The 121,896-nt window shown below is 32.3% G+C and overlaps 2 protein-coding genes across 2 annotated transcripts; one reads left to right on the forward strand and one right to left on the reverse strand.

The window, feature by feature from the left end:
• Positions 1 to 13,552: 13,552 nt before the first annotated feature.
• On the forward strand, positions 13,553 to 63,916 carry LOC114333791 (uncharacterized). Its single transcript, XM_050653986.1, has 11 exons — positions 13,553 to 13,597; positions 21,499 to 21,675; positions 29,035 to 29,191; positions 31,828 to 31,911; positions 38,303 to 38,436; positions 40,253 to 40,389; positions 42,658 to 42,812; positions 48,636 to 48,714; positions 53,191 to 53,353; positions 56,813 to 56,981; positions 63,065 to 63,916. Exons 2-11 carry the CDS (start codon positions 21,499 to 21,501, stop codon positions 63,262 to 63,264), a joined length of 1,455 nt encoding a protein of 484 aa, XP_050509943.1. The 5' UTR covers positions 13,553 to 13,597; the 3' UTR covers positions 63,265 to 63,916.
• Positions 63,917 to 79,899: 15,983 nt separating this feature from the next.
• LOC114333792 (vacuolar protein sorting-associated protein 28 homolog) lies at positions 79,900 to 121,554 on the reverse strand. Its single transcript, XM_050653987.1, has 4 exons — positions 121,396 to 121,554; positions 121,280 to 121,340; positions 99,167 to 99,362; positions 79,900 to 80,410 (listed from the first exon to the last, which is right to left on the reverse strand). Exons 1-4 carry the CDS (start codon positions 121,403 to 121,405, stop codon positions 80,039 to 80,041), a joined length of 639 nt encoding a protein of 212 aa, XP_050509944.1. The 5' UTR covers positions 121,406 to 121,554; the 3' UTR covers positions 79,900 to 80,038.
• Positions 121,555 to 121,896: the final 342 nt, after the last annotated feature.

A 121,896-nucleotide genomic window follows, 5' to 3' on the forward strand; every position in this document is an offset into this window, starting at 1 on the left:
ATTTAGAGCAAAAACTGTGAAAGAATGTACTGTTTGGTGATACATTATTTTGATTATTTTGACGACCTTAAGCGGTTTTCCATACAGTCTGGGCAGATTATCGGAGAATAGGCTATTTTTGGGAAAAATTATTTAGCAGCAATTTTATTGCTGGAATCGAATCTTATGATTAATATATATCTATATTAATAATATATGTATGCAAAGTCCGCAGATAGTGTGCCACTTTTTTTATAAAGAAAATGGCGCCCGAAAATCATGTTTTTTTCAATTTTTGCTCTATAACGCCAAAGATTTTAACTTTACACCAAAAACACCCAAATAAAAATTCACCGTCATTTTCTTTTTTTCTAAATCTTTAATTTTTAACTAAAATTTTAGGTTAGTAATTACGTATCAATAATTAAATAACTTGGTAATATAAAAGCTCTTTTGGTATAGATTATACTTCCAGGTGCCGATGGAAATTGAATCAACAGTTTAGCAACAATTAAATTGTTAATTAAAAAATTGCTGTCGCTATAATAACCAGAATAATTATGATGCATAAGAATAACTATGATTTTTTGTATAAAAAAGGCACTATACCTATCTAATGTAGTTTACAGAATTGAAATTGGACTGTTTAAGCGGCCTCAGGAATATTTTAAAATTATTAACAATTTTTTGGAAACTGTATTGGAAAGAACGCGACAGGATGCTTCTTTTAAAAGAAAAAACGTTTAATTGCGATAAGTGGTTCCTGAGATACAACCGGTCAAAGTTGACCGGCATGTACAGCGAAGATATAAATAATGGGATGGTAATTTTCGAAGATATAAAATTCGAATTTAAACGTCGAGCATCTACTGTAAGGATATAACATCATGGAATAGACAATAGAATATAGAAAGAATTAAATTAGCAAAACTAATAAGACTCTTATATACACGACAGCACATTACAGCAGCGTTTCCCAAACTTATTTTTCCGTGGCCCGGTTATTTTTGTGCTTATCCCTCGTGACCCACTAATTTCTTGCATAGCCTGGTGTGTGTACAAGAAAACATATTTAAATATTTATTACAGTTTTATATATTTTAATAGAGAATCATTTGCTCAAACAAAAATATAATAAAACAAAATAATAATCAAATATTAATGAGAAGTAGATGTTAATTTTATCCTCAGGTCCGGTTCGACTTCCAAATGGTTCCTATATTTATTTTTAAGGAAAATCAGTGTTAAAAACCCTACCACACACTTATAGGTCGAAACAAAAGGAATTAGAAATTTTATTGCTTTTTCTGCTAAAACTGGGTACCTACTCCTGGTGGCAAAACAGCCAAAAATCTATGAGTGGTATTTTTTCTAATATGTCTTTGAGTGCCCTATCACATGATAGTTCAATTACTGACTCAACATCTAAATCCGAAGTTCTGCCTCGGATTATACGTCCATTGTAAATGGATACCTTATCCACGCTTTGTTGCCGTGGATGGGGGAAAATATTCCTTCAGATTTGCCTATTGCGTCCAGTCCTAACAGGTGTTTCTTGAAAGCCGCTGAAATCTCATCCGACAATGAATTTACGATATTATTTTTTTTTGTAGTTCCGTTAGCTTTGCAAAAGCTTTGTAATTACCTGCTTCCGCGCGATGTGTCTACAAATTAAGTTTTTTTGTTGCAGCTTCCACCTTCTCTTGTACTTTAAATACAGTTACATTGCTACCTTGTAATGTCATATTTAAATTGCTCAAGAAGTCAAAAATATCACAAAGGTAAGCTACCTTAATTAACCAATTGACATTATGAAAACTGTCTTTAAATTGAAATATTGAATACCGTTGGTGGATGTGCTTCTAATAATATTGAAATTTCTTCCTTCAATTCAATGGGACATTCTAAAACATTCCTTTTTGATAACCAACGCACTTCGCAGTGCAAAATAAGATCTTCATGACCACTTCCCATTTCTTTGCACAAAGCAGAGAATACTTTGTGAGTTCAGTGGGCGAGATTTTATGAAGTTTAAAAAATTTACACTCTCCTTCATAGATTCGGTTAAAATCAGTGTCATTTTTTTGACAGCTAATACCTCTCTGTGGATGGTAAATGCACCCAAATACATTCTGGTGCTAAGGCTTTGATCCCCGTAAAAAGTACAGTATGAGTGCCTGCCATTGCGCCCACATTCAATTCCATTATCACTAATGTAGTTAAATCAGATTAAATATTTCTTCAGCAGTTGGTCTTGTTGACAAAGATTTACAAAATGGAAATTCTTCGTGAATAGTATTTTCAAAATCGTGTCTTACAAAACATATTAAACTAACATTATCTGATATGTCTGTACTTTCATCAAGTTGCAAGGAAAAATAGTTATAGTCCTTTAAGTGACATATAATAGTTTCTTCAATATTATCTGCCATCTCCACAACATAGGCGTAACCAGGATGATCCTAAGGGGGGTTACAACTACCTGAAAGGGGGGGGTTACAACTACTGGAAGGTCTCTGAGGGCTATGGTGTTAAGCGTATAGAGCTCAAAGTACATCCCAATGGGGGGGGTTACAACCCCCAAAACCCCCCCTGGTTACGCCTATGCTCCACAATCCTATTCTTCAATGTGTTATTTGATAGAGCCAGCGAATTCACTTCTTGCTTTTCTTGCTTTTCATCACATATTATCCGAGATGCTACTATTTTCATTGCTAGAACTATTAATTTCTTGACAAATGTGTGTGAGTGGATAACCTGTTTCAGCATTTAATTTTGATATTTCATAAGAAGCCAGTACAAGGTTTTCAGATTGTGCGTTCTGAGAAAATTAAATCACATATTCTTTATGGTAGCTATTAATTCTCTTTTTATTTATAAAAAAAACCTATTCGGCAAAGCCAGGCGACCCGGCATTTTGCTTTCGTGGCCCGGTACCGGGTCGCGACCCACCATTTGGGAAACGCTGCATTACAGGATATAGTCCAAGTAATGAAGCTTAATATAGGACAAAACCTCGTAATTTTTACAGAATGGATCGATTTGCTTGAAAATTTGAGAATAAGTAGTGGATAGTCCAAGAATCAAAATCTATATGATGCCGAAAGGCGCTTTTACCATGGGGGTGGTTGCCACCCCATCTCGGGGGTGGAAATTTTATATTATATTTTGACTGCAAAAGTTGATAAAAACATTCATTCTAAGCAAAAAATGTTCTATACATTTTTTTTTATAAAATTAATAGTTTTCGATTTATTCGCCATCGAAAGTGTTAGTTTTATATCGAAAAATCAATGTTTTTCGATATTGGCTCATTTACTATTCACTCAATTTTCGAATTTCGTATCTCTGATGCTAATCTTTCTATTCTGAAGAAAATGGCATTTTTTACCAAACTACCAAAATTCGTTATTCGCTTTTAACTCCAGTTTTATAAAAACTAATCGATCTAAGCCAGTCAAACTTCTAGAATCTATTAATAATACATAAACAAAGAAGAATAAATAGGGTCAATGACTATAAACACCGCTAACTGACATTATTATGCTTTCAACTGGATTTCTCCTTTTTTTTTTTCAAAAAATATATTGATTTTTTAACCGTAATGTTTTATTTTTTATCTTAGAAAGTTTTGTAAAAAATATTGTTGTAGGTTTTTACACGGTCTTTAAGCCTATTGATATTAAATCTTTTTAAAATCCTCAGTCGCAAAAAGAGAGGTGACTTTGAAAGGGTTGGTAAAGGTGGTTTTTGCATGTTGTTACAAGTTTTAATTGTCAATAGCTCACTCAATTTTTGCTGTAGAAAAATTTTTTCTTGGGAATTAAATAAGCTACAATTTCGTATTTAAACATTTTTTGTATCTCTGATTCTGATCTATCTATTCTGAAGAAAATGACATTTTTTTCCAAATTACAAAAATTCGTTATTCGTTTTTAACCACATTTTTTAAAAAACTAATCATTGTAAGCCGGTAAAACTTCTAGAGCCTATTAATAATACATAAATAAAGAAGACCAAATAAGGTCAATGACGAATTTTAATTAGGGTGGTGATTAGGGAGTTGTTTCCCATCACTTTTTCGCTTAAAAAAATAGGCACTGACATTCTTTTCATTATAAGTCACTTAATTTTTGAGCTAGAGACCTTTGTTTTATTTCTAGAGATAGAGATTTTTAAATACTTTAAATTAGTTTGAACAAGTTCTCCTCGAAAAATGCATAGTTATCCCGTCTTTTGGCTTTGAAACTACAATATTTAGCATTTGACGAAGAAGAGCTAACATATAATAAACTATAGCTATATTACTATTGGTCTTAAAGAAAATTAAGAAAAACGGATTTGTCTATTTTTTCAAAAGGTACATTTTTATGTAAAGTTGTTTTGATAAAACGAAAACTTTTGGAGTTAGTAGCAGAAAAAAAAAACACTGATTTTTTCGATATAAAACTAACACTTTCGATAGCGAATAAATCGAAAACTATTAATTTTATCAAAAAAATGTATAGGACGTTTTTTGCTTAGAATGAATGTTTTTACCAACTTTTGTGGTCAAAATATAATAAAAAGTTTCCACCATGGGGGTGGCAACCACCCCCATCGTAAAAGCGCCTTTCGGCATCATATAGATCTTGATTCTTGGACTATCAACTACTTATTCTCAAATTTTCAAACAAATCGATAAATTCTGTAAAAATTGCGAGGTAAAAAGCTTCGGTTCCTGGACTAATAACGAAGTATGTACTAGTTGCAGATGCATTAAATAAGTTTAAATAACGAGAGGTAAAAATATCTTTCTTTTAAATAGAAGTAGAAATTTTTAAATTTCAAAGAGTGGTGTAAGGACAATGATATTTGAAATAAATAACGAAAAACTAATTTGGTAAATTTAAAGTGAATTGGAAAGTGATAAACCATTTTCATGGATGACAGAATTGGCCTTGCGACTCTAGCAGTGCAATTACAAAAAAATTATACATACAAATTAATAATTTCAATGAAAGTTGATTAAGACTCACGACACAACAAAATAAATCAAAATTGTTATTAAGTAATGTGTATTATAATTTTTTTGTAAATCTGGTAATCGTAATTAATCAGCCTAAATTAAAAATTTCCTCTTTGTTAAAGGATATTAATTTCTCCTTGGAATTAATAATAAAATGAGAGGTTTCATATACCTACTAATGAGGGTAATTTCATGAAAGCTGTATAAAATATACAGTGGGCTGGAATAAGTACTATTAACTTATCCATTTTTTACAGATTTTTTCCGCTTATTTCTTTTTCAAATATTTTTCTTCTTATTTTGGTCTTCCGCATTTTCGTCTATTTGTAGACTTATGTTTAGTCAACTGCCTTAATTCATTTTTTCTACGTGTTAGGATTGGTTGGTTATTATTTTGTCAGTAACCAAACAAAGGTTCTTTTTTATCGTTAAAAATAAAATACTTCTGAATAAGGACGATACTAGGGAAGTGCTAAGTAGTGTCTCCCAATAGGGCTTTTCATTCACAGTCATTTATTTCGAGCTTCTGTCATATGTCGTATAATCCGTGTATATTAATATCATATACAGCTTATACAACATGTGACAGAAGCTCGAAACAAATGACAATCGACTAATGCGTTCATAAACATGACAAATATTGTCATCATATATTTTTTCAATCATCTTTTGACGATAATTGACATCTGTAATTTGTCAACTCCTTTCCTTCCAGTAAACCTTTAATACTCTGGGCTAATTAGCAAAATTCATGGAAAAGTTATATTTACCAGCAATTTTATTGCTGGAATCGAATTATAAGATCATATATATTAATAATATAGGTATGCAAAGTCCGCAGATAGTGTGCTACTTTTTTTATAAACAAAATGGCGCCGACAAATCGTATTTTTTTCAATTATTGCCCTATAACTCCGAAGATTTTAACTTTACAACAAAAACACTCAAATAAAAATTCACCGCAATTAAATTCTGCATAGAGATATGTTTTTCCCGATTTGCTCCGATGAACATTTTCCTCGGAAAATGCGGGTTTTCCCAACAAAAACTCTAATTTTCAAATAAAGTTTTAGGTAAGTAATTATTAATCAATAATTAAATAACTTAGTGACATCCAAGCTTTCTTGGTATAGATTGTAATTCCAGAAGCCGGTGAAAATTAAACGAATATTTTAGCAACAATTCAATTGTTAATTAACAATTTACGATCGCAATAATAACCATAATAATCATGATACAGTGATCAAACTTATAAAGATTATAAAGATGAGATGCTTATTTAAGGTGATACAGTAGCGATCAACAGGTAGCCAAAACGCGTTCCAAGATTGCAGCTGTAATTTTGAATATTTTTCGAGATATTTGGCACACGTATTCGTAATATAATAAAGAATGGCGGTACAGAGCCCAATTTGAAAAATATATTAATATGTGGAAATTACTCTGTAATTAAATACAATATTAAAAAAACGAGCCTGTACCGCCATTAAGAAAAACAAAAAAATACACTTTCTTCAAATAAACTTTTTTATCCGATGCCTAGATTTTGTGTCATTTTGGAACTACTAATGAAATAAAAAATTTTAGTAGTTCCAAAATGACACAAAATCTAGGCATCGGATAAAAAAGTTTATTTGAACAAAGTGTATTTTTTTGTTCTATGTAAAAACAAAACTAAATTCAAATTAAATTTTCTAATCAATTTTATTCTCAGGGCTGAATTTGTATTGGCTATAATACCTGTGATCGGTGGCTTTTAATATTTCTGATTGTTTACTCCTTCCAGGGTGGAAACAGGGAAATTGAAAACACTCAATATCATTTAAATGTAATCTATTGTTTTTATCAAATAAGCCGTGTACATGTGATCCAAAAAATATTAAATTTAAATTTTGCTGCAACAATCTCTTACTTAATAAATTAAATTCTAACTCTGATATCTCCTTGTTTTGACAAAAAATTATTCAATTAAGTTATTATTTACTCATACTAAATTTAATAAAATTTACTTTTCTTTTTTTGACTTGATTTCTCAAATTTTAAATGACTAACTGCGTAAAAAAAAGTTCAATAAAAAAATAAACAAATATGGGTTTGATATAAACAAATTTTCTCCATTCCGACAAATAATTTGACTAACCTTTTTGTTTCTTCACTCTCTCGTTCTCTGGATTGCGCCGTCCTTGATTTTCTCAACACGTACTCTCTGGATGTTGTGAAAAAGGCCCTCTCGTCAAACTGCTTCCAAAAATCATACAGGATTTTCTCGAATTCTGTTATTCAGTTTTCCTTGTTCGATATCTTGTGCAAAAAGATATTAATCAGCTACTCGTTTGAGACAAAACAAAGGAAGCTCCCTCGGACCAGGAAAATTGACTTTTCAACCGGTCGACAATTTGGATTCAACTTGATTCTGCTCGCAAAGGCTGATCACACACTCTACACTGATTACCAAACTTTTTAAAATAAAAAACTGGACTGTCTTCCGCCGATGTTAATTACCCAGTGTCCCCAGTGACCTCTCGTCTTGCGCCAAATTCTGATTCCCTTCTACCTCAGCTTTCCCACTCAATCCAAAACACGCCTGTCTCCAAACCTTTCATACCTATTTCTTCTGAAACCAAATATTTTTTCACAGAACTTTACCAATTTGTCATATTTCAAAAGATATCATAATTAGTTCTTTCCTACTTTCTACTTTAACATCTAAAACTCATACAATGTGTATACCACATTAAAAACCTTCCCGGAAAGGATCTTAAGAGGAAACAGTAGCGATCAACAGGTAGCGAAAACGCGTTCCAAGATTGCGGCTGTAATTTTGAATATTTTTTCGAGATATTTGGCACACGTATTCGTAATATAATAAAGAATGGCGGTACAGAGCCCAATTTGAAAAATATATTAATATGTGGAAATTACTCTGTAATTAAATACAATATTAAAAAAACGAGCCTGTACCGCCATTAAGAAGAACAAAAAGATACACTTTCTTCAAATAAACTTTTTTATCCGATGTCTAAATTTTGTGTCATTTTGGAACTATGTACTAAATTTTTTTATTTCATTAGTAGTCCCAAAATGACACAAAATCTAGGCATCGGATAAAAAAGTTTATTTGAAGAAAGTGTATTTTTTGTTCTTCTTAATGGCGGTACAGGCTCGTTTTTTTAATATTGTATTTAATTACAGAGTAATTTATAGATATTAATATATTTTTCAAATTGGGCTCTGTACCGCCATTTTTTATTATATTACGAATACGTGTGCCAAATATCTCGAAAAAATATTCAAAATTACAGCCGCAATCTTGGAACGCGTTTTCGCTACCTGTTGATCGCTACTGTTTCCTCTTAAAAATTTTTCGTTTTTTTGCATAATTTTTAAATTTTGAAAAAAAAAATTATAATACGCTGATCTAATTAGTAAAGTACAAAGAAAGGTTATTTACCATCAATTTTATAGCTGGAATCGAATATTATGATCCTATATATTAATAATATAGGTATGCAAAGTCCGCAGATAGTGTGCTACTTTTTTATTATCAAAATGGCGCCCCCATATCGTGTTTTTTTTTTCAATTATTGATCTGTAACTCCGAAGATTTTAACTTTACACCAAAAACACTCAAATAAAAATTCACTCCAATTTAATCATACACAGAGGCATGTTTTCCCGATTTGCTCCGACGAACATTTTCCTCGGAAAATGTGGGTTTTCCCAACAAAATCTCGAATTTTCAAATAATTTTTTTTGACAAGTAATTATTTATCAATAATTAAATAACTTGGCGAAATAAAAGCTTTCTTGGTATAGATTATAACTGCAGAAGCCGGTGAAAATCAAACGAATATTTTAGCAACAATTCAATTTTTAATTAACAATTTACAGTCGCAATAACAACCAAAATAATCATGAGACATTGATCAAACTTAGAAAGATTATAAAGATGTGATGCCTATTTAATATTTCGTCGACAAAATATAAATTTTTCATTTTCTTGCATCTTTAAATGTTTAAAAAATAGTTATAAACAAATTAACATGTCTCAGAAACTGTTTATTATATTTTAATTTTAAAAAATCATTAAAATGCGTATTTCAAAGGTCTTGAAAATGAATGCTTTAAAAAAATTTTCCAACCATTTGCAAAAAAGTTATGAAACAGCAAAGTATATATACGATTGCTCTGTTGTTTATAATTTGTTTTAATTGTTTCAAAGCCTAAAAGTGAATCTGTAGTACAATCTAATTACTCACAAAGAATATCAAATATTAGTTCAATGGTTATATTTTAATCAAAGATTAAAAATATTTTTTTGTAATTTTTAGCGCGAAAGTAGGCTTGATACAGAACCGGAGCTAAAATGTTCACTCGAAGCGACTGACACGCAGCATACATAATACTATAATTTTATTTATCAAGTGTACGTCGCGCGGCGGTCGTCGATTCGAGTGAAAATTTTAGCTACAGTACTGTATTAGTCTACTTTCGCGCGTGTAAATTACAAAAAAATATATTTATAATCTTTAATTAAAATAAAACCATTAAATTAATAATCGAATTTTTTTGTAAATAATTAGCTTGTACTTTAAACTCACTTTTACGATTTGAAAGAAATAAAAAATATATAAACAACGTAGTAATCGTATGTTTACTTTGTTGTTTCATAACTTTTTTGAAAATGGTTGCAAAAAAGTTTTAAAGCATTCATTTTCAAGATATTTGAAATACACATTTTAGCTATTTTTTAAAATTAGAATATAATAAAAACTTTTTGAGAAACATTAATTTGTTTATAAATATTTTTTTTAACATTTAAAGATTATGCAAAAAAATAAAAAATTTATATTTTGTCGACAAAGTGTTAAATAGGCATCTCATCTTTATAAGATTTCAAAGTTTGATCAGTGTATCATGATTATTTTGGTTATTAGTGCGATCGTAAATTGTTAATTAACATTTGAATTGTTGCTAAAATATTCGTTCAATTTTCACCAGCTTCTGGAACTATAATCTAAACCAAGAAGGCTTTTAAGTCACCAAATTATTTAATTATTGGTAGATAATTACTTATCTAAAACTTTATTTGAAGATTTTGTTGGGAAAGCCCGAATTTTCCGAGGAAAATTTTTGTCGGAGCAGATCGGGAAAAACATATCTCTATGCAGAATTTAATTGCGGTGAATTTTTATTTGAGCGTTTTTGTTAAAGTAACGTTAAAAGTTAAAATCTTCGGAGTTATAGAGCAATAATTGAAAAAAAAACACGATTTTCGGGCGCCATTTTGTTTATAAAAAAAGTAGCGCACTATCTGCGGACTTTGCATACCTACCTATATTATTAATATATATAATCATAAGCTTCGATTCCAGCAATAAAATTGCTGGTAAATAACTTTTCCAAAAATGGCCTATTCTCCGATAATCAGCCCAGACTATAATTTTAAATAGGATATAGACCATGTGTGACACATCATTAGACAGATATGCTCCAGAGAATGCAGGCATCCATGATTTTTTATTTCATATTAACTCTGTAAGTGTAATCCCTTTGAAGATCTAAACGTAACGCCTATGTTGTGCTAGTGTATTTTTTTTTCAACTCAAAAAATACTGAATTCAAAAAAATTTGCAGAAAGTTTTGTTATTTTAACTGTGGTTAGTACTGATTAACAGCGATGTTAAATAAGTATTTTTTAAATTCGTTTGAAATGGTCTATTCTATTTTATCGCAGAGCAGGTTGAAATCATCACTATATTCTTTGAAAATGGAAAATGTGTAAGAAGAACAGCAAAATTATTAAGTTTAATCAACTTTGTCAAGTTAAGCAACTTCATCACTTATAAGTAATAAAATTATACATACCTACGTGATATATTATATTTAAAATTAAGGATTTCAATATCAGGGTCGACTCATCTAGGATGGAGTGGTCATCCAAGTATACAGGGTGTAACAAAAATACACGTCATAAATTAAAACACATATTCTGGGACCAAAAATATATCGATTGAACCTAAGTTACCTTAGTACAAATGTGCACATAAAAAAACTTACTGCCCTTTGAAATTACAAAATGAAAATCGATTTTTTCCAATATATCGAAAACTATTAGAGATTTTTTATTGAAAATGGACATGTGGTATTACTATGGCAGGAGCATCTTATAAAAAAATTATAGTGAAATTTGTGAACTTATAGGGGATTTGTTCCCTTACACCCCCCAAACTTTTGTGTAAGTTCAAATTAAATTATTATTGTGGTACCATTAGTTAAACACAATACTTTTAAAATTTTTTGCCTCTTAGTACCTTTTCGATAAGCCAGTTTTTATCGAGATATTTTGAATATTTGTCAAATCCTCCACACATTATTGTACCTACATATTTATGTATATGGTTAAGTACGATTATAGAGACCTGGTAATAAAAGGAAAATTTCTTTATAATTTACATTTTTATGTATATTTTGAAACATATTAAAAAAGAAGCTAAGAGGCAAAAGTGGTAAGAGGCAAAAAAGTTTTAAAAACACTGTGTTTAACTAATGGTACCACAATAATAGTTTAATTGGAAGGTACAAACATTTGGGAATTTGGGGGTTTAAAGGAACAAAACCCCTATAAAATTTTTATGTAAACATATTAAAAAAGAAGCGGCATCTCGATAAAAACTGGCTTATCGAAAAAATACTAAGAGGCAAAAAAGTTTTAAAAACGTTGTGTTTAACTAATGGTACCACAATCATAATGTAATTGAAACGTACACAAAGTTTGGGGGGGATTAAGGGAACAGAACCCCATAAAATTTTTATGGGGTGTACAAATTTCACTGTTATTTTTTTTAAGATGCTCCTGCCATAAGAATGCCACATGCCTATTTTCAATAAAAAATCTCTAATAGTTTTCGATATATTGAAAACAATCGCTTTTCATTTTGTAACTTCAAAGGGCTGTAACTTTTTTATGTGCACATTTGTACTAAGGTAAGTTAGGTTCAATCGATCTATTTTTGATTCCAGAATATGTGATTCAATTTATGACCTGTATTTTTGTTACACACTGTATACGTTAGTGACAAAATTGTGGTTTATTCTCTTTAATTATAGAAGGCAAATAGAAATTGGCACTAAGCCCCGTATTCATAGTCGGTACTCAAGTATGAGTCGATGCTTAAGGTCGACCTTGAAAAAATTTGTATAAGAATTTGTTCAAGGTCGACCTTAAGCATCGACTCAGACTTGAGTACCGACTATGAATACGGGCCTAAAGCTAAATCGAGAATATACAAAGTCGCATAAGGCTTGAGGATATTAATACATTTTTTTTAAATGTACATATACAGTATGTCCCTGTAAATTGTATCCATATGGAAAACTTTTTTATTATTAATTTTACGAAAAAAAGTTATTCTTTATAAAAAGCTCTGCATGGTCCAAAACCTAAGATTTAACCATCAAATATCAAATTTTTTGAATATTATACAAGGTATGTCAAAAAGTTTGAATTTCACTCAAGAGTAAAGTAGCTTTATTTTTCGTAATATTGGAAATTGCTATCATGAAAAGTTGTTTGGAATTAAAAACTATATTCTAATATGCAATTACATCCTTCTAATTGAAAAAGAAAATTTTGAGAAATTATGGATAACTATCATTATTTTTTCAGTTATTTCAATTCTGATAACTCGTTTATTATTAATTTTACGAAAAAAGTGATTCTTAATAAAAAGTTCTGGATGGTCTAAAACTTAAAATACAATAATCTTATATCAAATTTTATCAATTTTATACGAGGTATGCCAAAAAAAGATAAATTTAGATCAAAAATAAAGTACCTTTATAGTTCGGAATATTTCAATTAGAAGGATGTAATTACATAATGAAACATAGTTTTTAATTCTAAATAACTTTTCATAATAACAATTTTCGATATTGTGAAAAATAAACGTATTTTACTCTTGAGCGAAATTCATATTTTTTGACATACCTCGTATAAAATTGATAAAATTTGACAACAGATGGTTGTATTTTAGATTTTAGACCATGCAGAACTTTTTATTAAGAATCACTTTTTTTCGTAAAATTCATAATAAAAGAGTTATCTGAATTAAAATAACTGAAAATAATGTTATTTATCCATAATTTTTCAAAAAAAAAATTTTTCAATTAGAAGGATGTAATTGCATACTAGAATACAGTTTTTAATTCCAAACAACTTTTCATAATAGCAATTTTCAATATTGTGAAAAATAAAGCTACTTTACTCTTGAGTGACATTCAAACTTTTTGACATACCTGGTATAATATTCAAAAAATTTGATATTTGATAGTTAAATCTTAGGTTTTGGACCATGCAGAGCTTTTTATTAAGAAAAACTTTTTTTCGTAAAATTAATAATAAAAAAGTTTTCCATATGGATACAACTTACAGGGACATACTGTATAAACATTTTCAATTTTAAAAGTTAGTCTTTTTTACATTTTTTTTTTGTTATTATATCAATGGCTTTTGTCTGTCCATCAACAATTTTTAATAATATTTCGTTTTTTTGTTACAGGTGGCGCAACAAGTTACTTCTGAGTGTATTATTATATTTCGTTCCAGAAGTAAGTAAAACCAGCAATGGATATTAACGTAATCTAATTAAAAATCATCTCATGAACAGCGAATCGCAAATAACAATATTAGGTCTGGATCCCGCGTATGAAAAAAAAGTTGATTAATAGCAAGCTGAAAATTTGTTAATAACTTAAGGGTGTCTAGTCGGATAAGCTTTGATATATGGGAACACTGGAATAGGGGCAGTTTTAATTGTGGAATAGGTTAAAAATTTGGAACGGTCAGACCACGAAAACGGCACATTTATTTTGTCCGACAGAATAGAATTAAACTCTCCAAACAGAGATTAAACTCTCATGCAAAAATCAGACTGCTAATTATCACCTGTCATAATTCCTGTCATTTGACATATTCTACATGTTCCACTCATTAAAACGCCCATTTGGTTATCAATAGCAGTCTGATTTTTGCATGAGAGTTTCATCTCTCTTCGGAGAGTTTGAGTCTGTTCTGTCGGACAAAATACATGAGCCGTTTTCGTGGTCTGACCGTTCCAAATTTTTAACCTGTTCCACAATTAAAACTTCCCCTGTTCCAGTGTTCCCATATATCAAAGTTTGTCCGACTAGACACCCTTAAGCTATTAACAAATTTTCAGCTTGCTATTAATAAACTTTTTTTTTCATACGCGGGATCCAGGCCTATATGTATATTTATTGAAAAAAGTTATTTATAAATAGTTAATCATTTTCATGAACTAATATTTTATGTAAAACAAGCTGAAAATGCGAGCATTATCATAACGAAAACTTTGTTTATTTACGTATTTAAATTCATAATATAGAAAATTTCTAGTATGAAAAGGTGTTTAGTATTAAATGCTATGTTTTAATATGCAATTATATCCTAATTTAAATATTGTGAACTAATAAAGGTACTCTACTCTCGAGCGAAATTCATATTTTTTGACATACCTCGAATAAAATTGATAAAATTTGATATATGATGAATGCATCTTAGATGTTAGACCATGCATATCTTTTTATGAAGAATAACTTTTCTTCGTAAAATTAATAATAAAAGAGTTATGAATGAAAATGATATTGGTATCCGTAATTTGAGAAACATTTTCAAATATTTTTTATGTTTAGAAGGATGTACAAGTAATTGCATATTAGAACATAGTTTTTAACTCCAAACAACTTTTTATAATAACACTTTTCAATATTGTGAAAAATAAAGATACTTTAATCTTGATCGAACTCCATATTTTTTGACATACCTCGTATAATATAGATTTGATATCTAATAAAAATAAATAAATACAAAATAAACAGTTTTCCTTGAAAATAGTGAACTGTAATTTAACATTATAGGTCTGGATCCCGCGTATGAAAAAAAAGTTGATTAATAGCAAGCTGAAAATTTGTTAATAGCTTAAGGGTGTCTAGTCGGACAAACTTTGCTATATGGGGACAATGGAACAGGGGAGTTTTAATTGTGGAACAGGTTAAAAATTTGGAACTGTCAGACCACGAAAACGGCACATGTATTTTGTCCGACAGAACAGACTTAATCTCTCCGAACAGAGATTAAACTCTCATGCAAAAATCAGACTGCTATTTACCACCAAATGGGCGTTTTAATGAGTGGAACATGTAGAATATGTCAAATGACAGGAATTATGACAGGTGATAAATAGCAGTCTGATTTTTGCATGAGAGTTTAATCTCTGTTCGGAGAGTTTAAGTCTATTCTGTCGGACAAAATAAATGTGCCCTTTTCGTGGTCTGACCGTTCCAAATTTTTAACCTGTTCCACAATTAAAACTGCCCCTGTTCCAGTGTTCCCATATATCAAAGTTTATCCGACTAGACACCCTTAGGCTATTAACAATTTTCAGCTTGCTATTAATCAACTTTTTTTTCATACGCGGGATCCAGACCTATTACATTAACATAAATAAATAAAATTTGTTTATCTGACATTTCAATTTTATGTTGACGTTTAGTTGCGTCACGCGAAAACAAAGTAGAGTTGACGTTTCTACATATGTCGGAAGAAAATGACAATTTTAAGGAGGCTTGTGACGTCACAATGACGACTTTGAGGTCGGATATGTTGAAGATGGTTGGAGATAGCAAAATGCCGTTTTCAGATTTGGATTCAGAAGACAAAACTTCATAGGAATCCATCACTAGGTGGCCTCTAGATATTTCAGGAGCGGCAACACAATAACACACACACACACTTTTGCGAATTTATAAACGAAAAGTTTTCGTTGAAAATTTACTAAGTTTTCAATCTAATAGCACATAAAATTATACCAAAAATATTACTCTACATCCCACCAGACTGAAAACAATGGGAACCTTCTCTGGTTACACCTCCGAGGCTTCTAAAATTTTCAAGCCATAACGGATGCTGAGACTAAAGAAGATGAGGGAATTTTACAATTTATAATTCACGTCCCATCTGCTCAGCGCGGTAAAGTTCCAACGAAAATGGTTCCCTTCGTACTCCAATCATGTAAATCAAAAATGAATAACCACTTTCAATTTCGTTGCAACACGAAACTACAGCCGCATCATATTCTACTTCAATCAGAGAGTGCAGCAAGTACCTCTACCGGTTTCGAAACTTATTAGTCTCTCGTCAGGAGGCACATAGGCTGCTCTCTCTGACCCAACCAGGACAAACGCCGGCGTGCAGTCTCGGATTGCAACGAACAAAATGGCAGAGATGCCCTAGCGGCAACTGCTAGCAAAAGACTAAGTTTTCAATCTAATAGCTCATAAAATAATACCAAAAATATTACTCTACATCCCACCAGACTGAAAACAATGGGAATTCCCATAGTTATATTCCAGTAGAGTAGGTAACCGCTACGAGTGTTCATGGCAGTCGCGCAAATAGAAAGCAATCCTATTAACCGGAACAAGTAGGTTCCTCCACCAATACTTCTACAGAATACTCGACTGTATAACGCACAAACGCACTAGCACCGTAGAGACCGGTTACACGCTGCTAATAGTTCTAATAGCTAGAACCAATAATTAGTTGAGGCAATGAGGTGTTACGAAGTCTCTGATAGTGGGTCTACACATTAACCCTGTAACCGTCACACATTAAATTCATTGAAATAAAATTCTAAAAATTTGTGTGGGCGTTTTTTAAGCGGCTATGAACGTATCAGTGGGGTTGGTATATGCAATTTTTGTATAAAAAGTGGAGTTTGAAAACGTTGCCCTCAAGTAACATTGTCAATTAGTGGTATAATGAGAACGTTACTCCAAAGCAACAGTATCAGTTTGAAGTTAAAATTTTTGCATTGTGCAAACGAGGAATCACCATCAACAGAAGTAATTCTTTTAGGGCTTACAATATGTAAAAAAATCTACAAAAATAAGCAAACATGAACTTTATTACTTACACAGTTACAAGAAAAAACAAAGATAAAAATTTGTGGAGAGTTATGGAAATTAAAGAAACAATTCTTGCCCGGTGTAAAACATAATCTCATGTCACATTTTTGACACATAATTGTCGTGTAGCCATTCTTGCAAAAGCGGCATCTTCCTTTTGGTCCATAGATGGGCCAGTGTCCCACGTTGTCTTTCCTAGTGATGCCATGTGATCGACTTTTCGTAGGAGTAACAATTTTTTCGATCGTCTCGTTCAGTGAAGGTCGCCCCTTCTTTTTTATTTTACCTGTTTGGTGGAGTCCAAAAAATGTCCATTTTAAAATTTTTTTAAAGGCATTGGTTTTACTTTTAGCTCAGCACAATGATGTTTATATACTAGCCAGGCATTGACAACAGACATATCTAATAGATATGTAAAAATAGCATAGTACCATCGTCTAGCCCTACTAGGACTGCGGTATAATCCTAAAAGAGAATTGGCTTTATCCACACCTCCCATGTGTCGGTTATACTGTTTTATTATGGCAGGGCAGGGCAAGGAACATTAGCTTTTTGTTTGGAATGCTCCATATATTTATTTCTACCTATTTGTATTTCATCATATTCATCTCCCGAATCTGCAATTAAACACTCATCCAAATGCTTACTTTCGATGTCCTCATCATCGGATATACTCTCTGTATCTGATACATCAGCTCTAACAGGAACTATGTAGCTCGTTTTTTTTTTCATAAAACGTAACAGGAGGGATGTCCATATTTCTGAAAAGAAAATTCAGCTTAGTTTTTACTATTACCACTTAGCGTCAACGTTGATTCTAAGCAACATACTTTTTAGGCAAAGTTTTTGCTAAAACTACTCAATGTACAACGTAGATGTATGTTTTAGATTATAAATAAACCTTTCCTAAATAGATTCTAAAAATATTACAGCAAAATACGTGTTTTTACTTACCGATTTGTTTATATTTAACTAGCAACGTCGGCACTACAACACTTTCATTGAAACCTTACACTCCAAATGAGGCTTACTAAGTTAACAAAATTTAATACAGGTGGCGCACATGCCGGAATCATAGACGAACGGTTGTCGCTTGGATACCACACCGTCCTACTGTGGTAAAATTCGACGTATATGGAAATTTTAGAGTTTGAAGTCAACGTTGCTTGAGAGCATCATGCGCGCTTACAGGGTTAAAAAACGATTTTAGCGTGTGGACGCCACTATCTCTGTGAAACACTCGCCTGTAGTACGCCTCAGTAACTCATACGAGTTACTAGCGTCGTGTAACTGAGCCTTTATGCCCGTTTCACTTTATTCCAGTCCAGTAATCCAGCGAGTTATTCCAATACAGTGCAGGACTGGATCATATCTCCACATTATTCCAGTCATTCAAAAGCTGTAAGATCAGTAGCACTATAGTGACAATGCTTTAATGCAATAATCAAGCACTGAATTGGCCGTTTACACTATTTCAGTGGCGCTGGAACGGACGAACTGAAATGAAAAATAGACAGCCATTCCAGTCAACTGGATCGGATTGATCACTAGACTAGGACTAATCTGTAAAAAAACGTGTATTTTTGGATGTGAGAGGTGGCATTCGGATTTTTGCAGATAAAGTTAGGTGACACCTTCAGTAATAATAATTGACGTATGCTCCTCCTCAAATATGCCCGGAACATTAATAAAAAAATTAAAATATTTAAAAATTTCGAAAAACATCGATTTTTTCTGCTTTCTTTGCTTATAACTTTAAAACAGTTCGTTTTGAAACAAAGTCGTAGAGAAATAAAATAAAGATAATTGAATTTTGTATGATATACGACTGGTCAAAAATGTCTTAAGGTATTACCTTTTCTGCAATCATCATCATTCTCTTTGCCTTATTCCTATGCGGGGTCGGCTTCCCTAATTGCATTTCTCCACACAATTCTATCCTGGGTCATATCAATATTAATCCCCTTTACCAACATGTCCTGCCTAATCGTCTCCCCCCACGTCTTCTTTGGTGTTCCTCCCTTACTCCTTCCAGGAATCTGCACTTCAGCTGCTCTTCGTATTGAATGATTAACGTCCCGACGTTGAACATGACCAAACCATCTCAACCTATGCTCTCTCATTTTGGCATCAATTGGTGCCACACCTAGACTTCCCCTAATATACTCATTTTTAATTTTATCCTTTCTTGTCACTCCACTCATCCATCTAAGCATTCTCATCTCCGCCACATGCATTCGTTGTTCCTCTTTCTTTTTCACTGCCCAACATTCAGTTCCGTACATCATAGCCGGTCTTATAACTGTTTTATAGAATTTTCCTTTCAGCTTCATTGGAACTTTTCTGTCACACAACACACCACTCGCTTCCTTCCACTTCATCCATCCATCCCTAATTCTACTGCATGCATCTCCATCTATTTCTCCATTACTCTGTAATACCGATCCCAGGTACTTAAAACTATTGCTTTTTACAATCAGTTCACCATCCAAAGATACCATTTTATTTGTAGTAACTCCATCTTAAAATGAACATTCCAAATACTCTGTCTTTGTCCTACTAAGTTTTAAACCTTTTTCCTCCAGAGCTCGTGTCCACTGTTCCAGTTTTTTTTTTAAGTCTCTTTCACTATTTCCTACTAACACGACATCAGCAGCATACATTAAGCACCATGGAATGTTACCCGGTAGTTTCGCTCTTATCTGGTCCAAAACTAATGAGAATAAATACGGACTAAGCACCGAGCCTTGGTGCAATCCTACTTTCACATGAAATTTATCAGTCTCTCCCACACCTGTCCTAACACTAGTCGCTACTCTCTCATACATATCCCTCACAATCTTTACATAAGCACCAGGGACTCCTTTCTTATTGAGTGCCCACCATTACCTTTTCTGCAATATAGCAATAAATACAAAATAAGGGCGCAAAATACGCCTGTTGTTATTCAATCATTCTTAACCACTTTGGTGGCACTTAGAACCTTAGTAATTCGCTTAGAAAATTCTTATAACTTACTTAAATGGTCTACCAAATTTCATTAAAATCGACCTAATAGATTTTGCATAATAAATTTGCAATGTAAATGTTTTTAAAAAAGTTCAAATTTTTTAAAATATTTCTGAACAAAAAGTAGACCATTTAGAAGTTGGCTAATTCTTTTACATATAAAGAGGTGCTCTACCTATCTAATACACTTTACAGAATTAAAATCGGATTATCAGGGAATCGGGGAATCAGCAATGTTTTAAAATTATGAACAATTTTTTGGCTTATAAACAAATAGCTTTGTTTATTAATAAAAAAAATAATTTTTAGCAATGCAAATAATTAAAACCGGTATAATTTCACTTAAACTTTCAAATGCTGTCAGCAGAATTGCTATTTTATTTTTTAACCAAAAGTTATTCTCGTTCAAAAATTGCAATTTTTCGATTTTTTGAATGTTCCACCGCATTTATCTCGAAAACTATGCATCCTACGAAAAAACTTGTAAGAACATTTTTTGCTTAGAATTACCCAAGAAATACAAAAAAAAATGTTTTATTTTGCGAAAAATCGATGTTATGTAATTCCTCAAGTTCTTTGTTTATAACAATCTTATCGACATCCGGATCAACTGTTACCCAAAAAATTCGTGTTCTACGGATCAAAGTACATAAAAAAACTTGGGTAAGTCCATCTAAATAAAAGAGCCCGTAGCACTACACAGTACTAATTTGTTTATAAGCCAAAAAATTGTTTATAACTTTAAAACATTGCTGAGGCTGCTTAAATAATCCGATTTCAATTCTGTGAAGTGCATAAGATAGGTGGAGTGCTTCTTTATATGTAAAAAAATTGACAAATCTTTGTATGTTCTAGTTTTTGTTGTGCAAGATTTTAAAAAATTTTAATTTTTTAAAAAAAGTTTAGATTGCAAAATTATTATGAAAAATCTAGTAAGTAAATTTTAATGAAATCTGGTGGACGCATTACAAAAATTTTCTAAGCAAATTAGGAAGGTTCCAAGTGTAACGTAAGTGATGGAAAAACATTGAATAAGGACAGGCTTGTTTTGCTCCCTTATTTTATATTTATTGCTATTTTGCAGCAACGGTGTTAAATTAAGACATTTTTAACTAATCGTAGCTGATAGAAAATTTAATTATCTTTGTTTTATTCCTATACGACTTTGTTCCAAAATGAATCGTTTTAAAGTTATAAGCAAAGAAAGTAGAAAAAAAAACGAAATTTTTTGAAATTTTTAAATATTTAATTTTTGTTATTAATGTTCCGGGCATATTTTTAAGAAGGAGCATAAGTCAATTATTATTAACGAAGTTTTCACTTAACTTTATCCGCAAAAATCCGAATGCCACCTCTCACATCCACCTAAAAACAGATCCTTCCTGGTCTACACTGGAATACCTAGTTCATTTCAGTGCAGGTTCACATTGTTCCAGTGGAATTCCACCGCTCTACTGGAATGTTGGACTGGAACAATGTGAACTGGACATTACTCTAAATACTTTTACTTATAGATGTGCCACTGTCAGTCATATGAAGATACAACAGCATCAGTGGAATACAGCGTAAGCAGTAGTAGCAGCACAAGTGTTGGAGACCATCCTGGTAGTCATGAAAAAGGAAAGGTGTCATCAGAACACACAAATCACTCAAGAGAGGCGTTAAATCTTCAAGCTAATTCTCCAGAGCCAGTAAGTTTCATATCAATATAATACCTAGGGTTAGATAGGGAAATATTACTAACTGCTTCTTTATGTCCTTGTCATGTCCATGTATTTACCTTGTCACTAATTGTCTAAGATCCGATAGGTATAAGGACGACCTGCATCGATCTGTTTAATGGATAAAAATTTATTATTTGATATGTAATTTAATATGTTAAAAATTATAAAAAACAAAGCGTGCTCGATATAATTCTGTCCCGACTATAATTATACGTCTGGATCCCGCGTGCCAAAAACAAGTTTATTAATAGCAAGCTGAAAATTTGTCAATAGCTTAGCGGTGTTTATTCGGACAAACTTTGATATACGGGAACACTGGAACAGGGGAAGTTTTAATTGTGGAATAAGTTACAGGTTTCGAACGTCAAACTACGAAAACGTGCCATGTATTTTGTCGGACAGAACTTCCAATTGATTCTTTACCCTTTCATTAAACTCTCATGCAAAAATTAGATTGCTATTTACCACCAATTTTTTTTTATTTAAATTTATGTGTCACGGCAGCGATGGCCATTGACACAAACAATATTGGTTATACAATAATTAATTACAATAAGGACTTAAAACTAGTTAATTTCTAAATCTTAAATAACATTAGGTAAAAATTATGAAGAAAAAAAATTGAATATACAATCATTGGATACTATAGAGACGTACAACTAATTATGAAATTGCTTCGGTCTTCTTGGGATACTTCGGACGTTGTTTAGTCATAGTAATTGCATATGAACTAGTAAGATTACTGGAAGAATTGGGTCCAGACATGGTGATGCTAACAGTGGAGGAACATTGATTTAAATTGTTACTCATGTAGTCAAAAGTAACTTGAATTTGTTTATATGTATTACGCTTTGGATGTCTGGAAATAAGTGATAACCTTGGATAAATCACTGCAATACTGGTTGCCTAACTGTTGGCGTTCGATGGGATGGCGACGGGATAGCAACAGTGAAAAACTATTGATAGTTTGACACTGAATGTGTTTAAGTTGGAAGATTATTAAGCAAAACATCTCTTACTGAAGTTACAGCTTGTTCTTGATGATTACCACGTAACACAATTGTTATTAGTCACTATTTGAGCGAAAACTAATTTTAATAACTAGTATTTACAGTACTAATTACAAATTTCGGCACCAATTTACAGATTGATACATACACGTTCTGACGTTAGTTTGACAGTCACCATCAATTTAATTCCTGTCATTTGACATATTCTACATCTCGGACTTAATAAAATGCTCAACATATTTCTCGGAAAAACATTTTGCCTTATACCGGGTGTCCACTTATATTTCCCCCATTTTAACTGCCTATAACTTCTAAACGCCTCAAGATAGAAATATGCCGTTTTCGCTGAAATGTTTTATTTTATTAAAAGTTTTGTCGGAATGGATTGAATTTTTTATATCGCTTTTAAATACGAAAACAAAAATGGCGGATTTTTGAAAAAAACATTGTTGACTTTTTTTTTAATAGAACACCCAGTATATTTTTTTGTAAATTGAAAGAAAGGTCATTTACCTATCCAGCGATATAAAGTTTTTTAAAATCCGTTGTCAAATCACTGAGTAATTAATTTTTAAAATGAGAGGTGCAACGTGGATATCGCATACATAAATAACATAACTAAGCACATTGATATTGTAACAAAAACGAGCGTTCGGGTATTTATTTACGACTTTATTATTTATTTATACAAGTTTACTTTACAAACTTTAGCTTAAGACTAAACTCTATTCACAAAAATTATGCCTTATATATCCTAGTCGTTATTCTCGATCATTCCGGGCTAAGCCAGCTCTCCGACTATCGTGTGACCTTCCAACAACCGCGCATCGGTTCCACGTATAGCGTGCTTCGATCTAGACTTTTCTCGGCTTACGCCTTGCGGCCGGTGACTCATTGTTTTGCTACAATATATTATGTTATGTGATTTCCAGATTGCATCTCTCATTTTAAAAATTAATTTCTCAGTCATTTGACAACCGATTTTATAAAATTGTATATCGCTGGATAGGTAAATTACCGTTTTTTCAAGTTTTTAGGTAAGTGATCATTTTTTTTATATCGCTATTCAATAAAAAATAGCGGATTTAAAAAAAAAGATGTTGACTTTTTTTATTAAAACACCCAGTATATTTTTTTGTAACTTGAAAAAAACGGTCATTTACCTATCCAGCGATATAAAATTTTTTAAAATCGGTTGTCAAATGAATGAGTAATTAATTTTTAAAATGAGAGATGCAATGTGGAAATCACATAACAATATCAATTTGCTTCGTTATGATATTTAGTTATGTGATATCCACGTTGCACCTCTCATTTTAAAAATTAATTACTCAGTGATGTGACAACCGATTTTGAAAAACTTTACACCGCTGTATAGGTGAATGACATTTCTTTCAATATACAAAAAAATATACTGGGTGTTCCATTAAAAAAAAGTCAACAACTTTTTTTTCAAAAATCCGCCATTTTTATTTTCGTATTTGAAAACGATATAAAAAATTTAATCCATTCAGACAAAACGTTTACTAAAATAAAACATTTCAGCGAAAACGGCATATTTATATCTTGAGCCGTTTATAAGTTATAGGCAGTTAAAATGGGGGAAAATATAAGTGGACATCCGGTATTATACACTGACCGGCACGAAAAAACGGGCACCCCAAAAAATGAGTCATTTTTGATGTCTCGTATCTCCTAAACCAGTTGTCCGATTTAAGTAGTTGTTTTAATATGTTATAGCATTATTCTTTAACAATATCGCTGTAAGAATATTGTTGCTAGACAGGTAAATTTTCATTGTATACCGGGTATACCAATCAAACTGGTTTTTTTTTCTGAATTTTCACAACACCCTATGAAATATTCTAGAATTTATAAAATATTGAAATTAAAAACCCAACTATAACCCCAGATTTTCTTAACATTCTCTTTTTTATCCATTCGCTTATGTTGGATAATAAAAAAGTTAGGGACTTTAACAACTACCCATGTTCTTTTCAATACAGGGTGCTTCTAAATAAGTGCGACAAGCTTTAAGGGGTAATTCTGCATGCAAAAATAATGACCGTTTGCTTGATAAACCTATGTCTGCAAATGCTTCGTTTCGAAGATACGGGATGTTGAATTTTGTCTTATAAACTTTTTTTATTAACATCCAAGATTTTTTACAATCTGTTTTACAATGAAAACAATAAGTAACATTGTTTGTCTTTACAATGACAGAGAGATGTAAGGTCCAGTGACCAAAGCATCACGACACACACATTAGCTTGTTTACCGGTGAGATGCGCACATACACTGATACGCGAGCACGAAAACTAAAACTGGCATAGAACACAATGGCAGGACGCTGTTGAAGGCGTAGCAGCTTCCTCTGCTGTAGGCTCTGTCAGGATCGGTTAGGTAGTTCCAAGGGATCATATCGCTTCAATCTCTTCGCTTGTTGGTTGTTGAGAAGATTGTGTGCCAAGGTGTTAGGATGTACCCGCAACCTATTTTGATATTGTTCAGAAGATTTTTTTGCACTCTTCGGAGAATGATAGTACCTGAAGATCCTTATGTATTGCGTCATTCTGGATGTACCAAGGGGCAATAACGATTGTTCTTAAAGTTTTGGATTGAAATCTTTGTATTTTCATAATATTAGATTTGCTAGCTGATCCCCAGAGCTGCGAACCATATGTCCAAATGGGTTTTATTATTGTTTTGTATATAAGCAGTTTGTTATCGATCGATAGGTGAGAGTTTTTTCCCAACATCCAGTAAAGTTTTCTGTATAAAATTCCCAGTTGAAGTCTTTTTGTCCATATATGTTTGGTCCAAGTTAGTCGTTTGTCAAGGTGAATACCTAGATATTTTACGTCATCCTTTTGAGGTAAAGGATGTCGATCGAGGTTAACTTGTGGACATGTACCTCTTCTTAGAGTGAATGTAATGTGTGTGGATTTTGAGGGGTTTACTCTAATTCTCCAGAGTTTAAGACATTCATTTGTTTTGTTCAGATGTAGTTGCAGTCTCTCTGATGCTATTATTGGATTACCATGAGAGGCCAGGAAAGCAGTATCATCTGCGAATGTTGCAAGTGTCAGGTCGTTGCTTGTTGGCAAATCAGCCGTATATATTAGGTATAGGATCGGTCCGAGCACACTACCCTGAGGTACACCAGATAGGATGGGGTAGAGTTTTGTATAGGCTTCACTATATTTTACCAGATATCTCCTTTCTTTAAGGTATGATTGAAGCAGTTTGAAGTAAGTGTAAGGTAGGTTTTTCTTTAATTTATTGATCTGACGATTAACTTATTGTTCTAAAACTGGTTGAGATATTCAAATGAAATTTGCTAGGCTTTAAGAGGTAGTTATTTCGCATTTTTTGACATACAATTAAAAATTTTATATTCACCATTGGCGTGCTTGCAGGTAATATGACTCGTATGCACGCCAATGGTGAATATAAATTCTTAGTTGTATGTCAAAAAATGCAGGAATAACAACCTCTTAAAACCTACCAAATTTCATTTGCATATCTCAACCGGTTTTAGAGCAATAAATAAATCGTTAGTTTGTAAGAAAAAATTCAACATGTCGTATCTCGGAAACGAAGCATTTGCGAACATAGGTTTATCAAGCAAACGGTCATTATTTTTTCATGCACAATTACCCGTTAAACTTTGTCGCACTTATTTAGAAACACCCTGTATTGAAAAGAACATGGGTAGTTGTTAAAGTCCCTAACTTTTTTATTATCCAACATAAGCGAATAAATAAAAAACAGAATGTTAAAAAACCTGGGGCTATAGCCGTGTTTTAATTTCAATATTTTGTAAAGGAAAGGCTAGAATATTCCACAGGGTGTTGTGAAAATTGAGAAAAATACCCAGTTTGATTGGTACACCCAGTATACAATGAAAATGTACCTGTCTAGCAACAATATTATTAAAGTGATATTGCTAAAGAATAAGGCTGTAACATATTAAAAACATTATTTAAATCGGACAACAGGTTTAGGAGATACGAGACATCAAGAATGGCCCATGTTTTGGGGTGCCCGTTTTTCGTGCCGGCCAGTGTATGAAGTTTGCTATTGAATGAACTTAAAAACATCTTGATATTTTTCACAATCAAAAACTTGTCAGGATGACCAGGAAAATCACGTTCCACAATTAAAACTTCCCCTGTTCCAGTGTTCCCATACATCAAAGTTTGTCCGACTAGAAACCGTTAAAATTTTCAGCTTGCTATTAATAAACTTTTTTTGTTACGCGGGATCCAGGCCTGTTAATTAATAATTAAATAATGACTTTTTTTATAAATTCTACAATAAATTTTTTCGGCCTGGGCATATATTATTTTAGATTTTATGGATCATTCTAAACAAAAAAGATCTTTTGGTAATTTTTCTCTTGAGTTGATCTCTTAAGTATAATTATTGAATTATTTCGTTTATTATTAACTTTACGACATGAATTTACATAAGGGTGGTTCGCCAAAATAAGCGGCATATTGTGTAACTCGCTTTTTTCTTAAGTCCTTTACATACTGTGTTTCAAATTATGTTGCCAAAGTTAATTCATATAATAGATGAATGTACGCCACTTAACATTAATTTTAAAAAAAGTATTTTTACAAGCATTTTATGCAATTTTAATGTCAAAATATCAACTCCGAGGCTGTAACCCATCTTGTTTTTTGATCTGTTTTATAGTATTACACACTGAAAAGTTACAAAAGTGCAGATTATTTTATCAATAATTAATTAAAAACCCAATGTAATTTAAAACTGTCAAATGAATAACTTTCATTTTTAAAATCAAATCATAAAAATCTACTACTAAAAACTGTAACCAACTTTGTGCATCAACACCGAGGCTTCATGAAAATATATGAAAAGTTAGGCCAAACTGCACTATATTGTATGGCAAGCAGCTTGACAAGAGAGGAACGCTTCAGTCTAACCCAAATTGTGGAAGAAAGTGGACGAACATGATATCGCTAAGCGATAGAAAATTTATCAAGGTGTCTTAAGCTAAGCGTATGTTTTTATACAGTCAACACCGAAGCCTTCGTAAAAACTTAATTTTTCTAATTTTTTTAATATGTTTTTCTTTTAAGTATGCGCTATAAAGTTTTTTTGACACCACATGAATAAAGCAGAATTATTTTTAAAATTTGTAGAAAGTAGAATTAAAAATGTATGAAATCATCAACACCGAAGCCATCAACTCCGAAGCTCAGTCGTGCCTCGGAGTTGACGAACGTGCCTCGGAGTTGTTGAAAGTATATGAGTGGTCATTCTTAAACTAAAAAAATACAATTTAAATTTAGTCTGATATAGGAAAAGGGTTACTGGGTAAGCTCTCAAGATGTTTCGGTCGGTTTGGTAGTATTACCTTCTTTTTATAGAAAATGGCTCATATACACTGGAGTACGACGGAAAAATGAAGGCGAAAACCCCAAAATCGTTAAATAAAGATTTTATGAAAGAAAGTAATATTTTATGCAGCTATGCTCATTTCTGTAAGAATATACCATTTTGGGTAGTCTTCTCTAATGTTGATAAAAGAGACATCTGTCTATGTAGGCACATTTATGTGAAAACATGGAGCTCATGTGTGGAAGCGGAAAACAAATCATTATGTTGCGCAGAAAAGACTGAAGAATGTATAGGAAGGAAATGCCAAGATTGTGTTCAAAAGCAGATTAAATTTTTGAAATTTAACGGAGAAGACACGGCTACATATTGGAAAGTTTTGTCAACACGAAGGCCGGTCTAAATCAACTCCGACGCAATTGATATTTTACCTATTTTTCATGTTTTTCTGTAGTAGTTTATATCAAAATGAAAGTGTTTTGTATAGTTTTATTACATACCAATTTTTATTTAATTGTTACGATCATAGATTTCAATTAACAGAGAATTACGTTAACACCGTGGACACTTAGTCAACTCAGAAGTCACATTTCCGTTTTTCGGAAAATATTTAAAAATGATCTCTGCTGGTATCATGGGAAAGTTGAATAGCTCATTTTATAAAAAATATTTAAAAATGAACTAATTCTAAACCATGTTTTAAATTAAATTTCTCTACCTCGAAATTGCCGTCTATTTTGGCGAATCACCCATAAACAAACATGTAGAGAATTATATTTTATACAATTTTGATGTCCTTTTCTGCTAAAATCAAGATTTGAAGACGTAAATATGCGGCAAAGACGCGAGCGCAAGACCTTGTAGGAATTGGTAATGTAGGAATTGTTTTTGTTCAATATCTCGGCCATTTTAAACATCAAGTCAATTTATTCTTTTTTAATTTTAGGTGGTATTTATTGAAGATACAGGAGATTATGTTCCAGTTTCGCCTTTAAGAAAAAGAAATCAAGTTATCTCAGAAGACGACATTGATTGGCAGCATCCGTATGAAACGTGGGATAGGGAATATAGGAGATTTAGATTTAATAATACAAAAGTTCAGCGTAAGTTTAGTGCTTTCATATATAAGTTTATACATATACGAGTAGTGTATATTATCTAAATTTCCCAGTTAGAACGCAAATAAAAAGCATCCTATCCGAAGAAGTTCGCACGACCTTTTTGCTCACAGTTCCATATTCTATTTATCGGTTTTGAGCCAATGTTTTTGTTTTTAATCCATTTCTTAAAATTTTTGGATATGGTATAAGGTATTAGGACCTAAAGGACATATAAAGTATTATACTTATATAAAGGATAAAGGACGTATAAGGTCATCATCATCATCATCATCAGCCTCTCTCAATCCACTGCTGGACATAGGCCTCCCCTGTTTGTCTCCAAAGTGTTCGATCTTGTGCTTGCTGTACCCAGTTTTTTGTTGTTCTTCGTAAGTCATCTTGCCATCGTGTTGGTGGTCTTCCTCTGCTACGTTTATCGGCTCTTGGTCTCCATTCAACTAGTTTACGAGTTTATCTTCCGTCCTTCATTCTGGCAACGTGTCCAGCCCATTTCCATTTTAAGTTACAGCTTCTTTCAATGACGTCTATGACTTTGGTCTTAGCTCGTAGATCTTCGTTTCTAATCGTGTCTCGCAGAGTGGCCCCTATCATTGATCGCTCCATTCTTCTCTGCGCTACTCTTAGCTTTTGTGCGTTTTTCTTTGTGAGCGATAATGTTTCTGCACCATAGGTCATCACCGGTAGCACGCATTGGTCGAAAACTTTTTTCTTCATATTAGTTGGAATGTCACTCTTAAAAACGTTCCTAAGAGCACCGTATGCTGCCCATCCTTGTATTATTCTTCTGGATACTTCGGTTGCTTGATTGTCCTTACCTATCTTAATTTCGTGACCTAGATATATATATTTGTCTACCAGTTCTATTTGTTCATTTTGTATTTCAAGGTGTTTACTTGGTACTAAGTTCGTCATATATTTTGTTTTTGTTATATTCATTTTTAAGTCTATTTTATGACAGGCTGTACTAAGTTCTTCCAACATTTTCTTTGTTTGTCCCAAATCGTCTGCAATCAGGACTATATCGTCTGCGTAGCTTAGGTGGTGTAGCATCTCTCCGTCCACATTTATTCCTTTGTCACCCCATTCGAGGGTTTTGATCGCTTTTTCTAGAGCCGATATGAAAAGTTTAGGTGATAAAGTATCACCTTGTCGGATACCCCTTTGGATTTTTATTTGGTTGCTGTTAGCGTGTAGTTGTATCGAGCTTGTCGCATTTTTATATATATTACATATTAGCCTCGAATATCGGCTATCAATGCGGCTCTCGTTTAGTGCTTCTATAACACAGTCGAGTTCTACTGAGTCGAATGCTTTGTGGAAATCTACAAATGTTAAAACTAAGGGCTTGTTATATTCTATGGATTTTTCGATGAGTTGTTTTATTGTTTGGAGATGATCGTTGGTTCCAAAGTTTGCTCTGAATCCAGCTTGTTCTCTACTTTGATATAGGTCTAATTTCTTGTCTAATCTTGTGGTAATTACTCTCGTGAAAAGTTTATAAAGATGGTTTAACAGACTGATCGGTCGGTAATTTTCCAGATCAATTTTTTCTCCTTTTTTGTGCAGAAGAATTGTTTTGGCTCTATTCCATTCAGATGGTATGGATTTCTTTGTCAAACGTAGATTAAAGAGATCTATTATTTTTCTCATTAGAGGTTCACCGCCATTCTTCACAGCCTCGATCGCTATTCCATCGTCACCTGGTGATTTATTGGATTTCATTTTATTCATCGCTTGTCTAATTTCACTGAGAGATATTTCTGGCATGAGTTCAGAGCCTTGATTTAATATTGTTTTGTTTATTGCATCATTTAACTGTGTTTGGTTCATCCGTCTGCTTTTATAAAGTTCTCCATAGAAGTCTTCTACTATTGTTAAAAGCTCCTCGTATACGTATAAGGTATTAGGATATAAATAGTAGATAGATTAACTTTCTTTTATGTAAACATAAATCAACGCATTTTAAAGGCCTTGAAGAGTTTAGTACACCTTATTACACTTGATGATTCAAAAAATGCTGCCATTGAAATCAGATGTTCAAAATTAAAAGACGCATTCCATATGTGCAACGACATCTACAAAAGTAGAGGCTTTCAACTTAAAACTCAACAGAGTTTAGAGCCTCTACTTTTGTACACCAGAACATCTCTACCATAGCTACCTTTTGTACTATTTTTTTGTCATTCCAAACACCAACTTATTCAGTAAATCTGGCCCAGTCTAACTATTCTTTTTCACCAACTGAAAAATGTCGTCTTCTTCTTTATATGTCTGAAAGTTGACAACTATGATAGCGATTCGAATCTTCGGTACCGTTGCTACGGAGATTTGATAAAATCTGTGAAGGTATGGTTTTGCAGAACAATATGTTTTGCAAAGAAAGCTTTTTGAAAGGTCTAAAGGCGTTATGTTGCCAATTTTGTTCACTTCGGTGGTGCCTAAGAATTTTTTAATACATCCTTGTACATTGAGACTGGAATCGTTTCAGCAGTTTTAGCCAGAAATATTTTAGTAGCGTTTCGGTACCAATAAGCAGACCATGTCAAAAAAAATTAAAAATACTATTAAAAGGAGTATTTTACAATTTAAATTAATCTGTTAATCTTATCGTTTTCTAGATATTGAAGCAGAGTGTCAGGATGATTACATGAAAATTCGTGTTGGCTTTAATGGATCATTCACAGGTCTTGTATATTCTGCAGGTAAGTTTTTGACAATATTTAATAATTTGTTAAGTCGATTTTAAGGTGATACAGTAGCGATCAACAGGTATCCAAAACGAGTTCCAAGATTGCGGCTGTAATTTTGAATATTTTTTCGAGATATTTGGCACACGTATTCGTAATATAATAAAGAATGGCAGTACAGAGCCCAATTTGAAAAATATATTAACATGTGGAAATTACTCTATAATTAAATACAATTTAAAAAAAACGAGCCTGTACCGCCATTAAGAAGAACAAAAAAATACACTTTCTACGATGCCTAGATTTTGTGTCATTTTGGAACTACTAAAATTTTTTATTTCGTTAGTAGTTCCAAAATGACACAAAATCTAGGCATCGGATAAAAAAGTTTATTCGAAGAAAGTGTATTTTTTTGTTCTTCTTAATGGCGGTACAGGCTCCTTTTTTTAATATATATATATATATATATATATATATATATATATATATATATATATATATATATATATATATATATATATATATATATATATATCTCCATGCATCTCTATCTTCCCAAAGGTCTTCGTCTAAACCTCTCTCTCGGATCTCTCTGTCTATTCCTTCTCTCCAGCTCTTTCTGGGTCGGCCTCTTTTTCTCTTTCCATGTGGTGACCAATCTAGAATCTGTTTTGGCAGACGGTGTTCTGGCATTCTCTGCACATGTCCATACCACTTTAGTTGTTGTACTCTTATATCTTCGACAATCGTATGTGTGACTCCCATAATCTCTCGTATACGTTCGTTATTAATTCTTTCGAGTTTTGATTTTCCTGCGGCACGTCTCCAGTAGTCCATCTCCGTGGCTTGTAGTGTTCTTTCAGTAGTTGTCTTTAACTGCCACACGTCACTTCCATACATTACTATGCTCTTTATAATAGTGTTGTATATTCGATGTTTATTTTTTTTTGGATATATGTTGATCCCAAATAATACTATTTAGTTGAGATATGGCCCTTCTACCTTGAGTGTTTCGTTTTTTTATAGCCTGATCTGATTTGCCGTCGTCCGTGATTTCTACTCCTAAATAAGAATATTTATTGTTGTATTTAATGTGTTGTCCGTCGTTTAAAACTAGATTCTGTTCGTTGCCACCGATGTTCATGTACATTGTTTTCTCTATGTTAACTTCTAATCCCCATTTTTTGTACTCTTCGATTAATTTCCGAGTCATGTATTCCAGATCGTCATATTCGTTGGCAATTACAATTTGATCATCAGCAAAACATAGAGTGTACAGGTTGTTATTATTTAATTGTATACCCATGCCGCTGCACTTCCGCTTCCAAAGTTTTAATGCTTGTTCCAGATATATTTTGAAAAGTGTCGGCGATAGGCAGCATCCCTGCTTCAGTCCTTTGTCTACTACAAAACCTTTGGAAACATTCGTTCCTATTTTAACTTTGGCGCTGGCGTTATCATATAGTTTTTCCACTGCTGTTATGAGATTTGAGTTGATGTTCGTTTGTCTTAGAGTGTTCCATAACTTGTTTTGGGGGATGCTATCGTAGGCCTTTTTTAGATCAACAAACAAAAAGTGGACTTCTTGATCTACAGCAACCTTTTTTTCTATAAGTTGAGTGATACAAAAAAGGTGGTCTATGGTCGATCTACCAGCTCTAAAACCCGCCTGTTCTTCTGCCTCCATATCAGTGTATTCTCTTTCTATTCTATTTTTGATCATTTTTCCATAGATTTTACTAATGGTACTAGTAACTGCTATTCCACGATAATTGTCGCAGTTTTGTTTGTTTCCTTTTTTATGTAAAGTTGAAGTGGTAGAGGTTTTAAATTCAGCTGGAACCTCTACTTTGTTTATGCAGTTTTGAAAGAGTATTGTTAGGTGTTCATATAGTTTTTCAGTTCCATATTTTATTAGTTCTGAGGGTATATTGCCAGGTCCGGGTGCTTTTTTGTTTTTGAGTGAAGTACAGATATCCTTTACTTCCTTTTTCGTGATTCTTATAGGAGATGCTTCGACGCGTATGTTTTGGTTATTTTCTTTTATTTTGAATTCCCTTCAATCTTCTTGTAACAGTTTACTGAAGTACATGTCCCATGTTTCTAACGAAATTGGTGAGATTAAATCTTTTTTCTTGTCGTTGGTCCTAAGAGATTTAATAAGTTTCCAGCTTTCTGTACTTCTGGTTCCTCCTATATACGTATTTATTTTTTGAAGTTCTGATCCCAGGATTGATTTTTTTTCTGTCTTATCATTTGTCTTACCTTTGCTTGATGGTTTTTGTAATTAGACCAATTGGTATCTGTTTTTGCACTTAAATAGTGTTCATACTTTTGTTTCTTTTGTTTTATCGCTGTGTCTATTTCTTCATCCCACCAGTATGGAGTATTTTTGTTTTTCTTTTCGTAATAGCCAAGGGCTTCTTTTGCCTCAGAGTGAATACTTTCTTTAATGTAATTGTAGTGGTCTTCGATGTTATTGAAATTTATGTTTTCAAGCTGTTCAGTCCGTTTTGATACAATATTTTTACACTATCTTGTTCGAGGCTTATAAGATTATATCTTACATCTTCTGCCATCTCTGAGCGAACTACTGGTTGTTCCTTCTGGCATCTTCTTAAAAACATTATTTTTGCTTTTAAGAAATGGCGATCGCTTCCACAAACTGCACCTCTATAAGCTCTTACGTCGTAGATTTTAAGATTTGATTTTTGGCGTACAATCAAGTAATCTATTATAGATTTTAGATTCCTTGTTCTCTGTCCCCAGGTGTATTTATGTACTTCTCGATGTTGACAGAATCCATTTGTAATACGGAGCTGGTTCTGTTCGCATATTGTGATGAGTCTGGTCCCATTGTCATTTGTTATGTTTTCTCCGTAAGGACCAACTATTTTACAATGTTGTTTGTTTCCGACCCTGCCATTAAAATCTCCAAGCAAGATTAATTCCCTCGTATATCCTATCGATGTTATTTCTCGGTTTAGTTACTCGTAGAATTCTTCTTTCTTGTTAACCAGTGCATCGTCGTTAACTGCATATACACCTATTATTGTTAGTTTATGACCATGTATATTCAGGTTTATTTTAATTAGTCTTTCATCTATGGCTTCCCAAGTGGTGATATATCTTCTTAAGCTTTTACGAATAATTATTGAGACTCCTTGTTGTGCTCTTTTTTCTTTTGATATGCCGCTATTATAGAAATGATCGTAATGTCCTAAGTTTTCTGACCCTGTACCTTTTTTCTTGGTTTCTGTTAACACCACTATGTCCATATTGAGCTTCTTTGTTTCATGCATTACTTCATTGATTTTTGTAGAGAGACCCTGTACGTTCCATGTTCCTATATTCTTGATCCATTTTCGTAGCTTAAGTCGTCGTGTTTTATTCCATCCGTTCTGAGGCTGTAGATTTGGCTTTTTAACATTTTTCTGAGTATTGAGGAGTTAGCCCAATGCCTCAACCCCCAACCTGGAGGACCGGGTGATTTGTTGTCAAGGTTTTCTTCCTCTAGCCTTTGATGGTTCAGCATCTAACTACAAGGCAGCAGCTTCGCCTGTACCCTAGGTAGGGGCCCCTACAGGGTGCTTCATCCGGGCCAGATGAGCTTTGGTTTTTTAACGAGGTTGTTACTTTTTTAATATTGTATTTAATTACAGAGTAATTTCCACATATTAATATATTTTCCATATTGGGCTCTGTACCGCCATTCTTTATTATATTACGAATACGTGTGCCAAATATCTCGAAAAAATATTCAAAATTACAGCCGCAATCTTGGAACGCGTTTTCGCTACCTGTTGATCGCTACTGTTTCCTAATAGCTTTTCATGCTTAGTCCAAATAAAGCCATTACTTCTGCTTGGCCTAACTCAACTACATTATGAGAAAACCAGCGTCCACAATCAATCTAGTTAATAATAAAATCAAGACTTTTTACATTTTCTCAACTTTTATCGGTTGCTTTTAGTATCTCCCGGGTATGATGGTAAATCGCTTAGTTTAAAAATTCAAATCGAGGCCAGCTTACAGATGTCGTGTTCCTTTTGTATTAAACCTGGATCCCGCGTACAAAAAAAGTTGATTAATAGCAAGCTGAAAATTTGTTAATAGCTTAACGGTGTCTAGTCAGACAAATTTTGATGTATGGGAACACTGGAACAAGGGTAATTTTAATTGTGGAACAGGTTTAAAATTTGGAACGTCAGACTACGAAAACGTTTCATATATTTTGTCGGACAGAACTTCCAATTGATTTGTTGCCCTTTCATTAAACTCTCATGCAAAAATCAGACTGCTATTTATCACCAATATAATTCTTGTCACTTGACATGTTCTTCGTATGATTTATTAAAATACCCAATTGGTGATAAATAGGTACCAGTCTGATTTTTGCATGAGAGTTTAATGAAAGGGTAACAAATCAATTGGAAGTTCTGTCCGACATGTGACGTTTTCGTAGTCTGACGTTTCAAATTTTTAACCTGTTCCACAATTAAAACTTCCCCTGTTCCAGTGTTCCCATACATCAAAGTTTGTCCGACTAGACACCGTTAAACTATTAACAAATTCTCAGCTTGCTATAATCAACTTTTTTGGTACGCGGGATTCAGGCCTATATCATCTCATTCAGAATTCAAAGAATCTCAATCATCTGATGTTATCAGCTTTCCAGTTTCATCACAAATTGCTGAAGCTTCAAGTTGGTTTTGGTTCATGTTGCTTCTGGTTCTTCAGAACCTTCTTAAAATAATCAAGAACTTCCAATGCCTTTGTTCTCTTAATTTTTTTGAGTTTTCTGGAACCTGGTTCTAATGTAAATTTTGTAAATCAGTCGTATCTTGGTTGTGTCGCGTCTTGTTTCTGATGCATAGGGGAACATGGGTAACAATGAGACACGGGGAACAATGAGACACCTGTATTTCTGGCTACCTATGCGACTTTTTCGTCAAAATTTTGGCATGCGCGCTTTAGCTTTTATGTAAGGACCACAAGGTTTCTGTTTGTAGGCATCCCACATGTTTAGTTTCGTTCCGACCGGCAGTGAGTGTTAATATTTGACCAATTCTTTTTTTGTTAAAGGTAGGTATTTTTGAATTTTAAACGAAAAACCTGTTTTCTTTCATTTTTTGGCGAATGGATAATATGCAGGGCCTTATTGTTTGATAATTGGAGATATTTTTTCATTGAATCGATTAAAGGTTAGGTTGAAATTAATTTTTTTTGTTGTAAAGGTCGTTTGGGTAACAATGAGACATTGCTTGTTGGGTAACAATGAGACATGTCGCATTGTATCCCATAATGTAAATTATTTTATATCTTAATTTTAAATTAATTTTTGAAAAAAAATGACGCGAAATCCTCATAGGAAATTCGACAAAGGAACAATTGCGTACAGCTGTAGATGCTGGATCCAGCATCAGAAGAGTAGCTAAGGAAAATAACTTGAAAGTTTTAGACATTGGCAAGAGAATTGAATTACTATTATAACTTTTCCTCCACATTCAACGAACAAGTTGCAACCTCTGGTTTTAAAAGTCTTTAAGCCATTTAGTTTGGCTTACAACGCTGCCAAAAAGACATAAAAATGATTTTGCCATGTCCTGTTAACTATGGCATAACAAAACGCTTTTTATTCATTTGAAATTAAGTTCAATTTAAATATTCAGCAAAATTAATGTTTATGTTTTTCTTATATTACAATAAGGTTTAGTTTATTTATTTCCGAAAGGCAGAAAAATTAATGTTTTTTTTTATTTTATTATTATTGGATCACGTTTTGCTCAGTTCTAATATTCAGTAAAATGAATGTTTATCTACGTTTTTCTTATATTATTATTAGTTTTAGCTCATGCTGGTGTTTTATAATAAATAATTAAACATTTGATATATTTTTTTCATTATTTTTCTAATGTTTTGCCTAAAAAATTGCACTTTTCAAATAGTGTCTCATTGTACCTCCGCTATGGGTAACAATGAGACAAATGGCATTTTGATAGAATATTTTCTGTATTTACTTTATTTATCATTTTTTGCATTATATTCTATTCAAAATTATTTGTAAATACTTATACCATCATGTAAAACTCAAAAAATAAATATTATTTAGCTTAGTTTCTAAAATACTAAGCTCCAAAAAAAAAGTGTCTCATTGTTACCCATGTTCCCCTATATGCCATTATTGGTCTTACACTGGCTTTATAAATTCTTGACATCATTTTAGTGTTAATATGTCGGTTTCGCCATATAATTATATTAAGGCATCTTGCCAGTCTATTTGCTATTTGTACATGATTTCTCACTTCTTCATAGCTGAATAGTGCAAGTCCAAGTTATTTTATTTCAATTACTTGTTCAATAGTAATGCTATCAATTTTAATAAAGTTGTCATATTTATTTTTAGGGTATGCTTATGATCCTGACTGCATGTATATCAATGGAACCGGTAGAGACTACTACGAATTTTTCATCCAGCTAAACAGATGCGGCACATTGGGAAAGAATACACACAATGATGAAAATCAGAAAACACCTACAGTAAGTTCTTACTGTCAAATCTTTAAAATTTAATCATAGTGGGCTCGTAAAGAACGCCCAAAAAGACAACTAATATCGTACAAATTTTGTATTTCATTATAATATGAGGCCATGAGACCCAGAGTGGCCTAACTGATAAGAACATTACTTTACATAATAATGAAAGAAAATGATCAGAAGCTATCAATGTCCGATTGTTTTAGTAATTGTTGACCAATAATAATTCTTGGTCAACATACAATTACTAAAACAATCTGACATTATTAGCAGATCATTTTCTTTGATTATGTAAAGTAATGTTCTTATCAGTTAGGCTACTCTGTCTCTCATGGCCTCATATTATATAGTTCGCTAGGTAAAATAATGAAATATTGCAATAAAATCTGAAAATTGTCAAGAGTTCGGAGATAGATGAAAACTAGATCTTCAAATTCCTCTTCTTCCAAAGCTTTCCCTGCTCAGTACTCTTCCTTGCAGAATGAATTTGAGTACAATAATTTAAATTTGGTTTTATTAATATATTCGCTAAACTCAGACACAACTGGCTAGTGATTTTAGTAGGTAATTTTTTGTTTTTGGCCAATTTTGCCAAAATTGTCAAAATTACTAACTATTTAGTTATTATTTTTTTTTTGCCAATTTTACCAAATTGGCAAAATTACTTACTAAAATCACTAGCCAGTTGTGTCTGAGTTTAGCGAACCGACTATAATAAAAAAATCCGCAAGGAAAAAGTTTTCTTGTAGTTGGCTGTATACGATGTAATACAAAAAAACAGTAAAATCCTTTATAAAAGGTATATTTAAAATCCCTAAAAAGGGCTACATCACAATCACATAACTAGTTTTCGACTGGTTTACCAGTCACCATCAGTGCTTACGTGAAATTTCCATGCTAACCACCAAGATATGATTTAACAAAAATATATGGGTCAAAGCCCTGTTAAAGTAGTCCCTCAAGGAAATATCGGTTGAAAATCACTTGCCACCATACTTTCACCATGTGAACAAGTCAAATCCAGAGCTCAGATGTTACCTGGGGCATATTATTAAAATATTTTAAACATCCATGCTTAATGTAGCATTTTCAACCGATCTTTCCCTGAGGGACTACTTTAACAGGGCTTTGACCCACATATTTTTGTTAAATCATATCTTGGTGGTTAGCATGTACATTTCACGTAAGCACTGATGATAATTGGTAAACCAGTCGAAAACTAGTTATGTGATTGTGATGTAGCCCATTTTAGGGATTTTAAATATACCTTTTATAAAGAATTTTACTGTTTTTTCGACTATAATAAGTTTCTGGACTAATATTTTTTGAATGAGATTAATCCACAATCAAACCCAACATTTATCGGTTAAAGACATTTTCATAATTCCATTTCGGAATTATTTTGAAAACAAATTCCAGATTGCAAATCGAAACGTCAAAATAAAATAAAAAAATATATAAAAATATATACCTATAAATAATTGTCATGTCATTACAATAATTAAGTGTGGTTTAATCCCATTCAAAAAATATCATTGCCACATGCCACAAAAAAATAGTTTTAGAACCATTTAACATTCTGAAATTTGCTTTTAAGTTTTCTGGCACGTGCGGCTTCTGTTGTGGCACATACACTAAAAATACGAATAAATAAGATAAAATTAGGGTTTTGTATTTATTAGCAATTTACAGAACTGTCTCATAATCTTGCAAGAAATTTTTGTTCTACACAGTTCGATAAATCACAACAAATTGTGGAATTATGTGGGATTATACATTGTTCGTGATATAATGTAACTGATTTTACTATTAATTTTAGAAGAATTTTATGTGGAATACGATCACTGTCCAATACAATCCATTAATAGAAGAAGAATATGACGAGCACTTCAAGGTGACATGTGAATACGGTTATGATTTCTGGAAAACCGTTACTTTCCCCTTTCTGGACGTTGAGTAAGTTAATAACAGAAATAGTAGTTATAAAAATTTAAATAAAAATCAATTTAAAACCCTTAACCACCGAAGTGCGGTATACCATACCGCGCCGAAAATATATTTTGTTGTAAAACGTGTTTTATAAAAGATTCCTAGAACATAATTATTGATGGATTCGACCGTTACTTGATGGAAGTTCATTTCATCTAACAATAAAACACTGAAAACGTTTGTTTTCTATACTTCCACAAAATTTATTACAACTAAGTGACTACAGCAGTTTCGGCAGAGTGCCTTTCTCAAGTGATATAGTTTACAATGTGTTTGACTTTTTAAGTCTTTAACTGAAGAGGTTGAGGAGTGGGGAGCTGTTTGTCTCGAGTTGGTCATTCAGAATTATATCTGTATTTTTCAATTTATTAATTTCCATAGATTCTAAAAAAGATAGCTTAAGGCCTTTATTTTGAATATGCAGAATTTGGAACTCTTCATTGAAAGAATAATTATGATCTAGAAGGTGAAGTGCGTATGTAGAAGTGTTTGTTTTTCTATTGTTGAAAGCCCTTTTGTGTTCTGCCATCCGTTTGTCAAAGGTTCTGCCAGTTTGACCGATGTAAGTTTTCGGACAATCACCACAAGTTAGTTTGTACACACCACTCTGTAGTTGCTTTCTCTTTCGGCTTTTATTGTTCTTAATATATTTGCTTAAGTTGTTGTTAGTTCTGAAAGCTGGTGTTATTCCTTTCTTTTTTATGTATCTGGCTATTTTTGTTGTTATCTTGCCAGTATATGTGAGAGAGCAGAAGGTACTGGGTTCTTTCTGTGGTGGTGGATACACTAATTTCAGGGCCTTCTTATGGAGTTTTTGGTTTAAAATTTTGTTAACTGTTTGTTCGTTATAGCCATTGTTTACTGCTATTTGTTTAATGATGTTTAGTTCTATCTCGAAGTTATTTTTTGTCAAGGGAATTTCTGTCAGTCTATGTGTCATGCTATGGTAGGCTGCTAATTTGTGTTGTGTAGGATGGGATGATGAATTGTGTATGGTTGTGTCAGTTTGGGTAGGTTTGAGATATACGGAGAACTCATGTTTGTTGTGTAGTCTGGTAATCGTTACATCTAGAAAGTTTATGGAATTATTCTGTTCTGTTTCTATTGTAAACTCAATATTACTATGAAGTTAATTAATGTATGATAGAAATTGGTCAAGTTGTCTGTTAGTTCCTGTAAATCACACTAGTATATCATCCACGTATCTCCACCAATATAAGAACTGTTTAAATACGGGATGTATAGAAATTGTTGTTTCAAGTTGGTTCATAAATATATCTGATAGCAATGGGCTTAGAGGATTATCCATAATAAGTCCTGCACTGTTCTTTGTGTATATTTGATTATTGAATTCAAAATAGGCTATTTTGAATTCATATTTTTGAACTCGTCTTCTGGAGTTTTCGGCAAATTCATTAAAAATTAGTCAAAAATCATTACTCGCGGGCTTTTGGGGTCGCTGAAAACGAATATGACGTCGGAATTGGTATCCCGAGTACCTGGTGCCCAGGGTACCTACTGTTTACCTTGTCTTCTGGAGTTTTCGGCAAATTCTTTAAAAAATTAGTCAAAAATGCACAAATATGTACCTGGTACATATTTGTGCCTTGGTGTTAAAATGGCCAATGTAAATTTTTTGCGTTTTGTTTTGTCAATATTAAATTTTAAATAAAGCTGTACCAAAAAATTAAAATATTGATAATGGCCCTTTTAGCACCAAGCCACAGATATATTTTAAGCGGAAGATCGTATTTTTACTTTCTCTATTCTCTCCTTCTAATCATATGCAGTGGTACCATCGATTTTATAAAGATTCATCAATGCTGCCACAGAAATTAAAGCGCCAAATTAAAAAAATGTATTATTTTTTTAAAAATATCAAATGAAACTCTATGACGTAGAGGTTCCTCGGAATATCGTTTTTGATATCAAATACGTTCTCAGTGAGCACAAAAACTCCCAAGTATCAAGTTTTCACTAATTATTTATCAAAATTATCGAAAACTCCAGGAGACGAGGTAAACAATAGCTACTCTGGGCACCAGGTACTCCGGAGATCACTTCCGATGTCATATTCGTCGTCAGCGATCCCAAAAACCCCCGACAAACCACCTTAACAACCAACTTGGAGACAGTTTTATTTATTTTTAATAATACTATTAATTAACTTAATTATTTTAATAAGTATACTATTAATTAAACTAATATAAAACTTATCAAATATGTATTTTTTAGAGTTGCTACAGGGAATCCTGTTGTGTTTACGCTGACTCCCCCAGAATGTTACATGGAAATTCGGTATGGATATGGTACCACAGGTAATAGAGTAACCGAACCTGTGAGAGTTGGCGATCCACTAACTCTTATGATTTATATGAGAAGCAAATACGGTAAGTCAATAAGTATTTTTTGATATTGTTCTGAAGGCCTTTATGTAATTTACTATTTTAATTGGAAAATAAGCCACAATTTAACTTGAAAAATGATTTTATTAACGTTTCGAGTTCCACTTACGTACGTCGTTGTCAAAATACAAAATATTAATAAATTAAACAAATTATGTTGCTTAGTAAAAAAATTTTAATAATTTAATTTAATCTGACTGATTCATATCGGGAATTCAGACATACTGTATTATACATTTTAAAGTAGAAGACTTTAAAATGATATTGCCAATATTTACGAGTTACATTCATGGGACGACTTTATTGAAAGATAGTTCATTCGATTACATGAAATCAACTTTAACTTAAGAATATCCGTCACAAAAAAATCATAGCATGTGATCTGTCTTTAAAAAGACAACCACATGCAATGGTGACAGTAAAATTATCGTGTTAGTGATTCCATAGTAAATCATAAGGAAAACCAGGAAAAAACCTCATGAGATTATCCCGACATAATAAGTATTTGGTCTTCCATTCACTTTACTCTCAAAACTAACACCAAATTCTGATTTTATGTGTATCCCACGTAACGATGATGTTCGCATCATGTTCAAAGCATATACCTACATACTACCAACATTCGACAGAGTATATTCTTTTTAGTACATGTGTAGTACAAGCATAGCATGTACCCTAAAAAACATTCTAAATTTCATGTTCTTTGCATATACTTTAAAGAATATTCTCGTAACGAATATACTGTGCTTAAGTATACCGAAAAGTATGTGCTTAAAACATACTTGTACGTATGTACTTTTAAAATATCTTAAAAGAATATGTCTGTATAGGAAGAATACTGTTAACCTTATAGATTATCAACTTATTATTTTTAGAATAATTAATAAAATTTATGTATGTAGGTATCTCGGACGAATTCATTTCTTAAAATTGTTTTAATTGTAAGTATGGTAAAAAAGTTTAAAAATTAATTTGTATTAAAGAAAAAAAATTCGTTTTCATAATTGAAATGAATTTACCATTTTGATTTTACCATGAGTATTTTAACATCGTTGGAATTTATTAGATACATGCAATTGCTGTTTGTAAAAGAATACACCATTACCAGATCGTAAAAGATCGGAATACTGCAAACTGAATAACGGAAATGACCCTTCTCTACCTGCATAGGAATTAACAAAGGTTTTATGAAAATAAAAACGCAAACACAAACACTAAACAGGCACAGGGCACAGTGCACAGGCATTTGTATTTGTATCCAATCTATGCTTGATATGCTGTGTTAGGAGGAAGGCGAACGACAAAGTATACTAGGAACTAGGACTAGGAACATATATAATCTGTTTATTTTGTTTGTGGTGCTTGAAAATATTAAATTCATTTTGGTAACTCAATATTAGTTAAATAGTAGGTAAGTACAAAATATATAAATTTTAGTTATAGTTTAGTTTCACTAAATATTATATCATATTTATATCTAGGTATTATATTTATATATTCAGCATGTTTATTTTGATATGCACATAATACCTGAATATAATATATACTTACCTATATAATATTTATACAAATAACTAAAATTTATATGTACCTACTTACTTTTTAAGTAATATTTTAAAATGTACTAATTACATTCTCGTATGCAATTTGAATATGTAAATATGATACTTGGTAGAACCTAGGATGAGATTAGGTGATGCTGAAAACATACTTCTCGGCAATAGAGCACTTGCTTGGAATATTTTTAAAAGTAGGTATACATGGTGAGGCAGATAAAGGGCCTATTAGAAATATCTCGAGAACTAAAGGTAAGAAAGTTATGAAAATTGGAATGCAGGGGTTTTGAGGTGTGAACTATTTAATCAAAATATTTTGGTCTCTTTGCTACTTCCGGTTATACCGGAAGTTGATGGTTACTTCGTTTTTTTAAATGGGACACCCTGTATGTTTTTACATTTTTGGTTTTTTCTCGATTTCTTTTTTCTTAAAATATATGGTTTTGTAATATTATACAGGGTAGGTTAAAAGATAATTACGTTTTTTTATTTATTTCGTAGCAATATTCACACCCTGTAGAATTGTAGTACTTTGACATAATATTTTCTATTTATGTTCAGATGATTTTTAATATGGTCTATTATTGTTAAGAATTATTGGTATAGTAAAATTTTTTATTTTAGTATACAGGGTTGGTCGAAACTCGGAATGAGTATTTTCTGAGTTTACTTAAATGGAACACCCTGTATTTTAGTATTGTAGTGAAATGTGATTTTATGGTATTTTTTAATTTCTTAAGCATTCCCTATACCTAACTGCTTTAATTTCTGAGTTATTGGTGATTCAAGGCAAACATTAATTGCAACACAAAATCCGTGAATTTTTATTAGGTTGGCCGTGAAAATATTCAATCACAAATAATTTTTCGGAAATAAATACATATTAATCTAGACTGATACTTAAAATTGACAATAATGGTTGAACTATCAAAATACCTACGTAGTTAAGATTGTTATTGCGATTAACAATTAGGCTCGAATTAAAGCAGTTGGGTATAGGGAATGCTTAAGAAATAAAAAAGTACCATATAATATCATTTCATTACAATACTAAAATATAGGGTGTTCCATTTAAGAAAACTCAGAAAACACTCATTCCGAGTTTCGACCCACCCTGTATATTAAAATTAAAAATTTAGCTATACTAATAACTGTTAACAATAGTAGACTATATTAGAAATCATATGAACATAAATAGAGATTTTGATGTAAAACTACTACAATTCTACAGAGTGTGAAATTTGCTACGAAATGAATAAAAAAACGTAATTATCTTTTAAACTACCCTGTATAATATTACAAAACCTCATATTTTAAAAAAGAAGAAATCAAGGAGAATCAAAAAATGTAAAAATATACAGGGTGTCCTATTTAAAAATACGAAGTTAACAGCAACTTCCGGTATAACCGGAAGTACCAAATAGATGAAAAATATTTTCATTAAATAGATCAGACTTCAAAACCCCTTTATTCCAATTTTCATAATTCAATTGCCTTTAATTCTCGAGATATGTCTAATAGGCCCTTTATCTGCCTCACCCTATATACTTCCCACATACTAAAAAGATGTGCGGTAGTATTGGCGGTGTGCAAGTACTTGGAAGGGGAAACGAGAAACGACCCTGCGCGAGTCGCGGAGAAATATTGCAACTATCTTAAATAATTCATATTGTTAATTGAAATTGTCAAATTGACTTATATTTCATACCTTCTGTCAATGAAGCAGAAAAATTATATATTGCTCCACAATATTGATATGATATGCAATTATTATATAAAGGTAAATTTAATTAATTTTATTTTGCTTGCAGTCCTGCATTATAATAACTAATTTTATTTACTACATACAATTGTTGACGTTTTCACAACATAACCTGAATCTTATTTTTTCTTCTTATTATTTTTTTGGACTATGGCCTTGACAATTATCCAGTAACTAGGACTAATATAATTGGCTTATATAATTAAAAGTGCGAATTTTAGTATAGAGCGTAGAAATAGGGGTCGCTTTGCCGAACTTGCACGGTCCCAATATTCTAAGTATATAAATATAAGGTTTATAGCACTTGCTTGGAATGTTCTAAAAAGTATATTCTTGGTATATACTGAAAATAAGTGCGGTAGTACATTCTAAGTATATACATAGAACGTTTAAGTACTGTAATGTAGTATATACTCAGCATCTGCTCTGCACATTCGTAATGGTAATTACGCATATTCTCAATATATACTTTTTCTGAAAAGTATGTTCTATTAATCTACTAAGAACATGAAATTGTTATGTGGGATGTTATTTTATACATATACATCGTTATTAGGTGTCAACGCCCTTCGGTAGGGATCTATGCAGGAGTATCACCAAGCCGCAAGCCCTTATCCCTTGCCGTACCGCTCCTCCATAGGCCGATCAGACACCAGTTTATTCCAGACCAAGTCGTAGATTCTATTGAATTTTATACTACTACGTTGGTCTTTTTATTAATTTCAAATGACCGGGCTAGGGCTCGAACCTCGATCGCAAATCCACTAAACTTATCGATCGACTGCGCCTCGGCCAACTGTGCCGTCTGACCGACATGTTATTTTAAATTACAAATAATATTAATAATACATAGATAGGTACATAAATAATACTAAAATATAAATTACGTACTATCCTTAATATGTTATTGACTTACTAATCGTGGTATTTTCTTTCTACTGACTTCCTCTTTTAGTATGGGTAACCACATCCTACTGCATTCTACCGAGGAATTTTCGACACAATTGGTTTCATTTAGCATAATTATAGTTAGTATTTTTACGTTAAAAAGGGAATCATTAATTCAGGGAAATTAAAACGGGAATCATAAAGTGAGATTAAATTAAATTATTAGAAAATTTTGCTACTAAGCAACAAAATTTGTTTAATTTATTAATATTTTGTATATAGACAACAACCTCCGAAGTGGAAGTCGAAACGACAATAAAGTAAAGTACTTATTTTTTGAAATACAGAATCAATACATTCAATCGGCAGATTGCATAATATAGTAAAAACACAGAGATTAAAAACGAATACTCAATGTTCATCACCTTTTAACATCCCTGACATGTCCATTTTTGAAGATTTTTTTGAGACCTTTGGTCCATCGCGTTGATAATCTTCCCAGTCTTCGCTTGTCTGTCAGTGGTCTCCACTCAAGTAATCTTCTTGTCCACCTGTCGTCTTTCATTGTTGCAACATGTCCTGCCAATTTCCATTTTTGCCTTGTAATTCTTCTTGTGGTACTTTTTCCTTTAGTGGAGGTTAGCGACTACACTGGCAAATCTGTCTCTGTCCAATGCGGTTCTAAACTAGGATGTTGAATCAAGGCCTGTCCAGTCTCTGATATTTCTAAGCCAGGAAACAGGCTCCTACCGGGAAACGAGCTCCTACGGTTTTCGTTCAATCTTACCCTGGATGATCAGTTGCGCGAGGCGGTACTTTTCGTTTCTCATGTGTCCCAGGTAACTAACTTTAATGACTCTGATCATTTTTAGCAGCTCTCTATCTGTACCTATTCTCTTCAGAACTTTTTCGTTGGTTGTGTAGGTTGCCCAAGGTATTTTCAAGATACTTCTATAAAGCCAGATTCAAAAGGCTTCTAACTTATTTATCAGTGTTGTGTTGAGTGTCCAGGCCTCCGTTCCATACAAAAGTATTGACCACACATAGCAATGCAGACAACGACGTGTGAGGCTGATATTAATGATACTGTTACAAAATAAGCTTTTCAATTTTGATAAACCCTTGTCGGGCTACCTCTATGCTCGCTCTTACTTCTTGTTTATAATTAAGTTGATTTGTTGAACCAGCAACCAAGATATTATTTGTATTTGTTTACGTATTCAAGCTTTTGGTGGTTCACATAAATTGGAAGGGGTAAATTTTTGTTCCTTGATATTTTCATAACTTTGGTTTTCGCAGTATTGATCTTCATCCCCATTCTTTCACCACTCTCAGTAAACTTATGGTCCGAATCGGTCATTAAAACCTTGTCATCTGCATAGCGATTAGATTTGAGCGCATATTTTAGTGGTTCAGAGAGAATCAAATATGCGCTCTCTGAAGAAACTCTAACAAGAGTTGAAACTAGTTAGAGTACTTTTGGCGCTCCTAACTAACTAAAATATGTACGACGGCTCTTGTTTCGGTTTACAACGAAATTATTTTTTATTAATAATATATTACTTACATTAATACACACTTTACAATTTTTTTGTATTGTAGATGGATTTGACATTGTCGTTAATGATTGTTACGCACACAATGGAGCGGCAAAGAAAATTCAATTAATTGATGAATATGGGTAAGTTATCCGGGTTAAGGTCCGCTGTTTGATTCCAATATTTGTTCCTGATTCATACAGTGCGCTGGAATAAGTGTTACCCCCCCCCCCTTATTAACTTTTTCATTTTTAGCATATAAACAAAACGCTCCAACAGGAAATTCTTCCTTGTGGATTTTTAAAATAATTATAGTATATTATACCATCAATGTTTCGAACTTTACGCCAACCTTCTTCAGGTGACAGACATAACTTTGATTTTTTTAAATGGGAAAGTACATCATGTGACACCTCATTTAAAAGCTTCTGAAATACTGATTACAAAAATGTATAATACTTTAATCCTATTTGAGAGCGTAAGTGCAAAATTTTGGTGGAATTATTTTTAAATGCATTCATTTTTTTTTGAATTCTGAGAAAACTAATAGGTATTTTTGAAAAATTTAAACGCAGAATGAAATACTACAGTATTATCGAGGGTCGAGAGTCCCTAAGAACTTCTATAATGTTTATTTTAATAAGTGACAGGAGTGAAAAAAAGTGAAAATTTAGTCTGATTTTTAATTTCAAATATATAATTCAACAGAAACTTTTTGTTTAGTCTATAGGACTTTTAGCCTTCCGTAATAATGTAATATTTCATTCTGAGTTTAAGTTTTTCAAAAATACTTATTAATTTTCTCAGAATTCGAAAAAAAATTATGCGTTTAAAAAACATTCGACCGAAATTTTGCGCCTACGCTCTCAAATAGGAGTAAATTGTTATACATTTTTGTAATCAGCATTTCAAAAGCTTTTAAATGAGGTTTCACATGATGTGCTTTCCCATTTAAAACAGTCAAAGTTCCCAAGTAGCAATTTGTCGACGCGACAACGTTGTCTACCGCGTGGCAACGTTTTGTTACAACGTTGTTATTGCCTAGAAGACGACCCAATTCTGCACTAATTTGGTGGACGATTTTTGAGTTGTCTTGACGTTGCCTAGGCAACCTTAAGCGTTGCATAAGACAACTGAAGCGACTATAAAAAGTGCCTGCGTGCAATGGTTGCTCAAAGAGTCGGACTGGTTATGTTTTTTTACCTATATAAAAAGTAAACTATTTTGACATCATATCAGGTATTTAAATTTATATAATTACATAAATAAGGACTTAAACAAAATTACCTGATGTGAAATTTATAAACGCATCTCAGATTACCGTCAAATATGGATATTCCACCTTTAAAAAACACACGCGCTCATTTTTTATCACCTTTTTAACAAAAAATATGTAAATTTAAAAAATCTAATTTTAATATAAAAGCCAGAATTTATGTTAAAGATGTTTTGTATAAATTTAATGTATTGATGGTGCTTTTAAAGGTATTAGAAAATGCCTGCATTTTTTATATTTTGTGTTTTTATTTTCTTTACATCCCAAAAAAACCAAAATGGTGCATTAAACAACATTACCAATATTACTTAAAATATACCTTATTACGAACCATAGACGGATGAGACAACCGAGAAGTCCAATCGCCGACCAAACACGGCCTGGACCGACTATCCCAACCACTTTAGAACGCACTCTCTTATTGGGTGACAGAGGTCATGTGATCAGTGCAATGAAGTGCATCATTCTCGTTAACAGCGTTGCCACATTTAGTAGATATCTACTGTTTTGGTATATTTTTGATATTATTTAAAAAATTCTAGTAGGCAATGATTTTTATTAGATGTTTGGTATATTTCAATATTTGTTATCACTAAAATAAAATTTTCTTTTTAATAGTATTCACCCCATTTCTAAATTAATTTTTAGACATTTTGTTACAATTTCCCAATGTCATTACCGAAAATAAGATTCAGGACGTAGATGATGATAATAGATGGACAGAGAATAGACAAGGCGGAAACGGCGGGTTCGTTGGGAAAATATTCCCATGAGATATTTTTGCAGAATCACATTCGTGAGACATCCCAGAATAAGGTTCAAGAAGTCGCCCACGAGAAAAGTGGGCCAATTTTTTTTTAACAATTTTTTTTTAATCAAATTGCAAAAATAAATATTTTGGACCATTCTGGACAAAAAAGGTCTCTTATAATTTTTCTCTAAAGTTGATCTTTTTCGAGTTAGAAGCAAGTTAAAATTTGAAAAACGCGAAAATGGCCATTTTTAAGGCTTAATAAGTCGGTCAAAAATTATTATTTTGAAAGTCAGAAAGTGACTAAATCAAAGTTTAAAGTCGCCGTTACATGATCCCGAAGAAATCTGTTTCATTAATTTACTACTAAGCTGTTATTTTTAATTAATAACAATGAGTGGTTGTATCGTATTGACGCTGCTGTAAATGTGAGTGCGGGGACTGCTGAAATAGCTTCTCTCTCGCACTCAGCATTTACAGCCCCGCACACGTGAATGGCGCTTATTATTATTACATAAAAATAACAGCTTAGTAATAAAATAATGACAAAAATTTCTTCAGGATCTTGTAGGGGCGGCTTCAAACTTTGATTTAGTCATATATTGACTTTCATAATAATAACTTTTAACCGAGTTATTAAGCCTTGAAAATCGCCATTTTTCGTTTTTTTCAATTTTAAATTGCTTATAAGTCGAAAACGATCAACTTTAGAGAAAAATTATTAGAGACCTTTTTTGTCCAGAATGGTCCAAAAGATTAAAGAAAAAATTGCTCGGACCAAAAATATTGATTCTTGCAATTTGATTAAAAAAAAATTGTTAAAAAAAATTGGCCCACTTTTCACTTGGTCGACTTCTTGAACCTTATTCTGGGATGTCTCATGAATGTGATTATGCAAAAAAATTTCATGGGAATATTTTTCCCTTCGAGCCCGCCGTTTTCGCCTTGTCTAGAAATGAAACTGGTAAATACCAGATCTAAATAAGGAAATCTTCATATAATTGGTTTGGAGAATTTTCAAAATGATTGTAACGCTCGGTTTCATAATCAGTTTTTTAAATTTTAAGTAAGTTGGTACCTCTACCTTTATCACAATTCATATATGGGTAAATGTCAACTTTAAAGTGAACTTTACTTTAAGTTGATTATGAAATCGGGCGATTTTGACAAGTAACCGTTAACACAGATTTTACTGTATTTACAGGGCCTAAAAAGAATCTACTGATTTCTATTGATTTTTTGAAAGCAAAACTACTATCCGCTGCAAGATAATTCGGATGGAATTCAGACAAAATATGTACAAAAAGTACATATTTTGTCGGAGTTTCAGCCAAATTATCTTGCAACGGATATAGTACTGAAAGAGTAAGAACTGGCCTGGCAACCATGTCTAGCAAAGCTGATACAAAGATTAGAGCTTATCAAATCTACTGATAAAACAATGGACAATGGAGAAACCAGCTAATAAAAAACAAATAAACAGGTTGTTAAATAAATCGAAAATTTCCAGCAAAATAAAATATAAAATAATAAGAAAAAAGTAAGGTTATAAAGTAAATTCTTTTTTTGCTCCTGAAGTTGCCGTAAACGTGTCACATATCTATAGAACTATACGTAAAGGCCCTGTGGTCGTGAGAGACAACTACCTAGTCGGCCAGAAAACCCATGGGCGTAAATTAGTTTAGCATTATAACGTTTTTAAGTAGTTGCGATTGTTGAAAAAACTTGACTGTGATATGTAGTTGTCACAATAGTAATAACTTAGTTGCCCATATAACTAAAGATATTACTTAATGTTGTAACATCGTAATGTCAGTCGGGTTAGGGGTCGTTGGCCGAAACAACTGAAAATGCTCTCGGGCAACGTTATATACAGTGCATTTGTTTGTACTGACAACCAATGCGTCGAAAAATTGCTACTTGGGTTATGCCTGTCACCTGAAGAGGAATCGCGTAAAGTTCGAAACATTGATGCTATAATATAATATGATTATTTTAAAAATCGACATGTCAGGGCGTTTTGTTTATGTGTTAAAAATAAAAGAGTTAAAAATAAAAATGAATAATAATGATAGTAAATGTCAAATTGATATAAAATCTTATGTTAGGTAAGTTGGTGACACGGTAAGGTATATTGGTGATAGTGGTTAGAAAATTTAGTGAAACAACCGCAATTTAAGGAATTTAACTTACCTTGGCTAAATAACGAATTCAATGCAGCTTTTTTTATTGATAATTAGTTTATTGAATGGTTTTATAAAATTTTATAAAGAAAACAGCAATTATTCCAATAAATATGTAACCGTATCTCACATTCAATAAGAAATGACTCCACTGTCAACTGTTGCACAACGCAACGGTCAAAACAGTCTGTTTACTAAAAGCGGGTGCGCGCATTGCGAAATCGTAATATATGTTTGTCCTGCTTACATTCATAACAACTTACTAGCGCTGTGTCATGAATGTGCTTGCATAGGGAACTGTGTGGTAATCTGATTAAAAATTATCACCAAATTACTTGTATCAGCAATATACCTATCCTTATCCTACTTACGTAACGTTTATTACTAATATATCTTATCTATTTTTAAGCTGTCCTGTGGATGACAAGTTAATATCAAGATTTAGGGGATCTTGGTCGGATTCTGGAGTCTATGAAACCCAAGTGTACGCCTACATGAAGACTTTCCGATTTACAGGATCGCCAGCTTTATACATTGAATGCGATGTTAGGATGTGTCATGGCAGATGTCCGGTAAATAACCAATTTTCCTTATTACTTGAGGACAATTCTAACTGTTAAAAACAAAAGAGAAAATTCTCTTTTAGGTCGAAATGCAGAATCCTTGGTAGCAATCTATTGTCTGAGCTTTTTACAATTTAAAATGAAGTAAAGAAACACAGCAGTACTCACAATCATTTAATTTACTTCGACGATCGGTTTAGATCTCTACAATATACAGATCATCTTCAGGTCAGCGTTACAAGTGATTAAATGATGCCGATACAAGTGATGAGTTTTAAGTTCATCAATAACATATTTAAACGTCCAGATTATGCTAGTAGGATAGCTAGGTGAAGGACTGGGTAGGCGGACATGCTTCGTAGGTCAAACACAGGGAAATTGGAATGGATCTGAAGGCAGATGTGTTATGTATATATATATAAAGGGTTGTCTACAGCTAATGCCGTTTCCCTTCCGTCAGCCAGGACTTCCATTTTTTTCGATCTTCCCAGTCTCCGTCTTCCAATCCTTTCTTAGACATGGCTTCGTCGACTTCATTTTTCCAAGATCTTCTAGGTCGTCCTCTTCTTCTCGTTCCTCTTGGGCTCCATTCTGCAACCTTGTTTATCCAAGTGTTTTCTGCTCTGCGTACGTGGCCGTACCATTTCAGTCTTCTCTCGTCTATATATTGCAGGACATCTTTTTCCACTTGCATTCTTCTCCTTATCTCCTCATTTGTTATTCTGTCTCTTCTGGTGAGACCACAGCATCTTCTCCAGTATTCCATTTCGGTTGCCAGAATGCTTTTTTGGGTTTTTTTGTTTATGACCCAAATTTCTGCGGCATATGTCATGATGCTTCTTACTATTGTCTGGTATATCATTCTTTTTGTTTTTCCCTTGATGTTTTTATTCCAGATTACATTATGGAGTTGTCTGATGCAAGATCTTGTTTGTCCCAATCTACTTTTTATTTCTGCTTCTGTTGTTCCGCTTTTCGACATTATAAAGCCCAAATATTTAAAATTCTTCGTTCCTTTTATTTCAACTTGTTCTTCTACTTCTAAGTTTTTTACGTCTTCTTCCGATATTACTAAGTATTCCGTTTTCTTCATATTTATTTCCAGGCCCACCTTTTTGTATTCCTCTTTTAGTTTTCTTACCATGTAACTGATATCCTCTTCATCTTGAGCCATCACCACCTGATCGTCTGCAAAACACAATGTGTAGAGATAATCGTCCCTTATCGGTATTCCCATACCCCTACACTTTGTCTTCCAAGTTGTTAGTGCGTGTTCTAAAAATATTTTAAATAGAGTCGGTGACGTTGGGCATCCCTGTAGTAATCCTTTTGTTGTTTTGAAGTTAGCAACTACCTTGTTTCCGATTTTTATATTTACTTCATTTCCACTGTACATGTTTTTGATTGCTTCTGTTAGGTTAGGTGGTATCCCTATTTTAGTCATTGCTTTGTACAGTTCTTTCCTTGGCACGGTGTCGTATGCCTTCCTAAGGTCTATAAACGCCATGTGTACTTAGCTGTTGTTCTTAGCTCTTTTTTTCTCTATTGTCTGTTGTATTGTATGGATATGATCTAGACATGATTTCCCTGCTGTGAAACCTGCTTGTTCTTCTCCGATTTTACCTTCTATATTTTTCTCTATTTTGTTCCTGAGGATCCTGCCATACAGTCTTCCCATTGTAGCGATGACGCTTATCCCCCTGTAATTTTCGCAATATTTTCTGTTACCTTTTTTGTATATCGATGTTATGTAGGCTTCCTGCCATTGTTTAGGGATGTCCTCTCCATTTATTGCTCTTTCCATGATTCGGCATATCATTCTTCTTAATTTCTGTGTTCCGTATTTGATTAGTTCCGCCACAATTCCTCCTGGTCCTCCAGCTTTATTGTGTTATGTGTTATGTAAAACAGAGATAGATGTATTAGATAGAAAGTTTGTAAATGCAGCTAAAGTGCTGATTGACTCTGTGTATGCACTTGTACGATTGTAACGGTCTTTGCTCTTAGATGTTTTTGAGCTATGGGCAAAGGTCGAAGTAAGGAAAAAGACAAATAGGAATCAGTTGTAAGATTGTATTCCTATTTGTCTTTTTCCTTACTTCGACCTTTGCCCATAGCTCAAAAACATCTAAGAGCAAAGACCGTTCCAATCGTACAAGTGCATACACAGAGTCAATCAGCACTTTAGCTGCATTTACAAACGTTCCATCCAAACGTTGTCTTCTCATAGCTAATACATCTATCTCTGTTTCACATAACACATCTGTCTTCAGGATCCATTCCAATTCACTGTATTTTGACCTACGAAGCATGTCCGCCTACCCAGTCCTTCACCTAGCTATCCTACTAGCATAATCTGGACGTTTAAATATATTATTGATGAACTTATAACTCATCCCTTTTAACGGCATCATTTAATCACTTGTAACGCCGACCTGAAGATGATCTGTATATTGTAGAGATCGAAACCGGTCATTCGAAGTAAATGAAATGATTGTGAGTACGTCTGTGTTTTTTACTTTATTTAAAATGAACTCACATATGCAACTCATTCAACATTTTTTTACAATTTGTATAAAATCGGCACATTTCTACTTTCGATCGCCAATAGTGAAACACCAAATTAAAGATGGAACTTTATTTCTCTAACACACTATATCCGGGAGCCCTAAATTTCTACTGATCGACGGAGCCTTACTGCGCGACCGGTCTGACGGTTAAACTGACAATCATTTACAGACTACATGTCTCTTCAAAGTGATACGAATGAATGTATTTAAAACCACATCTTGACTGGTTGAATTGACTCGAATGAATGATTTTAATGTATGCTTTTTCTTAGCGGCAATATGTATTTTCTGGGTCAACCCACGCGTTGAATACATTTACAAATATTGAGAACAAAGAAATATATTCGATCATCAAAATAAATGTGCAATTGCCCAAATTATTGTTTACGATTTGTAATAATTAACTAAATTAAATAGCCCACACATGTTTGCAATATAATAACAAATTGCGTTAATGTGATATACTGATAGATTGTTTAATATCGGATATGAAAATTGAATGTTTGAGATTAAACACAATTTATAAAGCAAACAGGCCGATAAATACCGGACAGGTGATGAATGCAAATTGTAGATTCTGCCATGTTCGCTATTTATCAGTTTAATTGCTTTAAAAATTGTAAAAAGCTTAGGCGATAGATTGCTTCCAAGGATTCTGCATTCTGACATAAAAGATAATTTTCTCTTCTCTCTTTTGTTTAAATAGATGTCGCTAATGCGTCCAGCAGCAAATAATTGTTTATTATTTTACTTAGTACATTTAATTCGCTTCAGGGCACACCACATGCAGTTTTGAAGTCTTCAAAAAGAAGAAACATATGTCAACGTATGGTGGTGGCCCCTGAATCGAATCAAATCTAAAGCTGTCTCCCTTCTAACTGTTAAATGTCTTTTTTAGAGTCAAACATGTCATTGGAGAAACATTAAAAACGTCAGAAAAAGATCTACGGATACCAATCTTACGACGGCTGCTCCAGTATCGTTGTCAGAAAATGTGAACTTATTCCAGTCCTTAAGAGTTCTTCAAGAAGGTGAAACCGACGAAGAAAGAAATATATCCGTGTCCAGTAAGTGTCTTAATCTAATAATGTCTTCAAAAAATATAGGAAAATGTGAAGAAAATTCAACAATAAATGTGAGAAGGAAAGGCATCTTTACATTTAATTCGATTCAGGGGCCCCCATCATCAGTTGACATACGTTTCTTCTTTTTAGTCATCAAAACCGATGTACTGCCTGTGATGTACCCAGAGTAGGTACCTACACCACAGAGGAATATTTATAATCAATGACCACAGTCAGTTATGATGACTCCAAAAAGACGAAACATATTAGGCAAGGAAACGAAGCATTACACCTAGTAATTTTGTGCAGTAAGATGAATCGTCATGCAACTTTTTGCATTCGAATCAAGAGAGTGTCAGGAAAGTTTGTGAACTAAATTGATCTCCGGCAGATGATAATTTCCGTAAGAAAAATGCATTCAGAATGCATCTCGAAGAGATGGAAAATAGCTGGACAATAGAGCACTAATTCCATGACAGCGATCGTCTCCGAGGTACCTGGTGTCCATGGTGGAACTCATCGCCTGGAGTTTTCTGTTATAATAATTCAAAATCAGTCAATAACCATTACTCGGGGGTTTTGGGGGTCGCTGGCCACAAATTTCATGGCGGTGATAGTCTCCGAGGTACCTACCTAATGCCCAGGATAGATGTCGTCGCCGGGAGTTTTATGTTATAATCATTCAAAATTATTCAATATCTACTACTCGGTTGGTTTTGGCGGGGTCCCTGAGCACGAATTTCATGTCCGCGATGTTTTTAAAATTACCTGGTGCCCAGTGTGGAACTCGTCGCCTGGCGTTTATGTTATATTCATTCAAAATCAGTCTATAACCATTACTCGGGGTTTCAGGGGTCGCTAAATATGAATTTTTTCATTAGTAAACAATGCACCTCGTAGACAATAGTCGTTATGAAATTCGTGCTCAGCGACCAGCAAAACCCCGAGTAATGGTTATTGACTAATTTTGAATGAATATAACATAAAACTCTAGGCAACTATTTCCACATCGGGCATCAGGTACCTCGGAGACTATCGCCGTCATAAAATTAGTGCTCAGCGGCCACCAAAACCCACCGAGGAATGGTTATTAGCAGATTTTGAATGATTATAACGTAGAACTCCAGGCGACGAGTTCCACCCTGGGCACAAGGTAATTTGAAAACCATCATCGACATGAAATTCGTGTTCAGTGACCTCCAAAACCACCCATATTGACTAATTTTGAATAATTAACATAAAGCTCCAGGCGACGACTTCCACCCTGAGCATCAGGTACCTCGGAGACTATCGCCGTCATGAGATTCGTGGTCAGCGACCCCAAAACCCCCGAGTAATGGTTATTGACTGCTTTTGAATGATTATAACAGAAAACTCCAGGGGACGAGTTCCACCATGGGCACCAGTTACCTCGGAAACCATCGACGTCATGAAATTCGTGCTCAGCGACCACCAAAACCACCTCCCGAGTAATGTTTATTGACTGATTTTGAATGATTTTACATAAAACTGCAGGCTACGAGTTCCACCATACCATGGGTACCAGGTACCACGGAGATTATGGTCAATAATTGACCTATCGATTAATTCAAAAAATTATTAGGTTAATTCCTCATGAAATTACTTAAATGAAACGTATTTTTACTTCCTGAAAAAAGTGAATTTGTGGGTTACAACCTTTTACCTTTCAACCGTCGATATTTCTGGTAGATTTATTAATCCTTCTTTTCAATAATACGTATAATTGGATTTATAAAATACACACAACCACACAACTTTTATTAGTCCTGTCGCCACGAGGGGTACAACGGCGTCCTTTATTCAGATGGACTTACCCAAGTTTTTTATATATTTTGACCCATAGAACACGAAATTTTTGGGTAACAGTTGATCCGGATGTCGATAAGATTGTTATAAACAAAGAACTTGAGGAATTACATAACAGCGATTTCTCGCAAAACAAAACATTTTTTGTATTTTTTGGGCCATTCTAAGCAAAAAATGTTCCTACAAGTTTTTTCGTACGATGCATAGTTTTCGAGACCCAAACGCGGTGGAACTTTCAAAAAATCGAAAAATTGCAATTTTTGAACCCGAATAACTTTTGATTAAAAAATAAAATAGCAATTCTGCTTACCGAATTTGAAAGTTCTAGTCAAATTATATCGGTTTTGATTATTTGCATTGCTAAAAATTTATTTTTTATTGTTAAACAAAGCTATAAACCCATAGTGTTTCCCGTGCCTAATATGTACATGCGTTTACATGCATGCTACGTAGAAATTGCCTCGCTTGCACTTGTACCTACTCTGCCTACTCGTTCGATTTAAATGATAGATCATTGAAAACATCACTTAGGTAAGCACTTAGGTATTTATAGCTTTGTTTAACAATAAAAAATAAATTTTTAGCAATGCAAATAATCAAAACCGATATAATTTGACTTCAAATTTCAAATGCGGTATTTGTTATTTAATTTTTTAATCAAAAGTTATTCTGCTCCAAAAATTGCAACTTTCTATTTTTTGAAAGTTTAACCGCGTTTATCTCGAAAACTATGCATTCTCCGAAAAAACTTGTTAGAACATTTTTTGCTTAGAATGGCCCAAAAAATACAAAAAAATGTTTTATTTTGCGAGAAATCGCTGTTATGTAATTCCTCAAGTTCTTTATTTATAACAATCTTATCGACGTCTGGATCAACTGTTACCCAAAAAAATCGTATTCTACGGGTCAAAATACATAAAAAAACTTAAGTAAGTCTATCTGAATAATGGAGGCTGTTGTACTCCCGCCCCCCTGGGGACAGGACTATATATGGAATCATCTAATATTTCTTATTATTTGGTGCGAATTTAAAAAAACGAACACACGAAGTCAGACAATATTTATTTTAAAGCAATTTAATAACAAATACATAACAATTAAATAAAACAATAAAGTATTTAACAAACAAATTGAAACTATTTGTTTTAAAGTCAATAGCATAAAAATTTTCAATGTAAAACGAATAATGTTTAAATTGTTTTTATTTATTTTTTTTGTATTTTTTGGTAGTCAGTGTTATCATCTCTAGTCCTTATGCAAGCTTCAGTTTGCGTGGGCACGCTCCTAATCAAATTATCAATATTTTGTTGTGGTAGGTTGCTTCATCCTTCAAGAGCAGCTTCTACTAGCCGTGCGGTGTTTTGTGGATTATCCAGGCGAGCTCTAATTTTTCTTTTAAGCATATCCCACAAATACTCTATAGGGTTAAGTTCGGGTGAGCAAGCAGGCTACTCCAAAGAAGGGATACCTTCTGCTTCAATGATGTCTCTAGTCACTCTAGTGGTATGTGGAGGTCTATTATCATGCAAGAAAATTAATTTTCTCCTGTTTCCCCTCTCCAGAGCCTAACTACAGGTTATCAACATACCTGTGAGCATTTAAAGTTGATTGGATAAAAATTAAAGGAGTTTTTTTACGGATCACAATTCCTCTCCAAAACATTACACCTCTCCTTGTATATTTGTGAACAGATCTGACAGTTTTCGTTCTTGCTTGTCTTCCTCGACCTCTAAGTACACGATTTCGTGAGTCATCTGATTTTACACAAATCCTAACTTTTTCTGAAAATAGCACATTTTGTTAATTCCCAATGTTCCAGTTTTGGTGGTGAAGACACAAATTTAGGCATGTCTCCTACTGTATACTTCTTGGCACGAACTTTTTCAAAAGCTCCCTTTGGAGCTGCAGGTGAGAAATGGTTGGGTGTCTTCCAGCTGATTGGACAATTAATCAATCGTGGCGAGTCCTTATATATTTTTGGCGACTTTCCCTTGCTTTATTTTTGAGCTTTCCTAGGTTTTGGACAGAACGCCCTGTGTTACGCCTAGCTCTACAGCTATGCCCCTTTGAGAACATTACTTGCTCCACAAGATCAATAATCTTTCCCCGTTGTAAGTTCTATAACCCCACATGAGGCATATTTGCGTTTTTGGACGCAAAAGTTAGTTTATTTATTTTCGTTCAATTTGCAACTCAAGCAAATAAGCTATAGTGTACCGAGCTGTACTATCTGATTGTCTTATACAGTACGTAAATCGTTCTGCTGGACATAGGAAATATACATTGAGATCATTGTGGCAACTGCGCTAACCTATGTTAGTTGAAACTTCTGTTGGAGTACGAGTTTCTGGTGCAATAGAGCTGTTAGAACGAATAGAATGAGTGATTTTGAATGCAAGGCAGTCCATGAATAAATCAAAAATAAAGATTATGACTGATGAATTAATAATTTTACTTTAATTTTTAAAATATCTTTTATTTAAAAATTAATTTCCAAATTAAACCGACACAGTTTTCCCAATAGGTCAAAAATAGTTCTACTAGAATGTCATGTTTTGACGTTTGTTTGTGTCACCCGAAATTAATTGTCAATTTTGAGGTTAATGCCCCTTGCTTGCTTGCTTGCTTGGTTATTGGCCTTGCTTTATGCAATTTGGCCAGCTCGATCAGGTTGGCGGTCACGACGTTGACTGGCTCATGACCATGTCGGGCCCACCGAATATGGCTACTTCTTGATCTCTTTTGAAGTAAATTGGCTATGGTGATAACTTTGACTAAATATTTACTTTTTGTACAAGGTACAATAATAAACATAATCTATTAGTAATAAGCATGAATTATAAATAAGTTGTAGCTAGTTGAGCATTATAATTTTATTCTGTTTATGCTAAGAAACCTCATAATTGCTATGATTGATTCTTCATCTACGTTATGTAAAATTGAATATATTGTTATCGGGGTGGGAAGTCCTTTATTGGCGAAAAAATTGTAGATATCCCAGTTTGGAATGGAGTTAATAGGGCATTCAAAAAATATGTGATTAAGATTTTCTATTTTCCCACATTCGCAATAGGGATTGTCTGTCAGGTTCATCCTATGCAAGTTTTCTTTTGTTAGACAGTGCCCTGTACGTAACCTAATAATTGTAGTGATGTGTCTTCGATCTATGAATGGAAGAATAGCAAACCATTTATTTTTAGGAAACGTAGGTTGTACTTTTCGGTATTGATGGTCTTTGATTCTGATTAGGTTGTTCCATTTATTTCTGAAATCATCATACACTTTAGATTTAATGTCAGTATATATGTCTTGGACATCGAGGGGCATGACCATTGGTATGTTCAAATTTCTTCCTATATTAGCTAGGGTGTCAGCTTCTTCGTTACCCGGGATATTTGAATGTCCTGGTATCCATGCTAATCTGATGTCAAAGCCATTTTCAGTTGCATGAACTATAAGTCTTTTTGTTTCAATAGGCCAAAACTCTGATATATTTTTGACTAAACAACTGCTGATTTTTTCAATTGCACTGCTGGAATCCGAAAAAATGATTATTCTGAATAAGTTTTTTCTAAGTGCTAATTTAATTGCCTCATAGATTCCTATAATCTCCGCCTTACATATGGAGAGGCGATTTGGTAACTTTGAGCTGTATTTGATGTTGATATCTGGTATACTTAATGCCCCTTAATCCTAACAACTATAAGTGCGTTCGCGGGAGCCTGTCGGCGACAAATTAGCAGCAAAACGCATGCGCACTTTAAAATGATATAAATAATATCGTTAATAGATAAATATACAAGGTATATTTACCCAGTATAATCTAATAATTAGTTATTAATATTAATTAAAAATAAATATACCTTGTATATTTATCTATTAACGGTATTATTTATATTAAGTGAGGTTAGAAATTGTCGGCGACAATTTGTCAACTGTACCCGCGAACGCACCTTATATTGTCATTGAAAGAGCGAAGTTGCCACAATTATCTTAATATAATACAATGTATGTATTTATGTATCTAAATATATACAATGTATGTACCCTATGTCCAGCTGAACGATTTACGCACTCTACATAATATGTAGATTTGTTTATTTTTAATAAAAACCTTTATTTTTCGCAACAATAACAAGTTTTTTCAAAAGAAATAAATATTATGTACTTTGAAATTCATGGTGATTCCATATAAATTTGATTGTGTGCATATTAGCACTAAATATCTTAATAAATCTCGTCTTTATTATTATTTCCAGATGCCCCTGTCGACCCAAACAGCGTCTGCTTGAAAACCGGATGGTTTTCTGCTCTACTCGCGTTGGGAGGAGGTGGTATGTGTCTTCTGGGCGGTGCTCTTCTAGCCACCTGTACAAGAATGAAGAAGGTTGCCATAGATAAAGTTTTAGTTAGTAGTCAGTTTAATGGTTACATGAACCATAGGGGAAGCATCAATTAAACAAATCTTTGTAAAACCGGGATCTCATTGAAGGCTGCGCGGCAGTTTACGTCGACAAAGAGAAATAGAAAATAGATAATAGTTAAAAGAAAAGAGAGCAATGTTGGCGCACCACGTTAATGTGAAATTAAGAAATACCAGATGATTCACTGAAACACAACGATTTGGCAACGCTGCTGACGATAAAATAGAGGAGCCGCGGGCTTGCGACGGAAACGTTGTGAATCTAGAAAGTGGGAAGTTTAGTTATCATGGAGAAGTGGTCGGGCGAACAACGCGCATTTGCTGTGAAAGCTTATTACAAAAATGGTGAAAGTCTTGTGCTTGCATAAGAAGCGTTTCATTTACACTACATAGGGGAGTGCATATAGATTTTCACTTCGGAAAAAATCAAACAAGATAGAACTTTTTGTAATTTCATTAAGTTGTCATGTTGTTTAATAAACAACATATCAAAAAGTTCTACTCGAGAAGTAGGTACTTCATTTTTTATTAAACAAATGAACTACGAAATTAGATGTTTTTTAAATAACTCCGAAAATTTAAATTTTAGAAAAAAAATGATGACCATTGAAAAATTCAGAAAATTTTACAAAAAAAAAACTTATATAAAGAATTTTCTAAAATTAAATCTGTATCTTCTATAATTTTTTATTTATAACGCTAAAGTCACTCTTCTCACAAACATTGGCGCACTGTAAACTAACGTACGGCGAAGTTCACGGTTGAGTTATTTTAATGTAATTCTTTAACTAATGGATCAAATGAAATTTTACAAATTTAACATGAAATAAGAATAATGATTAATCTATCTTATGGTTATAATAGAAAGAAATAAAATGTATGGGCATAAGTACGGTGTGGGCGGAAAGTGAGCCTTACATGAATTTTGTTTAAAAATGATTTAAAAATGTGTATAACTAATACAATTTTCTTATAAAACTCTCAATTTTGCACAACTTACCTTTCAAGTATCTTACTAAATGATGTTTCATTCAAAATAAATCTTAAAAATTTAATTAAAATGATATGACGTCGCAAAAAATGTAATTTTTGAAATCTTCGTAGTTTTATAGAATTGCCACCGCTTTAAGACGGTATTACTCAAGTTATTTGAACAGATCAATTACAGTTTTATAAGTGCTCTTTTAAAGCTTAGGATGTAATGTTTAAAAGGCACTAAATTATTTTACTTTAGAAATGAAATAAACTATTTATTTTTAAGAAAATTAAGAAAGATAACAAAAATGTAATACAAAAACCGAAAATTACCAGCTAAAAAAATGTTTATACAAAGTGAACAAAACTTGTTTTTGTAAAACTTACCTAAAATACATTTAATAATAAGCTTCAACAATAATAAATGTTCAGCAAAAAAAATTTTTTTAGCTCATACAGTATGTCTGCGTAACTTGGAACCTATTGATAACTTTTTTATTATCAGTTTTGCGAAAAAAAGTTATTCTTTATAAAATACTCTGCATCGTATATAATCTAAGATGCAATCATCAAATATCAAATTTAATTAATTTTATGCGAGGTATGTGAATTTCACTCAAGAGTAAAGTACCTTTACATTTCACAATATCGAAAATTGTTATTAAGAAAAGTTGTTTGGAATTTAAAAATTTGTATTAGAGTTCAATTACATCCTTCTAATTAGAATATGTGAATAATAAAGGCACTTAACTCTTAAGAAAAATTCATATTTTTTACATAACTCGTATAAAATTTAAAAAGTTGGATATCTGATGGTTGTATCTTAGATTTTAGGCCAGGGAGAGCATTTTACGAAGAATAACTTTTTTTTCATAAAAGTGATAATAAAATAGTTATCATAATGGTAATAAAATGATGATGAGTATCCGTAATTTGAGAAAAAATTGAATTTTTTTTTTTTCGATTTGAATGATGTAATTGTATATTTAGACAGTTTCTAATTTCAAACAAATTTTCATAATAGCATTTTTTGATATTCTGGAATATAAAGGTACTTTATTCTTTAACGAAATTCATATTTTTGACATAACTCGTATAAAATTAATAAAATTTGATCGTTCAGTTTTAGATTTTTGACTATCCAGAGCATTTTATTAAGAATAACTTTTTTTCGTAAAATTGGTAATAAAAAAGTTTTCTATGTGGTTCCTAGCTACGCAGTCACACTGTATAAGAGCTTATATATGTATAAGAATTTTCAAATTGCAATGCTATATTCGGATTCAGCATAGTCAAAAACAAAATAGAAACATATTTGATCACAGTAAAATGATGAATTTAACGATATTTTTTATACAAAATTATAAAATTATTTATACAAAACAATTATTGTTTAAACAATTAATAAACAATTAGCGGCCAAATCTGCGAGTAGAACTTTTTACTTTAACATGTATATAAACTAACAAAAAAGTTTTAGAAAAATATAAGCTTGTTTGAATTTTTCCGAAACAATGCATGTTTTCAGTAGTAATAATTGCACAAGAGCTCTAAAATTATTGAATTTTCCTCGAGTGACACTTTGACAATTTTAATTTCACGAGCCGAAGGCGAGTGAAATTATGTCAAAGTGTCACGAGGACAAAAATTCTATATTAATTTAAGAGATCGAGTGCAATTTATTGCAATTATTTCATGAATAAAACTGTTCAAAACCAAAATTTTATTGTAATTTATTTATGTAAGTACAAATTAGTACAATTAAACAAACAGTTTTTATAAATATTTGACGGTTGAAAGTCATCACTTTTAAAATTTTTAACACATTAATTGTAATTAATGTCACTGAATATATTTTTTCATGGCAACGAAGGACATCTGACGTAATATACTTGACGACGGGAAATTATCAAAACTTATCAATTTAATTTTGATTTCTGTAGCTTTCTATTGGTCAGAATCTCATATGAATGAAATAATCGTTCTAATTGCACTCCCCTAACAATTTGACTTGGGTTTGAGACTTAAATTTGGGATTAAGCTATACCACTATGAGCAAAATTTTGCATAAAGATTTCCAGTATCGTCCACGCAAAATCCAGATTGTGTAAGGCCTTAACGTTCTTGATTATCCAATTCTGCTCGTAGTGGTATAGCTTAATCCCAGATTTAATCTTCGTCGTCGCTGGCAGGGATCTTCAAGCACTCGCGTCTAATGAATGTCGTACCGCCTCAATATTCTGGGGTGTGCGCAGGGTCCCCGTAACCGGGCGTGCAACGCTTGCGACGCACGCGGGCGCAGCCCCAAAAGGGCGCCAAACCGAAGGTTTGGCAAATAAGAAATATTTATTTTAACGAGATATTGATTTATTATACAATTTTAATTTTACATTTTAACGAACATCTTGAGAAATTTCAAAAATAAAAAAAATATTGTGTTACTAGTGAAAAAATAATTAAAATCTTATTTTATATCTGGTGTTAATAATTCACTATTTTTTAAAACAGTATACTATCGGAATACCTATTTTGCAGTACGTATTCATAAATAGTAAAAATTTGTTTACAGGTCAAAACTTGTTGGGTTGTAATATTCTGTCCAGATTTGAAACTTGCGTGGATTTTTGAAATTAAAATAATTTCATAAACATTTTTGGCATTGAGGTTTTTTGAGACGAGGAATTCAAATTTTGAAAAATAAATTTTGACGGTGGATAGGTTGGATCCAAGGGTTCTGAGTTGTGAATCCCAGCTGAGTATAAAATGTATCTTTATTAAAAATCAGTTAATAGAAATAATTTCTATCCTTGTGGGATAGGTGAAGGGTGTGCAGACGTTCGGATCCAATTAGCGTCTCTTTGTAAAGACAATGAAGTCAACTTTACTCAAGTAACAAGGCATTTACTTAACACACACACTACACATTACACTATTATCTGAATGTGAAATCAACTGTACCATGCCAATGGCCAAAAAAATTACAGAGATGAAAGTGTTGTTGAAGGAATAATTGCCCAAGTGGGAAAACTGACAGCTGATAAACAAGCTTTTCCTTCGTTAAATATCGTGATACGAAAATATAAACCAAAATTTTTCGATTATGAACATAGAAAAGAGACATTTCATGATCCAAAAACCGCGTTTAAAATATTATTTTTTTTTTAGAATAATTGGTCAAATTCATTAAATAGTAGATTTGATACAATCTCTTAATATGATAATGTTTTTGGTTTTTTCAGTGATATTTTTACATTAAGTGACTATGATATTTTAAAACATTGTCTTGCTCTTCAACAAAATATTGATGCAACTGATTTATTTAGTGAGATGAAAACTTTATAATTAGGTTCTTTAATTGCCTAACTCATCAGTTCCACTTGATATTCTTCAATATATATATTTGAAAATAATCTAACTTCATCTTTACCAAATATCACTGTTTCATGGAATCATCCTCACTTTACCGGTGTCTGTTGCTTCTGGTGAGAGATCATTTTCAAAATTAAAGTTAATTAAAAATTGTTTGAGCTGTACTATGATACACGAAAGATTATCTGGTTTGGTAATACATATTCACAATCCAGCAAGAGAACGTCAATAAAATTGGCTTTAAAGATATTTTATAAAAGAATTTGCTGCCGTCAAATTTAGAAAAACACCAGTTTAATTCAATTTAGATTTAAGGGCGTTGGCGCAAAATTTCGCGCCAATGTGTTTTAATAAATGCATTAATTTTTTTAGAATCCTGATAAAACTAAGTAATATGTAAGAAATTTTTGAAAAATCTAAACGCAGAATGAAAGAGGGCCGAAAGTCCTTGAAAACTTCTGTATTGTTGATTTTAATAAATTACAGGACTAAAAACAAGAGAAAATTTAGTGTAATTTTTAATTTCAAATATCTCATTTAAGAGAAACTTTTTATTCATTCTAAGGGACTTTCGGCCCTCATAATCTTTCATTCTGCGTTTAAATTTTTCAAAAATACTTATTAGTTTTTTTAGGATTCGAGAAAAATTAATCCATTTAAAACACATTGGTCCGAAATTTTACGCCTACGTCCTTCACTAATATACATATTTTTTGCTATTATCAGTAAATTAGTTGCAAGAAAAATAAAATTTGAGTTCTTGCAATTTCTGTTGTTTTATTACGAGTAAAAAATAAAAAATTATAGATTTATTTCATTATTGAATATAGGTGGATTTAAAGGGCGCCAAAATATATCCAGCACGCGGGCGCCGCTCAACCTTGCGGGGGCACTGGGTGTGCGAGCAGTTCTGGCACTGCCACTTTTTTTCTGTGATGTTGAACCACTACTTTCAAAGTTCCTAACTCAATTTTTAACGCCATGTTAGACGGAACTGCAGCGCGGGGAGGCAAATTGTAGTGTAAACGAAACGCTCGTTGTACACGTACAAAATTTTCACCATTTTTGTAATAAGCTTTCACAGCAAATGCGCGTTGTTCACCCGACCACTTCTCCAAGATAACTAAATTTCCCACTTTCCCACTCTCTAGATTCACAACGTTTACGTCGCAAGCTCGCGGCTCCTCTATTTTACCGTCACCAGCGTTGCCAAATCGTACCGTTTCAATGAATCACCTTGTATTTACTTTTTGATAAATTTGGTCGGAACATTCCGATGGAGCGAAGGTACCCATGGGCGCCCATACCCATGAGTACCCTGGCTTTTCGGATACTTTAAACTATATATGGTTATCCAAACTATACAAAATGTAATGTGCAACATCTTCACGTCTGCCCCCCCCCCTAAAAATTTTTATATGGGCACCCGTGAAGTACCTACTGTGTATCAGCTTCTGACTTCTTTTGAACCATGTTGATTTACCGACAAATGATGGAAGAGCGCGCACCGCCCCGTGCCGTCCATAAATCGAGGGTTTTGTCCTAGTAGGCTATTGATTATGTTCAAAATAACAGAGCTAAAAGGAACTACAACGTTAACGGGGTTTTATAGTTTTCTTATGGTCAGTGGATCTCTATATATAAAAAACCGCGGAGTGCTACAATTTAAAGGGGTGCGTTTTTGAGAAAGGGGTGAATTAGTCCCTAGGCACAGGGTGCATTAGGGCGAGTTCTATGCACTGTTGGTACAAACACGTCTACTGAAAAATTGTTCCAGATTAAATTTACTACCGAAATATCACCTTCTAAAGTTAAAAATATTTTTATCTACTCTATCTCATATTATGTATAAATTTTTAGTTTGTGAAAGCTGTCATTATAGATAGCAGTGCGAGAAGAGTTTAAAGTGTGCGTGAAGTAATCCCATTTAAAGTATTTTAAATGGGATTTACTTTTTCGCACTGTTTTTTGCACACTTTCATATAATCAAATATCCTTAACTTTCGCGTTGTCATGGTGATGACATATGAGTAATAAATTACAGCAAAAGTTTTTAACAGTTTTATGGTTTGAAAGAAGTTTCAATTTTTAAATGTCAAAGTTCTAAAAATTGTAGAATAGACATGTATTCCAGTGACGAAGAGTTGTAGTTTTTTTTTATTTGTTTATCGTAGATAAAATATATTCAAAAAAAGAAACAATTTTGTTTTTTGCCAAATAACTTTTTCCCACGGTGATATAGAAATTTCCACGGAATTGCTTTATAGAAAAAAACCTCCTATCCTTCCTCTTTAAAATGACGGTAGAAATCTTTAGGATTTATAATTTCTGAAATATGTATGATTTTTCAAAATTTGCCACTCACAGCATTTTTGGGTCATTTTCCCTATTATTTAGCAAACATTGTTTTGTAACTTTTTTCTACGTAGTTTTTGATATATGCAATGGTGCATTTAATAGGAAGAGAAGTAAATTACCATTAAAATGGTCTATTACATAAAGTTGTATGACGATCTTTAAGCAAGATATTTTGGTTTTTTAAAATTTAATACTTTTAACGATTTTTGATATGTTTTACGATTATTTTTAAATTTCTGATTATAACTTTTTTCGTCTATATTTAGGTATATAGGTACTATAAAAAACAAAGCTTATTTTCTCTACTTTAAAATGGTGTATTGTAATAAATTCTAGAACTATTTTAAACAAGGTATGCTTTTTCAAAATGTGACATATACACATGCAAAAAGTTCTACTAAGTGGAACCATATGGAAAATTTCTTTATTATTAATTTTATGAAAAAAAAATTATACTTCATAAAACGCTCTGCATAGCCTAGAATCCAAGATGCAATTATCAGATACGAAATTTTATCAATTGTTCTGAAGCTATTTCCTTGTGGGATTTTTAGGATTAACTATTTATGTGGGAAATAAGCCACAATTAAATTGTGGCTTATTTCCCATATACATAAATAGTTTATCAATAGCATACGAGGTATGTTAAAAAATCTAAATTTCGCTCAAGAGTAATGTACCTTATTTATATTTCACAATATGGAAAAGTGTTATTAAGAAAAGTTATTTGGAATTAAAAATTATGTTCTAATACGCCATTATATTTTTCTAATTAAAAAAAATTAAAAATATTTCTTAAATTACGAATACCCTTGGATATCTTGTTTAAAAATAGTCCTAGATTTTTTTACAATATATACACCGTTTTAAAGTAAACAAAATAAGCTTTCTTTTTTATTCCACAATGTATTCACCTAAATGTACAAGAAAAAAGTTATAATGGGAAATTTAAAAAATAATCGTAAAGAAAATCAAAAATCGCTAAAAGTATAAAACTATGAAAAACCATAACATGCTTAAAAATAGTCCTACAACCTTATACAATAAACCATTTTAATGGTAATTGACTTCCCTTCCCACCAAATGTACCATTACATATACCTATGTAGAAATGTGTAGAAAAAAGTTACAGAACCATTTTTGCGAAATAACGGTAAAAAGGTAACAAAAATGCTGAGAGCGGCGAAGTTTGAAAAATTATATTTTGGAAATTATAAAGACTTTTGCCAAACGCCATTTTAAAGAGGAGGGATAGAAGTTTTCTTTCTGTGAAGCAATGCCTATATGCTTTTTCTCATAGACATCTTTAAGTGCGTCACAGTTTTTAGATTTCTTTCTAACACACTAAATTGTATGTGACAGAAAAAAGGCACGTCCGTGATTACAGACATTTATAACATTTATTCTAGTTGTCGATAGATGGCGCTATAATCGAAAAAAACTTACAAATTATATAATATATCTACGAATATAATCTGTACAATTTATAAGACTATACAAATCAAAGAAAATACCATTTTATAAATGCAATAAACACAATTGATTTGTTTTTATGCCAAATTGCAAATAAAATGTGACAACTGTCAGATTTAACTTAAATGTCATGTTAGAATAAATGTTATAAATGTGTATTATCACGGTCTTACCTTTTTTTCTATCATTTGTGACGCACTGAAAAATGCCTATTAAAAGGACCACACCTATACCCCCATGGAAAAAAGTTATGGAGCAAAAAACAAAATTGCTTTCTTTCGTGTTTTTCTTTTTGCTGCTTTTTTTGAATATATTTTTGTAAAATAGTTATTTATGAAACATTTCGTGAAGTATGCTTTTTGCGAATGCACGCGATGTTTAGAGCACGAGCGACAACGGAGCGAGTGCTATTCATCGCGTAAGTTAGCAAAAAGTACTTCACGCACAGTTTCATACAATATTTTATCTACGATGAACAAATAAAAAAACTGTAACTTTCGTCACTAGAATTTATTTCTATTCTACAATTTTTAGAACTTTGACATTTAAAAATTCTAACTTCTTTCAAACCACAAAACTGTCAAAACTGTTGTCGTAATTTATTGCTTATTATGTCATCACCATGACAACGCGAAAATTAAGGATATTTGATTATATGAAAGTGTGTCAAAAACAGTGCGAAAAAGTAAGTCCCATTTAAAATACATTGTTACTTCACGTACACTTTGAACACTTCACGCACTGCTATCTATAATGACAGTTTTCACAAACTAAAAACATACATAATATGACATAGAGTAGATAAAAATATTTTTGACTTCAAAAGGTGATATTTTGATAGTAAATTTAATCTGGAACAATTTTTCTGTAGACGTGTTTGTACCAAAAGTGCATATAACTCGCTCTAATGCACCCTATTGTGCCTAGGACTAATTCACCCCTTTCTCAAAAACGCACCACTTTAAATGGTAGCACGCCGCGGTTTTTTCATATTTAGAGGTCCATTGACCATATGTAACAATAAAATCCCGTTAACGTTGTAGTTTCTTTGTAAATTACATAATCAATAGCCTATAGCCCAAGGATCGTAAGTCACAAATTTTAAGGGAAAGAACGCTATTCCAAGCTGCGTTGATTCCCGTTTTTTTTATTACCTATTTTATATTTCTCTTCACGTGCCGCGCCACCTTCCATGGAATCCAGGCTTAAGGTCTCAATTAACTTATTGCTAGGGTAATGTGTGTGATTCTCAAGAAATTTACTTACAGGTGGTCAATGTTTCACGAGGAATGTTAAAAAAGGACGATTTTACTGGTGATTAGTAAAGATTCTCTTATAGGTTAAGGAATATTTATTATAGCATATTTTATTTCTGTACAATATTTAGTTTGTAATAATAAATTTAAGATAATATGAGATTTCGTTTTTAATATGACGACTGCAAGAGAAATCATTAGAATTCAACAGACCGGCAGCATATTTACAGATGCTCCTATACTACGGCACCAGAGTGCTAAAAACGGTTAGCCTTTGAAATACACTATTAGGTAGGTACGCTAATAAATTAAATTATAATAGATCTATTAAATTATGGTGTCTAAGTTTTTATTGCAATTAATATTATTGTAAGTATTGTATATTTCAATTTATTGCTTGAAAGACAGGAATAGAAATGTCGAAACTGCAATAAACCTAGCATATTTTTAAGAATGTGTTTTTGACCCTAACCCGAGAAACAAATAAAAGAAAAATTATAAATAAACGCCAATGAATAAAAAACAAATAAATATTTTTTATTTTTATTTATTTATAAGTACAGATATAATTACTCGTATACAGTGCGTCCATAAAGTAACGCATACATTCATTAATTACACTGGTAAACACACAGTTTGCTGCCGGAAATATTTTTACTGTTTCTAGGTAATTTGGGTCTGCTGAATCGAAAAATGCCACCAGATTTGCTCCATCAGATCGTTTTCAGAAAATACGACAACAGATCACATTTCTAACATAAGGGTAACTTAACGCAGCACTACCCACATATATGTAGTGCTGCTACCCATGAAATAAATCATGTACGAATAAAAAGTAAGATATTTATTGTACAATAATGTACTTACAAAAATCATCACACATATCTGCCAAAAAAGCTTGACTTTTCATATAACCTAACCGGCAGCGTCGGTAACAAAAATGTGTTATTCGGCGTCACCTAAAAACTTCCTTTTATATGATTTTCTTGCAAAGGCTTTAAAAGGACGGTCCCTTTGAAGACTCCAGCAGTAATCCGCCATCATGTGATAGCCCCATCTCCCTGATACCCCTCTTCCATCGTTTTGATATATTGGTGAAGATTTTCTGGGAAACGGTCTAAGTGGCTGTGGAGGTAATGAATTTTAATACGCATATGACAACCGTGTTTGTTAAAATTGTTGAGCATTTCTTCCACTCTAATGCCCAATTGGTATACTTCCATATTTGTTGCCATTATGTAGAAGTACATACTTTAAACTTCGTTTGGAACTGTTGATAAAAAGACGCCCAGTGGTCTGGTGTATACTCCGATACACCCATTTTTTCTAACAGTCCTTTAATATTGTTATAAAAAACCATATCATCTTGCTGAGAAAAAAAGGCAAAAGATCTTTTATCTCTATTACGGTAGTGTGTAATTTGGTGTCTGGGTGAAGAACATTCTTTTCTTTTAGTCTGGAGGTAAGCAACTCGGAAGAATCCTTTGGAAGGTTCAAATTTCTGATAATATCGCTTAGCTCTTCCTGAGTAAAGCGCTCAGGACGTTTTGAATCCCATTCAAAATCACTGTTGTCTTCCTCAAATCTATTAGTCTGCAGTTCGTCAGATAACGTTTCGGCATTATCCTCTGGTAACATAGGTAGACTGCTAAATATTGGAATGGGTATCTGCTCAAGCTGATGTGGAATTGGTCTTATTGCTGAATCCAGGTTAGGATATGTTCACGTATGTCGATTGTTACGATTAATGCCCTTTATATTCACAAGACAGAAATAGCAATCGTCAAAGTGATTTTTTGGTTCCCTCCATATCATTGGAAAACCAAATTTAAACATTTTCGTTGTCCTTTCGTCCACTGTCGCAAATTTTCAAGACAAGCTTTGCACACAACATGTGGAGCTCAAGATTTATCTTGATCTCCTAAATGAACACCAAAATAGGCCCTTTTGTTCATTTGCCCATTTGTCTTAGAATTTGTTAAGTTTGTTTATAAGCATATTGCAATTATAGTGGTGGAATATACAGAACTGTAAGAATATTTAAGTATTTGATAAGTATGTTATATTTCGAAAACTAAAGCTGATACAAAGAAAATGTTTGTATTTTTGGAATCAACACAGATGAATTAACTAAAATCAGTTGATTTTTTTTCGGCAGCAAGACAAAAAATTTTTTTGTTGGTCTGTGTTATTAGTTAAATAAAGAACATTATTAGAAATTACCGAAACAGCACGTCGATTTTTAATTTTAATTTACGATATTTTGGCATATACAGGGTGTTTGGTAAAGAATGGGCCATAGCTTAGATTCCTGAGGTTAACATAGGTCGATTTAAGCTAACTTACCTTAGTACAAAAGTTGATAATAACCGGAATACAGGGTGTCAAAGTTAAAATTTTATTTTATTTATGTATTTTTGAATACTTCCTGACAGGCACGGAACAACACGAAATTTGGTAAGTGGTGCTGGTACTGTACACACCCTACTAAATTATGTTAAACGTTTCTGGCTACTACCAGAGGCGTACGACGGGGGAACGTGAATGGTTGACCTTTCCCAAATTCTACGCCACTGACGGAATTTCTATTTTAGTGCAATTTTTTTATTCTCCAATACTTTCTATGTAAATAACATACTCTTCATTCTTCATTCGTAACGATAAAGCCATTATAGAACAGTAAGCATCTGCGAAAAAAGAATGTGTGTGTACTTTGTACGCACGTAAGAAGTTATACTTCTATTATAATATAATTTCAACGAAATAAATATACCTACTTAACAGTTACAATACAAAAAATTAACAATAATTACCAAAAATGAACCAAAACTTAACAATGCCAAATATTAAAAAAAAAAAAGAAAAAAATATGAATCGTCCGGGATTTGAACCCGCAATCTCGCGATTTTTTGATCGCTGGTCCAATGCTCTACCAACAAGGCCATCAAGCCGCATGCAACTTACCTTTCAGATATACATAATTATACATCACGGTGACAAGTGAAATATAAAAATAGATGTTTTATTATTTTACGCCCAAGGAAGACAAATCCAAAGACACAAAATTATAATAAAAAACCTTTTAAACCACCTTTTTCAAATTGCGCAAGTTGTATTATTAATATTAATGTTAATAAATGAAATATAAATATTTTGACGTTTCACAATTTGACAATTCACTTTTAACTGCAGTGCCTTAAAATTTTTAAAGCACTAGTGCCTTAAAGTAGCATTTTTAACGCTCCTATGGAGTCCTAAAAATTGCATTTTTAACACGTTTGTAGAAAAATATATTTAAAAACACTAATATATTCTTTCCACACCTTTTCTGGACTGATACATACATAAATTAAAACATTTTGAAGTATAACTTCAAAAATATAATATGAAAACTATTTAAAAAGGCAGTATAACTATTAACTAACCTTTGTTGTTTCTCTTCCCACAAATTTTAAAACGCAACAACCATACATAACCAAACCGTCAACCGTCCAAACCACAGCTGCGCTACAGCTGCCATATTGGATAATTTTTGACATGTCATTTGAACATCCAATCAGAACAAAGTTATAATGCGCATGCGCCGGGATCGTAGGTTTTAACATATAAAAATTCAACCTCATAACGCGCGTAAAAAAGTATAACTTCAAAAACGTCTATTTTTGGATGTGAGAGGTGGCATTCGGATTTTTGCAGATAAAGTTAGGTGACACCTTCAGTAATAATAATTGACTTATGCTCCTCAAATATGCCCGGAACATTAATAAAAAAATTAAAATATTTAAAAATTTCGAAAAACATCGATTTTTTTCTGCGTTCTTTGCTTATAACTTTAAAACGATTCGTTTTGGAACAAAGTCGTACAAAAATAAAATAAAGATAATTAAATTTTGTATGATATACGACTGGTAAAAAATGTCTTAAGGTATTACCTTTTCTGCAATATAGCAATAAATACAAAATAAGGGGGCAAAATAAGTCCGTTGTTATTCAATATTTTTTAACCACTTTGATGGCACTTAGAACCTTAGTAATTCGCTTAGGAAATTCTTTGTAACATATTTAAATCGTGTACCAAATTTTATTAAAATCGACCTAATAAATTTTGCATAATAAATTTGCAATCTAAATGTTTTTAAAAAGGTTCAAATTTTTAAAAATCTTTCTGAACAAAAAGGAGACCATTTAGAAGTTGGCTAATTATTTTACATATAAAGAGGTGCTCTACCTATTTAATAAACTTTACAGAAATAAAATCGGATTATTTAAGGGGCCCCAGAAATGTTTTAAATTTATAAACAATTTTTTGGCTTATAAACAAATAGCTTTGTTTATTAATAAAAAAAATTAATTTTTAGCAATGCAAATAATTAAAACCGGTATAATTTGACTTAAAACTTTCAAATGCTGTCAGCAGAATTGCTATTTTATTTTTTAATGAAACGTTATTCGCATTCAAAAATTGCAATTTGTCAAAGTGCAAAAAACTTGTAAGAAACATGTTTGCTTAGAATTACCCAAGAAATACAAAAAAATGTTTTATTTTGCGAAAAATCGATTTTTTGTAATTCCTCAAGTTCTTTGTTTATAACAATCTTGTCGACTTCCGGATCAACACCCAAAAAATTCGTGTTCTACGGGTCAAAATACATGAAAAAAAAATGGGTAAGTCCATCTAAATAAAGGAGCCCGTAGCACCCCCTCCTGGCCACAGCACTAATTTGTTTATAAGCCAAAAAATTGTTTATAACTTTAAAAACATTGCTGAGGCTGCTTAAGTAATCCGATTTCAATTCTGTAAAGTGCATTAGATAGGTAAAGTACTTCTTTATATGTAAAAAAATTGACAAATCTTTGTATTGTCCTTTTCATGATCATTTTTCAGTGCGTAACAAATGATAGGAAAAAGGGTAAATCCGTGATAATACACATTTATGACATTTATTCTAACATGACATTTTAGTTAAATCTGACAGTTGTCACATTTTATTTTCAATTTGGAATAAAAACAAATCAAATGTGTTTCTTGCATTTATAAAATGGTATTTTCTTTGATTTGTATAGTCTTATAAATTATACAGATTATATTTGTAATATTATTATCTAATTAAAAAAATTTTTCATTATGGCGCCATCTATCGACAACTAGAATAACTAGAATAAATGTTATAAAAATGTCACCGACGAAATGTAATCACCGACGTGCCTTTTTTTCTGTCACATACAATTTAATGCGTTAGAAAGAAATCGAAAAACTGTGACGCACTGAAAGATGATCATGAGAAATACTGTATGTTCTGGTTTTTGTTGTGCAAGATTTTAAAAAATTTTAATTTTTAAAAAAAAGTCTAGATTGCAAAATTATTATGCAAAATCTAGTAAGTCAATTTGAATGGAATTTGGTGTACAGTTTTAGCACATTACAAAATTTTTCTAAGCGAATTAGGAAGGTTCCAAGTGTAACTTAAGTGATGGAAAATCATTGAATAAGGACACACTTGTTTTGCCCCCTTATTTTATATTTATTGCTATTTTGAAGCAAGGGTAATAAATTATGACATTTTTAACCAGTCGCATCTGATAGAAAAATTAATTATCTTTGTTTTATTCCTATAGGACTTTGTTCTAAAATGAATAGTTTTTAAGTTATAAGCAAAAAAATAGAAAAAAAAAACGAAATTTTTTGAAATTTTTAAATATTTTATTTTTTTTATTAATGTTCCGGGCCTATTTGAGAAGGAGCATAAATCAATTATTATTAACGAAGTTGTCCCCTAACTTTATCCGCGAAAATCTGAATGCCACCTCTCACATCCACCTAAAAACAGATCCTTACTGGTCATTAGTTTTCGAGATATTTGAAGCTAAAAACGAAGGAGCATAATACATTAATAAAAATAAGTGTGCCTTTTCATTTTTAACTTCAAATATCTCGAAAACTAATGACTTGATCGTTACGAATGAAGAGTATGTTATTTGCATAGAAAGTATTGGAGAATCTAAAAATTATGCTAAAATAGCAGTTTCATCAGTACGTAAAAACAGATCCTACGAACTACCGAGGAATTACACTACTCAATTCTACATCAAAATTATTCACAAAAATTATATTCCAAAAAATATACAAGAAAGTCAACAAGAGGAACAACAGGGTTTCCGCCCAAACAAATCTACAATTTTCATCATGCGACAATTAGTTGAGAAATCAATAGAATTCGACAAGCCCATCTTAGCAATCTTAGCATGCTTTATAGATCTAAAACAGGTATTCGACAGAGTACGATTGAAGGACGTGCTCACTATCCTTGGAAAGAAAAACTTAAGTCAGAAATATAGAAACATAATTAAAGAGCTCAATAGATCCAACAAAACACGAATAAAAACCACACACGGGCTCACGGAAGAAATCAAAATCAATGTCGGCATTTTACAAGGGGACAGCCTCAGTCCATGCCTATTTAATTTAATAATGGATGAAGTTATAGGTAGTGTTAAAAAAATGAATCAGGGATACAAAGTAACCGAACCATGAGAATACTTTGCTACGCAGATGATGCAATCTTAATAGCCGAAAACGAAGATGACTTACAACGCCTACTACAAAAATTTAAAATAACCGCCGAAAAGTATAACCTGATACTATCAACAGAGAAAACCCAATCAATGGTAATATCCAAGAACCCCATTAGATGTAAATTAGTAGTGGACGACCATATAATCGAACGGGTAATGGATTGTAGATACTTGGGTGTGGAAATATCTAGCGACAGGCATCTGTGACAAGAAACAAAACAGCAGACAACGAAAGCAGCGAGAATATCTGGCCTCCTGAGAGATATAATCTGTCGGAATAAATATATGAGCACCGAAAGCAAAGTCTAAGGTGTCACACTCAGAGATAGAATACGAAACGAAGACACATTGAGAGCTAGGCGTTCAAGACGTAGTGAGATGGACAAGAGCACGACGACGCATGTTTAGAGACCACGTAGATCGGATGAACCTTGAACGTATGGCGAAATGGCCGAAGACACAGAAGCCCAACACCAAGCGACTCATAGGAAGACCCAAAAACGATGGTACCAGAGATGGAGCTCCGGATCACAGCAGAGGCTGTAACAGAAGAAACAGGACACACTCCTATTAAAAGAAGAAGAAGGCATCAAACTCGGAAGATATAAGTAGGTAATAAAAAGTCAGAATAGGGTATTAAAAGTGGTAGCAATTAAAACAGTAAATGTTAAAATATACTTATTTTATTATTCCAATTAGGGTTAAAATTGATAAATGCATACATTGCCAATAACTATCTAGCTCAATTTTTTTTGCTTATAATATTTACATAAACGTGTAACAATCATAACAACTATCTCGTACATTTAGGCAGAATTATGAAGGACTTTATTAAAGGACGCATACGCACTTTCAAGATCAAACAACAGTTGCCTCACTTGAGCTTCGGATAATTCATCAGAGGCCTGCATTTCATTTAAAGTATTTAACCATTCAGCCACTTTTACCTTTCCATCGAAATCCGATGGCAGAATGCTAAGTCTGTTCATAGTATCTACTAAGTCCCTCACGTCAGGATGTAAGTTATCCATCGAACGAATGTCCAACCGCAGTTTGTCCATTATAGTGATGAATAGCGATACGATATCAGCAATGCATCGACTAGTGTTGCCTTTGTCGTCTTTGATAGTGATTGGCCTATCTTCCTTGATACGTTCTAAAGCTGCAGGACAGTCAAGCTGAAAAACGAGATATTTAGTTATTTTCCGAATGAAATCCTAAAGAATGGAAGATCAGACCTGATCAAACAACTATTAAAGTTAATCCAAAAAATAATAGAACAAAGCAGAATACCACAAGAATGCAGATCAAGCATCCTAATACCTATCTTCAAAAATGGAGACAAATCGGCCCGGAGAACTATAGAGGGATTAATTTATTAAACACAACACTAAAATTAACAACCAAAGTGATAAAAAATAAACTTAATAAAATTATAGCACTGAAGAATAACAAGGGTAACTAGTAATAGGATAAGACAGGGGGATTCCCTGAGCCCTCTATTGTTCAATCTTATCATGAATCATGGATAATTAAAGTCAGAACGAAAAAAAAAATTCCAATTGGGAGAAAAACAACTTAAAATAATCTGGTATGCAATAGTGATCTTAAAGTGAGGATGATTTAGAATGTATTCTGCACCAAGTTAATATAACCACCAGAACATGTCAATTTCCCCAAAAAAGACAAAATGCATAGTTACACTCATCTACTAAGATGTAAATTGGAACTGGAGGGCCAGATAATAGAACAAGTGATGAAGTTCGAATATCTAAGAATTTAGGAAACATAATATCTAGCTATAGTATGGTATAGTTAGATCCAAACCCAGACATCCAAAGTGAAAGTTATCCTCCAACACCAAATTGTTCTATATGGTCCACATAATGTTCAGAAAAAAGTCACACCATTTTGAGCGTCGGGTTTGGGGGGAGAGTGGGGAGAAATCTGCAAATTCCTAGTTTTTTTAGGTTTTTCGTCAATATTTCTAAAACTAAGCGGTTTAGCATGAACAACCCTCTACACAAAATTGTTCTCCATTGAATTTTAAATAAAAAAGCCTATGCATAACCCTTCTAAAATGAACGGTTCCAAAGTTACGGAGGTAGTATTGTATAATTGGTCCAAAAAAAGGCCTAACCCAGACATCCAAAGTAAAAGTTTTCCTTCAACACCAAATTGTTCTATATGGTCCACATATTGTTCATTAAAAAGTTACACCATTTTGAGCGTCCGGTTTGGGGGTGAGATGGGGGAGAAGTCGGTAAATTAGTAGTTTTTTTACGTTTTTCTTCAATATTTCTAAAACTATGCTTTAGCGTAAGGAATATTCTAGACAAAAATGTTCTACATAAAATTTAAAACAAAAAAGTTTCTATACATAATTGTTATAAAATCAACGGTTCCAGAGTTACGAAGGGTGAAAAGTGGAGGTTTTCGATACTTTTTATATATACCGATTTTCCCCCTCTTCCCCCCTCCCCAAACCCGACGCTCAAAATGGTGTGACTTTTTTCTGAACATTATGTGGACCATATAGAACTATTTGGTGTTGGAGGATAACTATCACTTTGGATGTCTGGGTTTTTGGTATAGTTATATCATAAATATTGCCCAAAAAATATAAAAAGTATCGAAAACCTCGACTTTTACCCTCCGTAACTCTGGAACCGTTGATTTTATAACAATTATGTATAGAACATTTTTTGTTTTAAATTTCATGTAGAACATTTTGGTAAATAACATTGTTTACGCTAAAGCATAGTTTTAGAAATATTGACGAAAAACTTAAAAAAAACTACTAATTTACCGGCTTCTCTCCCATTTCCCTCCCAAACCGGACGCTCAAAATGGTGTAACTTTTTACTGAACAATATGTGGACCATATAGAACATTTTGGGGTTGAAGGAAAACTTTTACTTTGGATGTTTGGGTTAGCCCTTTTTTTGGACCAGTTATATTATACTACCTCCGTAACTTTGGAACCATTCATTTTAGAAAGATTATGCATAGGGCCTTTTTTATTTCAAATTTAATGTAGAACAATTTTGTATAGAGGGTTGTTCATGCTAAACCGCATAGTTTTAGAAATATTGGCGAAAAACTTAAAAAACTACGAATTTACCGATTTCTCCCCCCTCTCCCCCCAAACCCGACGCTCAAAATGGTGTGACTTTTTTCTGGACCTTGTGTGGACCCTATAGAACAATTTGGTGGTGAAGGATAACTTTCACTTTGGATGTCTGGGTTATGCCATCTTTTGGATCAACTATACTATACTACTATCGAAAGCTTGAAACAGAAGTGGAAGATCGCAAAATAGAGCAAACAGAGTTACAGGACTTATATGAAACAATATGGAGAAATAAAAAGTCAAGAAAAAAATGAAAGACAGAATTTACAAAACAGTCATCCAATCAATAATGATGTACACAGCAGAAACATGACCTGACACAGAGAGAACAAAAAGAATGCTAGAAACAGCAGAGATGAAAGCCCTTAGAAAAAGGGCTTAGATGATAAGACACTATGAGACAGAATTAGAAGTAAAAATATATGACAGAAATCTAAAGTGGCGAACACTAAGGGACCGGGTAAGAAAAAGAAGGAGTAGAATGGAATCATGAGTACATCATCATCAAAAGTTTTTGAGGACATAAGTTTAGATGTGAAAGGACACTACATGGAAAAACCTTAAAGCAGAGACAATGTCAAGGGGAAAATTATAAAGACAAACCACCAATATAAATATTGTGTAAAATGTACTGTAACATTGTATAAAAATTGTTTTATACAGTATCATTCAAAATAAACTTTTTTTATTAGATTCAAATTAAAATTTGAATTCTCAACTGTTTTGAACTCATTCCATACATAGGCGAGCGGCACACCCCTAATTTGAGGCTTAGAAATCGAAAAAGCGACCATGACAGGTGAATGGCAAATTTTAGTCATTCTTTATGTTTTCGAGGTTGCTGAATCCGAATATGAAGGTTAATTTTATCTAGAATTGGTGGAACATGTTCAAAAATCAAATTTTATGCAAAAATGCGAAAAATCAATTTTGATGATTTTTCATATTTTCCTCGCTGTATCTTTGGTCGCTGTAAATATTTCCCTTTGAAAATTTTACTGTGTCATCTTTGAAGAATTTAGATAATAATACAATTTGTCTAAGATGTTTAAACAAATTAAAAGAGAAGTTGTTAATTTTTAAATAATTTGTCATCAGATTTCGCTAGTTTCATGTTTACTTAAAAAAGTTGGGTGACAAACTTTTTAGTTTATAATAATTTTAATCAAAACAGCATTAAGTCATAAAAAAGTTTTCTGGAAAATTTCAAGTCAAAATATGCAATAGGAAAAAAATTATGTGACTTTATAGACGAGTGGCACTCCCCCCAAAAAACGCTTATTTCTCGAGATACTGACCACAATGTGGTAAATGGTTAATTCTGATCATACTTTATATTTTTGATGGTGCTGAAAACGAAAATGAGGATTATTTTGAATTTTAGATGGGGAAACATTGTCAAAATCGCAATTTTACCCAAAAAATAAAAAACATGAAATCACGTTTTTTTTTAATTAAAAGTTGCACCATTTTTTTTCTATAAAACATGTTGTTCTTTGTACTCTATATTTTACCATAAAATTGATTAAAAAGCTAATTTTCAATTTTTGTCACTCTTGTGATTAAACTTTGCAATTCAGAAATCTGCACTTTTACTTTAAACAATTCATAACTTTTATTATAATAAGACAGAGATATTGAGACAGAAATTTGTCTTCAGAAAGCTAAGAAATATATACTATAAAACTTTCAGAAAAAAATATTAAAACGGAACAGAGTTGTAGCAAGTTAAAGGCAAAAAAACGTGATTTCATTTTTTTTTTATTTTTAGGTTAAAATAGCGCTTTTGACAATGTCCCCCCACGTAAAATTCATAATTTACCTAATTTTCGTTTTCAGCAGCATCAAAAACATAAAGTATGATAAAAATTCGCCATTCACCACACCGTATCTCGAGAAATAAGCGTTTTTTGGGGTGTGCCACTCGTCTATAAAGTCATATAACTTTTTTCCTATTGCATATTTTGACTTAAAATTTTCCAGAAAACTTTTTCATGAATCATATTTTATTGCTGTGTTGGTTAAAATTACAAACTAAAAAGTTTGTCACTCAGCTTTTTTAAGTAAACATGTAGCTAACGAAATCTGATGATAAAATGTTTACAAATTAACAACTGCTCTTTTAGTTTGTTTAAACATATTGGACAAATCTCATTGTTATTCAAAATGCTTCAAAGATGACACAGTAAAATTCTCGAAAGGAAATATTTACAGTGAGCAAAAACACAGTGAGGTAAATTTGAAAAATCATCAAAATTGATATTTCGCATTTTTGCATAAAACTTAATTTTTGAACATGTTCCACCAATTTTAAATAAAAATAAAGGCTGATTTTCACTATCATGCAAGGCAAGTGCTCGGCATGGGCAAGGCATCGGCTCGGCAAGATACATTTTACATAAAATCTTATGAACTTCACGGGATGTAATTCACACTATGCGTGCCAGGCACCGGCAAGCGACGGGATTTGCATGCGACGTTCTTTTCGAAACAATCTTTGCCTAGCATGTGCCGTGAAGGTCACGACAGTGTGAATACCTTACCGGCAAGCAATCTGCAATCTTGGTTGTTTAAAATCAGTTTTATAAAGACGATAGAGAAAAGAAGTATTTTGTTTTTGAAGAGGTTCCTCAATATGCGCCAATTTTTCTTCTTCTTTTGGCATCATAACACTGGATGGGTCTTTGCCTGTCTGGCTATGTCCTTCCATTCGGATTTCTCTTGTGTACTTTTTCTCCATTGTCTTATGTTCATGGTTTTCATGTCGTCTTCCACGTCATCCATCCCTCGCGTTCTGGCCCTTTCTTTTTTTTTCGCCTTCCTATCGGCTTCCATTGTAATATTTTCTTTGTTGTTTATTCATTGTCTTGTCCCAGCCATGACAGTCTTTGACTTTTCACAAATTGTACAATATCGTAACCTTCATTCAATTCATTAACCTCGTTATGTATATGTAATAGGTATAACAATAAATAATAGACAAACTAAACAGATTATTCTATCATAAAATTAACATAAAAAAATTAACAAGTAGGAAAAAGCACATATTTTGAAATCTATTGTTTATATTTTAAGTCTTTCATTTTCAATATTCCCATTTTTGTCTAGAAAATTATATATAAAAAAATATACAAGCATAATGACTTTTCAAGTAGTTGATCGATTACGCAATACGCAGCAACACTCTTCCATGTTTAAATGCACGCACACTGTAATCTGTAATAGGTACTAAACGAACGTTACCAAACCAAAATATGGTTACAATGCTGATATAGTCGGTTCGCTAAACTCAGACGCAACTGGCTAGATATTTTAGTCGATAATTTTTTTGTTATTTGCCAATTTTGCAAAAATTGGCAAAATTACTAAATATTTAGTGATTATTAACTATTTAAAAATTATTTTTTGCCAAGTTTGCTAAAATTGGCAAAATTGCCGACTAAAATATCTAGAAAGTTGCGTCTGAGTTTAGCGAACAGACTATATACACAGCGTGCCAAAGCGCCGTCTTTAGAGCCGTTGCTGCTTCAAAATTTTCAAAAACGAGCTAGTCCCGAGCGACAGCGAGTATTCTCCTGCGTTACCATACCCAAATGCGGTAACAGCATGTAATAACGTGCAACGGATTCACATCATAATCTCACCAATATTTTCGTGCGTCTAGTTGGCTATTTACTGAATTAGGTACTATTAATAAATATTTCTGTTAGTAAAAAATATAAATGGAATTATTTCATAGTAGTCATAAAATATTTATTTGAAAGATTTTTAACCGTTACCAATGGTAATGGTGGTTACATGGACGCTTCGCCAGAGCAGGCCATATACTTTTCTCAGTATTTTTCTCTCGAATGTACTGAGTTGGGCTTCATCCCTTTTCGTCATTGCTCAGGTTTCACAACCATACGGGTCTAATCAATCTTCTGTAGATAGTCATTTTGATTCTTTTATCTAATAATTTCGATGTCATCAATCTTTTAATAGCAAAGTATGTACGATTCCCCTCTGGAAATACGTGCATTAATTTCGATCCTTATGGAATTCTTCTGATTTCTGTGCCAAGATATGTGAAGGCATCCACACGTTCAAGAGTATAGTGTGGTATAGTTGTCTATTGTGCTAAAGCTCCCTTTTTCGTGCTTCAGGATCAATGTTTTTGAATCCTCCAGTTAGTCGTGTTAAAGTGTAGAACTACATCGTCTGTATATGCAGTAATTTGTACTGTCTTGGTGTTTCATTGGTTTTTCTGATGAGTGGCTCAAGAACTAGGTTGAATATTATGGTTCAATATGCAGCCATAAGTTGTTAAATTCGTCTAAAAGTCCGGAGTGTAAGGTTGCAAATTCTCCTTCTTTTGTGCGTTTCTTTAGCATTTTAAGCACCAACAACGTCTTTGTCTATTTCTGCAATATTTGTTTCCATTTTCTGTTTCTTCGTCTAATATTAGAGCAATTTTTATTAACGTTCAATTTCAACATTGTTCACTACACAAACCAACCAACCGGCGGCAAGCCTTTCGCAGTGTGAATTGGCTCCGAAAACCTTGCCCGTGCCTTGCCGTTGCCGGTTCGGTTCCTTGCACGTCTAATGAGAATCAGGCTTAAAGTTCAGATTCGGGTTCAGCGACCTCGAAAACAAAGAATGACCAAAATTGGTCACTCACCTCAAAGTTGATTTTCGTGGTCGGTATAACGTAATTTTAGGGCTTGCTGCCGCTCTCCTAACATACTTGCAAATTGTTATAAACCCTAACGCCATATTGTGTCCTATTTATAGATTAGGCCATAATTCAAAAATACAAAGATGTAAATTAATTTCATGAATATTTACTTATTAAGAACAACATTACTGATAATTATGTATGTCTGTATAAGTAAAATTTTAAAATTTGAAAAAAAAAAGTAAGTAATTTGGGTGTTAATGGGTTAAGTAGGTAGTAATAAAACATATTATAATTGTATGTACAGTGTGGGCAAAGGAAAAGAGTCCACCTCGATATTTGGCAGTATTTATTAGATTTTAAGGAAATGACGAAACAGGTTGATTTTTGATCTAAGGGGGACACATTTTTACGGTACATAAATCTGTGCTATGTCAACCCCCTCCCTTCCACAGCCCCCACCCCTTATTTTTAAATAGGGAATGGGGGTTGTGTGCTAGCTCATTTGAAAGGTTATTCAATTCTTTATTCAGTAATATAAACATCAACATAATTATTTATACAGGGTGCCCAAGAAAAAATTAAATTAATTGACACAAAAAGAAGAATGTATGTAATTTATTTAACTCAAAATACATTATACCGCTGACAGAAAACCGGAAAAAATGTTATTTGAAAAATAAACATTGTTTGTTGCTTAAATTCAATATTCAACCTACCAAGAGGCAGATGGGTGGCAGCTTGAACATTAAAATTAAACAAAAAGCAATACCAAAAAACATTTTTTTCTGTTATGAGACAGCAGTAGAATGTATTTTGAATTAAATAAATTACATACATTCTTCTTTTTGTGTCAATTAATTTAATTTAAAAAATTTTTTCTTGGACACCCTGTATAAATAATTATGTTAATGTTTATATTACTAAATAGAGAATTGAATAACCTTTCAAATGAGCTAGCACACAACCCCTATTCCCTATTTAAAAATAAGAGGCGAAGAACGTGGAAGGGAGGGGGTTGACAAATGACAGATGTCATTTGTCAACCCCCAAGAAAATCACTCGATTCTAGATCCTGACGCGAATATTAGCGGCGTGTAATTTGTGTTGCCTATATAAACTTGAATCGCGAAACGGGCCTGTTTATATTATCGGTGGCAATTATGTAGTTCACTTTTTCCGCAATAAAACTCCACTAGCATTTGTTTCAAGCTCTATTTTATTCTTCCAAGAAATAAAGTCATCATGGTTGGAAAACTCTATTGTATCGTATTGCATAGGAATGCTATGAGAAGTTTCATAATGTTTAATAAAGTCCTTTTTAAAAGTTGAATGATAATTACACAGAGAACATTTATGATGAAAATGTTTTAGTTTCTGCAGAAACTGATACATTTGTGTGCACTTTTTTGACATTTAACTTATATCTAAATTGTTTATCACAATGTGTGCACTTATAGACGTTGCCTTTAAGCACTTTTAAAGGGGCAATTGCATCCAATTTGTCGGGATGCGAACTTTTTACATGTCTTTTTAAATCATGTTTACGTTTATACACTTTTTCGCATTTCATGCACTTATTAATTCTTTCCACACCTAACATTTTCGATGTCAAGAAAATGAAATACATACTCAAAAGCAAACACAAACACAGAACTGTAAACAGCAGAAATGATTGAATCGGAAAATTGATCTAACAGCTTCACTGTTCAATTGGTAATTATACAAAGAGTCTACATTCTACCACATCCAATAATATTTTAATATTAAATATCATGTAACCGCAGTAAATATCGGTTTTTATTATCACTAACTAGTCTTTTCAGCGTTTTAAATAACTCAAATTTCGTCGATGTTTATATAGGCAACCCAAATTACACGCCGCTAACGCCTCGGGTCAAGATTTAGACAGAATCAAAAATCAACCTGTTTCGTCATTTCCTTAAAATCTAATAAATACTGCGAAATATCGAGGTGGACTGTTTTCTTTAGCCCACTCTATATTATAATGGTAGGGGAGCCCAAGCGGGGATTTTTGCAGTTACTCAAGCGCGTCAGATTATTACATGGGGAGAAACCTTGTACCCTGAAAATGTACCTCTACCATATATTGGCTCTTAATGCAGGGGAGTTCGTTAAGGGAGGGCCGAAAAAAAAATATATCCTTAGAAAAAGTCGAAATCATCAGATTAAGATAAGGTAAGTTAAGTACATGCAAAGTACATGTATATTTAAAAAATCTGACGATTTGAGCGGGGCGTAAGGAAATGGCTGAGTCCCAAAGTTTCACAAGAAAAAAGCGAATATTTCGGGAAATGAATAACAGATCGAAAAACTAAAAAAAAACTCAATATTTTTCAAAAATCTATCGAATGATACCAAACACGACTTCTCACGGAGAGGGGTGGGGAGTAAATTTAATATTTTAAATACGAATCACGCGATATTTCGCGAAATGAACATCAGATAGAAAAACTAAAAAATACACTTATTCAATATTTTTGAAAAATCTATCGAATGGCATCAAACACGAACCCCCACGGAGGTGAGGTGGGGGTTACTTTAAAATCTTAAATGGAGCCCCAATTTTTATTGCAAATTTGGATTCTTTACATAAAAATAAGTAACTTTTATTCGAAACATTTTCTCGAATTATGGATAGATGGCGTTATAATCTAAAAAAAACGACTGTTGGAAGTGTAAAATTAAATTTAAAATGGACAAGTCCCCACTAAAATGGAAAACTTTACTTTAACTTTTTTTGGTTTTAGGACCTACTCTTCACAACCCAACAGGTCCCCAAAGCGCTCGAGTGACTGCGCATTTAGCATACTTTGCTCCTCTACCATAAATCTGAATATAAACTTTATCTTTCAAAGTTTATCTTTTAAAATACATGCCTTATTTTAAAAAGGGTAATAAAAAATATGTATTTAATAAACAAATAGAAGTGATTAGACTTTTATATCAAAAGTCCAGATTGCAATATAAAATTTATATATTAACATCATCAATAAGATCAATTATAAATGATGATCAATTATATCTATATATGTATTATATATTTTTATAATAATTAATACATTATACATATATCATGACATCATTAATTCAATTTCTAAATATATTATTCCACATATTTATTTTTCTTATTTATGCGAGTTGGTGTGTTATCAATAGGATCGTATCCAACTTAATGTCTATGCATTTTAGATTTATCGTAGTTACCGGTTACCCTGACAGAATTGGTGGTTTGGAAAAGACTGCAATTGGAAAAGACTGCAAGACTTATACACACTTCTAAATAGGTCAAAACGGCAAACAGGTGTATGTTTTCAAAAAAACTTTTGTTAGTGTGTAAAAAATATTTTATTGTCAGCTAAGTACTTTCGACACATAACGTGTCATCATCAGAGCTTCCTAAAAGGACATATTTAAGATAAGATTTTTTAATATAAAAAATAAGTGAAAAACTTACGTCCTCTTATAAAACCTTCATAGAAGAGCAATTGCTAAACAACACAATAAAAAACATGGATGCTGGACAAAAGCCACAGATATAGGGTATAATAACCCTTTAAAGTGAATAAAATCACATCTAAATTCTTTTATTAATTAGTAAGACAACATGGCTGAGTCAAACCATTTTGAGCCCACGTGAACAGCAGATCAGCTGAGGAAGACTGTCATTTATTAAAATGATAAAGAAGGAACTACAATCTTATGCGACCTCTATGTTCATAAATATTAATTAAAAATTGAAAATGACTAAAAAGCCATGTATAGGTTAAATGAAATTAAAGTTAAGATAATAAATTTTAAAGTTAAATTTTCAAAAAAAATTTTCTATTAGTGAAATGTTAACGTGTATATTAAAAGTTATCAAAATTCTTCCAAAAAACAAAACTGTTATAGTTTGACCAAATGTAGAAGAAGTTAGATGAAATCATACCTAGGAGAAATATCATTTGATAAGCTCAGAGTTCGAAAGCTGTTATTAAAATTAAAAATCTTATTGATTAATTCAGACAAATAACAAGTATTTACTTGTTTACAAATATGTAAACAATTAACGAAAACTCAAGAATACCTAAAAGTTCAAAATGTTCAGTAATGTTCAAAAAACTTTCATAAATTGTTGGGTATACTGTATACTAAACCAAAATTACTAAAGAAATTTCTTAAAAATAGGATCAAATTTACAATTTAATTGAATCTGGGTGTTAACACAGTTTTGAGGGATTCTTTTCATTTCTCTACTTATTTCTAGATCTTCTAGTATTCTAGTAGATTCATTTTGGTATAGTTATTATAAGGTATGTTGTGTAAGATCCTACTATCTCTTTGTGGACTAATGCTATGTTTCGATGCATGTAAATGATGACCAAAGCTAGATTTATCGATCTTTGACATATGCTTTTTGATACGAGTATCCAAAGGTCGGATCGTTCTACCCACGTAGGTCACAGGGCATTCACCACATTAATATGCGAAAAAATTGACTTGATGTTATCTTTGCATTTAAATGAAAGTTTTAAGTTAGGAATGTTATTTAAGATTTTTGCTATATTGTCTGAAGGATAACCTATGTATGATATAGATCTATACATAACTGCTGAGTTGGAGTTGTCCGGGGGATATTAATTTTTCAAAATGGTAATGCTACGCTAAACTCGGCTTTGGAAAAGAAAGATAGTCGAAATTAGCATGCAATTTGAAATAAAGAAAAGAAAGTATAGAATAGAGAAGAAGGAAGGAAGAAGAATAGGATAGAGCACCGGCTAAGTAGCTCGAGAAACAAGAGACTAAAAGAAGGTGGGATTCGAGAGACAGAAAAAGGAATAAAATTAAAACAGAATTGGTGGTGACATCTGGTGACTGTCTCAATGAGAATCAAACAAATGTATCTATTGTGTTGACCAACTATTACTATATAAACAATGACAGAGGTAAGTTAGAAGTATGAGCTAACCATACAAAAGATGGAGTAACAAAACAACCTTCCATAGAGGTAGCAATCCACCAATCAACAAGCAGAATTGCTTATAAAGAGGAAGAAGAATATCATTGTAATATAAACGGTATACATGCTAGGCAGTTGGAAAAATTATGCTTCTTAATAAATGCATTTACTCTGGGCTAATTAGCAAAATTCATGGAAAAGTTATTTACCAGCAATTTTATTGCTGGAATCGAATTATAAGATCCTATATATTAATAATATAGGTATGCAAAGTCCGCAGATAGAGTGCTACTTTTTTTATAAACAAAATGGCGCCGACAAATCGTATTTTTTTCAATTATTGCTCTATAACTCCGAAGATTTTAACTTTACAACAAAAACACTCAAATAAAAATTCACCGCAATTAAATTCTGCATAGAGATATGTTTTTCACGATTTGCTCCGACGAAAATTTTCCTCGAAAAATGCGGGTTTTCCTAACAAAAACTCTAATTTTCAAATAAAGTTTTAGGTAAGTAATTATTAATCAATAATTAAATAACTTGTGACATAAAAGCTTTCTTGGTATAGATTGTAATTCCACAAGCCGGTGAAAATTAAACGAATATTTTAGCAACAATTCAATTGTTAATTAACAATTTACGATCGCAATAATAACCAAAATAATAATGATACATTGATCAAACTTCTAAAGATTATAAAGATGAGATGCTTATTTAATATTTTATCGACAAAATATAAATTTTTCCTTTTTTGCATAATCATTAAATTTTGAAAAAAAAAATAGTTATAATACGCTGGTCTAATTAGTAAAGTACAAAGAAAGGTTATTTACCAGCAATTTTATTGCTGGAATCGAATTATAAGATCCTACATATTATTAATATAGGTATGCAAAGTCCCCAGATAGTGTGCTACTTTTTTTATAAACAAAATGGCGCCGACAAATCATATTTTTTCAATTATTGCTCTATAACTCCGAAGATTTTAACTTTACATCAAAAACACTCAAATAAAAATTCACCCCAATTTAATTCTACATAGAGGCATGTTTTTCCCGATTTGCTCCGACGAAAATTTTCCTCGGAAAATTTGGGTTTTCCCAACAAAATCTCGAATTTTCAAATAAATTTTTTGGGCCAGTAATTATTTATTAATAATTATATAGCTTGGTGAAATAAAAGCTTTCTTGGTATAGATTATAAATTCAGAAGCCGGTGAAAATAAAACGAATATTTTAGCAACAATTCAATTGCTAATTAACAATTTACAGTCGCAATAACAACCAAAATAATCATGAGACATTGATTATAAAGGTGTGATGTCTATTTAATATTTTGTCGACAAAATATAAATTTTTCATTTTTTGCATAATCTTTAAATGTTTAAAAAAAATTGTTATAAACAAATTAACATTTCTCAGAAATTGTTTATTATATTCTAATTTTAAAAAATACTTAAAATGCGTATTTCATAGGTCATGAAAATGAATACTTCAAAAATTTTTTCCAACCATTTGCAAAAAAGTTATGAAACAGCAAAGTAAATATACGAATTCTCCGTTCTTTATAATTTGTTTTAATTGTTTCAAAGTTTATAAGTGAGTCTATGGTACAATCTAATTACTCACAAAGAATGTCAAAAATTAGTGCAATGGTTATATTTTAATCAAAGAATAAAAATACTTTTTTTTGTAATTTTTGGCGCAAAAGTAGGCCAATACAGAGTTGGAGCTAAAATGTTCACTCGAAGCGACTGACACGCAGCATATATTATTTATTAAAAGTGTACGTTGCGCGGCCGGTCGTCGCTCCGAGTGAAAATTTTAGCTACAGTACTGTATTATTCTACTTTCGCGCGTGTAAATTACAAAAAAATATATTTATAATCTTTAATTAAAATATAACCATCAAACTGATAATCGATATTTTTTTGTAAATAATTAGCTTGTACCTTAAGCTCACTTCTACGCTTTGAAAGAATTAAAAAAAAGTATAAACACCGTAGTAATCGTATGTTTATTTTGCTGTTTCATAACTTTTTTGCAAGTGGTTGCAAAAAAGTTTTAAAGCATTAATTTTCAAGATATCTGAAATGCGCATTTTAGCTATTTTTTAAAATTATAATATAATAAAAACTTTCTGAGAATCGTTAATTTGTTTATAACTATTTTTTTAAACATTTAAAGATTATGCAAAAAATAAAAAATTTATATTTTGTCGACAAAATGTTAAATAGGCATCTCATCTTTATAAGATTTCAAAGTTTGATCAGTGTATCATAATTATTTTGGTTATTATTGCGACCGTAAATTATTAATTAACAATCGAATTGTTGCTAAAATATTCGTTTAATTTTCACTGGCTTCTGGAACTATAGTCTAAACCGAAAAGGCTTTTAAGTCACCAAATTATTTAATTATTGGTAGATAATTACTTATCTAAAACTTTATTTGAAAATTAAAGATTTTGTTGGGAACACCCGCATTTTCCGAGGAAAATTTTCGTCGGAGCAAACGGGAAAAACACGTCTCTAAGCAGAATTTAATCACGGTGAATTTTTATTTGATTGTTTTTGTTGTATAGTTAAAATCTTCGGAGTTATAGAGCAATAATTGAAAAAAACACGATTTTCGGGCGCCATTTTGTTTATAAAAAAAGTAGCACACTATCTGAGGACTTTGCATACCTATATTATTAATATATAGGATCTTATAATTCGATTCCAGCAATAAAATTGCTGGTAAATAACTTTTCCCAAAAATGGCCTATTCTCCGATAATCAGCCCAGACTAATTGTGCAATATGTATTAGTGCGGCAGATTCGTGCAAATATTGTAAGAATTGCACATTTAATGATATAAAGTATATAATTTGGTCCACATACATATACTGCACATATAAAGGTTCAAATTTAGATATGAGGCCATCTCATATTTTGCCTTTCACAAAAATGGCGGTCATTCAAAATGGGCGACTATACATATGTGACTAATAGCACGATATCTTTTGAATGAAAAGTCCGATTTCAACCAAAGGTATATATTTAGGTTCTTTTTGTGATTTACAAGATTTATGTCGTGAACTGGAAGAATCAGTTTACCAGAAGTTGTGTTTTTCCTGGTTTTTATGTAAAACTATTTTATATTATGTAAATAATTTATTTTCAATTTTTTCGCCCTGTATATATTAATTTTTCAAAATGGTAATGCTACGCTAAACTCGGCTTTGGAAAAGAAAGATAGTCGAAATTAGCATGCAATTTGAAATAAAGAAAAGAAAGTATAGAATAGAGAAGAAGGAAGGAAGAAGAATAGGATAGAGCACCGGCTAAGTAGCTCGAGAAACAAGAGACTAAAAGAAGGTGGGATTCGAGGGCCAGAAAAAGGAATAAAATTAAAACAGATTTCTGTCTGAAATAATTTGGGCGTGAAAGACGAACAGCTGGAAGAATAAAAACAGAAATTAAATAAATAAAAACAGACAGACATCTTGAACAAACCAAAATGGAGGGCGCCATCGGTTTTACTCTTCAGCAAATTAACAAATATATAGATAACTAAACTTTCCTGATATAAAATTTATGTTGTTTCGTCCTAAATCAACTACCTTTTGAAGTGAAACCGGAAAGAGATAATGTAATAGGCAAAAAACGAATTCTACTAAATTATTTATTACAATTATTACAAATATAGTACAATTTACAAAAGAAAATATACAATGTCACAATGTCATACATATAGTTGGTAAAAAGTTGAAAATAAAAAGTCCTAGTGAGATTTTATGGTTTTAAAATAGAATAACCAATTAGTTTTTAATGTTTCATAAAATCCTTTATAAAAGGTATATTTGTTAAAATCCCTATACAGGGCTACATCAAAGACAGAACTAGTTTTCGATCGGTTGACCGATCATCATCAGTGCAATCCTAAAATGTGTACAACCAGATAAAATGATGCAAAGCATTTAAAATGTTGACTAAGGTTATAAAAAGTTATAGGTTATACTCACTTAGAATCTACATGCTAACCACCAAAGTAAAAATATATGGGTAAAAACCCTTTACAATTGATCCGTCATCGGAACATATGACAAAGATGTGAATTCATGTTATAATATACCTTTTATAAAGGATTTTATGTTTTTGTAATGGTATACAGCCAACTACAGGAAATTTTTCCTCGTGGATTTTTAATGTTTGTACTGTTAATTGAAATTTAAATAAACCCAAAAACTAAAATACCGGAATATGTGGAATATATTTATGTTTTACCGCTTTTTGAACAGTAGCGGTAGAAAATCCTGGATAAAGTCTCCCTGAAGACTTTAGTAGGCTGATCTTCACATCAGCGATCACCACACCGTGGTAGAGAGAAGTTCAATGGAACGTGACCCATAAATTCACGTCCGATAGAAAGAAACCATTCGATTTTCGGAGACGTCTAACCATATAGGTACCATTCCAGACAGCCTCCATCCAGATAGTAAACCTCTTTACTTCGACGAAACGGAAAGTTTCCAGGTACAGAAAATATGCAGAAACAAAAAAAAAACAAAAAACCATACGACCAAACTCCAAAACTCCAACCAAAATTCAGACGAAAACTAAACGGGAACCACACCAAACCTCCAAACGGAAAACCCTTGTACAATGGGTCTTCACACAAACAACTGCTTATCACCACAGTAAAATGAAGACAAAGCAGATATTTTTGGTCTTTTAAAAACGAACTTTACAAAAACTAACGACGTATAGAGGTGGAAACGGATATATTTTTATAGAGCCTTTGTAACTGTAACAGTAATACCACCATTGAAAAGAGAGTAAGAATATGTTTTAGGAAATATTTTGAACTTTTTAGTTATGTTAATTACCATTTAATAAATGCATAACGTATCTTCACATGTATATACTTATGTGTGGCAGATTCGTGCAAATATTATAAGAATTATTGTGTATTTAATGGTAGAAGCATATAATTTGGACCACATATAGGTACTACACATACAAAAGTTCAAATTTAGATATGAGGCCATCTCAGATTTTGCCTTTTACAAAAATGGCGAGCATTCAAAATGGCGGCTGTATATATGTGACTAATAGCACGATAACTTTTAAACGAAAAGTCCGATTTCAGCCAAATTTGGCATCAAAGTTCTTTTTTTGATGAATAAGTTCGAGGTCTTGAACCGAAAGAATCGGTTTACCAGAAGTTGTTGTGTTTTTACTGTTTTTTATGTAAAAATATGTTGTCTTTTTTTTTCAATTCTTTCACCCTGTATATATTAATTTTTCAAAAAGGTAATACCGCCATTGAAGAATGTAAAAATATTTTTTAGGAAAGATTTTGAACTTTTTAGTTATGTTAATTACCATTTAATAAATGCAAAACGTATCTTCACATGTACCTATGTGCGGCAGATTTAGTTTGAATGCCCGCAATTTTTGTAAAAGACAAAATTTGAGATGACCTCATATCTAAATTTGAATCTTTGTATGTGTAGTGTGTGTGGTCTAAATTATATGCTTTTACCATTAAATGTACAATAATTCTTATATTATTTGCACGAATCTGCCGCACATAGGTTCATAGGTACATGTGAAGATACGCTATGCATTTATTAATTGGTAATCAACATAACTGAAGAGTTCAAAATATTTCCTAAAAAATATTTTTACGCTGTTTTCAACGCCGGTATTAACTTTTTGAAAAATTAATATATACAGGGTGAAAGAATTGGTAAAACAACATGTTTTTACATAAAAATTAGGAAAACACAACTTGTGGTAAATCGATTCTTCTGGTTCAAGACATTAGTCTTACAAATCAAAAAATAACCTATATACCAAATTTGGTTGAAATCGGACTTTTCGTTCAAAAGTTATCGTGCTATTAGTCACATATGTATAGTCGCCATTTTGAATGCCCGCCATTTTTGTAAAAGGTAAAATCTGAGATGGCCTTATATCTAAATTCGAACCTTGATATGTGTAGTATATGTGGTCCAAATTATATGCTTCTACCATTAAATTCACAATAATTCTTATAATATTTGCACGAATCTGCCACGCATAGGTACATCTGAAGATACTTTATGCATTTATTAAATGGTAATTAACATAACTAAAAAGTTCAAAATATTTTCTATAAAATATTTTTACGCTCTTTTCAATTGCGGTATTACCTTTTTGAAAAATTAATATATACAGAGGGAAAAAATTAAAAAAAAACATATTTTTAAATAAACAACCAGTAAAAACACAACTTCTGATCAACCGATTCTTCTGGTTCACCACATCCATCTTGTAAATCAAAAAATAACCTATATACCAAATTTGGTTGAAATCGCCATTTTGAATGCCCGCCATTTTTGTAAAAGGCAAAATCTGAGATGACCTCATATCTAAATTTGAACCTTTATATGTGTAGTATATGTGGTCCAAATTATATGCTTGTATCATTAAATGTGCAATTGTTTCACATACCGGCCGCACTATATACAATTTTCAGATTCGTATGAGCTATGAGTAAGGTTGGTATAAACATCGAAGGAGAGAATATACAAAACTGTTATTATATATCGGAATGGGACGTTTCATCGCCGCCGGTTCATCGCCGCCGTTTCGATGCCGCCGGTTCATCGCCAGTCCATTTCATCGCCGGCCGTTTCATCGCCAGTTAGTCAGTTGATCTTGTATTATGGGAGATGACACGACACGACGTTAAATTCAGTTCAAAACTTATGACAAATAAATAGATAAAAAATATTATTATATTAATTTACTGTTCTATTTCTACTTCCCCTAAATTTGATACTAAACAGTATTAAATTTGTAGTGTTAAATTATATTTTATATTATAAAAGTTTAAAAGTATATTAAAAGATTAAGTATGCAACGGGAATGGTCATATCTCGCATTTCCTAATTAATACTAAAAATAAATAATAAAACTGTCGAAAATTGGTCGAAAATTCGGAAATATATCAGTTAGCGACTAACTGACTGGCGATGAACCGGTGGCATCGAAACGGCGGCGATGAACTGGCGGCGATGAAAGGTCCTAGACCCATTATATATCTTTATGAGTCAAAATATTGCAAAGAAAAAAATTAGTGTTTTTAAAACTTAGTTGTAGCTTGAATTCAAGGGGTTAATACAATTTAAAAAATACTTACCCTGTACTTCTTAACAAAGGCGTCTGGTGTAGGAAATTCATCACTCTTGACTTGTCGAAACGCAGCCTTATACTGAACTAATAATTTACTACAAGCTCCTGTATATTCCTTTGCCACTACACAATCTCGAATATATGCCTTCTCTAATTGTTGCAAAGTGTTTATTACAGCATACAAATCTGCTAAATTATCGTACCTACAAACATAAAATTATATAGACCTATTTTCGTGAAGGAAAGAATGCCAAAAATGGTACTATCACGAAAACCAATACAAAAAAGAAGAAAAGGTGGTCCAAGAAGGAGATGGAAGGACAGATTATATGAAGAATCTCTCTCTCCTATGGCGCTACAGCTTAAGTCGGGCCCTGGCCTCCCCCAGCATCCGCTTCTAAGTATCTCTGTCTCTGGCTGCTCTCCTCCAGCTGTCCACCTTCAATATCTCTTTAGCATCGGTTGTCACTTCGTCTATCCACCTCTTACTAAAGGTCGCCTCATATTATAATGCACGTCGCGTTTTCGTCACGTAGCGTTTCGTTTGCGAAAAATATAATTTAATGGTTTTTAAATTGAACCATTCATATTGTGCGTATAAGACACGTAACGTAGCGTATAAGACACGTTACGTCTGCGTTCGGTTCATTCGAAAACAATATTTTTCGGATGTTGACAGATACGGGTCGTTTTCCCCTTGTTGTTTATGTAGGTATTTCTTTGAATTTGATACCGAGTATTTAGACCGGTCAGTATCGTCGCCCTCGCTAGCGAAATTATTCCGATTCGATTTTTTGCACAAATTTACTCAAAGAGAGGTTCTTATAACATATCCACAGGGTGCCAGGCGGTGCCGTGGTCGAAAAATTGTTTAAACAATCTTTTTTAAACAAATTCACAAAAATATTTTTTCATTCGAGCAATATTTTTTTTAGATAATTTGGGTAATTCTGAGCAAAAAAGGTTTCTTGTCATTTTTCTCTAAAATTGCGAAAAATCAAGGCTTAATAACTCGATTAAAAATTATTATTATGAATTTCAGTAAGTGATCAAATCAAGTTTCAAACAACTTCGTCAAGGTCCTGAAGAGATTTTTGTCATTATTTTATGACAAAGCTGTTATTTTTAACTAATAACAATTACCGCTATAGTCCAACTGTATCGTCGCCCCCGTTAGCGAAATTAGATTTTTTTGCACAAACTTACTTAAAAAGAGGTCCTTATAACACATCAACAGGGTTCCGGGCGGTGCCGTGGTCTAAAAATTGTTTAAACAATTTTTGTTAAACAAATTCACAAAAATAATTTTTTATTAATAATTTAATTAAACCCAAATTAATAATAATTTGAGTTATTCTGGGCAAAAAAGGTCTCTTGTGATTTTTCTCTAAAATTGATTGTTGTCGAGTTATATGGCCATTTCCGCATTTTTGCAAGATACGTTTTTTGCTAAGAATAACCCAAATTATCTAAAAAAAAATCGTTCGTAATGAAAAAATTATTTTTGTGAATTTGTTTAATAAGAATAATTGTTAAAACAATTTTTTGACAAGGGCACTGCCCGGCACCCTGTGGATGTGTTTGTTATAAGGACTCTTTTTGAGTAAGTTTGTGCAAAAAAATCTAATCGAAATAGTTTCGCTAACGGGGGCGACGATACAGTTGGACTATAGCGCTAATTGTTAATAACTAAAAATAACAGCTTTGTAGTAAAATAATGACAAAAATCTCTTTGGGACCTTGAAGAAGGGGTTTGAAACTTGATTTGGTCACTTATTGAAATTCATAATAATACTTTTAATCGAGTTATTAAGTCTTGAAAATGGCCTTTTCGCATTTTTCAAATTTTTAATCGCATGTAACTCGACAACAATCAATTTTAGAGAAAAATGACAAGAGACCTTTTTTGCCCAGAATGACCCAGTTTATCTAAAAAAATATTGCTCGAAATGAAAAAAATATTTTTGTGAATTTGTTTAAAAAAAAATGTTTAAACAATTTTTCGACCACGGTACCGCCCGGCACCCTGTGGATATGTTATAAGGACTTCTTTTTGAGTAAGTTTGTTTAAAAATATCGAATCGGAATAATTTCGCTAGCCGGGGCGACGATACTGCCCGGTCTAATTTAAAAAGTAGTTTTCGAGGCAATTTGTCATGTAAACATGTGTTGTGACAATAAACACATCTGCACCGCACCAAACTGAAACCAACGTAAACGTTCTATGTATGATAATGTGAATGGGCAGTCCGATTGCCGGTCTGCAAACGCTACGTGCCAAAAACGCGACGTGCATTATAATATGACGCGACCTTTAGTCTTCCTTGCAGGGGCGTAACAGAGGCCCCTGCAGCGTGAAGCTTGCGGGGGGGCCCCAATCGATCAGGCGCCCCATCTTGTCGTCTGATATTATGTAAAAATCTGTTAGAGGTATATGATTTTACTTTGTGTGTTTAAATTTAAGGGAGAAGTCTACTGTGACAAGGGAAAAAACAGGCCGATTTTCCGGATTTTTTTTTCTAACAAAATATGACTCGTACATTAAATTAAATTAAACCGTCATCATTATTATATATTCAGTATTTGTAAAACAATTTTCAAGTCGAAATATTCAAAATTGCCGTCGTGGCACTCCTTCAAGCGCAGGTCCGTTTTTTTAGGTGCCCAAACGGTGTACATGAAATCTCACGCCTGGGTGATCTGAAACAAAAAACAAAATATGGTTATCATCTACATAGTATTGACTCTCGTCTGACGGAGAATTTTTTTGATATCGTTTTTTGTTTAATTGTTATAAACAATAATAACATCAAATTTGGGCAAAAAATAGAAAATAATTTCAAGAATTTTTTTCGGCGCCAAAATTTTTTATCGACAAAATCCACCGTCAGACGAGAGTCAATACTATGTATATGATAACCATATTTTATTTTTTGTTTCAGATCACCCAGACGTGAGATTTCATGTACACCGTTTGGGCACCTAAAAAAACGGGCCTGCGCTTGAAGGAGTGCCACGACGGCAATTTTGAATATATCGACTTATATATATTTTTTACAAATACTGAATACATATATAATAAAGATGACGGTTTAATTTAATTTAATGTACGAGTTATATTTTGTTAGAAAAATAATCCGGAAAATCGGCTTGTTTTTTCTCCTGTCACAGTAGACTTCCCCCTTAAAAAGGTAAATTTCTAAATAGGCTTATTCGGCAAGTGAATCATCTCATATCTAGAAACTTAATCCTTTCCGGTCTCACGAACTTTTATGGGTGACGACAATAAACTATAATGCTTTGTACGTAACTATTAAGATTTGAAAATTGCAATTTGCCGAAATTTAGAACAATATTTCTAAATCTAGAAATGGGTTTTCTCTTTAATCTTTACCTTTAGTATTTCGAAACAATTATCCAGAGGCGTAACAGAGGCCCCACAAGATGAAGCGTACAGGGGGGGGCCAATATGTCAAGGGTCCCATTTTGGTCGTCTAATATATGTAAAAATGTGTTGCTATATTATTTGCAGAATTGCATTATATTTTTAAGCAGTGCAGCATTGAAAATGAAGTTCATCCGAATTAATAAAATTGTAGATATTTTCGCTGATAGTAGTGCACGAAGAAAATTGTCCATCTCATAGAATAATACTATGTACTAATGTAATCATTTAGTAATTTTTACTCTATTTTATTCTATACCAATAAAGATGAAAAATGTAAGTCGTCATAAACAATGCATGAATACACCAATAGCTCAGTAAATGACAGTTTTGGAGTGAAATTATCAGCGTCACGACGGACGTACTTGCTTGACAATTTGGATTTAGGTTCTAGTTACCCTCCACTTCAAAGTTGGACTTATGCCGTTGGTTGCTTTTACTTCTGGGGGTGACATCCCTCGTTGAGGTGAAAAACATACGTTTAAAATAAGTCCGGAAATGCATAAATTGACTAATTATAAGCAACTTTTGTTCTATAGAGTTTCTTTATCTATGTTAATACTTTTCAAGTCATTTTCGAATGAAATGTTTATTTTTTTAACAAAAAACAACGTTTTCGGACGGGTTTTTCGCAAATAACTCAAAAATAAGTATTTATCGAATTAAATATTAGATATCGAAAAATATTTGTAGCAAAAATTTAGCTTATAAAATACAAAAAAATTGTGTACTTATTCATGAAGTCTATCGACACAGTAAAAGCACAGTTGAAGCTCATGAAAAATTATTCTTATTCGTCAAATTCCAAATCGAATATTTCAACCTGGAATAACCAAAAAATTAAACACTTTTCGGGAAAAACTCAATAAAACTTTTTTAATATTTAAAAAAAAGCTTTATTTTTATTTTTTATAAAAGTTTCTAGCACCAAAACTATACGAGTTACGCTCAAATAAAGTTGGCCCCTTTTTTGGTAAAAGAAATCGTGAAAATCTTCCCCTATTTCGCACCCCAAATAAAATTTATCGTTAGCGCTTTACCATTTACTTTAAATACACCCATACCTCGCTTTACGGCCTAGATACGTTCCACAAAACTTGGCCGCAAAGCGAAAAGCCGTATAACGAATCAATTATTCTAATACAAATTCATATAAATTCAATGGGATCGGTTCCAAATTTGTTAAATATGTTAAATGTAACATACTCCAAAAACCAACAAAAATCTATAAACAAAAATGAAACAACTTCATGTTACATAAAATATGTGTATGTATGCACACATTTTTTTTAAATGGCTTTAATCTGAAGAACGATGAAGAAATGGTAACCAGCAGATAACTGCCGTCATCATTTTTCACTGGTAAGGATGGACCTGGCTTAGAAAAACTGTCCAACATTATTTGTGTTGACATGTTGTCTATTTCGTTCTTCAGTGGTTTATAACAGCTAATTCATAGAGAAACTTTTAGTTCAGAGAAATAAGGAAAAAAAATAGCCTGTTGGTGACACAACCCCCTCCAGGCCGAAAGCAAATTTTTTGAGTAACATGGACATCTATAATAATAACCTATATATTTCCTGCAGCCGATTTTGATGATATACATAGTTATAAACAAATGAAGATCAAAAAACGGTAAATTTTCGCTTTTTTTGTCTATTACTAAGAAAATAGGCATTTTAAACAAATTTGAGAGTAAGAAACTCATAAACGGTATAAAAAAACTTCAATATGTCGTTTGCTTAATATGTCTATCCTTATTGGTTGCTTAGAAAATTGCAAAATAAATCATAAATTTTGAGTTTCTATAAATATTTATAACTTATGTAAAAATTATCTTAGAACCTTCTTATTACACGAAATGCTGAGACTTTTGGTGCTTAATTCATACCCTAAATTTCGAAGAAATTGGTCAAATAGTTTAAAAGTTATTTAATTTGTTTATCCCAAATTTATTTTTTTTGCAACACTGTAAGTCAGAAAATGATGAAGCTACAGTAATACTTTGGATAGTTTATGGAAGAAGGAAATTTACAGTATTAATTTAATTAAAAAAAAATTACAAAAAATAATTATAAATATGGCAAAATTATTTTGCAAAAACATGTGAATTAAATAAATGGGGGGGCTAACTTTGTCCCTAATTGTCCTAGGGCAGTTGTTTTTCTTTCTAAATGTGTATAAAAATTCAGTCTTTCTAAATATGAAAAAATAATTTTTCTACAGGTAACGGTTAAAAAGTTATTCTAATTGTTTATAAGTAAGCAAAAAAACGACATGTTCTTTAAAAATAATTTTACACTGTTTAAAATTATTTTTTGTCATTTATTTTTAATAATGGTAATAGTATAAATGTTCTTCTTTTATAAACTGTCCGAAGTATGATTGTAGCCTCATAATTTTCTGACTTGTAGTGTTGCAAAAAAAATGAATTTGGGATAAACAAATTAAATAACTTTTAAACTATTCGACCAATTGCTTTGAAATTTAAAATTTAATTTAAGTACAAGAAGTATCAGCATTCCGTGTAATAAGAAGGTTCTAAGTTAATTTTTACATAAGTTATGAATATTTTTAAAAACTCAAAATTTATGATTTATTTTGCAATTTTCTAAGCAACCAATAAGGATGGACATATTCAGCGAATGCCATATTGAAGTTTTTTATACGATTTATGAGTTTCTTACACTCAAATTTGTTTAAAGTGCTTAACTTTTTGGTAATAGACGAAAAAAGCGAAAATTTAGCGTTTTTTGATCTTCATTTGTTTATAACTATGTATATCATCAAAATCGGCTGCAGGAAACATATAGGTTAATAATATAGATGTCCATACTACTCAAAAAATTTGGTTTCGGCCTGGAGGGGGATGTGTCACGAGAAAAATCTTATTTCTCTGGACTATTTCGCGATACATTCGACGTCAGGGCCCAGAGCACGCCAAATAAGAATTCTATTTTGCTGACGTCACAAAATAGAATTTTATAATGGGAGAAACGTGACGACACTAAAATATAATTCTATTTTAGTGACGTCACGTTCCCTAGCAACCGTCGATTCTCCCATTATGAAATTCTATTTTGTGACGTCAGTAAAATAAAATTCTAGAGAAAGAAATAGAATATTTATTCCTTGTTCGAAATACGAAAAGCTTTCGACAAATGTTTGGATGTTAGCTGTTAGAAACAACAAGCTCTGTCGTCTCTTCATCAAGTGCCAGTTCTGTTTACAACTGAATGAGTTCTTCAAATGAAGCGGGAGATTATGTGCTAGATACAAAATGTTTGGGCTAATTTCAGGAAGGATTTTCACTTCTGCTTCAGTAGGATGTGTACTTTTACACATTCTGGCCATATTATTTTTTTTTTCAAAATGCAAATATTTTTTAATGTCTTCTTTTTAATTGCAAATTTCAAAAATTTTCTCTCCAGCTAGCCGTTATAGCGAAACATTTTAGGCCGTATATCGAAAACGTGCCTTAATTGAAGAGGGCCTTTATAGCGAAATGCCGTATAAATAGCGGCCGTATAGCGAGGTATGGGTGTATTTATTGTTTATATGATCTGTAAGTTTGACCGGTTCGAATTTCTTATTTTAAAAAAATTTGGTTTCATAGTAAAAAAAATTTTTTATTTTGGAAAAATGCCTTTTTTTCAAAATAACTTAAAAAGTAAGTATTAGTGATACGAAAAATCTCAAAGAGTAAAGAAATGTAGGTCTTGCTTTTATAAATATTATGGCTTTATTGTGTTTTTGTGTAAGACAAAAATTGGTTAAGATATTATGGCTGTTTAAAATTTGCATATACTCGTGATTAGTGACTCGTTCAAGCCCTTTCAACTAGAAGCCTTTTAAAAATAAGCTCTTCACTTCGAACCGGTGAAACTTACAGGTCATATAAAAATGTTAAATAATTTGTAAGGTGATAATGATGTTTCATTTGGGGTGCTAAATAGGGGGAGATTTTCACAATTTTTTTACCAAAAAAATGGGATTAACTGTATTTTGAGCGTAACTGGCTTAGTTTTGATGCTAGAAAGTTTTGTAAAAAATAAAGCTTCTTTTAAACACTTTAAAAAGTTCTAATGAGTTTCCCCGAAAAGTATTTCATTTTTTGGTTATTTTACGTTGAAATATTCAATTTGGAATTTGACAAATAAGAAAAACTTTTCATGAGCTACAACTTTTCTTTTACTGGGTAGAGAGACTTCATTTTTGTTTCATTTTTTTATACAATTTTTTGTATAACATTAAGATACATTTTTGCTAACAATATTCTGTTCGATCAAATACTTACTCTTTGAACTATTTGCAAAAAATCGCCTAAAAACATGGATTTTTTTTTTTAACAATAAACATTTTTACTCATAAATAACTCGAAAAGTCTTGAGTTGACCACTTCGGTAATAAACTATTTTTAATGGGAAATAAGCCACAATTTTACCAAAAAAATGATTTTATTAACGTTTCGAAGCCCAAATCGGGTTTCGTTGTCAAAATACAAAATACTACTAAAATAAACAAAAATGTTGTTGCTAAGTAAAAAAAATTCTTCTAATAATTTATTTAATCTGACTCATTTATATTGGCAATTCAGACGTATGTTATACATTTTAAAGTAGAAGACTTTAAAAAGATATCGCCAATATTTATGAGTTTCGTTCCTGGGACGACTTTACTAAAAGATAGTTCATTCGATTACATGAAATCAATCCCAACTCAAGAATATCCGTCACAAAAAAATCATAGCATGTGATCTGTCTTTAAAAAGACAACCAAATGCAACGATGACAGTAAAATTCTCGCGTTAGAGATTCCATAGTAAATCACGAGGGAAAACCAGGAAAAAACCTCGTGATACTATCCCGACATCGTAAGTATTTGGTCTTACATTTAATTTACTTTCAAAAAACTAATACCAAATTCTGACTTTAATATGTTTAAATTATAAATAATATTAATAATATATAGATATACAATAAGTAATACTAAAATATAAAATTTGTACTAACTCGATATGTTATTGACTTACTAATCGTGGTATTTTCTTTCTATTGACTTCCTCTTTCAGTATGGGTAACCACATCCTACTGCATTCTACCGAGGAATTTGCGACACAATTGGTTTCATTTAGCATAATTAGAGCCGCTTCTTTGATTTTTCTCTTTTTACTATCTGATTCTTTCAGGACTATACTTGAATCTCTCCACTGAACTCTATGTTCATTATTCCATGCGTGTTGACATATTTGAGATCTATCAAATTCTCTATTTTTAATATAAGACTGATGTTCACTTATTCTAACGTTCAATGGTCTTGATGTTTCACCTAAATAAAATTGTTCGCATTCACAAGGTATTTTATAAATGCAATTCTTTGCTCTTTCTTGTTCATTGTTAGGCTTAGTTTTAGACAGAATAGATCTCAATGTGTTTGTTGTTTTGAATGTTGTTGAAATGTTGAATTTATTTCCTATTGTTTTAAGTTTCTCGGATAGTCCTTTTATGTATGGTATTGATATTTTCCTCGTATTATTTCTTGTGAATGTTGTAGGATCCCGTTCTAAGTCGTTCTGTTCCATTCGATCCAATTTTGACAATTCCTTATTTATAAACGATAAGGGATAATAATTTTTTAATAAAACAGATGTTAACAATTGTTTTTCTTCTAAAAATGAATTTTAGAAGAAAAACAATTGTTAACATCTGTTTTATTAAAAAATGATTATCCCTTATCGTTTATAAATAAATAAAAATGAATTTTAGAAGAAAAACAATTGTTAACATCTGTTTTATTAAAAAAATGATTATCCCTTATCGTTTATAAATAAGGAATCCTCAAAATTGGATCGAATGGAACAGAACAACTTAGAACGGGATCCTACAACATTCACAAGAAATAATACGAGGAAAATATCAATACCTTATATAAAAGGACTATCCGAGAAACTTAAAACAACAGGAAATAAATTCAACATTTCAACAACATTCAAAACAACAAACACATTGAGATCTATTCTATCTAAAACTAAACCTAACAATGAACAAGAAAGAACAAAGAATTGCATTTATAAAATACCTTGTGAATGCGAACAATTTTATTTAGGTGAAACATCAAGACCATTGAACGTTAGAATAAGTGAACATCAGTCTTATATTAAAAATAGAGAATTTGATAGATCTCAAATATGTCAACACGCATGGAATAATGAACATAGAGTTCAGTGGAGAGATTCAAGTATAGTCCTGAAAGAATCAGATAGTAAAAAGAGAAAAATCAAAGAAGCGGCTCCAATTATGCTAAATGAAACCAATTGTGTCGCAAATTCCTCGGTAGAATGCAGTAGGATGTGGTTACCCATACTGAAAGAGGAAGTCAATAGAAAGAAAATACCACGATTAGTAAGTCAATAACATATCGAGTTAGTACAAATTTTATATTTTAGTATTACTTATTGTATATCTATATATTATTAATATTATTTATAATTTAAACATATTAAAGTCAGAATTTGGTATTAGTTTTTTGAAAGTAAATTAAATGTAAGACCAAATACTTACGATGTCGGGATAGTATCACGAGGTTTTTTCCTGGTTTTCCCTCGTGATTTACTATGGAATCTCTAACGCGAGAATTTTACTGTCATCGTTGCATTTGGTTGTCTTTTTAAAGACAGATCACATGCTATGATTTTTTTGTGACGGATATTCTTGAGTTGGGATTGATTTCATGTAATCGAATGAACTATCTTTTAGTAAAGTCGTCCCAGGAACGCAACTCATAAATATTGACGATATCATTTTAAAGTCTTCTACTTTAAAATGTATAACATACGTCTGAATCGCCAATATAAATGAGTCAGATTAAATAAATTCTTAGAAGAATTTTTTTTACTTAGCAACAACATTTTTGTTTATTTTAGTAGTATTTTGTATTTTGACAACGAAACCCGATTTGGGCTTCGAAACGTTAATTAAATAATTTTTTTGGTAAAATTGTGGCTTATTTCCCATTAAAAATAGTTTATTATAAAAATGCCACAAGGAAATAGCTTCAGAACAACATTAAGACCACTTCGGTGGTGACACTGAAAATTACACGGTATCGCCATATTCTACGTTCATTTAATGGGCTGTAAAACATATATTTAGTTGTTACACATGTCGCATTTAGTAATTTTTTAAAGGGGGCCCCATTTCCAATTCTGCGGGGGGCCCCGACGGAGTTTGTTACGCCACTGCTTCCTTGGCTTACAATATGAAGACTTACAAAAAAGTAATCCAGATATTATAGTATAACTCTACCGACAAACGAAGACAGAAGATTCCTCAGATAATTTTAAGACAATTTAACCCAATTCATCTAGTCCGAAAATGTTTCCTAAAGGAGCTAGAGCTATTTGAAAATGGCGTCTGGTAATTAGTTTTTCTTAAATATCTCCAAACACTTCTATCTAGAAAAATGAAAATTCATACACATATTTATCTTCCAGAGATAAATCGATTCATTCATTGCAAATTTCTAGTACCGGTCATAGGCGTCCGTTTTGGGTAGGGCAACAGGTATATCGCATAGCTTTTTTGTTTTTAATTTTTAAGCATTTTGAGTCTGGATTATTACTCTTACTTACTCTTAAAGTTACTCTTACTTTAAGTCGATAGGATACACCGTTTCCTAAAAAAATCGATTTGAAAATTTTTCGTTTTTTGAATATCGAAAAAAAAATAAAAAAAAAAATATATACAAAAACGAAAACTGGTACGTTTATTTATATTCCAGAGGCGAATCGATTTCATTAATTGCGAATTTCTAGTACCGGTCATATGCGTCCGTTTTGGGTAGGTCAACGGTTATTTTATCGCATAACTTTTTGTCTTTAATTTTTAATGAATTTTTGATACTAGATTACTAAATTATGCGGTATTCTAGTACTTAAAGTTACTCTTGCTTTAGGTTGGTAAAATAACCCGTTTTTTTTTTAATTTTTTTCAAATTCAGGAAACGAAAAATTTTGAAATCGATTTTTCTAGAAAACGGTACGTCCTACCGACTCTTAGTACTAGAATACCTCACAATTTAATAATCCAGTATCAAAAATGCTTAAAAGTTGAAAGACAAAAAAGTTATGCAATAAAATAACCGTTACCCCACCCAAAACGGACGCCTATGACTGGTACTAGCAATTCACAATAGATGGAATCGATTTATCTCTGGAAGATAAATATGTGTACCAATTTTGGTTTTTCTAGCTAGAAGCGTTCTGCAGGTATTTATGAAAAACTAATTACAAGACTCCATCTTTAAATAGCTCTAGCTCCTTTAGGAAGCATTTTCAGACTAGATGAATTTGGTTAAATTGACTTAAAATTATCTGAGGAATCTCCTGTCTTCATTTGTCGGTAGAATTTCTGGACACCCTGTATATACAGGGTGTTTCATTAATAATTGTCCATATAGTAACTGGAGAAACCTTAGCACAAAAAACACTTAAATAAAATGTGGTTCCTTACTAAGTTACAGGGTGTTTTATCTAAAAATTTAAAAACTATTTTTGCTCAGCATTTTAAAACTATTCTACGTATCCTTTTCATACTTGGCAGAAAGTGCAACTACTAGACACCCTACTAAATTATGATAAATAAACGTTTCTAGCTGCTACCAGAGGCGTACGACAGGGGATGGTGAATGGTTGACCCTTCTCAAATTCTACGCCACTGGAGGAATTACTATTTTAGTGCCATTTTTAGATTCTCCAATACTTTCTACGTAAATAATATACTCTTTATTGGTAACGATAAAGTCATTAGTTTTCGAGATATTTGCAGTTAAATATGAAACGGCACAGTTATTTTGATTAATTTATGATATGATTCATGTGATTAAAATTTAAAAATTATTTGTACCCAGTACTTTAAAACTATTTGCCGTATCCTTATCATACTTGGCAGAAAGTGTAGGTACTGTACACCCTACTAAATTAAGATAAATAAACGTTTCTAGCTACTACCAGAGGCGTGCGACAGGGGATAGTGGCTGGTTGACCCTTCCCAAATTCTACGACACTCACGAAATTGCTATTTTAGTGTAATTTTTTTATTTTGCAATACTTTTTATGTAAATAATATACTCTTCATTTGTAACGATAAAATTATTAGTTTTCGAGATATTTGAAATTAAAAATGAAGCGACACAATACATTAATCAAAATAACCGTGTCGTTTCATTTTTAACTTCAAAGATCTTGAAAACTAATGACTTTATCGTTACGAATGAAGAGTATATTATTTTCACAGAAAGTATTGGAGAATCCAAAAATTAAACTAAAATAGCAATTTCGCCAGTGGCGTAGAATTTGGAAAGGGTCAACCATTCACTTTCCCCCGTCGTACGCCTCTGGTAATAGAAAGAAACGTTTGTTTAACATAATTTAGCAGTTTGTATAGTACCTATACTTCCTGCCAAGTATGAAAAGGATACGTCGAATAGTTTTAAAATGCTGAGCAAAAAACTGAGTAAGGAATCACATTTTATTTAAGTGTTTTAGGTTAAATCTTCGTATTTTGTGCTAAGGTTTCTCCAGTTACTCTATGGACAATTATTAATGAAACACCCTGTATAAATACAGAGTGGGCCAAATAAAAGTGTCCACCTCGATATTTGGCAGTATTTATTAGATTTTAAGAAAATGACGAAACAGGTCGATTTTTGATCTAAAGGGGACACATTTTTACGGTACATACATCTGTCATTTGTCAACCACCTCCCTTCCACATCCCCCACCCCATATTTTTAAATAGGGAATAGGGGTCGTGTGCTAGTTCATTTGAAAGGTTATTCAATTCTCTATTCAGTAATATAAACATTGGCATAATTATTTGTACAGGGTGTCCAAGAAAAATTATTTTTAATTAAATTAATTGACACAAAAAGAAGATTGTATGTAATTTATTTAATTCAAAATACATTCTACTGCTGTCACAAAACAAAAAAAAATGTTTTTTGATAAATAAACATTGCTTTTTGCTTAATTTCAATGTTCAAGCTGCCACCCATCTGCCTCTTGGTAGGTTGAATATTGAATTTAAGCAACAAACAATGTTTATTTATCAAATAAACATTTTTTTCTGATTTCTGTCAGCAGTAGAATGTATTTTGAGTTAAATAAATTACATACATTCTTCTTTTTGTGCCAATTAATTTAATTTAAAATATTTTTTCTTGTACAAATAATTATGCCAATGTTAATATTACTGAATAGAGAATTGAATAACCTTTCAAATGAGCTAGCACACGATCCCTATCCCCTATTTAAAAATAAGGGGTGCGGGATGTGGAAGAGAGCGGGTTGACAAATGACAGATGTATGTACCGTAACAATGTGTCCCCCTTAAGGTAGACTTCCGCACCAAGCGACCGAGACAGGAGACCGCGACAGGCGAGGTCTCCCCACGACTGCTGTCAATGCAATTATATCAGGGTAGTTCTGCAGCCCGCGACCGAGACCAGCGACCAACTATCGTCTATCGCGACCTATCTGTCGCCTGTCGCGGTCTCCTGTCTCGGTCGCTTGGTGCGGAAGTCTACCTTTAGATCAAAAATCGACCTTTTCGTCATTTTCTTAAAATCTAATAAATACTGTCAAATATCGAGGTGGGCACTTTTATTTGACCCACTCTGTATAATATTATGTAATAGTAATTGTAAGGAAAAATTAAATCTTTCAGCTCTAGGCCTTCACAGCCTATTGAGCTTAATAAATAAATATTGTCGTGTAAGGTGTTAAGATTGGTGGTAAAATTATTAATAACATGAGATACGCAGATGACACCGCCATAATGGCAGAGAGTCTAGAAGACATTCAAACCCTGTTGAACGCTGTAAACAATGAATGCACTGCAGAGGGCTTAACAATAAATGCAAAAAACAAAATGGATGGTGGCTGGAAAAATTAATATCGAAGACTCAGTACTAAAATGAGATAACAAAATCTTGGAAAGGGTGGAGCACTTTAGACATCTGGGTAGCTGGATGGACTGCAGGGTTAGAAGTGTTGAGGAAATTTCGACCAGAATAGACTTACACAAAAAATTTATTAGCTGGTGTTCTGTATTGTGCAGTAAAAGTCTGTCATTAACCACACGTTTAAGTGACCCGTGTTGAGCTGCCCCCCCCCCACTTGCAAAAATTAAAAAACAAATAGCCCTGATTTATGAGCTTTCATATTCCGCAAACTAAAAATTTTGAGCTCGTTCCACTGAGCAGGAATTTGATACTTTTGTGGGGGGGGCTGAGTCAGCCCCCCCCCCACTACTTAAAAATAGGAATATTGAATCGGTTTTTGCGGCAGAATTACGAGCTATTTATGAGCTCTTGAAATTATATAGTTTCGATTTTTGAGCTCATCCCCTTCACCCCCAAACAACCCTTTAATTGATTTAACTTAAGAGAAAAATGCTGAGAAAACTTAAAATATATCGTATTGCGAATATAATTCCTATAGCTTATATACTCTAAGAATAAACTATTAAATCACGTGCATTTCGATTATTGAGCTACACCCCTTCGCAAGAAAACCACCCTATCTTCCCGGCTTAAGAGAAAGTTGTACTTAAATACATTAAATTAATTATTTGGCGACTACATATCATTTAATAATTTATAAGCTTCCAAATTACGCGCACTTAGATCAGTAAATTGCAATTTAATTTGTATAGTGCAGTCACTGAAGGTAAAAATCAACGATTACCTTCAATTTCGGTGAACCTTCATCGATCTTCACGAAAATTGCTCAGTGGTTACAGGATACCTCAAGAAACAAAGGTGAGATGGTACCACCTTGCGCTTTTACCCTGAGGGTGGATACCGCCCCTTCTCGGGGGTGAAAATTATTTTATAAAAAATAACTGCACAAATCTATAAAAGAACAAATTATAAGCAAAATTTATTATATAAAGTTATTAAAATAAGCCAATACTTTTTAAGTTATTAAAGATAAAAAATTTTAATTATTCGTGAAAAAAATGCATGTTTTGAAGCGGTTTTTCGTAAATCACTGAAAAACTGTAAGTTTTTACAAAAAAGTTAATAGTAGTTTAATTCGTATAGCTTATATTCAAAGAATAAACTCTTAAATCACGCGCCTTTCGATTATAGAGCTACAACCTCTTCGCAAGAAAACCATCCCATATTCCCGGCTTAAGAGAGAGTTGTACTTAAAATAATTTAAATTAATTATTTGGCGACTAGATATCGTTTAATAATTTATGAGCTCGCAAAATATACGCATCTCAATTATTGAATTGCCAGTTTCTTTCTATAGTGCAGTCACTGAAGGTAAAAATCAACTATGACCTTCAATTTCGGTAAATCTCCATTCATTTTCACGAAAATTGGTGAACGGATTTTGAGGCTATCAACTTTTTCTGGAGCTCATTTTTGATAGGTATTTCTAAGTACTTTGACAAGTATTTAGTCCCTAAGTGTTATAAAATGCATCTCTTTCCCGTTATTTAAGCTTGAATCCTTAGATTTGAAGAGTCGCAGAAAAAAATATACATTTAATTACCAATAACTTACTTTAAATTAACGTTAAAGGGTTTTTCAAGTAAGCAATTTATTATATTTTTTATTAGCTTCAATTTTAGTGATGAAAACTTTTTTGCAAAAACTTACAGTTTTTGAGTTATTTATGAAAAATCGCTTTAAAGCATGCATTTTCTTTCACAAAAATTAAAATATTTGATCTTTAATAACTCAAAAAGTATTGATTTATTAATAACATTTTTTGTCCCTCTCTCGATTTGTGGAGTTATTTTTAATAAAGTAATTTTCACCCCCGAGAAGGGGTGACATATACCCCAGGCTAAAACCGCAAGTTGTTATTGTCAATTCGTGAAAATGAATGGAGATTTACCGAAATCTAAGGTCATAGTTGATTTTTACCTTCAGTGACTGCACTATAGAAAGAAAACGGCAATTCAATCATTGAAATGCGTATATTTTGCGAGCTCATAAATTATTAAACGATATGTAGTCGCTAAATAATTAATTTAAATTATTTTAAGTACAACTCTCTCTTAAGCCGGGAATATGGGATGGTTTTCTTGCAAGGGGTTGTAGCTCTATAATCGAAAGGCGCGTGATTTAAGAGTTTATTCTTTGAATATAAGCTATACGAATTAAACTACTATTAACTTTTTTGTAAAAACTGACAGTTTTTGAGTGATTTACGAAAAACCGCTTCAAAACATGCATTTTTTTTTTCACAAATAATTAAAATCTTTGGTCTTTAATAACTTAAAAACTATTGACTTATTTTAATAACTTTATATAATAAATTTTGCTTTTAATTTGTTCTTTTATTGATTTGTGCAGTTATTTTTTATAAAATAATTTTCACCCCCGAGAAGGGGCGGTATCCACCCTCAGGGTAAAGGCGCAAGGTGGTATCATGTCACCTTTGTTTCTTGACGTATCCTCTAACCACTGACCAATTTTTGTGAAAATCGATGAAGGTTCACCGAAATTGAAGGTAATCGTTGATTTTTACCTTCAGTGACTGCACTATACAAAATAAATTGCAATTTACTGATCTAAATGCGCGTAATTTGGAAGGTTATAAATTATTAAATGATATGTAGTCGCCAAATAATTAATGTAATGCATTTTAATTACAACTTTTTCTTAAGCCGGGAAGATAGGGTGGTTTTCTTGCGAAGGGGTTGTAGCTCAATAATCGAAATGCACGTGATTTAATAGTTTAGTCTTAGATTATATAAGCTATAGGAATTATATCCGCAATACGATATATTTTAAGTTTTCTCAGCATTTTTCTCTTAAGTTAAATCAATTAAAGGGTTGTTTGGGGGGTGAAGGGGATGAGCTCAAAAATCGAAACTATATAATTTCAAGAGCTCATAAATAGCTCGTAATTCTGCCGCAAAAACCGATTCAATATTCCTATTTTTAACTAGTGGGGGGGGCTGACTCAGCCCCCCCCCCCACTAAAGTATTAAATTCCTGCTCAGTGGAACGAGCTCAAAATTTTTAGTTTGCGGAATATGAAAGCTCATAAATAGCTCATAAATCAGGGCTATTTGTTTTTTGATTTTTGCAAGTGGGGGGGGGGGCAGCTGTTTAAGTGCACCTTCACATACACTGCTATGGCGCAATCAGCGATGCGATGCTATGCTATGATATCAAACACTTGTATCTTAAGCATCTTGTTCAAATAGCGCGCGATGTAGTGCGATTGGTTTGGTTTTCAAGAATGTTTAATTCCATCGCCAGTAGTCGCATGTCCAACGAGCGATATGGATGTGGAAAAATTAATAAATAATTGAAGACCTAAGTGGAAGAAGGGGGTATCAAAGCCTACCTTTTGAGATATGGGCAGTTAAAGTTTTTATTCGTCTACTTTTATCATGAAAATATTGTTTGTGTTATTTGGTTTTATTTACATTGCTATAAGTATTCCTTTACATATATAATGTTGATAATTTGTTTTTATTTTTAGTATTTTTTCTAAAAATAAATAAAAACTGTACATACCGCCTTCTTCTATTAATTTTAGTTTGTATAACTATCCTTTATCTAAATGGATGTTGGCGTGTGGCATGAAATAATACTCTATAATCAGTTTTACAGAAATTTGTGTAATTGAACACACAATAATCTTTTTTATGTGCCGTGCTTGATTATTGAGCGTTGGCTATCAAATTGGCTATAGTAATCTTTTTGATGACAGCTCGGTAAAGGGACGCAGAAGATCTGTTAAACCATTCTCACAGGTGTCTAAGCCATGACAGTCTTCTTCGACCTGGCCTTTCTTCTTCGACCCAGCCTTTCTTCTTCCGTCTATCTTGACTTGTATTATTTAATGGAGTATATTATACAGAGTGAGTTTTATGTATGGAAAGCCACAATTATCTCGGAAACGGCTTGCACCATTTTTTATAGATTTTTGTCACAAAGAGTTTTCTAATGGGGCCGATATAATAGTGATAATTACATTGTTGTCAGAACTTCCGTTTTTCTGGAAATCTAATGAATTTTCTTATTTCAAATGGAACATCCTGTATATTTTTGCGTTTTGAAGTCCTTAAGAAATGCTGATTATTTTTCGTGTTATATTACCTATTGGGACCGTGCAAGTTCGGAAAAGCGACACCTATTTCTACGCTCTGTACTTTTATTCGCACTTTTGATTATATTGGCCAATCATATGGTCCTGGTTACTGGATAATTGCCAAGGCCATAGTCCAAAAAAAAATAATAAGAAGAAAAAATAAGATTTAGGTTGTTAATTAAACGTAAACAATTGTATGTAGTAAATAAAATTTGTTATTAAAATGCAGTACTGCAAGCAAAATACAATTAATTAAATTTACCTTTATATAATAATTGCATATCATATTAATATTGTGGAGCAATATATAATTTTTCTTCTTAAATGACAATAGGTATGAAATGTACGTCAATTTGACAATTTCAATTGACAATATGAATTATTTAAGAAAGTTGCAATATTTCTCCGCTATTCGCGCACGATCGTTTCGCGTATCCCTTCCAAGTACTTGCACATCGCGAATATCTAAATGCCATAATTCCGGAGTTATTTAGCTACATTTATTAAAAAAAAAATTTTTAAACAAATTTAAAAAATCAATTTTTTCAACCCGGGTACATTATTTTAGGTTCTTTTGATCATTGGAAACAAAAAAGGTCTTTTGTATTTTTTCTCCAAAGTTAATAGTTTTCGAGTTATAAACAATTTAAACCTAAAAAAGACGAAAAATATTTCATTTATTTATTTATTAACGGGATAAACCCGATACATACAAAATACAATAAGGCAGAGCTTTTGTCATAATAATGAAAATATAAAAATTAGATACACGCAAAACTACAACTATAAAACACAAACATAAAAAATAAAAAAGAATATAAATTATTTTCAAATGATGAAAACAACTGAATCAATTACAACAGTTAAATCTATTTAATTTTTTCTTTTTTAAATTCAAAATTCAAGATGCCTGAGTTCTTGTTTAGTAGAGGAAATTGAAGAACCAAACAGATCTATTAGATGACTTATTTCCATACAGGGCCAATCTACTAATTGGTGCATATTGACCATAATTTGTAGCATGTCATTGTTTCTTGAATATTTGTGGATTTCGTGTCAATCTAGCAGGTATATTAAAGCACACAAGAGTTACCAATTCTTCGGAGTCAATAACACCAGAGATAATTTTGCGAAGATAACAAATATCCAACATGACCCTTCTGGTTTCAAAAGTTTGTAAATTTAATCTCATTAATATATTGTCATAAGTATAATTTCCTTTTCCCTATAATAACCTTTTCAATATTTAGGATTTGATATGCATAACTAGGTGACCAGACAATAGAACCATATTCAATAATTGATCTCACGGTACTGCAATATAAGATTTTGATTGTGTGAACTGACAAATCTTTTGATGAACATAATACAAAACCCAACATCCTAAATGCCTTCGAAACAGTATGGTCAATGTGAGAGTAAAATGTTAATTTACAATCAAATATTATACCTAAATCCCGAATTTCGTTCACATGTGTGACAGGAGTATTATTAATAAAATATTGATAGTGAATAGGCGAATGGGATCTAGCAAAAGTTATTAAAAAGCATTTATTAATATTAAGTTCCATATCATTTCTACCACACCACTCATAAAAATCATTTACTTGTGACTGAAGCTGAGAAATGTTATCCTCATTTTTGACAGCCTTATATATTTTAACATCATCAGCAAACATTAAAAAGTTAACTTCCTTTAAAATAGAGTGAACATCATTCAAGAACAAATTAAATAGAAGGGGGCCACAGTGGGAACCTTGCGGTACTCCAGATGTAGCTGTAAAAGCATTAGAAAGAAAACATCCTATTTTTACACTTAAACTTCGATTAGTCAGGTAACTTTGCATCCAATCAAAGAGACTTCCAGAAATACCATGCCATATGCTGTAAGTTTCGCAAGTAATATATTATGATTGACCTTATCGAAAGCTTTAGATAAGTCAGTATAGATGGAATCTACTTGTAACTTGTTTTCCAAAGCAATAACAATGTCATTCTGATAAAGAAGTAAATTAGTTACTGTAGATTTACCCTGTACAAAACCGTGCTGTTCATTCACCAGAATACTACTGAATTCACAAGTAAGCTGCTTAGTAACTAAATAATCTAATAATTTTGGAATTGCTGATAAAGTACAAACTGCTCTGTAGTTTTCAACATTTGACTTTGAACCAGATTTAAATATAGGTTTTACGGAACTATGTTGCAAGCAATCAGGGAAAACCCCTTCTTGCAAAGATTTATTAAAGAGTAATATACAATGGCTTAGATATAGTACAAACACATTGTTTTAATAGATAGTTAGGAATGCCATCAGCGCCAAAATTTAGTTTAGGAGACAAATTGTGAATACTCTAAAAAATAGTATTAATGTTAAAAGAGCATGAACTCATTACCAGCATTTTCAAATTGATATTGTGGGGGGGGGGGTGGTATTGTGGTCAGTGAACACTGTAGAAAAACATTTTTTTCATACCTCCCTCTTCCATTCAAGAATCGTACTTTACATGTTACATACCACCTTGATACACTAAAACTCAAAATTTTAGAAAATGTTACATACCCCCTTCTTCCACTTAGGTCTTCTTCAATTATTAACTTAAGTTATAATTCACTGAATGTAGTCTGTTTCTAAAGACATCCGAAAATGTTCTCGAAATTTTTTAGGAGGCATAATAATTATTATTTTAGCAAATAAATGATAAAACTCCCCAAATGTCGCCCTTTCTCTATTCTCATCCAAAAGTTATTAGGATGCAAAATTAGTTTAGCAAATAAATGATGAAACTCTCCAAATGTAGCTCTTTCTGTATGAATTTTATGAACTGATTTACATTTCCTATTTACACACTTTTTGAAAATATTGTACTTTAACAATGAATTTTCCATCAATATATAATTCAGTTTTCTTTCCATCATCACGTCTGACACAGAAAGGACTATGGTGGCGACTAGCTCACAAACATATCTTTGTATGGAAACACCACCCACAGATAACTGCTTGCTATGTAACGCATAGCATAGCATCGCTGATCGTGCCATAGCAGTGTATGTGAACATGCACTAAGAGTATTGAAGTGCTATGTCTGGTCCATTTGTTAGGTGGATATGAAACCTGGACAACAAAAATAAAAAATCTTAACAAATTAGAAGCGTTCCAGGTGTGGTGTTACCGTAGCATGCTCAGAATCCCGTGTATAGCACACATATCTAACGAACATGTGTTAGAGACCATGCACAAAGAGCGAGAATTGATCAACATCATAAAAATGAGAAAGGTTCAATATTTCAGTCATATAATGAGAGGGCCTAAATATCGCTCACTTCGGTTAATCATTCAGGGCAAAATCGAAGGAAAACGCTGGGTCAGAAGAAAACAACTGTCCTGCCTGCATAACATTAGACAATGGACCCAACGGTCCAGGAATTATTTCATATAGCTGCCGATCGAGAAACATTTCATCAGCTTGTTAATACGACGATAGCCAACGCTTGAGAACAAGCACGGCACACAAAAGAAGACCTATTAGATAAAAATTAACATTTACTTCTCTCTTTCCCTGGCATTGTGATATAGCTTGACTTCCTCATACAGCTCAGGGCGATTTTCTAAAAAGGAATTTAATTAATACTGAGTTACTAAGACTGTAACTAATAGTTTTACCTGCTGACATTTTTCTATTTATATTTGTTTTTTAATCCAACCAAAGACAAACTCCTTTTTTTTTATTATGACTTATCAGTAACCAATTTTTGACATATATCATGTATGTATTTGACTTTGACAAACACAGCATAGAACCATAGAGGTATTATAACTCTATGCATAGAATGACAAAACTTGCACAACACTTAAATCTGACAGTTGACATGATACTGATGAAACCGCAGCACGGTTCTTAGACATCTACGGTTGCCTAAATCGACTAACCAATGAACATTAAGGGTGAGATTACGTCACGAGAGTTTACTGTCATTTGAATCGTAATATGATTTTTTTCGAATCCTGAGAAAACCAAGTATTTTAGAAAAATTTAAACGCAGGATGCAAGATTACATTATTACCGAGGGCGGAAAGCCCCTTAGAATAAACAAGCAGATTCTATTGAATGAAATATTTGAAATTAAATATCACACTTCTCTTTTATTTTCAGCCCTGTAACTT

The sequence above is a fragment of the Diabrotica virgifera genome, chromosome 6, assembly GCF_917563875.1.
Source record: "Diabrotica virgifera virgifera chromosome 6, PGI_DIABVI_V3a".
Taxonomy (NCBI): domain Eukaryota; kingdom Metazoa; phylum Arthropoda; class Insecta; order Coleoptera; family Chrysomelidae; genus Diabrotica; species Diabrotica virgifera.

Bases quoted from the DNA above. Each gene is read 5' to 3' on its own strand.
- LOC114333791 (XM_050653986.1), top strand. From the start codon at position 21,499: ATGTGCCACTGTCAGTCATATGAAGATACAACAGCATCAGTGGAATAC. The intron at 29,192-31,827 runs GTAAGTTTAGTG...ATCGTTTTCTAG, and splicing joins TAATAATACAAAAGTTCAGC to ATATTGAAGCAGAGTGTCAG. The intron at 53,354-56,812 runs GTAAATAACCAA...TGTCTTTTTTAG, and splicing joins TGTGTCATGGCAGATGTCCG to AGTCAAACATGTCATTGGAG.
- LOC114333792 (XM_050653987.1), bottom strand. The intron at 99,363-121,279 runs GTAAATGTTAAT...TTATGTTTGTAG, and splicing joins AATGCCAGGGAAAGAGAGAA to GTACGATAATTTAGCAGATT. The intron at 80,411-99,166 runs GTAAGTATTTTT...CTCGTTTTTCAG, and splicing joins CCTTTGTTAAGAAGTACAGG to CTTGACTGTCCTGCAGCTTT.